The sequence below is a fragment of the Atractosteus spatula genome, chromosome 11, assembly GCF_055471065.1.
Source record: "Atractosteus spatula isolate fAtrSpa1 chromosome 11, fAtrSpa1.hap1, whole genome shotgun sequence".
NCBI classification, from domain to species: domain Eukaryota; kingdom Metazoa; phylum Chordata; class Actinopteri; order Semionotiformes; family Lepisosteidae; genus Atractosteus; species Atractosteus spatula.
The window spans coordinates 49,917,432-50,052,447 of record NC_142716.1 but is presented as its reverse complement, the minus strand read 5'-3'; the positions used below and the strand labels follow the sequence as shown (position 1 = coordinate 50,052,447).

The 135,016-nt window shown below is 54.8% G+C and overlaps 10 protein-coding genes across 18 annotated transcripts; 5 read left to right on the top strand and 5 right to left on the bottom strand.

Moving 5' to 3' along the window:
• Positions 1-10,887: 10,887 nt before the first annotated feature.
• mcrip1 (MAPK regulated corepressor interacting protein 1) lies at positions 10,888-16,440 on the bottom strand. 2 transcript variants are annotated; one of them, XM_088927470.1, is made up of 6 exons: positions 16,325-16,391; positions 15,458-15,566; positions 15,006-15,111; positions 14,684-14,802; positions 14,073-14,177; positions 10,888-13,571 (listed from the first exon to the last, which is right to left on the bottom strand). In XM_088927470.1, the coding sequence occupies exons 3-6, from the start codon at positions 15,011-15,013 to the stop codon at positions 13,507-13,509; spliced, it is 297 nt and encodes a 98-aa protein (XP_088783596.1). In that variant the 5' UTR covers positions 15,014-15,111; positions 15,458-15,566; positions 16,325-16,391; the 3' UTR covers positions 10,888-13,506. The 2 variants fall into 2 exon arrangements, with proteins under 2 accessions (XP_088783596.1, XP_088783595.1); XM_088927469.1 differs by lacking the exon at positions 15,458-15,566 and having other exon boundaries at positions 16,325-16,440.
• A 1,826-nt stretch (positions 16,441-18,266) lies between these two features.
• On the bottom strand, positions 18,267-21,407 carry ppp1r27b (protein phosphatase 1, regulatory subunit 27b). The gene is made up of 3 exons (XM_088926575.1): positions 20,853-21,407; positions 20,240-20,390; positions 18,267-19,747 (listed from the first exon to the last, which is right to left on the bottom strand). Exons 1-3 carry the CDS (start codon positions 21,034-21,036, stop codon positions 19,624-19,626), a joined length of 459 nt encoding a protein of 152 aa, XP_088782701.1. The 5' UTR covers positions 21,037-21,407; the 3' UTR covers positions 18,267-19,623.
• A 774-nt stretch (positions 21,408-22,181) lies between these two features.
• Positions 22,182-34,155, bottom strand: p4hb (prolyl 4-hydroxylase, beta polypeptide). Its single transcript, XM_088927103.1, has 11 exons — positions 33,783-34,155; positions 31,664-31,870; positions 30,273-30,406; positions 29,745-29,882; positions 27,171-27,275; positions 26,874-26,999; positions 26,546-26,746; positions 26,239-26,359; positions 25,263-25,444; positions 24,827-24,925; positions 22,182-23,539 (listed from the first exon to the last, which is right to left on the bottom strand). The coding sequence occupies exons 1-11, from the start codon at positions 33,928-33,930 to the stop codon at positions 23,459-23,461; spliced, it is 1,542 nt and encodes a 513-aa protein (XP_088783229.1). The 5' UTR covers positions 33,931-34,155; the 3' UTR covers positions 22,182-23,458.
• A 6,085-nt stretch (positions 34,156-40,240) lies between these two features.
• arhgdia (Rho GDP dissociation inhibitor alpha) lies at positions 40,241-52,867 on the bottom strand. Of its 2 annotated transcripts, none has more exons than XM_088926657.1 (6): positions 52,745-52,867; positions 45,671-45,863; positions 45,501-45,584; positions 45,022-45,098; positions 44,283-44,346; positions 40,241-43,590 (listed from the first exon to the last, which is right to left on the bottom strand). In XM_088926657.1, the coding sequence occupies exons 2-6, from the start codon at positions 45,858-45,860 to the stop codon at positions 43,391-43,393; spliced, it is 615 nt and encodes a 204-aa protein (XP_088782783.1). In that variant the 5' UTR covers positions 45,861-45,863; positions 52,745-52,867; the 3' UTR covers positions 40,241-43,390. The 2 variants fall into 2 exon arrangements, with proteins under 2 accessions (XP_088782783.1, XP_088782784.1); XM_088926658.1 differs by having other exon boundaries at positions 42,187-43,590; positions 45,671-45,909; positions 52,745-52,845.
• A 1,732-nt stretch (positions 52,868-54,599) lies between these two features.
• alyref (Aly/REF export factor) lies at positions 54,600-59,096 on the bottom strand. Its single transcript, XM_088926656.1, has 6 exons — positions 58,718-59,096; positions 56,832-56,972; positions 56,035-56,182; positions 55,862-55,928; positions 55,546-55,738; positions 54,600-55,425 (listed from the first exon to the last, which is right to left on the bottom strand). Exons 1-6 carry the CDS (start codon positions 58,967-58,969, stop codon positions 55,411-55,413), a joined length of 816 nt encoding a protein of 271 aa, XP_088782782.1. The 5' UTR covers positions 58,970-59,096; the 3' UTR covers positions 54,600-55,410.
• Positions 59,097-61,063: 1,967 nt separating this feature from the next.
• anapc11 (APC11 anaphase promoting complex subunit 11 homolog (yeast)) lies at positions 61,064-63,135 on the top strand. 3 transcript variants are annotated; one of them, XM_088927571.1, is made up of 3 exons: positions 61,064-61,134; positions 62,277-62,405; positions 62,593-63,135. In XM_088927571.1, exons 2-3 carry the CDS (start codon positions 62,285-62,287, stop codon positions 62,736-62,738), a joined length of 267 nt encoding a protein of 88 aa, XP_088783697.1. In that variant the 5' UTR covers positions 61,064-61,134; positions 62,277-62,284; the 3' UTR covers positions 62,739-63,135. The 3 variants fall into 3 exon arrangements, with proteins under 3 accessions (XP_088783697.1, XP_088783698.1, XP_088783699.1); XM_088927572.1 differs by having other exon boundaries at positions 61,083-61,134; positions 62,257-62,405; XM_088927573.1 differs by lacking the exon at positions 61,064-61,134 and adding an exon at positions 61,168-61,350.
• Positions 63,136-65,435: 2,300 nt separating this feature from the next.
• LOC148824309 (coiled-coil domain-containing protein 40-like) lies at positions 65,436-75,102 on the top strand. The gene is made up of 20 exons (XM_088928178.1): positions 65,436-65,578; positions 66,014-66,050; positions 66,485-66,622; positions 66,717-66,786; positions 67,253-67,425; positions 67,525-67,608; positions 67,929-68,148; positions 68,302-68,459; positions 68,629-68,751; positions 68,897-69,018; positions 69,112-69,355; positions 69,612-69,794; positions 70,705-70,950; positions 71,307-71,520; positions 71,992-72,161; positions 73,018-73,109; positions 73,363-73,483; positions 73,610-73,798; positions 73,997-74,155; positions 74,511-75,102. Exons 1-20 carry the CDS (start codon positions 65,436-65,438, stop codon positions 74,760-74,762), a joined length of 3,138 nt encoding a protein of 1,045 aa, XP_088784304.1. The 3' UTR covers positions 74,763-75,102.
• A 2,095-nt stretch (positions 75,103-77,197) lies between these two features.
• gaa (alpha glucosidase) lies at positions 77,198-90,064 on the top strand. Of its 2 annotated transcripts, XM_088927733.1 has the most exons (20): positions 77,198-77,384; positions 78,757-79,419; positions 80,718-80,863; positions 81,997-82,162; positions 82,363-82,459; positions 83,079-83,198; positions 83,419-83,537; positions 83,680-83,811; positions 84,957-85,067; positions 85,295-85,408; positions 85,704-85,788; positions 86,306-86,423; positions 86,815-86,948; positions 87,038-87,189; positions 87,444-87,592; positions 88,427-88,568; positions 88,689-88,787; positions 88,909-89,073; positions 89,470-89,622; positions 89,734-90,064. In XM_088927733.1, the coding sequence occupies exons 2-20, from the start codon at positions 78,826-78,828 to the stop codon at positions 89,797-89,799; spliced, it is 2,862 nt and encodes a 953-aa protein (XP_088783859.1). In that variant the 5' UTR covers positions 77,198-77,384; positions 78,757-78,825; the 3' UTR covers positions 89,800-90,064. The 2 variants fall into 2 exon arrangements, with proteins under 2 accessions (XP_088783859.1, XP_088783858.1); XM_088927732.1 differs by lacking the exon at positions 77,198-77,384 and having other exon boundaries at positions 78,710-79,419.
• Positions 90,065-91,453: 1,389 nt separating this feature from the next.
• LOC148824307 (caspase recruitment domain-containing protein 14-like) lies at positions 91,454-108,613 on the top strand. 4 transcript variants are annotated; one of them, XR_016093746.1, is made up of 21 exons: positions 91,454-91,526; positions 95,660-95,878; positions 96,525-96,662; positions 97,355-97,680; positions 98,174-98,332; positions 99,306-99,425; positions 99,662-99,787; positions 99,877-100,029; positions 100,118-100,243; positions 100,344-100,447; positions 101,249-101,322; positions 101,547-101,607; positions 101,917-102,112; positions 103,436-103,562; positions 104,098-104,335; positions 105,097-105,160; positions 106,116-106,236; positions 106,515-106,679; positions 106,827-106,907; positions 107,164-107,279; positions 107,527-108,328. XR_016093746.1 is itself a non-coding variant. In XM_088927465.1 (21 exons), the coding sequence occupies exons 2-21, from the start codon at positions 95,680-95,682 to the stop codon at positions 107,732-107,734; spliced, it is 2,940 nt and encodes a 979-aa protein (XP_088783591.1). In that variant the 5' UTR covers positions 91,454-91,526; positions 95,660-95,679; the 3' UTR covers positions 107,735-108,613. The 4 variants fall into 4 exon arrangements, 3 of the variants coding, with proteins under 3 accessions (XP_088783591.1, XP_088783594.1, XP_088783593.1); XM_088927465.1 differs by having other exon boundaries at positions 106,789-106,907; positions 107,527-108,613; XM_088927468.1 differs by lacking the exon at positions 91,454-91,526 and adding an exon at positions 94,921-94,940 and having other exon boundaries at positions 106,789-106,907; positions 107,527-108,613.
• Positions 108,614-110,718: 2,105 nt separating this feature from the next.
• Positions 110,719-134,548, top strand: tbc1d16 (TBC1 domain family, member 16). Its single transcript, XM_088927464.1, has 13 exons — positions 110,719-111,140; positions 118,040-118,246; positions 118,348-118,795; positions 123,623-123,817; positions 124,022-124,169; positions 124,794-124,958; positions 125,281-125,429; positions 127,119-127,253; positions 127,362-127,548; positions 127,792-127,971; positions 128,654-128,800; positions 129,269-129,515; positions 134,199-134,548. The coding sequence occupies exons 2-13, from the start codon at positions 118,072-118,074 to the stop codon at positions 134,216-134,218; spliced, it is 2,196 nt and encodes a 731-aa protein (XP_088783590.1). The 5' UTR covers positions 110,719-111,140; positions 118,040-118,071; the 3' UTR covers positions 134,219-134,548.
• Positions 134,549-135,016: the final 468 nt, after the last annotated feature.

Sequence of the window (135,016 nt, the reverse complement as noted above, 5' to 3'; positions counted from 1 at the left end):
GGTACAGTGCCATTTTGGAGCATTGACTGTCAGCAAAGCCCCATGCCCTGTCCACTGTGACGGACAGCACAGTCCCACCCACAGTGACTGACAGGACAGCACAGTCCCTCCCCTTGCCCACAGGACAGACAGCAAGGTCCCGCCCACAGGACGGACATCACAGCCCCGCCCCCTTGCCACCAGAACAGATGGTAAGGCCACGCCCATACTGTCAGGATAGAGCCTGTGTGACTAAGTGAAAAACAGAGTAATGTCTTGTATTGAACAGTACTGGCTCTGAACAATGCCAGCAGGAGCTTTTTTTTACCTTTCAGACAAATGAAATAGAAGTACATTAATCCATAAAGCAAGCACATAAAGACTAGATGAATAAGCAGATAATAAAATGCACTTTGCGTGCAAGGGTCATATTTCAAAGTGAAATGCCAATTACAGGACATTTTAAAAGATATTATCTCATCTGCCTGTGGTAAGTAAGCAGAATTAATCTAAATTATCATGGTCCATAAAAATCAGAGCACACTCATGGTGAAGCTCTCTGAGTACAGTGCACATTGAAATGAGAGTTTGGTGTTTTAATGAATTTAATTAAGTTTATTCAATTAACTGATGCCCTTCATGTTGTTACAGCACAATGAGGAATTATCAGAAATTACACTTCAGTGGTTTTTAATCAGAACTGTTGCCTGGCCCCACCCACACGATCTCCACTGCGTGACGCGAGAGGTCGAGACCCTTGCTGTCCCTTCATGGCCCGGGGCAGGACTTCAGGACTCTCTCTTCAAGCATATGCTTGTAAAGACTTGGAAAGCAAGTTCTGATCAACTTGATCAAGTTTTTGAAATGACTGTAGTAATAATTTACCAACCTTAAACACTGCAGGCTATTGGCATCTTCTTTTCACATGATCTCTGAACTGCTTAACTGACCAACAAGGCAAACTCACCGAGAGCGCTCTCAGGCTGATGAGCCTGACAGGACCTGCCTTGCTGTGGTTGCTCAGGACCAGGGATGTCCCCCCCCAGACCACAACCTGCTAGACGGGCAGGGGTGTACAAACGCTGCTCTCACTCTTGGACACCTGCCGTAAAGTAGTGTGACCTTTCAGAGCTGAGCAGCGTTGGGGATACATGGCTTCACGGTCAGGCCAGTCGCAGTGGGTGTCCATTCCTCCCATGATCCGGGTCCTAGCTCTTCGGCATTGCAGTCAGCCAGCACTGAGACGGTTTAGACAGCCTGCATGGCAAGTCCTTGTTCTAGCAGGCCACTGATTATATAATTGACCATCGGCAGCTATGCCAGTTAGACCAGTAAAGTCCTGCTTGCACGGAAGAGCCAAGCCCAGTCTTACACTCTGGCTCCCTGCCCCTGCTCGAGGAGAGCAAGGCGGAGTCTCGCTGACCGCAGGGTCCCTTAATTAATGAGCCGTGCCCACAGCCATTCAAGCCCATCGGTTAATCAGCGCCAGCCAGCGTGTGACGGCAGGAGTGCTCGTGCCCTGGGAGAACTATAACTTTTATGGGAAATGCTGTAAAATCGCAAAGCTGGGTCCTGCTCGATCCAGCCGTGCACACAGACTGCTGTGGGAACAGCAAGATCAACAGGAGGGAGACGATCCCAAAAGCCCACAGCCCTGCTAATTCTAGACACACTGAGCACAACTTGATGATAAAAACTGGACTTATGGGGTCTCCCAGCAGATCAACTCAGAGCACAGGTTAGGCCCCGTGGCACAGACGGCACTGGTTCAGGTCTTGTCGCCAGCCAGCTGTGACCAGAGTTCCCCAAACGGTGACACATTTCTGCAAAAGAGGTGGGTAAGGCAGAGCCGTGGCTGAGAACGGCTCTGCCGTGTGGGTGTGTGAGCAGCCTGTCCTTCTCCATGCGCAATAGGAGAGTCAAAGTCACAAGCCAAGTCTATCAAATCGGTCCATCCGTTCATCTCCTAACTGCTTTATCCAATACAGGGTCGTCCCAGGAAACAGTGGAAGCAACCATTGGACACCAGCCCATCGCCGGACACACAGCCACAAGCACGCACACACACACCCACACGCACTCCCACTAGGGCCCGTTTTCCCAGAAGCCAATTAACCTACCAGTATGTCTTTGGACCGTCAGAGGAAACTGGAGCAGCTGGAGGAAACTTACGTGCACAGGAGGAGAACATACAAACTCCACCCAGACAGCATCCCAGCAATTGAACCCAGGGCCCCGGCGCTGAGAGGCAGAAGGGATCACCACTTCATGGCCGTGCCTCCCTGAGCCAAGTCCAGTGAACGTGACCTGTGATGCTGACTTGGGTGGGTAATGAACATAATGAAAATGAGGCTTTTTGCTACCGAAAGATCAATCTTATTGAAGTGAAACTATAAACATCTATAAATTGGCTTCATCACTCTGTTCTCCTCCCCACTGAGAGCAGGTGTGTGGGGAGCAGACTGGTGCATCATCCAGGTGGGGCTGCACACTGGTGCTGGTGGAGGGGATCCCCATTACCTGTAAAGCGCTTTGAGTGGAGTGTCCAGAAGAGCGCTATGTAAGTGTGAGTAATTATTATTATTATAAAGCAGAGGTCAGGTGGTTCTCCTGAGTCACACAACCTCCAGTGTGCTGCTACGCTGATGTCACGTGACCTGTATTGTGCCAACTGGCGTTATGAGTGTTATGAGGCCTCCCTGCCCTGGTGTCACTGATAGAAGACTGCAGTCATTCGGACCAGAGGCCACCTGGCAGGGCCTTGCTCTCTCTGAGGAGCAGCCTTGTGCTTCTCTGAAACCTAGAGAGCGGAGGAACTCAAGTCTGGGAGCTATGAAGAGCCTCATTAGCTCCTTTCCTCTCTGCTCGGAGCGATTAGCTCATGGTGTAGCGGGCTTCTGTGCAAGCAGAGCCGATTTCTCAATGAGATGCCTCCAAACAGATGATACGCAGGATTGTTACAAAACCAGAGATCATTCTTCAATCTAGCATTCTCTCTCAGTAGCTCTAGTGGCCTAGAACAGTAGCAGATTGAAAAGACTGGGCTGTGGCCCTGCCTGAGCTCGTGTCACAATGCTGCCCTCCGGCGTCTGGAAAACGCTGCTCCCACCCTAAGACATTCATCAGTGAGGAGCTCCGTTTTCATCACGAAGGCTCTTGTCAATTACAAAATGAACACAGTGAAGAGGAATTGCACTTTTCTTCACAGGTTTACTCAAAAAGGCTATCTCAAGATCATGCAGAAGGTATATGATAATGTACTGCCACTGGCAACATTTGAAGTACTAAAGCTGAACAAAGTTCAGACACAGTTCTGCAGCAGACAGTAAGAACAGGTTTCATGCCACAACCCAGTATAATACAGAATGAGCCCAATTATCTGGTGTGTAAATCAGATCGTGGATTCATAGCTGCCTACTAGATCTGGTAATAAACATCACTCTGCACCTGTACAGACACACACACAGACAATAAACATCACTCTGCACCTGTACAGACACACACACACACACACACACACACACACACACACACACACACACACACACACACACACACACACACACAGACAATAAACATCACTCTGCACCTGTACAGACACACACACACACAGACAATAAACATCACTCTGCACCTGTACAGACACACACACACACAGACAATAAACATCACTCTGCACCTGTACAGACACACACACACACAGACAATAAACATCACTCTGCACCTGTACAGATACACACACATAGACAATAAACATCACTCTGCACCTGTACAAACACACACACAGACAATAAACATCACTCTGCACCTGTACAGACACACACACAGACAATAAACATCACTCTGCACCTGTACAGATACACACACATAGACAATAAACATCACTCTGCACCTGTACAAACACACACACAGACAATAAACATCACTCTGCACCTGTACAGACAGAGACACACACACACACGCACACATAAAATCTATCTAGACCCAGCCTAATACACAGGCACAGAAAGAGTGCCTTGTAATGTTAGGGCTCTTCGTTGAGCTTTGTTCACACCTTACTGCTCACGGATGAATGCTACTGCAATCAGGTGTAATGAAAACGGACAGTTCAGGAGACTCTCTTACCTCATGGTTAGCAAAGCAGTACAGCACGGCCACAACCAAACCCTGAGGATGAGACAGACATACAGAAGAGCCCAGTGTGAGTCACTTCCTTACTCATCTGGCTATGAGGTTAATTCATCTGACACATATACCACATTTCTCATTAAGGTCCCTGGAATTACTGTACAGGTACCATGCAGTGCATCAAGTCATCCACTGTGCAAGACCATGGACAGAATTCTTAAATAAAACCACTGGAGAAAATCAATTAGCTTTAATTAATAAGAACTTGGCTTGTATGAAAAAGGAGGAGACAGAAGATGGATTAAAAAGAGAGGGACAGCTGGGTTTGGAGGGACGATAGGAAAGAGCTGGCAGACAGGGAACCTGGAAGAAACTGTGCAGCAGTCCCAGCAGCAGCCTGATGTCACCGTGGCAGACAGCACTCCGTGAAACCCCAAGAGCGGGTCCAGAGTCAGCCTGGAGAAATACAGCACAAACCAAACAGAATGGGATGCAGGGGTCCCATTCTGGGGTAGCTAGAAAGATCAGTCAGATCGGGAGAAATACAAACAGACACTACCTGAGGCTTCTTTCTGAGTGGGACACGCCCATTCGCCCTGATTTGTCCAGAGTGGGACACGCCCCTCCATCCCGATTCACCTGCTTCCACCCAGGTGGGACACGCCCACCACCTTGATTCAGCTCAACTGTGACACGCCCCTTCACCCTGAGTTGTCGCAAGTGGAACGCACACCCCTACCCTGATACACTCCTCGTGACTCCACACCCACTCTCTCACTTGCATTTTCTGTCTGAGCAGCTGAGTGTGCAGCAGCAACAGCACACACAGGAAGATCTCAAAATTCATCTGGAAATCTGACAGAAAGCATGAGAGCCCCAAGATTCAGACACATCACTCCTCTGCACGTACAGGAAGAATCCTGAGAAGCAACAGAATCAGGGTAAGACACTGATCAATTTTCCACAAGCCTACTGCAAAGCTGTCAGGCAGTTTCACTATTAACTTCCCATCACCTGATTAGAAGTCATACAGACCACAGATCCCTAGAGTCTTGACGTTTTAGACCAGGTGTTCCAGACAACCAATTACTGAATAGACCTTTAATTGCTTAATTGACCCTGCTGCTGAAGAGTACTTCAATAATTAAAAATAAGCTGGAACAAGTAGTCTAGAAGTGGCATAGGAAAGCCAGTGATTCCTGTGTGTGTCTGTGGTTTTCAGCCTGTGGGATGCACACCTACACTGAGAACAGGCTCCACTTATCCACATCCATACTGCCCTCCTGCTGAGTAAAAGCACGTGTTGAATCACACTATACAACTGTTAATGAGAAGGAAGAATTTGACAGAAACCAAACCCACAGAAAGGGCAGATTCAAGAGCGTGTCCCCTGAGAGCAGCTGCTGTGTCCCAGACTATCAGGTCCCACGGCAGGGAAGGGCATCTCTCCGAATTCCAGCCTTTCCATTTCTGGAGCTGTTCACTCCAACACAGGCACCTTCAGCTTCCCTGCCTACATCGCAGCCAAAAGAAACCGCGTCTGTCCTGGGTTTGAGTCCAAAACTCTCACTTCAGAGCGCTTCCAGAGCCGTGGGAGTGATTTCGTCTATTGCTTCATTTCTCAAATGAATCTTTTTACAGCAGAAGTCTGAACCCGGACCTCCAGCGTCACTCAGCAGGGACCCAGCCAGTTGAGCCAAAGGGAAATCTCCCGTCAGCCCGACAGCTGCAGTCCCTGCTATTCACAGGGAAGGGCGGTGACGTCACCGCGCTGGTGAGCCGTCTGCGTTACAGTATTTTTCATTGTCTGTTACACAAGCTATCTCATCATTTTAATCTCATCTGTAAAACAAGAAAGCTATTTTTAATACTAGTTAAAAATATTAACACAAACTGTCATAATACACTCTTTTGCAGAAAATAACAATGACACACAATTAATGTTACCACTGTAATATTGATTTTAATTAGCTTTAGCAGAGCAGTTTGTAGGTGAACACGTTGCACTGACTCCCACACACTGCTGCTGACCTTCAAGAGAAAACTAACAAAGCCAAATGTTTGCCGGAAATTTCAGTCAAATCGGAAGAAATACATACAAACAGCAAAACTTAAATTGGAGCAAAAGGCCTTAAATATTTTAATAATAATAATAACTCCTAACACTTATGTAGCGCTTTTCTGGACTCTCCACTCAAAGTGCTTTACAGGTAATGGGGATCCCCTCCACCAGCACCAGTGTGCAGCCCCACCTGGATGATGCACCAGTCCGCTCCACACACACACCATCTCTGAGTGGGGAGGAGAGCAGAGTGATGAAGCCAGTTCTGAGATGGGGATGATTAGATGGTCATGATTTTTCTGTTAATGTATATTTCTCATTGTAGTATTTTTTCAATTAAAATCATTGCGAAATTATTTCAATTAAAAGTAATGATGTGACCACCTATAACCCAGTACACAGCCCGAACGGTGCATCACATCAGGCCTGAAGTAACAAACTGCTGTTAATTGAACCTGCTCTGCTGCTAACAGGCCCACGTGCTTCAGTCAGCAGTGTGTCTCATGGAGCCACAGCGCCCCCTAGTGACGCAGATCACTCAGTTATCAGTAAATGCCCTTTTATATTCTGTTTTCATGGTGCTGGACTTCTCAAACTGCTGTCAGCTCAGACTACAATAAGGCACATTGCAGGTGGTGCTGGAGACAGAGAGCAGAGTCAGGTTACTGCGATGGCTCCCAAGATAGGCCCTCTGATGATCCACCAGATCCTCATGCTATAATTCCGGCTCCAGCACCTGGGAAAGGAAAAAGATTTGAAAGCAAACACTACTCCAAGCATGGGCAGTCCCGGTCCCGCAGGGTCAGTGTGTCCGCAGGTGTCCAGTCCCGGTCCCGCAGGGTCAGTGTGTCCGCAGGTGTCCAGTCCCGGTCCCGCAGGGTCAGTGTGTCCGCAGGAGGTCCAGTCCCGGTCCCGCAGGGTCAGGGTGTCCGCAGGTGCCCAGTCCCGGTCCCGCAGGGCCAGTGTGTCCGCAGGGGGTCCAGTCCCTGTCCCGCAGGGCCAGTGCGTCCGCAGGGGGTCCAGTCCCGGTCCCGCAGGGCCAGTGCGTCCGCAGGGGGTCCAGTCCCGGTCCCGCAGGGTCAGTGCGTCCGCAGGGGGTCCAGTCCCGGTCCCGCAGGATCAGTGCGTCCGCAGGGGGTCCAGTCCCGGTCCCGCAGGATCAGTGCGTCCGCAGGGGGTCCAGTCCCGGTCCCGCAGGGTCAGTGCGTCCGCAGGGGGTCCAGTCTCGGTCCCGCAGGGTCAGTGTGTCCGCAGGGGGTCCAGTCCCAGTCATACAGGGTCAGTGCGTCCACAGGGGGTCCAGTCCCAGTCCCGCAGGGTCAGGGTGTCCGCAGGTGTCCAGTCCCGGTCCCGCAGGGCCAGTGTGTCCGCAGGGGGTCCAGTCCCTGTCCCGCAGGGCCAGTGTGTCCGCAGGGGGTCCAGTCCCGGTCCCGCAGGGTCAGTGTGTCCGCAGGGGGTCCAGTCCCAGTCATACAGGGTCAGTGCGTCCGCAGGGGGTCCAGTCCCAGTCCCGCAGGGTCAGGGTGTCCGCAGGTGTCCAGTCCCGGTCCCGCAGGGCCAGTGTGTCCGCAGGGGGTCCAGTCCCTGTCCCGCAGGGCCAGTGTGTCCGCAGGGGGTCCAGTCCCTGTCCCACAGGGTCAGTGTGTCCACAGGGGGTCCAGTCCTGGTCCTGCAGGGTCAGTGTGTCTGCAGGGGGTTCAGTCCTGGTCCTGCAGGGTCAGTGTGTCTGCTGATTATCTTGGTCACTCTTTGAAGCAGCAGCATCTTAACAGCTGGGTGGAGCTTTTAAACAGATCCCACAATAAGCCAGTAACGAGCTGGTTAAGGTTGCTGGGAGCCGAGCTGCAGTGCAGGCTTGCAGACACAGGGCCCTCCAGGACCAGGATAGCCCATCCTAGCCTGCACTGCATCAAGACTTTCAGAAAAGCGAAGCCTGAACTGCAGGAATGGTTACACTCCACCTGCAGGACACATCCCGAGAGACCCCTCCCTCTGGATAGATGGGCAGCTCAGTTATTCTGAGCAGTCCACAGCAGAAAGGGACTCTGCACAGGGGATCACTGCATTCCCTGCAGTGTGCTCACTCTGCAAATGTGTTTTACTGTAATCCTGCTCCGTAACGTAAGCTTTTGCTGCATTACACTATACTCCATATGCAGCATTAGTGTTAGACCACTCTTTTCAACATGCAGCTACAGTACATTAAATCATGTATTTTTTACACTGTCGTGTAATACAGTAGAACACAGCTGCATTATTAACAGAGATAAAGCATCAGCTAAGTGAATAAATCATAAATATCGCGTAGGGGTCTCATTGAAGCCAAGCTACTACCCCCACTTACCCCAGCCCAGCGCCTGCTCTCAGCCAATGAGGAGAGAGAAAGCAGCGCATGCAGGAACAGCCCCTTCCCCAACAGCCAATAGCAGCCGGCTCCTACACAGTACTGCATCTGCACTTGGGCGCCATGGCAACCAGCTGCAGCCTGCAACACATGCAGCACAATGCCTTTTCATCACTGCATCAGAGCCATTACCAGCAGCACAGATTTGTAGTCGAATATTGTTTAATGAAAATTCATCTACAGTAGCCTCTCCAAACAGCACCACGTCTTGGACTTGGAAACTAGTCATGGAATCTCGCTACAGGCACAGGGCAGCAGAGAGCAGAACAGCTGGCGTGGCTGGGCCCTCCTGCAGTGCTCACACACCCTTTCCTCTTTGCCCCCTCAGCCACTCGGTCAGCCATCCAAGAGGGGAGTTGTCCCCACTCCTGCTCTGTCCACACCCACTGTGCACAGTGTGATTCCAGGGTGGACTTTGAAGATCCTCCAGGCTGAGCTCAAGACTGCGCAGGATCTCCGGCAGTGGGTGAAGAGACAAAGAGACCAGCATGCGTGTGGAAACCAAAGCCATACCTGGTGTGAGACGAGGCAGGGGGGTCCTACCTGAGTGAGATAAAGATGCGACTCAGCAGCGCTCAGGAGGTCCAGAGACAGGGAGTGCTGATGGCATACGGCACCCTGAAACTCCCAAGGAACACCTGGTGGGACCCCTGCAACACAGCACACTCGTCACCACGGCGCACTGCCGAGAGTCTCAGTGCTTCTGTCTGACACTGCATTGTACTGTAAGATACTGTGCAGTTTTTGGCTGCGTTTTGTTGGGCTCTGTTGAGCTATGCTGTACTGCGTTTTGTCTTACTCTCGGCCTACTCCTGCTCCATCTCACCCTCCAGACAGAGCTGCTACACACGGCACACCTCAGGGTTAACACACTACTTAACAGTCATTACAAATAAAGTCATTTATTTTTAAAAAAGTGTTTCTTACTTGTAGCAGTACACAAAGGCCCAAGCACTTCTTCCACTTCTTCCCTTCCCTGCCGAGTCTTGCCGTTAACAGAGTAACAGAGCACAGCCAGAAACAGACGCACAGGAGCAGACTGCTGTCCACCAGGGAGGCAGGACGGCACCGTGGGGACTGATCGTCATCAGCACTCTGGTTCCCCCAATCACTCAATCACTCGCACGCACACACCAGCCCCCGAGAGTCAAAGACAGGGACAGCACAACACAAACCAGACCTGGGCTTTTGCACGGATAGATCCCACAAACTGAGATAACACACAGTGACACTTCCACTGAGAACAGCTGACAAATCCCTTCACCAGTGCAGCGCTAGACTCTGCACTGTGATCACTGTCAAGACAAGGTAAGCACCTTCAGGGTTAAGGGGGGATCTGGGTTTTGAGCCAATTAACTGTAATTTTGTCTGCCTGGAGCTCTCCTGCCAGCCTCCCTCCCCAATGCCCCAGTACCAGGTAACCTGGGAAAAGTTCCACCAGGTTCACATGCTACAGGCCCTGAGACTCAAGAAATGTAGAAGAGCAAGACTGGGAGAGAAAAACAGCAAGGGGAGAATCTGGCACCGAGCAGCTGGGCTGAAGAAGCCTGTGAACTCTGACACACAACAGCTTTGGAGAGGAGCTCCCGTCCATGTGCTGCTTGACCTGGAAAAGAGGTCAGTGCTCAGCCTGTAGTCACTGCCCTTTCACCAGTCTGCTCTCTCTGACATCACTGTGCCTGGGAAGGAATACTTCATCTTCACCGAGTTTTGGAATAATTAATGCTCAGAAAGAAAAATTCTGCCCCCTCTCCCACCACCACCCATTAACAGACAAAAACAGCAGTCAGGGAGTACCCAAAATATTATTTCTCCCTTTGAAGAATCCACTGCAGTTCCCCTATCTGTACTTCTGCAAGCCCACACCTCAGTATACAGGCGCAGCGGGGGGCTGCAGCCATCTTTGTAATTACAGCAGAGAAACTGCAGGTACGTTAATTCGATTTCACACAGCCTGATGCATGAATGTCTGCTTAGTGAAGGGCTGGAAAGCCAGCAGCACGCTGCTCCACTCCGTTTGAAGGAGAATCTCCAAGAACAGGTCTCCAGCTGAGGACAGGTTATTTAAGGCTCCTGGTGTGGAGGTCAGACACAGCAATGCTGGGGTTGAAGCCTGGGGTCACCGGAACCGATGCGTCTCCACTCCATCTTAATCCTTCACCACATCTGGATGACCTAGAGGTTGTCCCAACTTTCACACCTGTCTCCCCGAGACCTCAGAGAGCCCCTGGAACTGCTCAGCCACTTAAAGCTCGTGAGCTACTGCCAAGGAAGAAAAACCAGACTGGACAAGAGAAAACACAAGAACAAAGAACATGTCTAACGAAATCTTTATTTACACAGTACTTCCCCAGTTACAAGCGCAAGTCCGTGTTGATATCTGTGTGTGTGTAACTTCCTTTCTCCCCCGTTGTTAGACAAGCTGTGGGTAAGATGGTTTAAAACAAGGACACCCACCCTCTCGTGCCAAGTGGACACTGAACTCAACACATTAGCTTCTCCACAAACACACCACCTCTCCAGGTCCTGTCAAGTCATTCAAGTACAAACTGAACTCCAGCGCAGACTCTGCAAACCGCACCAAGGAGATTATTAAGACTTATGAGAATTGAATCCTTTCCTTACGAAGTACGCTGTTCGTAAAGTTCTTTTTTCTTGACTGTGGCTCAAAGCAATTTTCCAAAAGCTTAATTTTCCAGGAAAATGGGACAGAGCAACGAAAGCGTGTCTTAACATCGTCAGTGCATTTCCACTCCCAGCAGTCCTTCTTTTAATAAGATCCTACAGGTCTTCTGTATTTTTCCAGAGGCAGTCTATTCTGCAGCAATCTTGAGGAGAGAGGCGAACCCGGACCGTGAGCTCCATCAGCCTGCCCTTGGAAGACCTTGGAAGGGATTCACTGGTACATGAGGCAACGGGCAGCTTTCCTACACAGTTTCAGGATCTTGGATGCCTCAAGAACACTTACTTGGAAACAGGGGGCTAAATATTATTCTTAAAAAAAGGTACATGCTGGTCTGCCTGACTCAATCGCAAAATCAAGAATGCCTGAAAGTGCAAAAGACTCCAGCATGCATGTCGGATGGTGGAGCATTTTACAATGCAAGCCCTGAATCAGTAACTGATCCACTATCAATACCCTTCGGTAAGCAGCCCAAGATGAGCGTTGGCAGGGCCTCTGAACACCACCCTTCTTATTTAAGCCAATTTGTCTTTTACCTTTCAGCGAGGAAGGGGCGGGAGACTTCTGCAGCAAGGCAGGGCGGAAAGCCAATGAAACGCCAAGCTAAACTGCCTGCACAAACTTGCAGATATGTAGAAAGAGAACATCAAGATCGACAGAGATCTCACAGTGGTAAAACGGTCAGCGTGAGAACACACTAATGCTTAGCACATCTTAAGATGGGGATATACAATAACTCAATTTAAATGAAGCCAACAATCTTGCATTTCTACCACTTGCTAAAGTGTTTTCTGAGAAATCCACCCACATCCCTGGAGAGGGGGTCCTGCTGTCAGACTTGAGAGCACAAAGTGAAGAGCCAGTGTCTTGCCGTCACTATGCTTCACCGAAACTCCATACAACACAGAAGCAGATTTGTTCTATATTCTTACTCGGTTCACTAGGACGAGCTTTAATTTATTGACTTAAGAGAGAGCCTGTGCGGCCTTCTCCAGAGCTTCAGGCAATGGGCTATTCCATTACACAATGAAATTATATTTACTGTTCGAATCCGAAACAGCTCTGCATGTGATGTGAACCAATAAATAAAACCACAACCACACACATGGGGAACGTGGTTCCTGCCCCTTTGATGAGTGGGGTCTTTTCACTTTCTCCCCCCAGGAGTTATCAAAACAAATTCCACCAGCTCCTCTGCAGCGTTTCTTTGTCAGCTGTCTCAGAGCTGCACCGCTTGACTGTTAAATTATAAAATAAGTCCACAAATCGTAAGAAAACTTTGGACATTGGACATTTTTTCTCAAAAATGAAACCATTCTGTAAAATTAGCACAGGACAGCACAATTAAGGAAATAATTTATGATAAAAAGGTCAAGAGTTTTAATATCTTATTTAACCAACTCCTTTTAATCGTTCACCTAATTTTGACTACCAAGAACAAAACTGCCAACCCTAAGTGCTCTCCTCTCACGTAGGTCATGCATGTCCATTTAACACTGTATTCCTGGGTGCGAAACAGAGCCAGTCAGAGCTTCCTCACTGCCCCTTGGCCGACAGGTCCACGCTGCCGTTTCAGCACAGGTGGCACTGTGGTCTGGACCCTCGTCAGTCTGCTCAGTGATGCTCTTCGAGAACAGCTAATTGAGTAAAAAATTTTGTTTCTCAGAGATATCAAACCTGGAAAAGGGAAGCGCTCCATGTTCCTGCTCTCCCTCTGTCCACGTGCGAGCTGCCCAGCCTGCCCCTCTTCCTCCTCCAGCGCCGGGGGAAGAGGCCGTGTTTCTCACCCCCGCACCGAGACTCTCTCGCCACGAGAGCAGAGGGGCGACTGGTCCGCCGGACGCAGCCGGAGCGGCGCCGCAGGAAAAGGAAAGCGTGGCCCACACCAAGGGCCAGAGACGCGGCATTATCGCACAGGACGTGCCGTGACGGAACAGACAGCCCGAGTGCACACCGCAGTCTCCCGGCGCAGGGACCGCGGGTGGCGTCTGCCGGCGAGTGAAGAGCGAGGTCCGGTGGGGCGGGGGATTCGGTGCACACCACAGCGACCGCGCTGGCGTGCCGGCTTGCTCTCATTCACGGGGTGGAAGTGACTGGGAAGTTCGGGCGGTGGGTCAGACAGGAAGGGAGACCAGAAGCCTCGGGGGCTTGGCTGGGCCCGGCAGACCCGCTGACTGGCTTGGCAGAGAAGATCGGCAGAAGAGAACGCCCCAGAGGAGGAAGGGAAGCGGCCGGCCCAGCCGCCATCCACTAGGACTTCTTGGAGTCCTGTGTGTTCCGCCTCTTGATGTCGCTCAGGTCGACGGGTGTGAAAGCTGTAAAGAGGACCATGGCTACAATCAACGCGAGGCATGGCGGGGCCGAGATGAAAGCACTGCAGCCACGTCAACCCTGGAGCCATCCTTCACAGGAGACATCAAGTGTCAGAGACTCTGCGGCAGCTGGCGCCAATGTCACATTTCACATATTTCAAGAAATAGGAGAAAATAACTTAAGATGTTTGTAGATAAAGCCTGCTATAAAACATGTAGATAATGCTTGTCTGCTGAAGATTTAACAGTGCTTCACCTCCCTCTCTGCTTCTTTAGACCTAACATGACATGGGACTCTTGTAACAGAGACTGATCCACAGTCTCATATGTTAAGGACAAAAGCTGCAGCACAATGGGAGCAGCATCCCTCCTTGGGGAACTGTGGCGGTGCTCACTGTGAAGCAGCTGTAGATGCAGTGGAGGAGAGGAGCCACTGGGGCTGTGTGCAGCTGGGGTGCAGAGGCACAGCACACAGGACACGCTGAGGCGGTGCGGCCTACTCACAGTGCAGGTTGGGGTTGGGGTTCTTCTCGACATACTCCTGGGGTCCGCGGTCGTTACGCTCGCTGCCTTGGGGGGACTTGACATCTCTCAGCACACACTGCCAGGCTAAAGAGAGACAGAGCAACAGCGCTCAGCAAGGCTCGTGGCCTGCACAGTCGGTACACCGTCATCCTCTACAGCCAACACGCAGTCCCTCCTGTACTCAACTGTCTGCTCCTCTCTACACTGGTTACACCGTCTCTCTAAAACACCAGGCAAACAGCCCCTTTCCACTGGACAGCAGGAGGGAGTACTGGACACTCAAAAGGACTCTCTCATATCTGCAACTTAAAATCAATGCCTCGGCTGACTAAAAACATAGGTTGTGTTTCAGACTTGCAGAACCATTGTCTCTTTCCATTAACTGAAATGATGCTGGCCTCCTATTCCCATTTATAGAAAAGAACAGCTCACCCAAACTCAGCTGTGGCTGTCTGCACAGAACCCCAACACAACAACAGTTTACAGCCATTCGGCTAAAACAGATTAGTAACAAATCTACACCCCTACACCCCGGTCACAGTTAGTACTAATTCTGTTGGGGGAGAAAGACCAAAGATGCTGGAGCTCACTGTCGTGGATGAAGCGAACGTTCTCCTCGTGCGCCGGCGTGAACAGCTCGCCAGCGCTGGTGGGGGACCGAGGGCTGGAGGTCCGCTTGTAATTATGAACAATTCTAGGAGCCGATGAGCTGCAAACAGACACAGCACTGACTAAAGAATGCAAGGAAGAAAACTCAAAAACAATAACAAAATAATGAAGACAAACAGGAGGAAGATTACAATAAGTCAGATCTGAAAAAGACTGCAAATGCTCCACTCAATGGTGTACTCATCCTGCTGCTCAACTGAGGGAGCTGAACCTGGGCTATCAAGAGCCCTCCCTCAGCCTCACCTGGTCATTTCTCTCTCTCTGTCGCCCCCGTCTCCTCTTCCTCACGCCTCTGTGCTACCTGTGTCTCTCTCGGGTCCTGGGTGAAGCTGAGTGTCCTGAAAGCTCCCTGTGAAGAGAGCCAAGCACCGTGATCAGACCAATGACTGGGCCCATTCAAAGAGCAAAACTACACTCCTGTGGCACAGAGGCATGATCCACCCCACGTTCTACCAGCTGTGTGCAAAGCGTATTAGTGAAGCAGTGAAACAAAAACGTCTACTTGTCCAACCCAGATTTATGAAAAACTACTCAAAGTGATGAGGTGGTATCTTGCACCTGGCGTTGGCTAAACCAGTTACTAGGAAGCACACCTGATGGCAATAGTCACCTCCATCTCTACCACAAACCTCAGGTACATAAATGAGCTATTAATTCAGATGAGACAACTTAACCCCGTTCCCCAGGTCTCTTACTTGCTCCAGTGACAGGCATGGTCAGGATACTAGTACTTGGTTCTAGTACTTGTTAACTTTAATGAAGACTTGTAAATAACCTAGGATCAAGTAATAGGTTCATTCCATGCTGGAAAAAAAAGAAGAAAGAAAACACTAGGATAACCTAGGATGCCGAGATGATCTTTTTTTCTCTCCAAACTCGACACCGTTATTACTGGCGGACAGTATATCCGGCACCGACTAGAACAGTGGGTTTTATCCGTTTTCACTGCACATTTCAAAGGCAACGTTTTAAAATGGCGACATCTTATACTGTCTACACGTAGCAAATGAAACCTTTAACAAATGCAGGAAAACGAAACTAACAGGGTTTGAAAAACCTAACGTGGCGACATTACAGGAGTTTAACTATTTTAACAGCGGCAGGCTAAAAAGGAATGAATCGGCGCCCTTAGTCCGCAACCTGCTGTGTTTTTAATGGACATTCCTTAAAATTGAACCCCAGCCTCGAGGAGGCGGTCAAGTCCTGTTTTCTCAATCCCCGAACCACACGTACACACGCCTCTCAGAAAATGTCCGCCGACAGCCGTGAACGAAAGGCGCCTCAGAAGCCCGACCCGGGACGGAGGGAGATGTCTGTGCGCAGACCCACGGCCGGGCTGCGCCGGCGGAGACACCGGCTCCAGCGCTGCCGCCGCCCCGGGGGGCAGGAGCTGCCGGCCCGCCGGCTGCCACATCAGAAGCACCTGGTATTGTTCGGGTCAGGAGGAGCGGCTGCTCGGAGTCATTGTTTATTTACACTGCTCTGCAGCCCAGCTCACCCTGCCTTGTTATTGGGGACTAAACGGCAGGGGACCATCGCTGTAGCTTCAGTATCCTACTTACCTTCTTTTTAGCCCTTTTCTTCCCCCTTTTCTTTCGCTGCCCGTTGTTCCAGTGCAGATGCAGGCCTCCGCCGGCCGTGACGTCGCCAGTGCCTACCAACCTCTTCCGGTAGAGCCGGGTGGAGGCGGTGCTTGTTGGTGTCGGAAGTTGCTAATAAAGTTTTTCGAAAGGCAGGCTCTGAAATGAGCGATACCTGAAGGAGCCGGCAGGGGGCGCGAGTTACACACGGTAAATGGCTAAAGCGGGTCAATTGGCTCTTTAGCTTTACATTATGCTCCGCTAATTTAAATGTATTAATTTCATATTTTTATAAGCACATATACTAGACCTTATACTTTTATAAATTAATCTAGTATGAACCTACTACATGTTAACAAATGTGATGGGAAACTTCAGTGCAGTTTATTGTCATCTGCACAAGTGCAAAGAAACGCGTATTTGCATGTGTGCTCCAATACAGAGAATACAAAGACATTAAGGAAACACCAAAAACATAAACACAGAACAGCAGCAGCCACAACAACAGGTTAAATAACATACAACTTAAAACACATGAGTTGAGTGAGTCAGTGGTAGGAGTAGAGTTCATCTGACAGCTTGTGGGAAGAAACTCTCTCTGAATCTGGAAGTTTGTGCCTTTCTGCTCCTATGACGCTGACCTGAGGGCAGCGGGGAGAACAGTGAGAAACCAGGATGACGGGTGTCCTGAACGATCCCAGCCTTCCCGAGACAGCGAGTTGTAAAAATGTCCACAATAAAGGGGAGCTGTACTCCAGTGATGGACTGAGCTGACTTGACCACCCTCTGGGACACCTTCCGGTCAGACAACGAGCCGCTGCCAAACCACACTGTAACCCCACATGTGAACAAGTCTCAATAGCGCACCTGTGAAATGTGGTAAGGACAAGTGAAGATAGATCAATTTTTTTTCAATTGTCTGAGGAAGTAAAAGCGCTGTTGTGCCTTCTTTGTAGCTCCAGTTACATGCTGGGACCACGTTAGATCATTAGTGATGAAGGTACCCAGGAACACCAGCCATCCCATCGATGTGAACAGGTCCCCACCCTGCTTCTAAAATCGATGACCAGCTCTTTGGTTTTGCTGATGCTGAGGGAGAGATTATTGTCAAGGCAGCACTCCACCAGAGCTCCAAGGCTGGCTTCCTACAGTAAGTAATTGATTAAGAAGACCTCAAGAAAACCGTTTTGACTTTCTAGTATAGCAAAGTAATCAAGATCGAGTAAACGATTTTGATTGAGCCCTGAAGATCCGACGGGCCAGAGGCACTGTGGCGTGATGTCGGTGCTGCTACCTGAGTTCGACACCAGCCTACGGCTCCTTCCCACCTCCAGGAGCCATGCTGGCTGGGACAACGGACTGTCTGTGTGCCCCGTCCAGGGTGTCCTCTACTGGGCGTAGTGTCCAGTGGGGGCCCAGTGTGCTGTCCAGGGTGTAGTGTCCAGTGGGGGCCCAATGTGCTGTCCAGGGTGTAGTGTCCAGTGGGGGCTGTCAAGGGTGTGCTGTCCAGGGTGTAGTGTCAACAATTCTATTTGAACACATATATATTTAAATAGGGACAACATCCAGGTATTGAATGCTTAGTGAGTGCTTGGAAAGCTCTTTGAGAAGAGTTTGGCTTGACCTGCTTGGTTAATGGGCAGCCTCCTGGCCGCAGGACGAGGAGCTCGAACCCCAGTCGGAGTGAGTGCCCCAGGGGCAGCTGTGGGCAGAGATGGGGAAGAGGGAGGCTGGAGAGGAGTGAGAAGGGAGGTGTCCGAGTTCAGTATATGTACCTAGTCTGATGGTATTTATGTATCTAGTTTGATTTTGATAGTGATTAGGTAGCTGTGCTTTTATTCCTCCCGAACTTCAGTTAATAACTTATATAAAACATATTTATATATATATAAATCAAACAAACAAATCATAGGCTACATTTAAATTCTAGTAATAAAAAACAACTTTATTTTCTAAACGGAAGTTCTCAATAAAAATTAAGACTTTGACAGAGGACCTTTGTAATTTCAGGATATGTCACACAGTTCACTTGGACAGCAGGCTGGAATGGAGAAACAACACGATCGTCATGAGATATCACTGCTGAACAGCACAACGCTGCACAACGCTGCACAACAGCAGCACCCAAACACGCAGATCCAGGCCCGGAAGGAGTCTCTGTCTGGCGGAGTGGAGGCACACTGCTCCTCGGAGAGCAGCAGCTGGACACAGGGCTGCAGGCGGTGGGGTCCTGTGGGGGGTCCCTGTGGGGTGCAGGGCACTGTGCTCTGGATTTGTGGAGCAGCGTGCATCACTTAACACCGAGGCAGGATGACCCATCGTCCAGCGAAGGCTTCTTGTAAGAGGCCCATGTTGGCCCCACAGGCAAGCCACAGACTTCTTTTGAGGACTTTCCTTTATTCCGCTTTGAAAGTTTCTCCCCAAGGCTGCGTCGTGCTGCACAGGCTGCAGGTCCTCCTCTCGCAGCGCAGTGCTGTGCATCGAGCGCCGAGTGCTGTCACGCTGTCGTGCGCTAGTGCAGGCGTGCTGCTGTGCAATCACTCACTGGCCGTGGCGATGACAAAGCCAGCCAGCCTCTGCCAGTAATGCTTTGCAGAAGGAGAGGGTGGCACGTGTCTGTGTGTGGAGCAGTGCTAATAAAGTAATGGGAAAGGCCTTGAAGAGAGCAATACGTGAAGGAGCCAGTAGGGGGCGCCTGCTGCACACAGCAGATATTCCTTCGGTCCTATTCTCACATCACAAGCATCTCCATGGCTGAGCGATCAAGGAGCACAGCTGCATCAAAAGTCCGGATTCTGGGTAGAAAACGACACAGCTGAGGTTCTGATTCCGGATTCTGGGTGGAGAACGATACAGCTGAGGTTCTGAGTCCGGCAAAGTGTTTAGCACAGCCAGTAGAATTAAATTCTTCAATGAGCAAATAGAAACAGTTGGCTACAGCATGAGCATCACTGTAATATACTCATAATCCATTTCTTTCAAAATTCTAATATGAATTAAGGAAAAGACACAAAGCAGTTCTTTCCTTTTGCATTTGCAGTCAGCAACCAAGTCACACACACTGTGACAGACAAGAGAGTCAGCCTATCACAGCAAAGTACGTTTCCCGCCTCCCCCCCCTGCGAGGCAACCAATAGGAGAAGGCCACCTCCCCCCTGCAAATCCTCCAATAGGGAAGCGGGGTGAAGGCAGCGCAAGGACGTTCCGCAGCTCCATCAATTCCATCACCGTGGCGAAAGAAGGCCAAGGAGAAGCAGTGAGGTCCAATCACAGCTCAAGGTTCAGGCCACGCCTATCCCCTTGAAGACTGTAACCAGCTCCTTGCAGTCGGGGTCAATGAGATCAGCAGGCTTCTCACCATTCTCATTCACCGCCTCCACACTGGCGCCCAGAGACAGCAGGTACCTGGGGAAGACAACAGCGAGAGTCCCCGTCACAGTGCTGCTACTGCCAGAAAGCTCAGGCACGACAGTCACAGTACTCTGGCCTTTGGGCTTTGAATCAGACTCACGGCTGAGCTAAAATCTCTGGTAACAGAGAACACAGTCAACATGTTTGCAAACATGTCGTTCCCTGTTTTCCATCCTGGACTTGTGTTAAGTTACTAGTCAACAGTCCTGCTTCTGGGAAGAGTGTAATAGGATCTTTCAAAGCCAACAGCACAGATGGACAGTCAGACACAGCCCCTTGGCCCAGTGGACCCCTGCAGAAAACAGCAGAGCTGTGCTGTTCACTCCACAGCCCCAGAAGCGCGACTGATCTCCGGGGTGTGAGGAAGACCTCGGCCTCGATCTACAGCACAGGCCCAGGCCTGCAGACAGCAGCACTGCAAAGGCTGCTGGGACAGCTGACGCCGTATGGCCTCACAGTGTTGCCTGTCCTTCCCCGCTATCTCACCGGGCGATGTGGGGGTGCCCGTCGCTGCAGGCGATGTGCAGCGGGGTCCAGCCCTCCTCGTCCCGCTGGTGGATGTCGGCACCGTATTTCACCAGCAGCTTCACGCACTCCAGGTTCCCTGACAGGACAGCCTCGTGCAGCGCTGCCATTCCTGTGGGACACAGTGGAGACAGGCAGGTCCATTGACCTTAACACATTCATTCAGACAGAGAACACATTCAGTTTTCCTTTTAACCTAGACTCATCTGATGCAGGTCGGAAATCTAAAATGAATGGTTTTGTGCTTTAAAAAACAGTGTTTATAATATCTAATGAGGAAAAGCCCTCCTATTTATATAAGAATTATCATTGTCATTTTTATTTTTTTCTCCAAGTTTGCAAAAGATTCCAGATCAATGTCTTCCTTTGTTTTTTTTTTAGACTGTTTTTAATTTTTGAATCAAGCAGACCAGGAACAGCAGGTCTGAGCATCACTGTGCACGTGTGTCATGTTATGATGGGGGTTTAGTGATCGTCTCCAGGCTCCAGGGTCCACACTGACCCCAGGAGTGTTTAATATTTAAGCTGCATGGGGCAGCTGGACTGGTGCAGCCAACCTCAGCGCCCCACTCACCAGAGAGGTAGATGGTGTCCAGCTGGACTTTCCGGGCACGAATGAACCGGCCGATCTGCTCCAGGTCTCCCTGCCGGATGTGGTCCTGGAACACGATGTCGTTGGGGAATCGCACAGTGCGCATGGGCTTCGCAGGGACAGCGCGGCTGTGCTGCGAGCTGGGGCACTGGTAGTAGTACTTCATCCTGGACACAGCCGGACAAGCAGGAATAGCGCTCAGTCCTGTAGGATCGGGGTCTTCTTTCCTGGGAAAAGCGCTGTGGATCCTACCCGCACAGGAGATCCTCAGTATTCAGTGTCCTGTAAGCAGGACCTCCAGGTGCTAATATAATCAAATCTCTTTGGAGAGGTTTGTCCTAGCCCTTGACCTAAAAAATAATCCCCCTTTCTTGTATCTCAATATAAAAAAAAAAACTTTCAAACTCACTCCTCCAGTTAAATGCAAAATTCTGTTCTTACAGCTGGAAGCCAGACGTGTGATTTTTCCCCTGGGTGGACGATGACGTCTCTGGCTCCTTCAGTCAGTTTCTCCCTCGTCTGCTGCCCACAGCAGGAGCAGCAGGGTCCCTATATACCCTCGCTGAGGCTATTTTAGGGGCTGTCGCCTCATAGATCAAATGACCCAGCATGCAGGATCACTGGACGTTGCCCCCTCCCTCCCGCAGCTTCTCCGCTTACAGCTGCAATCTCCCAGAGCTGGCCTGGCCACAGCTCGTGCCCTTCCAGCACTCCGACCGCAGATCCATTACAGGTCACGCAGCGCCGGGCACAGAGCAGCTCCTTGTCAACAGCACGAGGAAACGGTGCCGGGACATCCAGGCATTTCCACCCACACCATCCTCGGGGAAGTAAACAGCGAGCAGTGGGGAAAACAACTTCCCTCCGAGGCCCTTCAGCCCACCTGCTCGTTACCAGAGTAATGATGTAGGACCCCTCGCGCCTCAGAGCTCAGGAGGCCCGCTCCAGGAGCGCACCACGATCCATGGCCCCGAGACGCTCAGAGAGCCATATCTGTGCGGCTGCTGCACGCGCCGGGCCTCGTCGATGACAGGGGAGGGTTAGGCGACTTCCTGGGGAGCTGCTGCACCCGGCAAGACGGCGCCGCAGCATGGCCCAAGACGTCCCCTCAACCCCAGCCCCGAGCTCCAAGCACCCAGACCTTTTCCCTGGCGGGGCTGGAGCAGGTTCAAGACCTGTGAATACCACCCTGGAGGAGAGGAGCAGAGGCAGCAAGAGTGGCAGCTGCTTGAGAGAGAGCAGAAGAGCTGGTGCGACTCCAGTCTTGAGTCACTGCGACCCCACAAGGCAAAAAGCAAACTCAGCCCAGTCTTGGTTTTAAATCTTTATTTGGCCACCAGTTGCTTTCACTGTCTTCAGCGTGATGGAATGCCTCTTTATAAACACCACCAATTCAAACCCCGACACCCCCCCCAAGTCAACCCCCACCCCTCCCACCCTCAAATCACATTCGAACCCCCAACCCCTCTTCTGACAAGAGCGACCGCGAGGATGACAGCTCTCCCCTGGTTCCGGCGTCGGGCTGCTCGGGCCGGGCCACCTGTCCCTGACGGGGGAGGGCTGTCATCCTCGCGGTCGCTCTCCGCGGGACTCCAGCCCTCGCGGTTCTTTCACTGAGAAACCCAGAACAAAGCAGAGGCTGGCAGCGGAGCCAAGCAGAACCGCAGACCAGGGGTCCGGCGGCCTGCTGGGCCGGCACGCAGGCAGAACCGCGGCCCAGTCGGGCCTGGCCACACACAGAAGAACAAGAAGGAACCCCAAAACAAAAATGATCAGAACTTAAAAATCAGTAGCTGGGCTGCAGAACACGCGCTGGGGGGGGGGGAAGGGGATGTGTCGATCCAGAAGTCAGGAGTGTCGACCCCTCAGATCTGCACCGATCTGAGAGAGCACTGCATACAGGACTGGAGAAACAAAGGAAAAGTCAAGCACCCACAAAACAAGGCTACTTCACTAACAGAACCCTCACCTACGGAAACCAGTGTGGCGTTAATGATTACAAGAGGAAACAGCCCCCTGGTGTGAAGAGAACCTCCCTGTCATCTCTCAGCAGGAAGAGAGGGAGGGGAGAACGTCTTCACGACTGTGAACAAAAAAGCCAACTTTTTACACTCCGAGCAGCTCCACCTCCATACAAGACTGCATAGGCAACACCAGAGCGGCTTAAAACAAAAGATCTAGACTTCCTGAAGGCGTCTGAGGAAGAACAAAAAAAAAAAAGATACACATGAAGTGTAGTTAAAAATTAAAGTTAGTTTTAGTCACCTATTGGGAAAACGTATGAAACCAGAAAAGAAAACCGTGCCAACGGCCTTAAAATATATATATACACAGTATCATTCAACACCTCAGCAGAGATGTGTGGGGACAGAGGGGTGTAAAAAAACCACACAGTCCTTCTCCAATCACTGAGGAAGAGTCGCCAGCCCCCTAGCGCCCTGGTGCCGAGTCAGTGCTGAGCCCCCAGCCGGAGAGCGGGGCGTCCGTCTGGGCCGGGGTGTCCTGCAGGCGCTGGCGGTCAGAGCGGATCGATATGAAGGTTAGTGTGCGCAGGACATGGAGGGGAGGGGGCAGCTTCGCAGGGACCTCTACAACTCGTCGTGGCCCCCCTCTTCCCCATCAGAGTCATCGTCTCCCTCCTCCTCGGGGAGATCCGCATCCTCCAGGTCCTGGCAGAGAGAGAGCACGCGCAGGTCAGCCGGAGGAGAGGACCCGGAGCTCCACACCCCTGCACGCGCAGGCCCATCCTGCAGGCTCTGACAGTTTATCTATCCCAGTACAGTCCGTGCTCGTGTCCGTGTACAGGGCAGATTGAAACCCTGGCTTTCTGCAGGAGACGGGAAGCCCTCCTGCGCGCACTGCGAGTGTCTGCAGTGCGCTGAGCCTCCGGGAGCTGGCGGCAAACAGCAGGGACAGCTGCAGCTGTGATCACCCGCTGCCCGGGCTCTAGAATTAGACTTCTAAGAAACAGGCTGAGCCAGTCTGCTCTGGACTTGCCAGGGCTTGGACACCACTCCCCTTCCCCGCGCGAGCATAGTGCTCAGCTCGGGCTCCTCCAGCACAACAGGGTCAGGCCAGATTTTACACCCAGGTAAGAACGGCGCCATGAAGCCTGCCCGAGGCAGACCAGCTCCCAGGACACGGAGGGAATCCCACCGGAGTGTTTCAACTACTTCAACACCAACACGCAGCCTCATTGACAACCGTTCCTGATCTCAGCCCTGCTGTTGCATTAACAGCACGAGCGCCCCAGCTCTCAGAGCTGTTCCCACTCCGGTCTGCTCAATCCCCCTGCAGGACTCGGGTGTGACCAGCCTGCAGGAGAGCACAGCCGTGCAAACGGAGACGTCTCGGACAGTCTCAATCTGCACGACGAGCATTTCAAAGTCACAGTTAAATGCAGACTGGTAACAGGCCTTCAGAAGCCTCCGACTTGCAATGAGAGCATGAAAGCGGAGTGCGGAGGTGGAGGGGAGGCAGAGACGCGCAGGCCACTGCCCTCACGGTGACCTTCTCTAGGGTCAGCCAGGGGGGGGTTATGTTTGTTTGGCTGGTCACCAAAGGCAACGCTGCTCCTGTGGCATTCACAGTGGGGAGGGGTCTGCAGCAGGCCTGGCCCCGCCCCCACACCCACACCCACGTCCCTGGGTTTGCACAGCCCCCCGGCCTGGAGCGAGCTGCAGCCCTTCAGGAGGTCTCCCACAGCGAGAATTAAGGGGTGCTAGTGTAAGAAACCTGGAGCCCGACCTCACTCCTGCAGTCAGCAACACAGACGAGAATCAACGAGCTTTTCCCTTAGACCAGCAGACAACCCACTTCACATGCTGGGCTCGTTTTCAAGGGAAGGCAGCCCAACAAGCCCTGGTTCTAAAAAAAACAGGGTGCGACGGCGGCAGGCCGGACTGCCCCCTCCTGCACGCAGCCATGCTCCTCCCCCCCGCGCAGGCGACACTCACCTCGTCGTCGTCCCCAACCGGCGCGCCGCCCTCCTTGCCCCCGCTCTCCAGGAACCGGGCGAAGCCCTCCAGCGTCCTCTCGCCATTGTAGTCGATCACCTGCAGGGCAGCAGGGCAGTCAGAGCCACGGCAATGGCGACCGCACACAAGACCACGCAGAACAACCCAAAACAAGCCTGGAACATCATTCTATGGACTCCTTACTGCTGCACGAAGTTCTACAAAGACACGCTTGCCGCCAAAATTAGCAAGCTCCAGTCTGGGTAATAACAGGGCAGCTCTTAATCAGCCGACTCGCATAACTCCTGCGATGACCTGCGCCAGCTTTAGAACAGGCTTCCACAGGACGCAAATATAGCCACACTCTACCCATCACCCCATTTTACAGCTGTTAAAAAAAGCCCTGTGAAGACCAGCACCACTCCAAGTCGCTCACCTTGCGCTCGTCGCCGGCGGGGAAGAACTTGAGGGTGGGGAAGCTGTGGACCTTCACAGCCTCGATCTCGTTAGCGGTGGAGTCCATCTTGGCCACCACGATGCTGTCGCTGTCCTTGTACTTCTCGCCCAGCTTGTCCCAGATGGGCGCCAACTGCTTGCAGTGCCCACACCAGGGGGCATCTGTCAGACAGGGGGGCAGGGCAGAAGAGACGCGACAGCGTCACAATCAGAACTTCACACAGCTGCCGGACTGCTCTGCTCTCTGTAAAACATTTCTTCAGCATTGGAAGTCAGGCAGCTGTGCTGCAGTTACCCAGCAGGGGTTTGTATACGAGGCCAGAAGCTGAATGACAACTGGAGCTGCAGAGTCCAGGGCAGCAGGACAGTAGGAAAGTCCAAGCTGGGCCTGAGCCTTGTACCACTGACATCCAGAAGCGATACTCGGGCCACCAGAGCGAGCGAGCACCTGCAAGGTCTACAACCCAAAGCAAAGGATCCAAAAAGGCTGAAACCAACCACTGTACTGCCTTTCCAACTCCTGAATTTCAACAGCAGCCCTTCACACCCGGGAACGAGACAAACAGCTCGGCTCTGTTCTCCAGCAACCTGCTTCAAGGCCACATGGAGAGCCCAGCAGCAGGTGCCCTTGCGTCAGATGGCGAAGGGTAGCCGATATTCCCAGAATAAGGCTGGCTGCTTGCCACTCGCTGCAGCGGAGAACACTGACAGGTGTGGCCAAAGCCAAGCGCCCCCACATCAACACCGGGGGGCAGGGCCCCAGGCCTGGACAAGCGCAGAAAGACCCAAGTAATGCAGGGTGCCACTGGCAGCTTGAGAAGCTCCCGTGTGGGGTACTAGGGTCCTTAAAGCTCTTGCAGTAACTTCAGACAACACACTGAAAAGTGAAAACTGCTGCATATGTACAAAGGAACCTGGAACCACAGGACCGTAGGAAAGCAAACGGTAATACTCACAGAATTCGATGAACACATTCTTGCTGGGATCAAAAGCAACTTCCTCGAAGTTCTTCCCAACCAGGACCTTGACAGGGTTCTTGTCCCAGTCGTCAGGGATGTCCTGGCTCATTAGATGAGGCTGCAATGGGTGACAACAGTAAACTATTAGTCTCCACCACATTGAAGATGTCTGGCCGCTCCAGTCCAGTGGCCTGCACAATAGTAAATTCAGTGTGGAAACTGGCTGCACTGGACAAGAGCTTTGAATTCTGCAGGACCACAGGGTCCGAGAGCTCCGCTCTGCCGGATATCACGCCACCGCTACCTTCAGCTTGCCCTCCAAGAACCGCGTGCAGAAGGCGCTGATGTTGTCGGCTGTGATTTCGGAGCTCTCAGGCTTGTACTTGGTCATCTCGTCCTCCAGCGTGATGAGCCGGATAGCCGGGCACTCCTCCTTCTTCAGCCCAAAGAACTCCAGGATGCGCTGGTTGTCATCCAGATCACTGTCAATGAAGATAAAGAGGATCTGGAGAGGAAGAGAAAGTAGAGGCGGTCTTGTTTGAGAAACACTGTGCTAAGGGCAGCTCCTGCAGAACTCTGAAGATAAGGCTCCGATTTCCTTTCAGCCTGTAGACCAGCTCCGAGTACCTCACCTTGCCCTTGAAGTCCCCAGCAGCCTTTTTAAAGTTTTCCATCTTGTCCTGGAAGTCTGAAGCGGTTTTAGGGACAAACAACAGGATGTGGGACTTGATCTCCCCTCCGAAGATCTTGGGGGCAGTCTGCAGGAATAAGAGGGAGAGGTTAAGACCAAGCATGAACTCCCAGAGCCTAAAAGCTGATTTTATTCCATTAGGGAATGCTGAAGGAAGGCCGCGTTTCTCCTGGCACGGTCAGCGGCCAGAGGCAGGCAGCACGACATGCTCCAAGCTCCAGGTGTGCAGCAGGCTCACCTGCTCCGTGAACTCGATGACCATGGGCAGCTGGTTGGCCTTGATGAAGCTCAGGAGGCTCTCCTTGGTGACGTCACCCTCGAAGGCGTTGCGGCCCTCGTCGAACTACAGGAACACAAGGGCAGGTGAATACAGCGGCTCTTCTTCACAGCCTGACAGAACTCACGATAAAGCAAACTCTCAATCTGAGAGCCGGATCTCGATGTGGGATGCAAGAAGAATTGGTCATTTTAACTTGCAGCCTGGAAATGCTTCAAAACCCAACTAACCCACGATCAGAGGAGAGGAAGTCACTGCTGAGTATCTATTACAGCTGAAAAGTTTCTCCCAGAATGGCATCACTGTGAACACTAACACACACCTCTGTCACAGCCGTGATCTCTCCCCAGGAGCTCCACACTTTATAAATACACCCCACCACGGGGCGAGGGCTCCAAGGAATGAGAACAGAGGTGCCGATCACCGCTCCAGCACTGCCGACACAGAAGGCAAGAGGGAGGAAGGGCTGGCCAGGGGGCAGGAATGTGTCAAGAGGGCAGAGGAGCAGGGCAGCCAGAAGGTGACAAGTCTACAAACACTGCGGGCGCAGCAGGGCAGGGCCAGCGGCACAGGAGACCGGGGCCTCGGGTGCCAACCCTCCACCCTGACCCAGAAATATAAAGATGGGGGCAGGTGATCATCGATCGCCCTGCGCCAGGAGGGCGGACGCAGCTGAGAGGAATCCCGGAGGCAGGGCGGCAGGAAGTCAAAGGTTCACAGCGCCCTCTGTGTGAGCACTCGGCCGACTCGAACCCAGCCTTGCAGAGGTCTGCCCCGAGCCCAGAGGGGTTTTCAACTAACCGCGATTAAACCTGGGAGATTCCTCAGACTGAAGTTAAAATGGCTGCATGCAACAGTCAGGCTGCAAACAGGTTACAAACAGCGACTGGGGAACTCCAAAAGGGCAGAGCGGAGAATCAAGCCTGCGGTCTCCAGTCCACACCTGGCCTGCGAGAGGCCAGCCAGACTTCAGCCAGGCTAGCCAGCGGATTCGCAGAGGCCGTGCCCCAGACCTGCGGCTCAGGAGGGCAACGCTCTCACCACCCTGAGATGCTCAGTGTCCAGCGCTCCTGAGGGATGAGGAAACAGAAACCGACCACCCTAAACCGGCCAGGGCATCGCAGACTCCAGCCCCGGATTTACGAGGTTCCCGTCTTGTGAGTTTTATTTGATCACTGCCAGAGCCTTATTATGTAACAGCATTCTTAATGTAGCTTCCGAATGTCCCCCCCCCCCGACCTATTCCGGGCAATCCTGGAATCTTGGATCGCTGTGATCTTCAGTCACAAGGCTGCCAACTGGAAGCTTCTAGAAGAAAGGAGTTACGTAAATCAAACTGAGGAGATGCCAGAAACCAGACAGCTCTGGCTGGTGTTGCAACTCCAGAGCAATCTCGGACAGCCTCCAAGAGTCCTGCAGCTGCTCCGAGCCTCTGACCAGAGAGGAGCCCGGAGAAGAACGCCTGAGCCCACAGTCACACACCTTGCAACACGCTGCCGTCGGAAACTGCCAACACAGCAGACGCAGCTCTGAACACCGATATCACAGCACGCCAAGGACAAGCACCCTGCCTCTTCGCTCACAGCCAGACCCCACTCCAGAACAAGGTCTAGCTGACGTAGGAGCAGAGTGGCAGCACTTCGTTCAGACAGGATGACAGCCTGCATAAAGCCCTCCATAGCCTTCACCAATCTGACAAGGAGGGCCATGTGGTTTGCGTGGCTCACTGGGCCCTCACCTTGGAAGCTCGCCCTCGAAGGAAACCGAGCAGCCCAGTGTGCTCAGGTTACTGCCAAGTCAGTCCTCAAGGTCCAGACCTCGCAGCTCAGCTCAGGCAGGAATCACAGCACAGAGCACCAGTGCCAGCAGGGTGCCCTCGCCAGGCTGGCCCGCTGACCAGAAGGGCACAGGAACTAGCGCAGCGTGCCCTGGAGGACTGGAGCCCTAGCCAGCAGGGCACTGTCCCACCACTCCCACGTGGCGCTCAGTGCATGACCCCCACCGCGCAGAGAGTGGGACTGATGCGGTGCTTCCCGAGCTCAGCAGGCAGCTCCCGGGGAGAGCGGGAGATAGGGCAGGAAAACCAGAACTGGATGTGCCCTTCTCATGAGTGAACACAAGAAGGCTGGAAACTTTGGTCTGAACCCAAGGAAGCTGTGCTGTGTACGAGGGTTTAGTGCAAAGACTGAACAACTCAGGTATTCACCTGACCAACGCGGCTGAATATTCAAAACAGGATTTCTGCACACTGCCACCTCACCTGGGGAAAGCAACATCCCCAGCAGGGAGGCCAGTCCTAGGGTCAACAGTGTTAACTGGAACGCACAGCCACGTGTTTCAACAAGTCAGAACGAGCTGCAGACATCGCCCCCTGCTGGAGACTGCTGCCCACAAACAGACCCTACCTATCGGAGGGGAAAGACGGGCAGGACACCCACTCATAACCCCAAAATAAACTAGGATTTAACCCCGAGTTCAATAGATCCTGCAAGCCAGTGAGAGCAAGAGCTGATGGGCCCTGACCCCACTTCTCACCTTCTTAAACAGGACCACGCTGTCCTTGGACACCTCGAACTTGGCATAGAGGGCATCCGAGGAGGTGATGCCGAAAGGAATGTCATCCACAGCCTCTGCAGCCTTCAGGAATGTCTTGGCATCATCCGACTCGGAATCCTGGAACAGAGAAAGGCCAAATTATTCCCAACTGGCTCATTAAAAATAAACAAATTTAAGCAGCTCTGACAGCAGAGGTGTTTCTGATTATTCAAATACTTCAACTGGAGTGTTTAAGGTGAACCTGCACTTTTTAATGTGAAAGCAAACTTGCTTCTACCACTAAAGTGACTGACAGGGAGGATTTAATTTCCTGCTCTGCTGCTGGCTACTGACATGTCACACAGACCCAACAGCAGAGTGTCCTCCCAGAGAGTGGAGGAGGTGGCAGGAAGTCACAGATCCACAGCACTGCCCAGTGCAGCCCCTGCAGAGCCCGTCACGTCACACCTGAGCCTCCTGCTCACAAGTGAAGGGTGACTCCCCCCGAGCCCCACCGGTTCCCCTCACCTTGAAGAAGCCGATGACCACGACCTCGTTGTCCGCGATGAGCGTCTCGGCCTCTGTGACCTCGGTCAGGGTGGTGGCCGCAGGTCCAGTGCGTTTCTTCAGCCAGGCCACGATGTCATCAGCCTGCCTGCCAGCTGCACGGGGGGGGCGGGGGGAGGGGTTAAAGTACAGCATTGACGTGGACGGGCGAGTCAGACCTCACGGGGAGATATCCCCGGCCAGCACTGTTGGCCGCGGAACAGCGGGGGCTCTGGAGACTTCGATCCCATCTGCACAAGGGCCTTGCTTGCTCCTGCCATCATCTCCTTACAGCTGTTAACACCGTCTTTTGCACTGGATCCAAGTTCCGCCCTCAGGGCGCAGAACTCCACGGCTCCGGCGCCACAGCTCACGTCAACACCAGGCTGGGACAGGAGCAGTCACGCCTGCTGGGAAACCAGCGGCCTGCGGGCAGGAACTGCCCGGTCTTGCCTGCGGTCAGGCGAAACCCTCAGCCCAACTCAGGCTGGCTGGGTGCTGGAGGCACCTTCTTCCCCACCCCCCCTAGGAGCAGCAGGAGCACGTGGCACCGCGTGCGTCTACTCTGAGCAGCCCAGACACAAACACCCGGGCCCCTGAAGGCCTGCCAGGCGTCCACAGCCCGGACTTGTGCAACGCGCACTGGGGGAGACGTGCTGTGGTGAGCTCCTTGTTTTGCGTGTTCCTGGCCTGCGTTGCCCACAGCCTCCCCCTCCTGGGACAGAGAGGATGGCCAGGGGCACAGCAGGCTCATCTTCCGCGTCAGGGCAAGCAGCTCCACCACAAGATCAAAACACCTTATTCCTTTAACCTCAATGTTATTTGCAAGCACCACAGCGACGGCCTACAAAAACAGCTTCAGAGCTCCAACCAGCCTCCCTGCTGCCATTTGCATCATGAAGCAGCTGCCCTTAAGCACCCCAGCTCTCTCTCCTCGCTCTTACAACCTGAGAGCCCAGCATGAGCTCAGCTATACCCGGCTGCCCCACCCTGGCAAGCCGCAAGGGCTCTTGACCCCACTGGGCTCGGAGCTGCCAGCCCTGCACAGGAACCAGGAGAACAGTCGCTCAGGGGTATGAGCACAAGGCCTCTCGCTGGGGCTTCTGGCCCAGGAACCGCAGCGGAACAGGAGAACTGCTCAACACGAGGTGAGAGGAAGTTAATACAGACTCCACTGCACTCTCACCAGAGCAGCCAAACAGGTGCTGCAGCAAACCCCACGCTCTGTACAGCGCTTCTAGTGTCAAATACACAGACTGATTGGCATCGCCACCCCGGCAGTCGGAGCGGGAAGGGCTGAGCCAAAATCTGCACGAGGTCTGTCCTCCTCCGCCAGCTCTACGCGCACGAGGCAATCCGCCCACCAGCCTTACCCGAGTACTCCTTAGGAGAGCTCTTGTCTCCCCCCTTGAAGAACTTGATCGTAGGGTAGCCCCGCACTCCAAATTCCTGCGCCAGCTCGGTCTCCTCTGTGGCATCCACTTTGGCCAGCCGGATGTCCGAGTCAGCGGCCTTGAGCATGCCCGCTGCCTTGGCGTACTCTGGTGCCAGCGCCTTGCAGTGCCCACACCAGGGGGCATCTGGAAGAGAGAGACAGGTCAGGCAACATCGGGGGGGGGGGGGGGGAAGGGCATCACAGCCAGATGTTTGAGAAGGGTTTCAGACCTCAGTCCCCAGCATGTGACAGCCCAACGATTTCAGCCTTCACCAATTCAAACACCCAGCAGGATTTACTGAGCAAATCCCTTCCCCTGTAGCGACTCAGCACTGCGATAACCTTCATAGAAGCAGCCCCTCAGTCACAATTACTGGAAGATGCACATTGTGACCCCTATAGGTAACCTGCCCCCTTATCCTGAACCCCAGTGATGCTGGGGTCACCCAGGCTCATCAGACTGGGCTCCCGCAGCGTGAGACCATCGTGGAGACGAGAGTCTGGGACACTTTTACCATGCTGCACCCACAAACAGGCTTCTTGCAGAAAACCCCAAAGCAGGCCCGAGGCAGATGAGCCCCATTAGAGCAGCTCTGCTGTTCACAAGCCCTTCCACCACGAGCTGCCCGAGACTTCTCCCACCCCTCAGCGTGCTGATGCGCGCTCCGGCACGGCCCCTACGGATGGCGAGGAAGAGGCCGCTGTGCTTCAGAAGAGCCCAGAGTGCCTCTCTTCCTCGCTCTCACACAGCACCGCCCAGCTGCTGCTGCCGGTGGTGGTGGTTCAAGCGCAGAGTGTCATACAGCCGGCACGACCTGTAGCCTTTGTACTGGCCGGGCTACAACAGGTGACTTTATAAAACCACGGCCTACTGCCCCACCTGACAGCCCCAGACTCTCACACTCCTGCCATGTTTGAGCTGTACAATTCCTCTAGATAATAAAGCAAAACAGACATTGAGCTGGTGAAAACAAATGATGCTTCAGCCACATTTAAGACTGAAGGACTAGCTTCATGAAACATTTATCTCATGAGGGCACAAGTTAAATGTTCTCATGGACGAGCATATCATCCCTCAAAAGGCCCCGTGTAGAGCCAGCTTGCAAAGTGAAGATGGGTTTTATGCAGAAACCCAGAAAGGTGGGCTTTTCCTGGACTTCTGCCGAGATTTGGGTTAAAGCTGCTGGTCCTGGTCTCTCAAGTACACGTCAACCTACCAGGTCCACCCGCCCCCGAGAGCCCTCCTCCCGCCGCTGATTGGACGAGCCAGACCGGGCCGCTCGGGGACTGGACAGCCCGGCCGTTACTCAACTCCCCCCCCCCAAGTTCATCTCCATCAGCGAGCACCGTGGCTCGCACCCCCTGACCCCCGCAAAATGGAGCGGTACGGCGGGAGGAAGGGAGACCCGAGAAATTTAGTTTCCTTTCAGCCGCGCAGTCGAAACCGAAAAACTTTCCGTTTCGTCGAGCTCCCGGGTAGGAAACCGCAGAGCCGTCCGTGCGCACAGCGCAGTCCTCTCCAGCGCACATCAAGACGTTACATGCAAAGCGTCGGTCTCGGCTCATTAGCCGACAGTTCAAGTCAACGCGCTCCCTAACCGCGTCCTGCTGGACCGCTGCTCACGCCTCGACCGGCCACGGCCGCGGGCCATTCGCGCACGGCCCACTCACGCCTCGCCACGGCTGGGAGCCCACTGTAGCGCCGGTAGCTCTCGGGGAGTCACTGGCTGGATAAGCGCCCGAGGTGACGGCTCCAACATAACAGCCAGACTTTCACAAGCTGAGAAAAGGAAGTTGATCCACGTCAGCGAACTCTGCTTTTGTTTTTGCGTGGATTACAGCTACAGCGAGTACAAGCGACCCCGCACGGCCGCTAAGTACCGGGACCCGCCACCGGCGCCCACACCGAGCTCTCCTCCGGACACCGTGGGGTGGCCACTCGGGTCGCCCCCGTCCGTGCCGCTGCAGTAGCTTCATGTACGGGCGGGGGGGACTCCCCCCCCCCCCGAGCTGAGCTCTCCCCTCTCTCGCTCCCCAGGCAGTCCGGGGGTACTCACAGAACTCCACCAGCATGTTGGGGTGCGCCTTCAGAGCCTCCTCGAAGTTGTCCTTCTTCAGCACCAGCACGTCGTCCTCCTGGGCGATGTGGGCTGTGCCGGCCGCGGCCAGCGCGCACAGCAGCAGCAGCAGCAGCAGGCCGGGCATCCTGGCGTCCGTGTCGCTGGGCCGGCTGGGGATCACGCAGAGCGGCGGGTCCTGGGCCTGTGTGGGGGCTGGCTTGCGTGCGTGCGGGTGTGCAGCAGGGAAACCGTGCCGAGACGCGCCTGTGTTTGTGTCTGCCGCGACTAACGTGGCACCGAGCGCAGGAACCAGAGAGGCTGGGCGCAGCGCGCAGGCGCTTTTATCAGGCTGGATGCTGTTCGTGTTGAAATGTGACTGGACCGCAGGCGGCGCCACCTGGAAGTGAAACCCCGGCCGGGGCGGACCGAGCCGCTGCGGGTCGGGGTGGGCGGGGCCGCTGCGGGCTCGCATGAGTGTGTTTATGCTGTTCGGCACGTACAAGAAGCCAACATTACTATTTCTCGGAGATGGTGGTGGGGGGGATAAAATATCTTAAAAATGAAGTCGAATGTCTCGGCGATAAAAGTAGGGAACCAAAATGGCTGACGTATTGTAGGAGTACTTCATCCGGGTGTTTACGAAAGCAGACACTGACACCAGGCCCCAGGCTGAGGAAAGACAAAGTTAAACAGTAACTTTAACAATATTGGGCACAGACGAGGCATGGGTGCTACGCGTAGTAGGAGCACTGAAGGCATCCCGAGGGCCTGATGGATTTCTGTAAAGTACTTAATACGGGATGCAAAACGCGTTAGAAATCCAAAGAATACTAAAAATGATTAATAAGCGGAACGAGTCAAGGTTTATTCCAGGTGAAAAGAGAATCTGAGGAAGGCTCCACAGCTGACTGCATGCTGACGCAGGGCCCTACTTGAACTTCATTATTCGTAACAGCCTACCAATTACACCAAGACCATGTTCACAGGGCTGTGTGCCTGTGTGTGTCAGTGCAGTGTGCTGTTAATAGGGTTGTGTGTGTGTCAATGCAATGTGTAGTGTCAATAGGGTTGCGTGTCTGTGTGTGTCAGTGCAGTGTGCTGTGTTAGCAGGGTTGTGTGTCAGTGCAGTGTGCTCTGTTAACAGGGTTGTGTGTCTGTGTGTCAGTGCAGTGTGTAGTGTCAATAGGGTTGTGTGTCAGTGCAGTGTGTAGTGTTGACAGGGTTTTGTCAATGTAATGTGTAGTGTCAATAGGGTTGCGTGTCTGTGTGTGTCAGTGCAGTGTGCTGTGTTAACAGGGTTGTGTGTCAGTGCAGTGTGCTCTGTTAACAGGGTTGTGTGTTTGTGTGTCAGTGCAGTGTGTAGTGTTGACAGGGTTTTGTCAATGTAATGTGTAGTGTCAATAGGGTTACGTGTCTGTGTGTGTCAGTGCAGTGTGCTGTGTTAGCAGGGTTGTGTGTCAGTGCAGTGTGCTCTGTTAACAGGGTTGTGTGTCTGTGTGTCAGTGCAGTGTGTAGTGTCAATAGGGTTGTGTGTCAGTGCAGTGTAGTGTTGACAGGGTTTTGTCAATGTAATGTGTAGTGTCAATAGGGTTGCGTGTCTGTGTGTGTCAGTGCAGTGTGCTGTGTTAGCAGGGTTGTGTGTCAGTACAGTGTGCTCTGTTAACAGGGTTGTGTGTCTGTGTGTCAGTGCAGTGTGTAGTGTCAATAGGGTTGTGTGTCAGTGCAGTGTAGTGTTGACAGGGTTTTGTCAATGTAATGTGTAGTGTCAATAGGGTTGCGTGTCTGTGTGGGTCAGTGCAGTGTGCCGTGTTAACGATTGTGTGTCTTTGTGTGTCAGTGCAATGTGTAGTGCCAATAGGGTTGTGTTAGTGCAGTGTTAATAAGGTTGTGTGTCAGTGCAGTGTGTAGTGTTGACAGGGTTTTGTCAATGTAATGTGTAGTGTCAATAGGGTTGCGTGTCTGTGTGTCAGTGCAGTGTGTAGTGTTAATAGGGCTGTGTGTGTCAGTAGAGTGTGCTGTTAACGGTTTTGTGTCAGTGCAGTGTGAAGTGTTAATAGGGTTGTGTGTCTGTGTGTGTCAGTGCAGTGTGCTGTGTTAACAATTGTGTGTCTTTCTGTGTCAGTGCAGTGTGTAGTGTCAATAGGGTTGTGTGTCAGTGCAGTGTGTAGTGTCAATAGGGTTGTGTGTCTGTGTGTCAGTGCAGTGTTTTGTTAACAGGGTTGTGTGTCAGTGCAGTGTGTAGAGTTAATAGGGTGGTGTGTCAGTGCTATGTGTAGTGTAAAGGGTTGTGTGTCAGTGCAGTGTTACGCGCTGTGCAGCAGTGTGTGTCAGCTGGGGCCTGCGTGTTCAGGATGTGTACAGAGCGACTGTTCAGTCAGTTGTGTAAACAGAACTTCCTGGGTGACACGTCAGCGTGGCCGAGGTCTCCTCTGGGGAAGCGTTCACAGGTGGGCCGCGCACCTGCGGGTCCGCTCCGCTCGGGACGGCCTCAGCGGGCTCCCGGCCGCTCCTCGGCTGCACGGCGCAGAAGTCGAGAACGTGGACGGCAGTGGGCGAAGTCCACAGCGCCGTGCCCTCCCGCCCGCTGGCACGAGCCGGCAGTGGGCGTGTCTCCGCTCTGCCTGTCGCACAGGTACACCGACTCAGGCTGGGCTGAAGTCTCCACTCCCTCCGGGGAGCAGAGCTGTCACCGCACACACACAACACACAACATTCGATCGAACAGCTCTGGTGGTCACAAGGTTTCTGAGCGTTTCCCCAGCTTCGAACCACAGTGAGGACTCTCCCTGACTGTGCGGGCCTTGACGTTTCCCTGCCTCAAGTCATGAGAAAGCAGGAGTGAGGATAACCCTTCGAACGAAGGTGCCTTTGTCCCTTTTGTAAAGAAATGGAGCCGTCTGTGCTGGATGGGTTCTCAGCTCCTGTGTGGTGGGCAGTGGCGCCGCTCTGTGACCCGACTCGTGTGCCAGGACTGGACTGGCCACTGTGCCACTCTGACTGCCCCACGCAGAGACCTGCCTCCTGAACTAACGTGAAGGAAATGTAAAACGACAGACAAAAACAACACAGCTCAGAGCTCCTGTGTGTTCAGGTGTGTTTGGACAGCCTGGCTCTTTGTGTAGCTGCTGTGTGTTTGCCAGTGAGAAGGTGGTGTTACTGTTTCAGCCTCTTCTTCAGAGTGACTGAAAACACGCCGAGAAAAGTTCTGCAACAGCCCCTCCCCCGCGACGCACACACACAACCCACACACAAAAGCAGGATGTGTCACATTTCGCGTGTGCCTGTGTGCCTGTGCAGGGGGTGTGTGAGTGGTGTCCCAGCCCAGGTTTAAAGGAAGTGTTGTTGAACTTCCTGATAGGGCAGAGTCCGATTGGCCGGCTGGCAATGACTTGTCAGCACAGGACAGGCCTCCTGCCTGGCTGGGTTATCTGTGTCAGCGGCAGATAAGACTGGCACCTCTGTCCATCCCTCTCTGCCTCCCACCTCTGTCCCCAGGAAGTTCTGTCCCCCACCCTGTCCTCGCTGGAGGTTGTTGCTGCAACCCAGTGAGCGAAGTGGTTTGTCCCACTTTTCGTGTTTCAAGACCCAGGCGGGTTGGCAGGCGTGTCTCTGGAGAGAGGATCCATTGGCCCGGCTGCTCCCTGTCCTTCCTCTCCGGGAACTCGGCGCCACGCCCCTCACGCCAGAGGAGCGGACAGCCGCGCGCGTTCCTCGATCGGCTCCTAATCGACTGCCCACGACGATGTCACAGCGCTGGGAGACGGAAGTGGGCAGGAAGGGGGTTGCTATAGGAACGCGGCCTCCTCCTCCCATCCCCAGCGCAGGCTGTCCTGGGAGCGCAGTGAGCACTGAAGTAGCCTGCGCTGACCGCCGGTTACTGGTGATTTGTGTTCGTTATTTAGCATTACAGTGGAATTTAAAATAGGCTCCGATAACACCCTTGCACACAAGACACCTTGCACACAAGATTAACTTCACACAGAAACGGCTTCAATGCAAATCATCTCCACTTTGCATGATGAGTATCACTCACAGGAATTGATAGCACAGGGAAACGATCTCCTTGGATTTGCCTAAAGGTTTATCATCAGTTAGTGGAAGGGAGAGGCCAAGAGCCGCTTAAAAAAAACCCAACTTACTCCTCCGAAAGTGTGAACAAGCCCGCAAGGGGCTTCCTTCTGGTTTGCTGTTGGATGAGATCAGGCAGGAGGTACAGCTGCTGCAGAGCCGAGCCTTCAGTCCCCAGGGCTGAGACATCCCAGGAGCCTGGAGAGGAGCTGCACCCACTCTCACATTCCACCCTGGAGGGGCACGTCGGGAAACCCCCATGTGTGCATTAATGTCCCCTTTCGCCTCAGAAGTGTCTGAGGTCAGAACCTGCTGCTGAGGGGTTCAGAGCTGAACCAGGACCTGGAGCCGCAGGGCAGGGCAGGACGGCGGACTCTCTCTCCCTCTCGACTGCTTTCTCCACAATCTCCCCCCTCAGAGACAGTGGAACAGGAAGCCGGAATCGGGGCTGCTCTACTGCAGTGTGGTCCTGGACGGACTCAGCTCAGCCCCATACCCACTCCTGCCCCCCTGGGCCCGCCCGCGTGCTGGAAGGCGAGAGAGGTGTTCGTCTGTAGCTGATTGATCTCGGGGTTTGTGAGAGAGCCGGAGCTTCAGCTTCAACAGGTCTGGCAGCCCGGCCCACACCCCCACCGGCCTTCGCCTGCAGACGTGGAAACTCCCTGCAGGAAGAGTGTTTCCTGTGCTCTCTGCTCCGAGGGTAGTGCTGCTGAAGTCCTGGAGCGCGGGACTCCTCACTGGGCCGACGGCTGGGGTTGTACTGCGAGCCTGTACAGGCAGCGATGTCTGAGCTCACTCGGGTGAGGACAGGGGGAACAAAGGCAAGGCAGCACAGAGCTTCCATGAGAGTCAGGAGTCGAGGCTGAGCTCATTTTCTAACCTGTTTGGAATCACTGTTCTCCAATGCATAACAGAATGCACAATGCATCAGCATTGTTTCACACACAGAGGGGTTGATGGCAAGTGCTGTAAAGAGCAACAGGCCTCTTAAAATACTTCAGAGGCTTTTTTTTTTTCATGACGCGACAGCTGTGATGTGTCTCTTCAACAATCCAAGCGAACGCGGCGCGCAGTCCGAGCGTGATTCCCCGCACGTCGGCTTTCTCGGGCCTTGTGTCAGACTCGGACACCTGCTGCCATCTTGTGGCTACTTAGGGAAACGCAGCGTCTTCAAATCCCTGGTTGATAATCCCTTAGACATTTTGATATGACAGTCAAAATACACGTTTTCTGTTCAAAGGGCATTAAACGTTATTTCTAACAAAATTAAACATGGGTTTGCATGTAATTTTCAAGTCCTTTATCAACCAGACAAAACAAGTTAAACATTAATGCAGTTTAAAACTAGTCAGTAAGACTGCCAGCAACAACCAGTCTTACCAGCTGGTTCTGCAGCCTAAAAAAGACAACAGAACAGCAACATCCCGATATCAAATAGCTATATCACTCTATAGCTCACAACTGCGTGAGCCTGGTCAGTACCTGGATGGGAGACCCCTGGGAAAACTAAGGCTGCTGCTGGAAGAGGTGATAGTAGGGCCAGCAGTCTGTGTATAGTGACAGGGAAACTACTCTGTAAAAAGGCACCGTCCTTTGGATGAGACGTAAAACCGAGGTCCTGTTTCTCTGTTGTCATTAACAATCCCAGAGCATTTCTCTAAAACAGTAGGGTGTCCTGGCCATATTTCCCCCTGGCCTTTACCAGTCATGGCCTCCTAATAATCCCTGTCTCTGAACTGGCTTCATCGCTCTGCTCTCCTCCCCACCGAGAGCTGGTGTGTGGGGAGCGGACTGGCGCATTATCCAGGTGGGGCTGCATACTGGTGGTGTTTGAGGGGATCCCCATTACCTGTACAGCGCTTTGAGTGGAGTGTCCTGATAAAAAGTGCTATATAAGTGTAAGGAATATTATTATGATGATTATCATTGTGGGAAAAGGATATCAATTTGGGGAAAAACTAATTTCCCCAGATTGGACAATAAAGCTTGAATTGAACATTTTCGCTTATCAAAGCATGCCCCCGACTTACCAGCCACACCCCGACACACGGCTCTCCAGACCACCTAGCCCCCACGATGCACGATTCCCCATGCCACGCCCCTCCTTCGCCAGTCACACTCCCCGAAGCACAGCTATCCCACCACGTCCCCGCGACACCAGCCTCACTACGCCACAGGATCGCACTCCTCTGTAAAGGAAGCTCTGATCCTGAACTCCCGCAGTCCCGACATATTCACTCCATACACACTCTTACCAACTGAAACGGAACACGTTATCCTCACAGAAACACTCACCCTTCACCACTCACAGACCGCACAGGACCCCCCCCCCCTCTCACCACGTGCGGGACTTTCCCAGCCCTGAAGGAGCAGCACAGAGCCGGCGGTAGTGTCTCCAGTCTGAGCGCTTTATTGTTGACAGGTGGTCAAGTTCAGTCAACATTCAGAACTTTTGTCATAATCTCCTGGCATCACAGAGAAACAGCACACAAAAACAAAAATAACAAACCATTAAAAAAAACTAAAATTATAATTCATTGTGTGGAAAAAAAAATGAGTATATAAGAGGCAAAGAAACTTACACAGCAAAGAGCCCGCACTTGATTGGTCCCCGTCCTCTCCTGTCCCCTGGCCCCAGCCAATCACTGGCCCTCTTCCCAAGGCTGGGGACAGGGGCCTCTTCTGCCAGAGCTCGGCTCAGACGGTCTCGCAGGAATACTGTGAAGACGCAGCCCCTCAGGAAATTTAACACTGTTTCTCCCGACACAGCGGGCAGCCCGGGAGCTCCTGCCCTGGCACACGCACACACCCTTCGCCACTCCACTCCAGCAGGGGGGCACGAGCGCCTTCCCTCTCTCCCCCTGCCTGCCCACGGCCCCACCCGCGCACGCGGTCAGGACAGACACCACAGTCTTCCTGCAGACACGGGCAGCAGCCGTCTCGCTGTGCAGGGGCCCAGGCCCTGAGGAGCCTCAAAACCCTGGGCCCCGGGGGGCCACGCCTGTTTCCAGTACTGAACCGGGCTGATGTCTGACCCCTGCAGCTGGGAATAAGGCACAGGGACAGAGAAGACCCTGCAAGAGAATCAGGACCTGCTCCCTCCCTGCAGGGGGTGCTTTGGCACGGTGCGGTCTCCTGCCTAGCTCCTGCCGAGCTGCTGTTCCTCCAGGCAGACGTCTGTCACTCATCCGCACCAGGAGGGGCAGTAAATGCATCCAGCTCCACCACCGGCAGCTGGTTTGAGAAACAAGCTCCCCACGACCAGAGTGGACAGGGGTCTTCATATATTTAAGAAAAAACAGGGAATGTAACTGGAAAACAGAAGTCTAACGCCAGTGGGTGTTTCCAATCCAGCCCAGCGCAGTCTACCGGCACAGCGGGCTCGGCCACACCTGAGGTTAATTCGGGATGGAAACTTCAACAAGCAGACTGCGCTGTGGACTGCCTCCCCTGCACTGCCAGGCAGCAGCACCACAGTGGGAGCAGAAGGCACTGACAACACCACAAGCTGCAGGAACACCCACGGCCACCAGGTGGAGCCAGACGGCACACTACAGAGCCTGCAGGACACCTGCAGCCCGCACCCGGAGACGAACCGCACCCGGAGACGAAGAGAGGTGCACAGCGTGGGCAAGGCAAACCCCAGCGCAGGCAGGAGCCGCGTTCTCTCACCCGGGCTCTTCTGACTACACCCTGTTTTCCACTGCTCTTTTTAAGGCAATCGGGGCCACACAAAATCAGGACGAGGAGATGGAATCCAGCAGCCAGCCGAGGAACTCCAGCGTGGACACGTACAGCTCCTCCGGGAATGCCCGTGCTGAGGGCCGAGCCCGGAGCTCCCGCACGAGGGAGAGAGCGCCGCTGTGAGACCCGCCTCGCACGAGGAAGGAAAGTGTGCGAGACTGCCACCCCCCCACTCGCCCCCGGACACCCCGACACCGTCCGAGCAGCTGTGTAAGGATCTTTAGCCCCCAGGTTTCTACAGCTTAAACATTTTCAGTTGTTTACTGTTACTTCTAGCCACGTTCCTACGGTTCAGTATAAGGCCATCAGGTCTTCGAACACAAACCCCCCCACAGCGAGGAGCACAGGAGGCAGGAGAGGGGAGGGGTTAGTTTCTGTTGCTCAGGGCAGATCCCCCCCACTGAACACTTTCACAGGGCAGATCCCCCCCACTGAACACTTCACAGGGTAGATCCCCACCACTGAACACAAGGAAGATCTCCCCCACTGAACACTTCACAGGGCAGATCTCCCCCACTGAACACAAGGCAGATCCCCCCCACTGAACACTTCACAGGGTAGATCTACACTGAACACTTCACAGGGCAGATCCCCACCACTGAACACAAGGAAGATCTCCCCCACTGAACACTTCACAAGGCAGATCTCCCCCCACTGAACACAAGGCAGATCTCTCTCACTGAACACTTCACAGGGCAGATCCCCCCCCCACTGAACACAAGGCAGATCTCCCTCACTGAACACTTCACAGGGCAGATCTCTCTCACTGAACACTTCACAAGGCAGATCTCCCCCACTGAACACTTCACAGGGCAGATCTCCCCCACTGAACACTTCATAAGGCAGACCCCCCCCCACTGAACACTTCACAGGGCAGATCTCTCTCACTGAACACTTCATAAGGCAGACCCCCCCCACTGAACACTTCACAGGGCAGACCCCCCCCACTGAACACTTCATAAGGCAGACCCCCCCCCCCCCCCCACTGAACACTTCACAGGGCAGATCTCCACCACTGAACACAAAAGGCAGATCCCCCACTGAACACTTCACAGGGCAGATCCCCCCCCCACTGAACACTTCACAGGGTAGATCTACACTGAACACTTTACAGGGCAGATCTTCTCCCACTGAACACAAGGAAGATCTCCCCCACTGAACACTTCACAGGGCAGATCTCCCCCACTGAACACTTCACAGGGCAGATCTCCCCCACTGAACACAAGGCGGATCTCGGTCAAAACAGTAGCAATAAGGAGGCGAAGGAAGAGATGGAGGGAGCAGGGAAGAGGGCAGAGAATGGAGGGATGAGTTTATACAGAAAAGGAGAGAGAGGGATCAGAAACAATACCAATAACAGCCATGCCAAAATATTTTTTCTTTTTTTCCCATTTTTTTTATATATAAACAAACCAAAAAACAAATTTGGATTGTACACTTTTTTTGTTTCATATATATCTCTCTCAAGAAAACTCTGCCGAGTTGGTGCTCGGCTACGGCTTCTGGGGGAGACAGGGAGAGGGGGCTGCACCGCCCGTCCGCACGGCACAGCAGGGCGAGGGGGGATACAGCAGCTTCTCGGGATGAGGGACGGAGGGAGGGAGGGGTGGCCGGACGGATCGAGCCCTGGTCTCCGTGCTGCTATAAATCAGCAGAGGGGAGAGGTCAGAGGTCAGAGGCCGGGGGAAGGGAGCCTCGTGCTGCTGGAGGTGTGCGGCGCGGAGGACTGGGGGAGCAGACAGGGGACGAGGAAGAGGGGAGGAGGGGAGGGGTGGGGGGAGTGTTTGCGTGCCTCAGTCCTTCCAATCCTTCTTGATGTTGAGGTTCCACTCCCAGGACAGGTGGTCGTGCTTGTCATCGTCAGTGAAGCGCGATTTGATGTTGTAGGTGCCGCGCGCCAGCATGCCCTTGGGCGCCTCCTCCAGCGGCGTCAGGAACTCGTACTCGTCCGGCCGCGGCCCATAGCTGCCCACCATGTAGTCCGACTTGTCGACTGCGGGCGCAGAGGGAGACACTGCCTCAGTCAATTTCTACACGCACTCTCTCCCCCCCCCACAGCCCCGCTCCCCAACTCTCTCTCTCTCCCCCCACCCCCCACAGCCCCACTCCCCAACTCTCTCTCTCTCTCTCTCTCTCTCTCTCTCTCTCTCTCTCTCTCTGCCTGAGTGAATCCTCTCACATCTGTAAAGAGTCTTTTTTTACAGTTCTGCTTCATGTCTTTTCCCAGCTCCTAGGGAAGATTCTTTTAAGAGGAAAGGCCTGAAATCCAGCGTCACTCTCAAACAATTCACATGCAAAAACTGCCAAGCAGCTTCACACTGAATCCCCGATCCAGATCCAAGGCCAGGCCCCCTGGGAAGAGTGGGTCCGTCCCCGACCCCCCCAGACCCCACGAGCCGCTGGCCCCACCTCTCGTTCCTCCCAGCTCCTGGGAAGGGGGCGTGTCCGATTACAGACTGGGAAAAAAGTGCTACAAACACAATGCAATGGCAAGCCTGTTTCCCGGGAATCGAAGAATGGCATTCCTGCCTCTTCCAGGATCCGCTTCAACAACAGGAAGAGCAGAGGCCACGGGGGCTCCCCCCCACGCCGGCCCGACTCGGGCCAAGAAGACGGAAAAGCCGGAAGAAAAGCCCAGAACAGACTCACGGAGGAGCTAAAGGAGGACCGGGAGAAGGAACTCACTCTTTACTCCTTTCCTGTAGGTCTGCTGGACGTACTTGAGCCCTGAGACAATCTCCTTGTTCACCTGCGGAGAAAGGGGAGACAGGCCGTCACTGATCACAGCCACACTCGCAGGGAGCCATCCGACTCCTGATCCACCCAGGTTTTATCAGCTGCGGGGCTCAGTCCTGGAAGGACACAAGACCAGCCACAAACAGGAGGAGCCACTGGGCCTCTATAGCCCATGTGAGAGGAAGCAGATGATCTTGCCCAGCTGGTTCTTGGAAGAAGCCAGAGTGTCAGCTCTGCTCTTAAGAGCAGCTCCTTCTAAACAAACACTGAAAACATAAGACTGCCTCTCCCCTCGCGATCTTCCAGCTTTACTCAAACCGCAATACCAAGGAGGAAATACTCAGCAATCGGTATTATCTTAACAACTAGAACCTTGAGCTGAAAAAGCCTGAATGGGCTGAACTGCAGGAAGAACAGCTGGCCTGGTCTTCACCACTGACCACAAGCTTCCACACAGCACACTGCACCGCCAGGCTCCCACTCCTGCGATGTCGTGGCCGAGAGGGGTGTGTCCACCTGTCTGCGGGCTCGCTGTCACAGTGCAACCTCCCTGCCCATCTCCCCAAAACCCTCCCAAAAACGCCCTCACGTGCGCAAACAGTGCAGAACCTCCAGCCCTGTGGGTCGAACAAGAAACAGACAGTGGGACAGCACCGCTCGCTGGGCCAGGCCGGGCTTAGAGCCTTACCTTGAAGCTGATCTTTATCCTATACTCCACTCCCTCCTTCAGCACAAAAGACTGCTTCTTAAAGGCCTCTAGATCTCCTGGCAGGAAGAGGGAAGGACAGCAAGTGAGCGGATAACCTCACTTGTGTAACACAAGAACAACGCAATTCATTTCCTGCCCTGCTGTTTTTACTTCTCAATGGTTCCAGAGCAACAGAACACCTGGGTCTGAGCCACGCAGAGGGCGCTCTATCCACTCTCCTGGGGCATTACTTAGAACAGAAGAGTACGAGGCACCCGACCCCAGCATCCAGAGTCCTCAACAGCCCCGACACAGTCTTCAGGATCACGGGAAAACTAGTCCAAGTGCATTTCTTGACATAAAGGGTGTGGGGGTCTGGATGAAGCTGGGTGAGTCCCGGACCCCCAAGCTGTTAGCTCAGAGAGACTGGAGAGACCAGCCCCCTGGAGCACGGCGATTCTGCATGACGTCTTGCTCACCTGTCAGGTCAAGGGTCAGGGGCTGCGGGGCCGAGTCGCACACCAGGGTCAGCCGCGTCACCTGCACGTTGGGGGCGTTGGGGTCTGCAACGACAGCCACAGGTTACACACCTGCACGGTGGGGAGCCCGCAGGCAGGGGCGCGCGTGGCGCGGACAGGGCGAGACTGACCCAGAGGGACGGGCGCGGACCCCAGCAGCGCCTCCTTGTACTTGCGCAGGCTCTCGTCGTCCTTGTCCAGCTCCTGGATCTCCTGCAGGCTCTTCTGCGCCGGCGGGCGGTAGTTCACCCCCCCTTCGCCCTCCTCGTTCTCCGCTGCGATCGCCGCCAGCTGCTCGGGGGTCGGCTCCTGCTCCGCCATCGTCTGCGGGCGAGAGAGCGCAGTGTCTGCAGGCCCTCCTACGCCAGACCTGCAGCCCAGCGTGGTGAGGTCACCAGGGTGGGGCACAGGCAGAGGAACGATGCCCTCTGACCCCAGGACACAACACACACAAGCAGAGACGGTAAAGTGACTAGTTTACAACTGAGTTGGTATCGGGGATTTAAGCAGCTAATGTAGAAATGTATTTTCAAACACTGCCCTGTCACAAATTTGTGCTATGCAAGACCGGAGAGGTCAAGACTGAAGCAATCTTAACGCTGCAGGCCAAGAACTGTGCCATTTCGACAATCTGTCGTCGCTATTCCTCCCTCTCCCTAATTCTGTCAGGCAGCTTTGGGGTTCCCGTGTTGTTGCTTCTAAATCAGAGTGCAAATAAATAAGCTTCGCCCAGAGCAGGCCTGATCTGGCCCAATTCCATCTGGATACAGGATTAATTCTCCACCCCCGAGGCCCCCAGAGAGAACACAGCCTCCAGAACAACAGCACAGCCCCAGCCCCCAGCTCCCCTCCCTGCCGCTCCGGACAGAACAGAGTGCACTCTGCTGGCAGGCACCTCCACGCTGTCCTCAAAGCCATCTTTTATCCGAAAAAAGAGAACTCCGGTACAGCACAAGCTCACACACACAAGCCAGAGACAGAGTGTTGACACTGAGATGGGTTGAAAGGTCACAGAAAGATGCGTGTGGACACCATGCTGGGGTGAAAGGTCACAGAGAGACAGGCGTGTGGACACCATGCTGGGGTGAAAGGTCACACAGAGAGACAGGCGTGTGGACACCAAGCTGGGGTGAAAATTCAGAGAGGAAGAAGGACACAGAAGTGTGAGAAGGAGGAAACGCAGGAGGAATCTTCTGCAGCCAGCCCACAGGGAGCTGGGACTCACACTGACATTTGTTCCTGCTCTGTGGGGACCTCCCACCGAATTACTTGTTCTCTCCCTTACTCTTCATTTGTTACACTGGTTACCATTTATTACTTGCGTCATTCGGAAATAACACTCCAAACAGAGTGAGAATAAAACCAAACCGTGCAGGAAGATCCAATTTATATTTGACAGAAACTGACATGTATTTTTGTCTATCAGGAGCTGCAGTCTGTGTTGACAAACCTGCCCCCCTGCACACACACACTGGCTTGTTGTACGTGAAACAGCCCCAGTCACATCACAGCACCGCATGACACCGCCCATCAGACGTGGGAGGGCAGGGGAGAAGGGACTCTCCAGCTGGAAGGGGGTGGGTAATTGCGTGCAGCTGTATCTTTAGATTTTAGATTTAGATCGCTTTATTAGCCAATACAATTTCTTGCATTAGGAATTTGTCTTTTCGCATACCCCAGCTCGCTCTCCATGAGACACAGACACACAGACAGGATCAGGCAGGGGGCCAGTGCTTCACTGGAACATGGCAGCTCTGCACCCCTTCAGTGTCCCACAGCACCACACTGCACAAAGACCCCGACACCTCGAAATGAGCAAAAGCCATCACGTATCCCGAGCCTCCTCCATTTTGTGCCGAGTGTTGTGATCAAGACGAGCACATGCTCCTCATTTCAGCTCAGCAGTGCTCCAACACTACGTCACCCCACACCAGAGCCAGAGCACACCCCTGGACTGCCGCCAGCCTGCGCCACTCCATCACACGAATTCCCCTAAAAGCCTCAGACTCTGAGGACAGGAACAAGGGATCAGCGTCAAGACGCCGCACGCCCCATCCCAACAGGGGGCGCTGTCTGGGCAACACCTTCCAAAGACAGGGGAGCTCTGTCTGCAAAGAACACGTTTCATTTTCATCTTATTCCCACTCCTACAGAGACAAACAAGTCGACTGTTTTATTACGGCAGCATGAAGGTTTTTATATGCGAGCTGCTAGTATTCTTACTGCTGATCTGGGTCACCAAAGCACTTCGACAGCACGGCATAATGCAGCCTGTCCCAAAGCCAAGGAAAGAAGAGAAATAAACGCAGAGAGATGGAGAGCCGGGAGGAGGGGCAGAACTGGGCCATCGGATGAGCCGCACTGTCCAGCAGTCACACCGACAGCTGTGCACCAGCTGTGCTGGAGATGCTCTGGAAACCACAAGCTGGCGCCCTGGGCTGCCACCTCTACCACCGATTGCTGTTCGGGTCGAACATGGGAACCAGGCCAGCTCCTTATTCCTAAAGCCCAGGAAGGCCTCCGTCACACGCTACAACCTTCCTATTTTCCTTTCAACTCAGCACTTAATCACCTCATGGAGACTACCTGCTTAACTGGGCACGTTTCACCTCTTAAGAGCAAAGAAACAAAAGACAGGAAGGGAAAAGTGTAAATAACGAGAGACAGAGCAAGAGAGCAGCTTGCCCCAGGGACACACTGTGAACATTTCTCGGCTCTGTTAGAACCGGCTTCATTAACTGAAGACACAGTGACAGACCCGCAAGGCGGCAGGAGGCCGTATCGGGGTACAGCGAGAGATTCCGCCTCTGGCACAAGACCCACGGCGCCTCCTCTCCTCGTGACCCCACAGAACCGCCCCGACGAGCTCATTGACAGAGGCCCAGCCCGGCCCAGAGGCCTCTGAAGGGACTGAAGGCACACGCCTGTGCGCTTCAGCCCAGCTGGCATGTCTTCGCAGACAAGCATGTTAATTAAGGCAGGGATTCAGCAGAGCCCAGAGCTGCCATCACAGACGAGGAGGGGCACCAAGGAAGAGAGCTGCAGAGCTCCAGGCGCGCTTCTGCACGACGCCTCGTGCCCGCCACACTGATGCACCGCCAAGCTGAAGAGGCAGCTGGGTCTGACAGCATCGAGTGGCTCCACTCACAGCACAGCTCCCCTCCTCAGTCTGTCCCACTCCTGTCTGTGACACCTTCCCTCCCACAGTGCCCAATCCACACAAACAGCCCTGCACTGGCACTAGCACAAATCTGTGAGAGGGCTTTCAAAAAGCAACATCGTCTGTGGTATGAAGGGGAGTAATTAAGCAGTCAAAGGTAAGAGGCTGGAAGAGAAGAGTGCGTGTGTGGAGGTTATTATGAGCTGTAACAGGCCGGCAGGGCTCCGTGTCAGAACACCGCAGGGCCCTGGACTTTCATCCAGCCCGTTAATGATCAATTTACTAATTGTGAAGGCTGGCGAAAGCCCACTGGTTTTTACAAGGGTTTCTTTCAGCGCCCATGTACACCAGCAGTGCTGGGGCACGTTACAGGGTCTGACGAAACAGTCTAGATATAAAGACTGTAACAGAGACTGAAAAGGGGTTCGCATCTCTCAGACTGGCAGGGGCTGAGCTCCAGAGGTGGGGAGCAGGACGGCTGACAGCGTGCACCCCAAGACCTGTACCTGTAAGAAGTTAATAATGAAAACAACCTAAAAAAAGCCCCACTTGGTGCACAAGGAGATGCTACATAACTACACTTGCAGACAACTCGGTTCCTGTTAGTTTGTCCCAAGCAGATGAGCGGAGCCACAGACCAGCTGGAGATGAATTTGCCACGTGGTGTGAACAAAACTATTTGAAGGTGAAAGTTTCTGAGACCAAAGACATGCAACTGATTTCAGGAAGAACCCTCAGAGCCTGCATCAGGAGACAATCTTCAGAGATGGCAGATACTCATAGCTATTAAAGGACTATAAGTTAGTTTTGTGGCAAACACTGATTCTATTTCTCAAAAAGTGCAACAGCATCTAATTATCTTAAGGAATCTTGAACAATTTAAGTTTGATTACAAAGCAGACAAAGCAGGACAGGAGGATGTGAGCAGAGGAGCTCAGAAGGGAGGCAAGTTTGTGGGGAGACCCTGGGGAGCCCCAGTGTCGCCTGTCACCCTCTCCCCCCTTACATGCCCACTGGGTTTTCACACCTGCAGGGCAACAGCGGGCTTGTCTCAGCCCTCGGTGGTGCGCTGTGGGCAGCAGTAGCCGGCCCCCCTCCCCTGGGGATCCGCGCTGGAGCCCCGCTGCCGGGAGAGAGCTCTGGCTCTCGTCAGGAACAAACATCCCCAGCGCCGACGCCCATCGCAGGACACAGGCTCCACAGTCGGGGCCGCAGGAACGCAGCGCATGAGCGAAGGGCCGCTCGATTACGCCGATCCCTTCCTGGGTCGCCCTCGGCAGCGCGGTTTTGTTCTGCACCCGTTTGCGTTTGCCGACGGTCTGCGCAGCACGGGAAACCGCACCTCTGAAGAACGCTCCGCGGGCAGCCCTACTGCGACAGCATCACGAAGACCGCGCTGCGCCACCGGTACGAGAGAGAGAGAGAGACCCGGTACAAGGGTAGCCAGCTGAAGCTGTAAGAGCTCTAGAGGAACCGCAGTGTGACTGGAGCAACACTCGAACAGCCAGAAACAGCACCGGCAGGGATTCTGAAAGATGGGAGAAAACAAGAGGGCGGCCCAGCGCCATCCGGCCTCCCACGCGGCTCAGCGCTCTGCCCCGTGTCAGAGGAGAGACGAGCAGGGACACTGTCACGCGCCCCCGCACCGAGCACGCAGCCCTGGAATTAAGCAGCAGGGGTTCAGCTGCAGCAGCGCAGCCGTGTCACAGCCCACCAGCCTGACCGGGGCTCCTGCAGGGGAGCAGAGAGCACACTGGGGCAACCGGGGATCAGGCTTTGGGAGCAGGTGCCGAAATCCACTCCTGTCCACCTGCTGCTCCTGCCACACCGGCAGCCTGCTCGCAGGTGAAGCTGGGACAGCTGCCCAGGACCCCCTCACCTGCCCCACACGAGCACAGCAGGAGCCCACCCTGACACTCAGACACAGTGGAGAGAAAGACCCAGGCTCCAGAGACCGGCGATGAACACAATAAAGTTGAAGGTGCAAGTACACAGCAAGCAGAAAGTCAAAGTAAAAAAAACTATTTTCAAGAATGGTTCAACTCTTCTTCCCTTTAGTTATGTAAACATGGAACTTAACTGGCAAACCCCCAGTCTAAATCCATCCCTCATCACAAGCTGTTCCCGACGCCACGGCGATGAACCCCACGGCAGCTGCCCACCCCCGTCAGGCTCACCCCACAGCCCTTCGGGGAGCAGGCAGGCAGGTCGTGCTACTGGGGCGCTCTGGGGTCTGCGGTCAGTACTGCTCAGGCATGGGTACGTCCCTCACACTGACCACTACATGGGGTCAAGAAGGCGGCCAGAGGGGACCCCAAGTGACCCCGAGCACCGGTCCTGCTCATCCCCTCAGGAATGAGAGGCGCAGGAGGGCTCGTTTCTTACTACAGAGAAGGGGCTTGTCCTGGGCAAAGCTGGGGTTCCCCCTGCAAGGGCACCCTGTTTCCTCCAGTCCAAGACTCCACGTGCCCAGTCTGGAAAAGCCTGGCTCAAACCAGCTGCATCCCCATCCGGGGAACTGCTCCACACCCGACGCCCGGAAAAGCGCTCTGCGCTGCCGCCGGAGACCGCGCGCATTTCAACTCCAGCTCTGCTCTGGAGGGCCTCCGGTACGACCTGGGCAGTCAATTAAACAATTAACCTAATTATTTAACGAGCTGCATATAGGATTTTTTCCTGAGGTCTACTACAGTAGAGTACTGAAAGGAATGCTCTTTAGTGAAGTTCAGCTACTCCCTAAACCACCCCTGAGCCTGATTAGAAGTATTAATTGTGCTGTTAATTAAATAATTAGACCAGCAAAGGTACTGAACCCTGGGCACCTTCTTAACGGAAGTAAAATCAGTAAAAATCTAAAGGCTCACAGGTATCCCAGCGGGCAGGATTAATCACTGAGAGAAGCGATGCAGGAAGTGAAAATCACAGCTCAGACGAGAGCGACCCAGGCCAGGCGACTCGAGCAGGGCTGTATTTAAAGAGGGACAAGCGAGCGGGTGTGCCGTTAGAGACAGTGCGGTCCGAGGACTGATGACAGCGGGGTTAAAGCCAGGAGCCCCGCGGCCTGGTGACGCCGCCCCGGCGCAGACAGAAGATCCTAGAAGCGGCGCCTCCGGACAGACAGGAAGCGCTCAATCGGCAGGTCTTTCCGTTCAGGTTTTTTTTCTCCACGAAACCGTCCTGCTTTCTGATCGCTGACCCTGCGCTCAGACCCCAGCGCGACCGGGCGAGCGCAGCAGCCAACAAAGACGAGAGGCGGCCGCTCCCCGTCCCGGGCCCTGCGCTCGCACCCCGGCGCCCTGGCACACTTCCGCACCCCTTCCTCCTCCTCCTCCTCCTCCTCCTCGAGGCAGGAGCCCGCCGCTCCCCGGCCGGGACAGACCCGGGGGGCGCAGCCAGACAATGCGGCCGCTCCCAGCTCCCCGCTCCCGCCCCTTCACACCCCGGGCTCCGGCAGGAGGCGAGAGCCACGGCAGGAAAGACGCTCGTTAAAATGTCCTATTCCCCCCCCCGCCCGCCGCCTCCTGTCTCACGCCTCTCGGGAAACGGCCGCGCGGGCACCCCCCGAGCAGACAGCCGGGGTGCACCGCCCGCCCGCTCCCAGGGCACCAGCGCCTCTCTTCGGGCCCCCGGGGGCCACACGCCGCCTCGGCAGCCAGCGCCGGCGAGGGAGCAGACCGCCTCGCCAGCCGGGAGAGCGCCCTTGCCTACTAATGAGCTGCCGGGGTGTCTCCAGCCGAGGCACCGGCGCGCCCACACGGGAGAGGGGACCCCAACGAGGCGCTGTTTTGGGGAGTAGGGTGGGGGGACCAGTCTTTCTCCCTCACAGCCGCTCACCGCTCGCCCTGCCCGTACCGTAGGACCCACAGAAACCGGAAAAACACGCCGCCGCCGAGCGCAGACGGCGCCGCCAGACGAGGCGCAGGGGCTCCGGTCAGCATGGAGCAGCAGCCGGAGGCAGCAGCACAGAAACCGGCCGCGCCGCCCGCGGAGAGCACGGCACCGAGCGCCCGCTGCTCGTGCACGGCGGGGCCGGGCCGGGGCTTACCTTTATAGCACGGCGTTTACCGGACGGTCTGTGCGCCTCTCCGCTCCGCTCGGCCGGGCAAGAATGGCGATCTGGGAGCGGAGCCGCCCGCACGACACACTTCCGGGACAGGCGCCGCGCACGACGCGTGACGGACGGGCTACCGGGGGCGGAGTTACGGGGCGGGGACGCGCGGCGATCACACGGGAACGCGGATTGGGAACTACAAAGAATCCTATAAAGTCTGCAGATGTTGCCTATTTAAAATGTTTCCGTGATGTTGCAATGATTTAACTGACTTCCTGCCATCGCGATGTTTAGCTTGTATTGAAAATGTTTTTTGTAAAGAAAATAGGTTTTATTTGAAGAAGGCAACTGACACTCCAGCCTGCAGAAGGCTCCACGGCCAAAACGTTTTCTTTCTTCTCTTTTCACCAGAAATAAACCAATTACTTGTTGCTTTGAAGCCTACGCATGCTGACGCAGCTGCCCACCTGAACTACGGACAGTCCTGCACTTTCAACATGTCCTGCTGGGAGTTGTGAAATAAGACGGTTTGCAGTCACCCTGTGTGAAGCCAACAGCACTGACTCCCACAGTGTAAAAGAATGCAGACACACCTATCTCTTCACTGGAGATAGGTTAGCTCAACAGTTTCCACCCTGAGTTTCCTGATCCCGGATTCTGTGCAACAACCTCGTATTTCTGATGGGAGCCGTTTCCCCTCCCTGGAACTGCTGGCAGTTATCAATCCCCCCAAACAAGTGCTGCCTATTTGCACTCTGGTCTTTACCTGTTGCACAAGGCAAGCAGGCACAGAACTTCCTGTGATTAAACTTAATGCTTTTCTCACTCACAGAGCAAAATATTTTCCCTCTCTTGCCAAATTAGCATCAGGGATCAAATGGAGACGTGATTCTGTCAGGTCTCGGTTGGTCAAACTGTCTGTCCTTTCAAAGTGCAACATATCGATCTTCCTCGCATCTCTTATTCTTCTGATGTTCCTTGTTAACTTGGGTTTGTCATTCATGCAGCAAGATTCGTGCTGCCTGAAACACCCTGGGATGAATGCAGCTGAACTTAAATGCAAAAAAAAACAAAACAGTACAACTGAAGTGTTAAACATTAAATGCCAAGACAAGTTTCAGATGTCATCACGTATTAAATCCAAACACCACAGCCTCCCTCCCTGGCAGACCAAGGGGGACAGCAGATCCACCTGTGGCGTTCAGCACCCCTTGCACCAGGACAGCCTGCTGTACAGGCTGCAGGACTAGAGCAAGAGGGTCCCCATCCAGCTTGCAGGTGAAGTACAAAACATTCCTCCTCTGCCACACAGCACTGTTAACTGTGCAAATCAGGCACTGCTTTCAGCAGCAGGCCTTCCTCTAACAACACACGCAGGAAGCACATCCAGACCTGGCGTGAACCTTTAAATGTGCACGAGAGCACGTTCTCCACAGCACTCACCAAACTGAACCATTTTCCCCCCCAACTGAAAACCATTAATCAGGTTTACGATATCCAAGAAATAGAGCTGGACATAGAACTAAAGAAAACTATTGTAGCCAAGGTCACCAAACTGAAAAAATCTAGAGTGCAGAGGCTGTAGCAGGCACCTCCCCAGCGTTGCCTACAAAATCCTAACTGACTGCCATTAAAAGCACAGATGCAGAGTAATTAGCGTGCTTTTAAATACCAGGAGAATAAGGCCCGACTGCTCAGCCTGAGAACATTCCACTCTGTTTGGACATACAAGGTTACATTCTCACACAATGTGAATACTAAGTCACAGCAGTTACTGAACTACACTAGCTTGAAGGATTAAGATGACATGTTGCACAAGCACATTTACATATCCACTCACACCACTTGGTTAAAAAAAAACTTTTAATATTCCAGAGCCATTGATTCACAAAGCCTACAGGATGCACAAGCCTTAATAACCTAAAAATGGTTACAGATAACCTTTAACAGCCCTGAGCCAGCCCAAGCGCAATAATGGGAGTGCAATGTGTTCAGTGACAAGCAAATGTGTTCTACAACTTTCAAACATGAACATTGAGACATGAACACTAGGATGTATAGGACAGGTGGTAAAAAACAAACAGCATGACTCAATATGCTTTAGACTTAAACCAGCCCGTCTTTACAAATCCAGTCTTTACAGTGCTCAGGGCATGATGCTTCCTCCTCCATGGGGGCAGTGCGTGCATCGTGGGGGACCAGTGTAACAGCACCATGTCCTCAGGAGAGTGGGTCTAACACCAGTGCAATGCAGTCACCCCCAGCTGAACACTTCGGAGGAGGGGGGGTTCTCCATCCCCTCTCCCAGCACAAATAAGCAGGCAGACTCGGGGAGTTTGGTTAATATTCTCTGCAGGTTTATTACAATGATCTGCAGGGCAGGAGAAGGGGAAGTGGGCTTCACAGCAACTTCAACACCCCCCACCAATCCCCCTTAACCCCACAGGTGCAGGCAACCATTGTTTTTTCCAAAAAAATAGTTCAGTACAAAACATGTTTCCATTGCATTTAAAAGGGAAAAACAAAAAGGACTTTACACGACTTTAAAACCTACTCCAAAAAAAAAACCCTAGAAGAAACCACCCCAGTATATCAGACTAACCCCCCACCCTCCCCCCACATGAGAAAAGCAGTCGAGTTAGAAGCACATCGATGAGGTTTTAGCTGGTGTCCATCTGAAAAACAAGAGAGCCCAGTTAGTTTCTCTCATCGAACACGTCCGGGATGCAACAGCTGAGGTACTGGTGTTGAAACACGGGGCACCCCTTACACACTCCCGCCATCGCCCCACTCACCCTGGCATTGTAGGCGTCCAGCTGTGCGTCCAGCTCCTCGGCGGACAGCTGCTGTTTGCTGTTGCTCCTGCCCCCCCTCCCCCGGCCCCTGCTGCCCCCGCCTCGCCCCCCCCGCCGGGGCAGTCCCCCGAAGCCCCCGCCACTGCTGCCCCCGATGCGGCTCCGGTTCAGAGTCCCCCCGCCTCTGTTCAGCCTGGAGAGGAGAGAGACACCCCATCACTGACGGTGCACACGCGCACGGCATCCTGAACCCCCACTACAGTCCACTGGAACCCAGCGATCACTACGGATCTGCTGCGCTGGTTTCCACACTTACCCCTGCATGGGGGGCCTCCTCTGTGTGTCGATCTGAGACGTGACGAGCTGGATGTTCATGGGGCGACCTGCAAGGGAGGGGGTCACCATGAGTTCAACGCAACGAGAAAAAAAAAAACGAAATGAGGATTTTCACCTGCTTGTCAAGACGGTTACAACAGGGGACAGACTCACCATCCAGGGGAACGCCGTTATACTGCTTCATGGCCTTGAGCGCGTCGGCCTTCCTCTCGAAGTGCACGTCCGCTGTGCCCAGGCTGCGGCCCGACCGGTCATAATGCACTGCTGCCTTCTTCAGCGTGCCGAACTCTGCGAACAGCTCCTGGAACGGAGACCACCATCAGGTCCGCACGCTCGTCAGCGAGCTCAACCCACCCACCACGCGAGAGGCGTGCAGGCTCAACTCCACCCTACCCCATGGGCACAACAGCTGTAGGCTAATGATAGACACAGGAAAAGGCACCGATCTAGCTTCTCAAAAGCAAACCAAAAGGCTAGGAGCAGGTGTCTTAATCTGTATGCTAGCACTCTCACTGCAACAGGAACACCTGCCTCTGGAAATCACACTGAAGCCTGCGGGTGAGAGCCTGAACCCCCCCCCCTCCCCCGTCATGGAAATGTGCTTCACCTTAGAAAAGGGTAACCTCAGCGACTGCAGGTTTTGAACCCAGCACAGTTCAATCACTGGCACAATAGGACCAATGTAACTACTCCTGGACCCCTTGAGCTTGGGGTGCTCTGAACAAACTGAAGAAACCATGCAGACCACCAGCCCTCCAGGACCAGGACTGCACACCCCTGCCTCAGAGCTGTTGAGTGAAAGGGCTACAGTAGGTTACAGTGCTGCTTTTCTTGTGAATGAGAGGCGAGAACCAGTTTAGGAACTGCAGTTATCCCAGAGCCACATGCAGGCACTGAGTGAGCTACACACAATCTAAACCAGGACACCCTCACGCAGAATCAGCACTCACCTGGATATCTGCATCCGAGACCCCGAAGTCCAGGTTGGAGACGAGGAGCTTGCCTCCGGTCTCCACGCCGGCGCCGCCGCCACCTGCGCCGAAGCCGCTGTCGAACAGGTCGTGCTGCCACTTGTCCGGGAGCTGCTTGGGCTGCAAGAGAGCAAACAGAACGCACCTGCTGACTTCCCAGTCGGCTGCCCTGCCCCCGCACGCTGCGCCAGGCCGCCAGGACCCCGCTCTCCGAGAGGAAGGCCAGCAGACACCCCACAGCTAACGCCAGCTCCAGAGAGGAACACCAGCCAGAGGAACCCAGCCGCGCCACCGCGGCCCACACCAGGAGGGAGCCCGGTCAGGCAGCGATCCGGGCTGCTTCCGGCCCACATATCCTCACCGCCTGCCACACCAGGAAAACACTCAAGACCAGACAGGAGCACCAGCTGGCCGCAGACAACCTGCCTCCGGGAGCTGATCCAAATAGAAGTCTCACTGTGAGAACCACCAAAGGTCAAACACTAGGTGCACCCCCCCCCAAAAAGAGAAACCACATAACCCCCCCCAACTCTCCCAACAGATACTTGTGGGTAAAATGAACATTCTGCTCAAGAAATGCATTCAATGCTGTTTAAAACCTAACGAGGCAGCTACACTAGACTCAGGAGCAATGGCTGAAACTGTGCTACCCTGGAGAAACGGGAAGGTTACAGTAAAGGTGCGCACTGATCACAGCTTTAAAAGGGAACAAGGCCGGAAAAGGCAGCAGCACACCGGAGGTGCTCGCCGTCGGCTCAGCGCCGGGTCCTACCCCTTCACTGCCCCCTTGTCAATCCGACCTCCCGCCTCTGAAACCGAGTGTCCCGGTAACCCGCCCGCCGGGGGCAGGTCCCAGCCCGCCGCCGCCCCGGCCGAGGATCCCTCAGACTCCAGCCGCAGGTGTTGGAAAGGGGGCCAATCCGTGCAGCGGCGCCTGTCCACCCCCCTCGCCGAGCCTGTCCTCCGCCTGCGGTCCTGCGGCCCGGAGAGTCCGCCGCCCCGCTCGGCCCGCCGCAGGATCAAGTCCGTGGATCCCCCGCGATCGTGTTTCTGCAGAAAGGCGGCTCTCTAGTGGAATAGAGTCCCCTTGTGGAAGAGTCGCCGCAGGGCAGCTGCAACTGCGGTCCGAGGCCTCGGAGCCCTGCCTGCAGAGAGCGTCCATTTTGTGGCTGCGCCATTTTGTCTTGATCAGCTAAGCGGGGACCCCTTGCGGGTGCACGGCCACCGCAGTGTAGTCGGCAGCTAACTCCGGCCGATCAGTGTCCTTCCACAGCCTCCCCCGCCGCTGCCAGCGCTGCTCGGCGGGGGGCTGGAGCCCGGGGCTCCGGGGGGCCGCCTCCTGGCCGGACAGCCCGGCCCGGGCGCAGACAAAGCCGGCTCATTCATTCCGCTGCGCTCCGCTCCCTCCGCCGCCGCCGGCCTCCCGTCCTCGCCGGCGGCTGCACCGCGTCTTCGTGGCCGTTAAAAATGGCGTTTTGCTCTTTCTAGACACTCGATCAAATTTAGACTTGAGCTCTCCGCTCCCGGGCGGCACAGCAGCCCGAAAAAAAAAAACAAACATGTCTCCTGATAACGCCCGCTTTTCAACTAGGTTAAACACGAAAGGTTAAAGAGGTTGGGGGAGAAAGGAAAACATTAGGCATTTTAATCATTTTCTTCCTTAAAAAGGAAAGTGAATCGGCTAAATTGGACATCTAGCAATAAATATAGCCATTTTTGTTTCTCCAGAGACACTCCAGTGAGTAACAGCTCTATTAGCACGTTAGGATATTAAACGCACAAGCTCCGCAGACCCGGGCATTTTCGGGCGCCACGCTTTTCCATTTTTCCTCTTTCTCTCTCCCCATCTCTTTCTTTTCTCCTACCCTGCTGTACGGCGTGGGTCTGCTTCTGCCTCTGCTCAGGCTCTGTCGGCTCCGCACGGGGCCTGCTCCGCCGCGACCCCCAAAGCCGCCGCCGCCGCCTCCGCCACCGAGCCGGCCGGCCCCGGCGCCTCGGCCCCCGCCGGGCGCACCTCGGCCCCGGCCTCCCCTGCCGCCGCGGGCCCCGCCACCGCCCCGCTGCTGCCGGTTCTGTTTGATGATGTCGTCCAAGGACATATCCATCTTATCGACCATTTCGAGTCGCCGAACTAAGCCTATCAATAGAGACAAACGAACTCGCACGCACTATCCCTACTCTACAACTCGCCCCTGCTGATACCCGAGCACGAAGTGGTGAGGAGAAAACACAATGGCCGCCTTTTAAGACGCTGCGGCTGGCGTCGGACACAGACGTCATGCAGGGCGGGGTTGACGCATGCGTACTCAGTGGAATGGCTTAGCCTTCTGGGAGCTGTAGTTTTCTGGTCGGCAGTCGGAGTCTGTACTGTATGTGCTGTATTCCCTCTTAGAGACCGGCAGCGCTCCAGTCCATAACGGACATATTAAAAAAAAAACAAGACAATATTAGCAGTGTTCACAAGAGGTTGCATTGCAATACAACACATCCTTTGGATGAGACGTAAAACCAAGGTCCTGACTCTCTGTAGTCATTAAAAATCCAAGGGCGTTTCTCGAAAAGAGTAGGGGTGTAACCCCGGCGTCCTGGCCAAATTTCCCATTGGCCCTTACCAATCATGGCCTCCTAATAATCCCCATCTCTGAACTGGCTTCATTACTCTGTTCTCCTCCCCACTAATAGCTGATGTGTGGTGAGCGTTCTGGCGCACTATGGCTGCCGTCGCCTCATCCAGGTGGGGCTGCACACTGGTGGTAGTGGAGGGGATCCCCAAAAGTGCTTTGAGTGGAGTGTCCAGAAAAGCGCTATATTGCTATATGTAAGCAATTATGAATTATTAATATTATTATTACAAGTGCGAGAGAGGGCTGAGAGTGTGGGAGGCTGACAGAGGCAGGACTGTTGCAGTGAAGGATATTTCATACATGTCACTGTTTCCCATGATAAGGATTTGTTTTGTAATCTGTGCTCTGTGGTGTGATCCCAAGAGCTGTATCTTCTCTCTGTGGCTTGGTCGCCTGTTGACCTGTGTTGTGATGTGTTGTGATGTGTGGAGATGTGTTGTGATGTGTGGAGATGTGTTGTCCTGTGTTGAGATGTGTTGTGATGTGTTGTGATGTGTCTGATGTGTTGTCCTGTGTTGTGATATGTTGTCGTGTGTTGTATGTGTTGTCCTATGTTGTGACGTGTTGCTCTGTGTTGTGTGTGTTGTGATGTGTTGTCCTGTGTTGTGATGTGTGGTGATGCGGTGTCCTGTGTTGTGTGTGTTGTGATGTATTGTGTGTGTTGTGATGTGTTGTGTGTGTTGTGTGTGTTGTGATGTGTTGTCCTGTGTTGTGATGTGTGGTGATGTGGTGTACTGTGTTGTGATGTGTTGTGTGTATGTCCCTACAAAAGGGCACAAAGGCCAGTTAGACCATAAGAACAGTAACAAGCTGTGGAGGAGCTGTAGAGGAGCCCATCTAGTGCGTCTCATTAATAGTTAATTGATCCAGTTTGTTTTTTTAAAGAAACCAGGGCATCAGCTTGTTCCATGCTCCCACCATCCCTTCGGGAAAGAAGAGGAGGTGGGAGAAGTCTTCGCATGACAGACATGCACTACAGAGGCTTGTGGCAACGGCACAGAGGATCACAGGATGTGATTGACCATCAGTGAGATCCACACCGTCTGCTGTCACAGTGAAGCCCGATCCCTCACCCAGGATCCCACCCATCCCGGCCCCTGTGCTCTGGCCAGCGGTACCGCTCTGTTGAGGCAAGGACCACTAGACTCAGGAACAGCTTCTATCCCCCTGCAGTGCTCATCCTCAGCGGCTCACTGCAGGGCCTCAGGCTCAATGCACTTATCTGCACTTTCTGCATTGTCTACCATGATTTTTTCCACTACTACATATTTATTGTTCAACATAACATATTTATTGTTCCTGTTGTTATTATTTATTATGTTTGTGATGTACTGCCTACATTGTGGTGTATCGGTTGTACTGTGTATGTCCTGAATAATCACCACGAATATAAACTCCTCCACTACTACTACTCTACTAGCAGTGGCTGCTGGTCTCTGTTTTACTTCAAATTGGACTTCAAATTAGCTTCCACTCCTGCCACTGTCTCGTGTTTCACTGTAAACGTCACCCCAGGCCGCCAGGCGGCGGTATTCCGACGACAAGCTTTTTAAATGTGGTCAAAGTCGCGTTAGCCGATCGCAGAGTTGAGGATCAACGGAAAGAGTTGCGGTCTGTTCAGGCCTGATCAATTGAGAGGGCTTACGGGAACAGTGCAGGTACTGTTAGGTGTTCAATTTTTAACTATTCTCTCATTTGATATAGCTGCTTAGCGGACGGTTTTGCCTGAGACGATGTGCGTAGCATAGTCGAGTCTGAACAGTTAAGATACACTGTGTAGCAGACGGAGGGTCTAAATAATAATGTGACGACCCGAACAGTTCATCCGCTCGCAGGGACAGCAGTGGACGGCGCTTCTGCACTAGGAGAGCGGGGTGAGGGGCTCCGTCGCCCCGGGGGTCGGAAAGGAGCTCAGGGCCGGAGCCAAGTCCCGCAACGGAGCTCGACCTCACTTTGACAAAAGCCAAACGGCCATTTGTTGAGACACGTGACAATAACATCAGTCAGACGTTTACAGTAACGTCTGTTAATTAGTCGTTAATGTTAGCGTTTCGTTATTGTGCCCGCAGGGCAGAGTTAACGCCGCGGTTTCTGATGAAGGGATCAGCTTTCTGTTGCTCGCTGGCAGCAAGAGTGTGGCGCAGTTCACAGTATGTCCCGTTCACAAGCCGATGCTGAATTTAATATACTTTATACAGGCGTAGGCTGCGGAGGAAATGCTTTAAAGTCTATCATTGTAAACTCAGCTTTAAAATCCCTTCTTGTGTCAGGTTACAGGCTATCCTCGCTACAGTACGTGCTGTCTAATTAGATTAACTTGGTAAGCTTTATTTTGTGCTGTTTAGCCTTTGTCACAGCGTCGTTCCCATCCTTCTGGTGAGGTGCTAGTCGTTACCATGTGCTGAGATTTGAGCTTACAAGCGAGACCTGTGGATTTAGCTTTACAGTCGGCTGCCCCACCTGCACTGAAGCAGCAGGGAAACCGGAGACTTTCACTGCACAGCCTGCAGATCCACTACAGGTGTTAGGAGCTGCAGGCTCTCGTCTCTGGATAGGTAAATCTTCCAGGGATAGACTGGCACACAATTAATGTGATCTTGCCTTTCTGGTTCATGGGCAGTGCAGTTTGTAGCAGTGCAGCTCTTTAAAGCTCTGCTGCTCATTGCTGGGCTGTGTGAGGGAGCAGAGCAGTGCAGCCCCCTGTGGAACCATCTGCTTCTGCAGCCGACCTCCGGGGGCATTAGAACAGCTGTTGAGCCGTAGTGCCCACCCAGCTGTAGTGGTGCCTTGTGTCCTGCAGAGAGCGCCATGGAGCGGGGGCTGAAGGTGAAGATAAAGCAGTGGAATGGCGTCGCCTCCTGGCTGTGGGTCGCCAACGACGAGAACTGTGGCATCTGCAGGATGTCCTTCAACGGCTGCTGCCCTGACTGTGAGTCCGGCCGGCGGGGAGGGGGGGGTGTGCGAATTCAAGGCTCTGCACGGGGAGGGGGATGGCCAGGACTGTGGAGCAGTGGATTGTGGGCCCACGTCCCGCGTTCACGTCAAGCGCAGGGAAGTGTGCTTGAGCCTGAGCAGCAGGGGGCACTCTGCTCACGTCCGTCTCCGTCTGTTCGCAGGCAAGGTGCCCGGAGACGACTGCCCTCTGGTGTGGGGCCAGTGCTCCCACTGCTTCCACATGCACTGCATCCTCAAGTGGCTGAACTCCCAGCAGGTGCAGCAGCAGTGCCCCATGTGCCGCCAGGAGTGGAAGTTCAAGGAGTGAGGAGGGGCTGCCGGGCGGTCTCGGCCGCGACAGGACGTCTGCCCAGCGTGCTCTTCGCTTGCTCGAGTGACTGTTAACTGTGTAGTTTACCCGCCTGCCAAGAAGGCCCAGACCTGGAAGAAAGCCTCTCCGTGTTGCTGACCTCTGTGCAGGAGGGTGGGGCAGCTCAGCCAGAGGCGTCCTGCAGCAGAGGGCAGAGAGGGAGACTCTGCTGTGACTGGTCCCAGGCAATGTCCTGGTTTCACCGAGGATAAAAAAAACACTTGTATATTTTGTGATATGTTTTTTTTTAATGTTTAGCATTGTGTATTTTCTTATTCATCGCCTGCTCTCCTGGAACATCTGTTGAGCCCTGGGCTGCAGGCTCTGCATCATTACAATAAACAGTGTGGTGAGATCGGTGTGTGTGCTCGGTGTGGTCCCTCCTCGCTCTGCAGATGCTGCTCAGCTCCTGACCCCGTGACCCCGCAGGAGGAGGGGTGTCTGTGTGCAGGCGTGTGATCAGGTTGATCACTGACAGGAGTGGACTAAGGGTCACAGTATCTTCTTTGGCTGCTGCTGTTCATCAGGAAAAGCAGGCAGTGGAACACAAGGAGTCCCCTTCCCCTCAGCAACAGGGAGAGGCGAGACAAGGAGCTGGAGGGAAAAGCCATGCACCCTGGGGTGAGAGTATGTCAGCTTGGGGGGCTACATCACACACGGGCCTTGCGGAAAGGACAGAGACCCTGGAACATCCTGTACGGGCCAGCTCCTGCGCACGACTGGACCTTCTGTTTCAGAGCCAGAGCAGGCTGGACAGTTACACACCAGGAGAGACAAGGGAACTCCAAACAAAGAACCCCTTCAAAAACTCAGCTGCAGACGCAGACTGCCTTCACAGCTCAACAGGCCAGAATGATGATACTAATAATAAGTCCTTACACTTATATAGCGCTTTTCTGGACACTCCACTCAAAGCGCTTTACAGGTGATGGGGACTCCCCTCCACCACCACCAGTGTGCAGCCCCAACCTGGATGATGCGATGGCAGCCATAGTGCGCCAGAACGCTCCCCACACACCAGCTTTCAGTGGGGAGGAGAGCAGAGAAATGAAGCCAATTAAAAAAAAAACAACACTTATATTTTGCGATATGTTTCGATGATATCATGATATGATACGATCACTTGGCATGCACATGAGACCTGTTGTACGGACTCAGACTTCGTGCAGCACCAAGTTCAAATAACAGAGGAAGACAGGATACGGATGAGATGCGGCCCTGCTAAGCCTGTTTAGTAGTTAATTGATCCTGGGCTCTCATCCAGTCATTTCATGAAAGAAATGAGTAACAGCCTCAACAGCAAGGCCGGGTAGCTTGACCCACTCTCACCTTTTCAAATGCTCTTCCACATGTTTTCCACTTGCCTCCTCTGGTCCGTGTTGCATCGTTGAAGTCTTGTGTATAGGAAAGGTTCCTTTGGAGGAGCAGAAATAACTCAAGGGGAAAAGGTATTCAAGAGAAAGGGTTTAATTTGAAGTCTAAAAAAAGCCTTTTCATCTCTCGGAAGAAAAGGAATTGATTCTCTGCGAAACAGTTTTCAATGAGTTTTATATAAGTAGATGACATCATACCACCCAAGGTGACCTCAAGTCAACCTTTGATGGGTCTTCGTTTCCTTGTGGTCATAAGGGACCGGCTCTTTTCCTTTCAAACTCGGCTTACAGACAACTAATAAGACAAACTGACACCTGATTTTAATTTCACATATGTGCAGAGAAAACAAGACAAACGTCTGAAAAAACAACCTATTTTTACTTCTGCTACTGCATTTATGATTTTATAAAAGCAACCTGATATGACTTCGCTGATGTATGAATACATTTCCAGTCCCTCACTGCTATTAACCCACTGCAGGAGGCTGCGGGGCGACTTCTTCAGCGCTTTTGGGGGCTTCAGTGCTTCCATCCTCTCAGTGGAGGATATTACCTTAAGCCCCAGAATCTGTCTGAATGCTCTCCTTTCTGGAGGGAATCCAGACTGATTCCACAGCAGCAAGATCTTCTTATAACTTCATGCCCAGACCTGTCCAGCTTCATCTATCCGTCCCTCTACTCCAAATGTACCATCTTGTGCTGTAGTGTCCAAACTGTGTCTGCCGTACTGTGCCTGTCCTGAGAGCTCGGTGTGAATAACAGTTCCAATATACATGTGCATATGGCAATAAAGTCGTTTACTCTTTTGCTAACTGCTTCCTCCTGGTCTGGGTCACGGGGGAGCTGGAGTCTATCCCTGCACGCAGGGGGGCAAGGCAGGATACAGCCTGGGCAGGACGCCAGTCCATCGCTGAGCACACAGACAAACACACACGCTCACACTCACACCAGGACCGGTTTTCTCACAGGCTAATTAATCTTCAGTAGGCTTTTGAGTAAACCGACATGAACATGCAAACTCCACGCAGACAGCACACCAGGCCCCAGCGCTGTGAGGCAGCAGTGCTCACCACCGCGCCACCGAAACTGTACACAGTATTCTCAATGGATATTGTAACTAATTTAACTTTTTGTTAAAATGTATTTTTTTAAAAAACGTCAAGTGCTTGGGGGCGAAAGCCTTTATGCAACTGCGAGGAACTTTTATGACTCAGAGTTTCTGATGGACTATAATGATTAAAATCGGATGTGTAGTACAAACTACAGACCGTGAGAAACTATTATGGCGAAAAAAGTAAAAATACTCTCTTCACGCGCCCAGTCTCCGGAGCCGCATGCGTCACAGCTGCGCGGCGGCCGGAAGTTTGTGCTGTCTCCTAGCAACGCGAGGATCTCGGATAAACACAGGTGGTACCGCAGCGGATGGTCTCTTTCTTTTTATTTAAAACTGAATTTCTACAAAAACGTTTCGTGACAGACAAACGAAATCGTGTATTTTCGTCTGTATTGAAGACGTAATATTGAAAATGTTTAATTTCTTCGGCGATCAGAGTTTATTGCTTGAGTTGTAGAGCTAACTGACTGTGGATCTAATTGATTTAACAAACTGCACTAAATTAATATTAGCTCAAATAGGCCACCGAAATTATTCAGTCATTAAGGACTTTTCGAAAACCTTTTAGAAAACAGGTAATTGATTGTAATTAATTGAATGATTAATTTACAATATTAATTGCATTTAATTGAAAAATTCTGTGTGAATGGAGTGGTTTCATGAGTAAATTTAAAACCATGTTTGGATTGCACTTTTTTCAATGATTGTTTTTTTGTTGTTTTGTCTATGTGGGGGGTGTCTTTCAGCACTGAATCAGAAGAGCTGCTTTATGCGCAGGAGCAGGTGAGACCTCAAGCTCTCAGAAGACTTTATCCAGTAAATCAGAGTCAGGAAACCTGTGTTTGCCATGTTTGTAGGCTAACAGTTAGATGAGCTTCATCGCCTCTCTTAAATCCAAGACCTGAATTTATAACCAGCGCATTCCCACTGAGATCCAGATAAAGGTGTCTTTGGCAGGGAAGACATTGTGGACGGAGCAGAAAGCAGACCGAACCCAACTCAGGGGCAGATTTACTGGCCTGTCTTTGGATTGGTCTTTGTCTGCAGGGTTAAGATCTCTGCTATGGTGCACAAACAGATTGTCATGCTCACAGTATGGGTGACAGAACTGCTCGCAACACCGCCCCCTCTGAGCCCGTACTAGAGCGTGCTGGTTTGTTGTGCACTGTGTGTTCTGGCCCTGGCTGGGCGATCAGCTCCTCTCTCTCGCCCTGCAGCCACAGATGGACAGCAAGGATGAGGGAGAGAGGGGGAGCAAGGGCCTCTCGACACTGGCTGAAGAAGAGCCTGCGCCCCTCGGCCCCCCAGAGCAGACGGCAGATGACTCTGGGGTGACAGTGCTTGCTCCGGATGAGGTGGGCCAGTGGTGTGTTGTAACCAGGGGGGACCAGTGAGTTAGTTTGTGTGTGCAGGCTTGTCGGTGAGATGGTGGCTCTGTTTCCTGAGCAGGGGGAAGTGGAGGAGCAGGTGGAGTCCCAGCCAGGGCCAACGGGGCAGGAGGAGATGGAAGCCGGACATGGTGAGACAGTTTCCCAGCCGCTGTTAGGGGGACACAGACACACGGCTCAGCCAGAAGAGTGCGCAGCACTTGACTGTCCTAATTCATATTCAGCATCTAGACTGGGGTTTTGGATGGCAAAGGTTGTAAGAAATGTGAAAGAGCTTCGTTTACAGATGTTCAAAGCAGACAGCACAGCTATTACAGCTGTTCTGAAGAAATCACATGGCTAAAACCATAAGCAGGATTGAAAAACAGAGGAGGCTTTGGACTTAATTGCTTGTTTTGTGGGCAGCAGCACACACAACTTTGCAGAGCTCGCCCTGTCACTAGGGTTGAGGCTGGGGGATGTTTTCCAGCCATGAGGACAGAGTGCCACCTGATGCTCTGTCAGCAGCAGCCGGGTGTAGAGGGGAGTGGGCCCAGCTGTCTGCAGAGCCTGTGGAATTCCTGCTGTGTTACTGGTGGATGGTGTCATCCCTGCCAGGGGAGGGTATGTTGAAGACATCGCCAGTGGCACCAGACTCCGTCCTGCGTCTGTCTGTCCCGCTGTCAGACAGTGATGGTGAGGAGCCTGTGATTGGGGGTAGTGAGGAGGAAGAGGAGGAGGAGGAAGACGAGGAGGAAGAGGAAGAGCTGGTGGTGCTGGACCCAGAGCATGTCAGTCTCTTTTCTAATATTTTTTTTTCTACTGATTAATTGATTTTGTATTGATCAATTGATTTATTGATTCCACCCCCGGTTGGCCTGTGTCTGCAGCCCCTGATGAAGAGGTTTCAGTCGGCCCTGAAGTCCCACCTCTCCCGGCAGTTGGAGAAAATCAACCTGGACGTCCGGGAGAAGGTGAGCGACCTTCGGCCTGACAACAGAAGAACAGGGCTGACAGTGGCAGCTGCAGCTTAGGATTTCTTTTAGCCTCCTGTGGTAGAACCCGTGGCTTAATCAAACAATGGAATCCGATGTGCAGCAAAGCTTTTCCAGTAAGAATACATGGAATGTCCCCCATGGGATATTTATTTTTATTTAAGATGGATTTCTTGCCCATATAGTTTCTGTTTTGCATATGCTGTGTAGACACCAGAAAATCACATAGACCAGGCTAAGATGCAGAGGTGGGAGTGCGCTTTTGGATCTCGTGACCTCTCTGTGTGCCCCGTGCCCAGCTGGCGATGGAGCGAGCCGAGGTCACGCAGAGGGAGAATCTGGGCGTGGAGCTCTACGGCGTGCAGCAGGAGCTGGCCCGGCTGCAGATGGCCCTGGAGAAGAGGCATGAGACCAACGCCCAGGCCGTGATGGAAAGACACTGTACAGAGGAGGAGCTGGAAAGAGTGCGCAGCCTGTACAGAAACATTCAGAGCACTGCTGACCAACACAGGACCAAGGGTGAGAGAGAGTGTGCTTAGTCTGTGCAGGATGGGAATGACATGGCATAAAAGCCGAAAGGGAGAGCATGTGACTGGCAGAGAGCAAGACCTCGTGGCGTTACTACACACTGCTGTGATACGCCCCCTGTCCTTTCTCCTCAATGTTCCCCAGTTGCTCAGCTGCAGACAGAGGTGGAGAATCTGGCCTTGCGGCTGTTCTACATGCAGGGTGTGAATGCAGACTTGCGCTCCGACATCACCGTCATGAAGCACGCCACGCACAAGGCCCGGGTCGAGAAGGTGCAAGCAGAGGGGCAGAAGAAGAAGCAGGTAGGCCTGTTACTTCCCACGTTCCCCACAGGCAAACGGACTTCACAAGATCGGATCCTGTGGGTACTAACAGAGATCTGAGTCAGTAGAAAGAAGTCTTACCCTGTAGGGAAATAAAAGGAGAGTAATCTTAATTTCAGCTAATGCTCTATTCCTCTCTCCTCATAAGGACCTGCTCGTGGATCGTCTGACCCAGCGTGTGCAGCAGCTGACAGAGCAGATTGCCCTGTATGAGGTTCAGATTGCCGCCCAAGCCCAGGAGACCAGGGCAGCCCAGGAGACAGTCTCTGAGGTCGGTACCCCAGCACACCTTCCTCGGTCTCTTACTCTCCTTGTCTTCACTTTTCTCCTCTCACCGACTCCTGACTCACTAATCTCATTCTCTCGCCGTCTCAAACCACAGTCTCATCGGTCTGTCTCCCTCCCTGCTCCCTCAGGCTCAGATGGAGATGGACTCTCTGGCAATGGAGAGGAAGCAGCTGCTGCAGCAGTGGAACAGCAGTCTGATTGGGATGAGGCGCCGTGATGAGGCCCACACTGCGATGCTAGAGGCTTTGCGGTAAATGGCACTGTCCTCTGCTCAGCAGCACTGCCCCACGGTGTGGTGTGCTGTAAGGCTTAACTACGCTCCTGTGTGCTGTTCCCTGTGCAGGCTCTCCCGTCACCAGGTACAGTCCCTGGATACGGAGATTGAAGGCTATAAGAAGTCGATCACACATGAGGAGGAGCAGAATGAGGCGCTGACAGAGCTGCTGAACCGGGCCCAACAAGCTGGCGCAACCATGCGCAAGCTGGTCTCACACAACCTGGCGCAGCAGGAGGCGCTGAAGGCCCAGTACAGCACCTACACCCGCACCCTGCAGGAGACGGAGCAGGCGCTGAACAGGGTCACCGCGGTGAGGCTGCAGTGCTCACAGACACATACCCCTGTCGGCTAGGCAGTGATTGTAGTCTTTAGTAGATGGAGGAGGAGAAATCGTGTGAGGTATAGGAGAGCAGGAAAGAGGTTTTATGATGTGCCACAGCGGTAGAGAGCTACCCTCCACTGCACTGGTGAAACAGGAAAGTGGAGCCTGTCGGCCCTGGCTGTCTGCTGCAAGTGGAGGTGGGAGCGGCAGCGGGGGCTGATGCCGCGCTGTTGCTTCTCCCCAGGACTGCACGACGCGTCAGGGCGAGCTGAGCGCGCTCAGGAAGCAGATCGAAAAAGAATCGACGGTTCGGCTGGGGCTGGAAGAAAAGATCATGGCCAAGATGCAGGAGCAGCTGACACACAACAAAGCGGCCAAATACTCACGGCGACTGGCGGAGAAGCTGGCCGCACACAAGAGAGAGACGGTGAGAAACAGCTTCTCTGTCCCGTGTCCACAATCGCTGGTACTGCAGCTCCAAGCTTGTACATCTCTAGCACTTACTGTAAAACTGCATGCTCCCTATATTCTGAATGAGCAATATAATTGTTTATTTTGCTGTACATTCAAGAATTCTGTTGGCTTTATATCCCTTTAATCCCTTTTCTTAATTTTTTCTTGAAAGATCAGTGCCCATCAGCTGATATCCGTAGCATGCATACTGGACTCTTGTGTAGCTCTTTGCTGTGGGCCCAGTGCAGACCCCTGGGGCACTCCACTAACTCCTCCAGCTCAGAGGTTTCTCCCTTTATCAGTACTTTGCTTGCTGCACATTCATCACTAATCACTCCACATGCTTACACTCTCTTGAATTCCTGCAGCTTTCGGTTTAGTATCGTTATGCAGAGCTTTATCGGGAGCTTTCTGAATATAAATCTAAATGAATCGACATCATTTCAAATTAATCTCTATAAATCTAAATAAATTACATACACTGTTTGGTTTCTGCCCTTTGTGCTTTTTCTGCTGTTTCTGGTTTAAATAATCTAACAGGTGAAGTAAACAAGACTTGCCTTACCTATCCACCACAAGTGAAAACTACTGCACGTGATAGTGGCAATTCCTTACCCAGAGGCTGGGGGAGTGTGGAACAAGCTACCCAGTCGTGATGTTGAAGCCGATAGCGCAGGTTCTATCAAGGAAAGCTGGGAAAGATCCTTGGATCAATAATCTTCTACCTGCCAAATGAACTCATTTGTAACCTTTGTCATGTACTGATGTTTTCCCCGCTCTCGGACTTTGGTTTGGTCACAGTCTGCTGTCCAGGAATGCTACACGGTCCGCAGTCTCCTCGCTCTAATGTCCACCGTGTGCATGATCCTGTGTGTGTGCTGCAGGAGGCACAGCTCTCGCGGCTGGAGAACGAAATCGCTCAGGTGTCGCTGGAGGGCAGCGAGGTCTCGGAGCGCCTGCGCGCGCTGGAGCAGACGCTGGCGGCGCTGGAGCAGGAGGCCGCCGGCCAGCACGAGCTGCTGTCCCGCAGCGAGGCCGAGATTGCGCGCCGCGTCACCCTCATCGAGCGCAAGCAGAGCACCATCAACCTCTACAACAAGAGGATCGAGCAGATCACTGCAAGCACTGGGGTCAGCACTGCACACACCCCGTCTCACTCTCATTCCTCACTTGTTTTTTTCTTGTTGTTTTCTTTTAAATTTGCTTTATTCTTTCAAGAGCTTCTAGGATAATTATCAAGCTTACAATTTTGAATCTGACAAAACTGTTTTTACAAATATCCTGACTTTATTTATGTCCCTATGCACATCCTAGGCATGCCTGCGTTAGTGCTCTGTTAAAGAGCCTGTTGTTTGGTGCTTGTCAGATTAAAGAGATCCAAACCCAGAAAGATGTACTAGGGGCTTGACAAGCCAGAGCTGCCCCTGTCCTGTGTGTGAGCCAGACTCTGCCCTCTCAGTAAGTGGCATCTTGTGTGTACGAGCAGCATGAGGACCTGGGCCCGCTGGAGATCGAGGCGAGCACGCTCAGTAAGCAGCTGGAGGAGGTGGGGAGCCAGACGGCGGAGCTGCAGCAGTACTGGCTGCGCCAGGAGGGGGAGCTGGTGAGGCTCAGCCGGGAGCGACAGGCCCAGGCCACAGCGCTGGAGACCCTCCGCAGGCAGCTGACCATCCTGCAGCAGAGGAAAGTGCGCAAAGAGAGTACGTCCCCTCCCTGGCTCACACACACGTGGACAGGCTGACCGCAGCCCTGCACCTGCGCTGAATATAGAGAGATTCTAGTGGTCATTGCGAATACACTTGGGGAACATTGTGTCCTACTCTCATCAAGCCAATAAGTGGTCAGTTTAAGCCAGTTGTAACTCAGGTGGACTGAAGATCAGAAGACCTTTGTGGCTGTACAGGACCAAAGGTTGCAGATCCTGTCTGTCCTTGCAAAGGTTTGCTGTACACTGTAATAAAAAGTCATACAGCTCAGTGAACTCACGATAAAAGCATGGTAGAGCATCAAGAGGTATGAGAAGCTAAAATCTTGGGGGGGACGAGTCAGGCTTCACAGTCGGCCAGTAAATGCATGTTACAATCATGGGAAACTCTTAAGAATCCATGCAGCTTTACCCTTGTGAACAGCGATGTCCCGTTGTTCCCGTGTCTGAAACGCGGCTCGTGCAGGTGAGATCCAGCAGGAGCGTCAGGAGCAGGGCGAGCTGGAGCGGCACATGAAGAGCCTGGCAGCCGACATGCTGAAACTCAACACGCTGCTCAGCCAGAACAGCAGCATGAAGGAGGTGCTGCAGCAGGGGAACAGCCTCATGGAGACAGAGTTCCTGCACAAGCTTAAGGTCAGGTCAGACTGAGTGGTGCCATTTATACCCCACCCCTATCCCAAGTACTGTCCACACAGCTCAGTACCGCTCCTCTATCACAGATACTGTCCACACAGCTCAGTACCGCTGCCTCTATCACAGGTACTGTCCACACTGTCCACAGGCAATAAGACTGCTAAATAGCCAAGCTGCAGTTCCTTCAGCAAATCACCCGTATTGGCTACATGGACATACAGTGTTCATTGTATTCGGCATAGTGCACTACTTGGACATAATGTATTGCATACACCCTGGACACATCGCAGCTCTATTTGTGTTGAGCTCTGTCTGAGTTTATTTGATTCAATTTCTATTGCACTATTATGTATTATTATGTAACCTTATTTTGTAACTTCAATTTTGGGATTTTTACCCCCCTCCCCCCAGTGAACTCGCAGAAAAGACATTTCATTGCTAGCAGCTACTGCTGCATGCTGTATTGTTGTGCATTTGATAAATAAAGTTTGTTTGATTGATTGATAACACAGCTCAGTACTGCTGCAGCTATCACAGATTCCGTTCCCACAGCTCAGTACTGCTGCAGCTATCACAGATACTGTCCACACAGCTCAGTACCACTGCCTCTATCACAGATACTGTCCACACAGCTCAGTACCGCTGCCTCTATCACAGATACTGTCCACACAGCTCAATACCACTGCCTCTCTCACAGATACTTCCCATACAGCTCAATACTGCTGCCTCTATCACAGATACTGTCCACACAGCTCATTACCGCTGCCTCTGTAGCAGAGAGAAGTATTATGTGGGGAAGGAGTCTGTGAGTGACGGTAAGGTGATGTGAGTGATGGAGTCTATGTTTGTCCTGCAGGAGGCTGAGCGGCAGTCAGTCCAGATGCAGATGAAGCTGGAAAGAATACAGGAGGAGAAAGAGAGGCTGCTCAACAGTCTGGTGGAGGCAGAGTGAGTCAAAGCCCAAACAGCCGTACCAAGCCGATTTAAAACTGACTTAGGTCTACTTTTGACGTGGCAGGCACTAGTGTTTGAAAAAAAGTGGATTCGTCTGAGAATGTGAGAACGGTCTACAGTAGCTTAACAGTCACAAGGTGACACTAGTCAGACTAGTATCTGAGCTCCGTGTCAGTGTTGTCGTCATGATTTCATGATGCAAGGTGACGGGGAGTGCGATGACTGCGGTAACCAGTCTGTCTCCCAGGCGACAGATCATGCTGTGGGAGAAGAAGACACAGCTGGCCCGGGAAACACGGGAGGCAGTGGACTCAGAGGTGGGGCAGGGCGAGATCCGGACCATGAAGGCTGAAATACACCGCATGGAGGTCAGTCCCCTTCCTCGCAGTTCCAAACCCGCCCCGTTGTGTGAATTCACATAGTGCCCTCTGCCCCTCCACCTGCCCCGCGTGTGCGAGCTCCCCCTGACAGCCTGACCGGCGCTGTCGTGCCAGGTGCGCTACGGGCAGCTGATGAAGCAGCAGGAGAGGCTGCTCCGGGAGATGGAGGCCGCAGTGTCTCGCCGGGAGACCACCGTGACGCGGGGCGAGGCTCAGGCGCGGGCCGACAGGAAGCAGCTGACCCGCAGCGACCTGCAGGGCGTGCTGCAGCGCCTGAGCAGGAAGATCCAGGACACACAGAAGGTGAGCCAGACCTGGGCTGCACGGTGGCACTGACAGGCTTACCAGCACTCTGACACACTCGCTGGAACCACTGCCCATGGAGTATCGTCAATTCCTCTGTATTCCGCATATGTACAGGCACCATATTCACATGAGAGGATGTGTCGTCTGTTGGAAGGTGTGGTTCTCTGAGCTGTGATGGCCTGTGTGTGCTTGTAGGAAGCAGAGAAGTGTGACAGCGTGATCAGCGAGCTGCAGGACACACAGAAGACCCTGGGTGCCAGCCTGGAGGATAAACAGCAGCACCTGGCTGAGCTGCAGGCTGCCGGCGACATCCTCTCCGCCGACCTGCAGGGCCGGCTGGACACGAAGGACAGGGTCAGTACACTGCCCACCTGTCTCCAGCAGCGGCCTGCAGTTCATTTCCAGCAGTTTAGTCTTGGCTTATTAAATCATTGCAGGTAATATTGCTCCAATGACTATGCGGTAATAAAATTAATTTATTCGTTAATGGCAAGAAGTAGGTTTGCAGTTTTTTTTATTTGACCCTTAGTGATGTGGAAAATGTGGAGATCCCCCCCCCACCTCACTGCAATAAAGGCCACCCTGCGGACCAGCAAGGAGCTCTAAGTTAAGCCTTGAATTAAAACATGCAGTCTGTGTCAGTTTGGGGACGTAGTTGCCCAGATCCGCAGACTCACCCTCCGCCGGTGTGCTGTCTCTGACCCTCCAGAACCTGGCCCAGATCGTGAGCCTGCAGGGCCGAGCCAAGCAGCTGCAGGCGGTGCGGGAGGGCCGGTACAGCGCCGTGGCGCGGAGCGGGTCGGCGCTGGACACCGAGACGCAGAGGCAGGAGGACCGGCTGCACGCCATCAGCACCATCCTGCACCGCGTCTGCCAGGAGTACCCCCAGCACCAGGGGGCGCTGCGCCGGGTCTCGCTGGCCCTGGCCGCCAGGCTGCAGCCCCTCCAGGACAGTGCCTGAGGCCTCTCTGGCCCCTCAGTACCGGCAGACTCCAGGGCGTCTAACCGGACTATTGATCGGACGTGGCGGAACTCTTTAAAGAAAAATCCCCAGCCATTTTCGAACAATTGCAAAAGACATAATTAAGTAAATCGGTTTGGAGCTCAATTCCTTAACTGGCTGGGCGCTGAAGGACCCGGACACACCTGAGCATTAGCAGAAGTGGATCAGAAGTGCCTAATGTACAGCAGAGGCCCTTGTCTCTGCTCTCATACATTAATGTCATCACTCCAGAAACAAGTAAATTGTAATAAACTGTGAATTTATGATTATATTGCACACTACATGAATAAAAGGCCTCAACAAATATCCAAGACACTTGTTGTGTTTTCCTGCCTTAGTTTTCCTGCCGCAGAGAATACAGGCGCTTGCGAGACTTCCTGAGGAGCTCCGTGAAGTTGCCCCCCCTACAGACAGCACAAACGATGAAACCTCCCTCATTCGTTAGTGCTGCGTTGGTGCCGGTTTGTGCCGTTGAAAGTGGCGTTTGTGCTGCTTTCGTTCCCGAGCTATAGCGCCTTGTTTTTCCGGTGATCACGTGATCATGCACGGTGACTTTGACCTCCGGTGACCCCGTCTGCCGAGTTCAGGCGCTCTGTTACCGGTGCGAGAGTAACAGTTCTGCAATTGTGTTCCTCTGTTTGCCCGGGTGAAGGTACGGCGGTGGATTCTGCATTTAATATCATTATCTTCTTTGCGTTTGTGTGAACAGGAAAATTAAATTTGTCTCCAATATCATACCCGAATCAGAAGAAATGCGGGTGTGGCCTTAAAAAGCGAACAATTGTATGTTCTTACAAAGAGCCTTTAACGAACACGTCTTAATACCTCGTAGCGGTGTCCTTTTTTAAAAATCTGAAGAAGTGAAAGGTTTCGCATTGTCTTCTTCTTAAATAAACATAGGCATTAAGGGACATGTGAAGATTCCACCTGTCTGTCGAGCCACGTATTTTAAAAGACTTGAATTTGCAACTTTCTGAACCATTGTTGCTTTTTTTATTCAAAGCACATTCGCCAACGTGAAAAGGAACCAGGACTTCAGGACGTTTTTTTTAAAGGGGCACTGTGTACAAAGTTTACACAGTTCATAACACATCCGAGAAACAAGTCTACCATCTCACACATGCAGACCGCGGCAATATTCGTAACCAAACAATGTGTAAAACGTTTAACAATGTCAGAATAACAATGAACAATACAGAGCTTTAATCCAGTACCTTTCCCTGGTCTCTCAAGTGTGGTAACAGTGTAACACACCAGATGATACAATTTTTGTACCAACTCTGTACTTCCTTAATATACTCTGTTGTGTGAGGGTATAACTTAATAAAGCTCACAAAACTCATTTTATCCTGTTCTATACTCTGTGAAGGCAGACCTTAATCTACTGTCAAATGGTTAACTCTACTACATTTACTACAATAGTGGAATCACCAGTTTCGTGCCTGCTGCTTCTGGGAAATGGTACAAACAATGTAAACCGTGCAAACATTCCCAACGATGCTCAGAACTTCAAAGAGGCAGGTACTTCAATGCACATTATAAACCCCTCTCCCCCTCTACGGGTAACGGAACAATAGAAAGGCAACAGCTCCTTAATAAGCTATTGCATGCAGTAGGTCTGATATCTACTTTCATACACGATTAAGAATTAACAATAAAAAATATACACAAATATGTAGTGCAGTACATGGAATTGAAACCCTCAAGGTTGAAAAAAAAATACTGAGTAGTTTAAATCCACAGAAAGAAATAAGGATGAATGCAAAACACTGCATATTGCTTAGAACTGAAATCTCCAACAACAAGTCGCGGCGAGCTCTACACTACTCTTTTGTTAGCTTTTGTTAGCATCTGATGGCCGAATCGCTAGCTAGACCCACGGCCCGGCCCGGGTATTATGGAGAGTGTTTAATGCAAAGTATAGAGAAGTCCGATTAACACACAAAGATGTAACAAAAACTATAATTTCACCAAACCGGGCTTTAACTGTACTTCTTCCCAATTTTCACTTGATTAATAATAATATCCTTTCAGTTACCTATCGCTTCTCTGGAAACCCCAGTGAAAGCGCTCTACAGGTAATGGGGACTTCCCTCCACCGCGTAAATGAAAGTAACTTTTTTTACATTGTTACGGATTGCAGTTTAAGTGCACATCAAAACGTTTCTATGAGGCCTTTGCCAAGAAAAACACGGTCTCTCTCCTATAGCTGAAAAGCTATTTTGGTCCCACCGGGCTCCCGTAGTCCGTAAAACAATGTACCTAAATGTAACGGTGTGTTAATTAAAAGTGTTCAAATTGCAGAACCAGCTCCGCTCGTGTCCAGTGCCCGTGTGAGGAGCTGACCTGTGGGCGTGGCGCGACTGCAGCTCTGTGCTCTGCATGAAGGGGGCGCAGGCGAGCCCGCCAGCCCCTGCAGCAGCCTGTCCGCTCGGTGGCCTCGGCGTCCGGCCGCGGTGTTTGCGCCTTGGGGGTTATTGTGCACGATCGAGCGGCTCGGAGACCTGCCTGTGCGGATCCGCTGGACACCTGGAGCTGTGAACTGTCGATCATAGGTGCTGATTGCGTGTCACGCAACAGGTACCGAAGAGTTTACAGCGCTTTAAACTTAGAGAAAGACTTCATAGTTAAATCGCAAAGTTACCCTGTTTGCTCTGTTCCAAACAATTGCAGCTTTACTTACTATTTTATGCGTATTTCTTTTTAAATCCTTCACCGGGTTATTTTTGCAGAAGTGCACGGGAAACAGGAAGTGTAACTCAGAAACAGAAGTAGAAAGTTTGTCTTAGAACGGAAGAGACACTGTAGTGTCACTAGTGTAGACATTGTAGCGAGCGTGTAGTTCAGTCGCATCATTTCTTAGGCGTAATACATTAAAAACGGCTTGTTGTTGTTTTATAGCAACATAACGAGGTTTGTTAACTATCGGCTCCGGCTCGCTTCTTCTCGAGTTAAAACTAGGACCTTTCCGAGACCTGCAGAGCCCACGGGGCGCCCACTCAGGCCGGTGTGGTATCGGACTCGGGGTTCAGCATCCTGGAGACAGAGGAATCACTGGGCCACAGCGCTGCACGGCTCTGTGGTCCCGCATGTTTTACTGTGCAGTTGGCAACCGAGATTCTAATGTGATAATGTTGCTTTATCAGCCCTATACAATTTCTTGCATTAGGAATTCGTCTTTTCGCAGACCCCAGCTTGCTCTCCATGAGATACAGACACACAGACAGGGAGAGAAGATTGAGGTCAGAGCACAGGGTCAGCCATTGTACAGTGCCCCTGGAGCAGTTGGGGTTAAGGGCCTTGCTCAGGGGCCCAATGGAGTAGGATTCCTCTGCCGGCTGCGGGATTTGAACCGGCAACCTTCCAGCCACAGGCACAGATCCTTAGCCACAGGACTTCCTGCCTGAATCGTTGGCCCAGTCCAGTAACTGAGGCCAGAGAGGCCCTGGAACGGCTTCACTGGACGGGTCAATTCAGTTCAGTTTATTGTCACATGCACAAGTGCAATTAAATGCTTATTTGCATGTATGCTCCAATACACAGACATTAAAACAATCACCAAAAGCATATAAACACAGAACAGCAGCAGCAGCAGCAACAACAACAACAGGTTAAATAACATACAACTTAAAACACATGAGTGTGAGTCAGTGGTAGGGGTAGAGTTCAGTCATCTGACAGCTTGTGGGAAGAAGCTGTCTCTGAGTCTACAGGTTCATGCCTTCATGCTCCTATAACGCTGACCAGAGGGCAGCGGGGAGAACAGTGAGAAACCAGGATGACTGGTGTCCTTAGTGATGCTCCCAGCCTTCCTGAGACGGGGAGTTGTAAGAACTGAATGGGTCACTCGGTGAGGAGCTGCCTGGCTCTGCAGACTCTCTGACTGACCCACTTGGTCGTTGCTGAGCTGCTCAGTTGGATGTCTCACCTGTTGCTCTGTTTCCCTGCTCAGCTGGACTCTTTCGGGGACACCGGCTCCGTGCTGCAGCTCCAGCCCGTCCAGGGGTCTCTCCTGGGGGCCATGCCTGTGTGTGAGCGGCGGGGTCAGGGACCCCCGGAGGAAGGGGGTCCCCGTGCGCTTGGCTGTTCTGCCGTGTCCCCCCTGAGGTTCGGGGCCGTGGGCCTGGCGGTGCTGGCATGTGCTGCGCTCCTGTACCAGGGCTCCTTACAGGGACACGCGCTGACCACGCCGACCACGCGTGGGCTGGACACGCTGCTGCCCGCGCAGGGCCCGGGCTCGAGGGGCGCCACCAGGACCAGCTTGCCCCGGGACAGGGGCGTGGACACGAGTCTGCGCGGTGTGGGCAGCCCCGGCCTGCAGTGCGGGGCGCCCCCAGACGGCCGGTTCGACTGCGCCCCAGATCGGGCGCTCAGCCGGCGGGAGTGCGAGGCGCGGGGTTGCTGCTACGCCCCACTGGCGCAGAGCCGCTCGGCAGGGCCGCCCTGGTGCTTCTTCCCTCCCTCCTACCCCGGATACAAGATGGGGCCCCTGACCCCTACAGAGAGGGGCCAGACTGCCACGCTGAGCCGCGGTGCCCCCTCATTCCTGCCCCGAGACATCAGCACCCTGAAGCTGGAGGTCATGATGGAGTCCCCCGGCTGCCTGCACCTGACGGTGAGTGGCCTCTGGGGGCAGCCTGCGTCTCTTGCTCAACGCCTGCGCTGTGTGGTTGTGGTTCATCTGAAACTTCACTGTTGTGCAGACTGACTGCCTTTCCAGCCCAGTCAGCTCCCAGCTGGGGGGGGCTGTAGTGAGCCGGAGGGGCGTGTCTGGGGGCTGTAGTGAGCCGAAGGGGCGTGTCTGGGGGCTGTAGTGAGCCGAAGGGGCGTGTCTGGGGGTTGTAGTGAGCCGGAGAGGCGTGTCTGGGGGTGGGGGGCGTGTCTGGGGGTTGTAGTGAGCCGGAGGGGCGTGTCTGGGGGCTGTAGTGAGCCGGAGGGGTGTGTCTGAGGGTGGGGGGCGTGTCTGGGGGCTGTAGTGAGCCGGAGGGGCGTGTCTGGGGGGCTGTAGTGAGCCGGAGGGGCGTGTCTGGGGGGCTGTAGTGAGCCGGAGGGGCGTGTCTGGGGGTGGGGGGCGTGTCTGGGGGCTGTAGTGAGCCGGAGGGGTGTGTCTGGGGGTGGGGGGCGTGTCTGGGGGCTGTAGTGAGCCGAAGGGGCGTGTCTGGGGGGCTGTAGTGAGCCGGAGGGGCGTGTCTGGGGGGCTGTAGTGAGCCGGAGGGGTGTGTCTGGGGGTGGGGGGCGTGTCTGGGGGGCTGTAGTGAGCCGAAGGGGCGTGTCTGGGGGCTGTAGTGAGCCGGAGGGGTGTGTCTGGGGGTGGGGGGCGTGTCTGGGGGCTGTAGTGAGCCGAAGGGGCGTGTCTGGGGGCTGTAGTGAGCCGAAGGGGCGTGTCTGGGGGTTGTAGTGAGCCGGAGGGGCGTGTCTGGGGGTGGGGGGCGTGTCTGGGGGTTGTAGTGAGCCGGAGGGGCGTGTCTGGGGGTGGGGGGCGTGTCTGGGGGTTGTAGTGAGCCGAAGGGGCGTGTCGGGGGGCTGTAGTGAGCCGAAGGGGCGTGTCTGGGGGTGGGGGGCGTGTCTGGGGGGCTGTAGTGAGCCGAAGGGGCGTGTCGGGGGGCTGTAGTGAGCCGGAGGGGTGTGTCTGGGGGTGGGGGGCGTGTCTGGGGGGGCTGTAGTGAGCCGAAGGGGCGTGTCGGGGGGCTGTAGTGAGCCGGAGGGGTGTGTCTGGGGGTGGGGGGCATGTCTGGTGGTTGTAATGAGCCGGAGGGGTGTGCTGGGGGGCTGTCGTGAGCGTGAGGGGTGTGTCTAGGGACAGGCTGTAGTGAGCGGGAGGGAAAGTAGACTCTCGGGGTCTTGGGGCCACGCGTCCCCTGTTGTGCCGACTCTGTGTCTGCGTGAGCCTTGACACCCCGTGTGCGTTTCCAGCTGAAAGACCCCACAGCTCCGCGCTACGAGGTGCCGCTGCCCGTGCCTCGGAGGGGCCCGCGGCCGCCCTCTCCCCTCTACTCTGTGGACTTCGTCCCCGAGCCCTTCGGCCTGGTGGTGCGGCGGAGGTCCAGTGGCCGCGTGCTGTGAGTCTGTCGGGGGTCCGGGCACATGGAGGAGGGTCAGTGGGTCTTTGATCTGATGGAAGCCATTGGCAGTGTGGCTGCAACTTGTTCCAAACCTCTACGACTCTTTATGTAAAGAAGTGCCTCCTGTTATCAGGTTTAAATGGGCTTCCCTGACACGTCGGTTGTCCTGTGGTTCGTGCTTCACTGTGAATTCTGAAGAACCCTCCTGGGTTCAGTTTGTAAGTTTCATTCAGGATTCTACATACGTGCAGCAGATCCGCCGGTAGTCGTCTCTGTTCAAGACTGGAAGGGTTCAGTTCCTTCAGCCTGTCAGTGTAGCACATTCCCTTGAACCTGGGCAAGTATCTGTAGTCTTCCCTGAACTGAGAGCAATGATATTATTTATGATCATGCTTATTATTAATGCATTGTACAGTTTTTAATTTTGATAAAAATTCTGCACTTTAAACTCTGACATTTTGTTTGCTTCTTTTATTACTTCTTCACATTCCAATCTAGTTTTTATCATTTATGTTTTCCTACCTGCATGTAACTGGTGGATTTATCTGCATTAGAAGTTTTCGGCCAGGTGTTTGCCCCCATTTTTAATTTCTAGATCTTCTTGAGTTTCCTGTGTAGCTTCTGCACTGTTTGCATGACCTCCTATTGATACATGTAAGAGAAGGGAGACTTACAGGTTTCTGATTACTAACTTGATTCAGCTTTCTAGTCTTTTAATGAATGGGCACCTCATGAATACATTACCAGCCCGTGGGTGTGATCACTGTCTTTTTTTGTTTCTAATGGAAACTATATGAATCACATCTCATGTGTCCTTAAGTACAATGGGTAGAATATCATCAAGCCCGGGAGATGTTTCTCTTCAGTGATTCTTGTGTTTAATACAGATTTTTCCATCCTCATCCTAAGGCATGTTTATTTCCTGCTTGTAAACAGCTCCATGGAAAACTCATGTAACACATATCCCTTTCATCTTCTAAACACTGTGCTCTTCTTTTTCAGGTTTTAATACTGGCAGACAGTTGTAAGATTCATTTCAAGTTCCTTTGCCATGTTGTTCTCAGTGATGTCGTCAAGCCCGGGCAGACCTTGTGCTCCCTAGTCCAGCTGACACTGTCCATCTCTCTCAGGCTGAACACCACAGTGGCCCCCCTGCTGTTTGCTGACCAGTTCTTGCAGCTGTCCACCTCTCTGCCTTCCCGCCTGCTGTCTGGGCTGGGGGAGCATCTGACCCCCCTGACCCTTGACCTCAACTGGACATCCGTGACCCTGTGGAACAGAGACATGGCGCCACATGTGGGTCTGACACGCCGCCGTGGACCCCCTGTCCCTTGAGCGCCCTGGCTGTGTCCCCTCCCATCTCTCCCGTCTCTCCTCCTCCTCCTCTCCTGCCACAGGATCAGTCTTGTTCAGGCCGCATCACCTGCTTTGCCACGATTTCAGATCGAACAGGAGATGGGCACAGCGGACTGAAGCGCCTCTCTCTCCTCCCGCAGAGCGATGCCAACCTGTACGGCTCGCACCCCTTCTACCTGCTGCAGGAGGGCGACGGTCTCGCGCACGGGGTCTTCCTGCTCAACAGCAACGCCGTGGGTGAGCACTGGGGGTGGGGAACTGGGTCTGTCCACATCCTCCAGGGTGGGGGTCATGCCCTCTGAGCCTGACGTCTCTCTTTTGTGTCTCTTTGTGTACCAGCCCCTGCACTGACCTGTCTCTCTCTCTCTCTCTCTCTCTCTCTCTCTCTCTCTCTCTCTCTCTCTCTCTCTCTCTCTCTCTCTCTCTCTCTGTGTGTGTAGAGCTGTCCAGCGGCCCTGCGCTGACCTGTCTCTCTCTCTGTGTGTGTGTAGAGCTGTCCAGCGGCCCTGCGCTGACCTGTCTCTCTCTCTGTGTGTGTGTGTAGAGCTGTCCAGCGGCCCTGCGCTGACCTGTCTCTCTCTCTGTGTGTGTGTGTGTAGAGCTGTCCAGCGGCCCTGCGCTGACCTGTCTCTCTCTCTGTGTGTGTGTAGAGCTGTCCAGCGGCCCTGCGCTGACCTGTCTCTCTCTCTGTGTGTGTGTGTGTGTAGAGCTGTCCAGCGGCCCTGCGCTGACCTGTCTCTCTCTCTGTGTGTGTGTAGAGCTGTCCAGCGGCCCTACGCTGACCTGTCTCTCTCTCTGTGTGTGTGTAGAGCTGTCCAGCGGCCCTGCGCTGACCTGTCTCTCTCTCTCTGTGCAGAGGTGCTGCTGCAGCCGGCCCCAGCACTGACCTGGAGGGCCCTGGGAGGGGTGATTGACCTGTACGTGTTTCTGGGCCCCGACCCGCAGAGTGTGGTGCGGCAGTACCAGGAGGTCATCGGTAGGAGACGGCTGCCCCCCTCCCTCTGAGACCTGTCCCGCCTCGCTCCCTCCTCTCTCTCACTGTCGCTCTGCCCGGCTCTGCGATCTCCCTCCCTCAGTCGCTCCTGCTTCCCTCCCGCCGGTGTGTCTGCAGACGCGCTGCCTGTTGGCAGAGGTCATACCCAGAACAAAAGCATTTTACTGAAGCAATCTCTCCTCCCTCCTTTCCCCCCTCCCAGGGTACCCCGCAATGCCCCCCTACTGGTCCCTGGGGTTCCACCTGTGCCGATGGGGGTACCAGACCACCAACGTCACGCGCAGGGTGGTGCAGCGCATGCACAGCGCCGGCTTCCCACTGGTACTGCCCCTTCCTGCCCCTTCTCTAGTAACACAGTATTCATTACAGAAGCGCATGTTGGAATATTGCAGCTCTTGTCCTCGTTACTCCCTCTCCTCTTCTCTGCTCCTGCTGTGGCTCACCCTGGCTCCATCTGTGCCAGGACGTGCAGTGGAATGACCTGGACTACGCTGACCAGAGGAGAGTCTTCACCTTTGACCCCCAGCGGTTTGGAGACCTGCCTGCAATGGTCAGGGAGTTCCACCAGGGGGGGCTGAAGTACGTGCTGATCCTGGTGAGTGAGAGAGAGAACAGCAATATCTCACACACTGGGACACACACACAAACACAACATAAACTGGAATGCTACAGAACCCTAAACAGACAATACACACTAGCCGAATATTTGACCAAGATAAGAAACAGCAAAAAGAAACAGACCCTGACGAAGTGCAGGCACAGTGACCACAGCTTGGAAGAAACTGGGCGACACAGGCAGACCTGGCAGCCCAGAGAGGACAGGCTCAGTGACACAGCCTGGACACAGGCAGACCTGGCTGTCCAGAGAGGACAGGCTGTGCTCCCACTGCCAGCAGAGGTGCACTTCCTACTGCAGTGTGACAGATACTCTGGGATTAGAGAAACATTCTTCCTTAAATTCAGAGATCTAGTCCCAGAGTTCCCACACCTGCCAGAATCACAACGGGTCCCAGTCCTACTGGGAGAGGGAGGAGGGAACTCAGTTGAACTGGCAGCCCAGTATGTGATCTCCTGTCACAGCCTGAGAAACAGTGAGTCTGTCTCCCAATAATGCTCAATATGTTTACGGTATATGTCAATATTTTATGATATGTCTCTGTTGTAAATGTCTGTAGATTTTATTTCACTTTTATTTTATGTTTTGTTCCATGTTAATTTTATTATTTTTATTTGCTTTGGCAACACTGATTGTACCCATCGGTCATGCTAATAAAGCACCTGGAATTGAACTGAATTGAATTGGATTGAGTGAGAGCAGCAGGGGCTGCGATAAGCTTGCAGCGGTGAGTGAGTGGAGGCCCGGGAGGAGTCGAGGGCGTCACCTGTCTGATTCCCAGTGGAAACCTGCCGGTCATTATGAGGCTTAAAATGAGCAGATGCTAGATGTGTCAAACTACTGGGAAAATGTGCTACTTTCTACCAATGAAGAAAGTAGTAGGTTGATTTCAATTATATAGAGCTCAGCAGAAATGGCAGTCAGAGTCTTTGGCCATTGGGATCCAGATGCCTGTGGTGTAGGTCTCAGGGATGTTGTCGCAGGTATGGGGCTCAAGGTGAGATCTGACTCTGCAGGTTACCCATGGCCTGAATTGCCCCTTTCCGCCACCACAGGGCAGCAGTGTGCTGGTCAGAGCTGCACCTTGTACATGCGAATGGCTCTTCTTACTCCCTCTCCCTCAGGATCCCGGGATCAGCAGTGCGGGCCCTCCCGGCTCCTACCGGCCCTTTGATGATGGGCTACAGAGGGGCGTGTTCGTCAGGAACGCCACGGGACAGCCACTCATTGGGAAGGCAAGTAAATCGTCTCTTTCCCTCTCCAGCTCCTCTCCTCTCCCACCCAATCTCTCATCTCTCTAATCCCTGCAGTCTTTCCTCCCTCAACCCCTTGGGGGGGTCGTGCGTGACGACGCGGTGACCCCCGTCCTGGTGTGGGGGCCGTGCGTGACGACGCGGTGACCCCCGTCCTGGTGTGGGGGCCGTGCGTGACGACGCGGTGACCCCTGTCTCTGTCCGTGCAGGTGTGGCCTGGCCCCACTGCCTTTCCCGACTTCACGAACCCCGAGACGCAGCGCTGGTGGCTCGACAACATCCAGGATTTCCACGCCAAAGTACCCTTTGATGGACTGTGGATTGTAAGAGCGCCCCCTTCCTGTGATCCCCTGCGTGTACACCAGCGGTTACCCTCTTCAGATCAGGATCACAGTCGGCGCTGATTCTAGAGTTGTCCAACCTGCTTCTCCAGGCAGCAGGCGCTGAGAGCGCTGCACTGGTTCCTGTGTGTTGTATCTCAGGCCTCCAGCGTTTGTAGATTCAGTAAATGTATAAAGAGCTGCGTTGATGTGTACGATAAGAAGACACTGTGGGTCTCTGGGGCAGAGCTGTCCATGCTCTGCCAATCCTGTGAACACTCCCGTCTCCTCCTGGCAGGACATGAACGAGCCGTCCAGCTTCGTCCAGGGGTCCCTGCAAGGGTGTCCGGACAATGACCTCGAGAACCCCCCCTACACCCCAGGTCAGTGTTGCAAGGGGCAGCTTCAAAGGTCCAAACCCAGCAGGACATGGCGCTAAAGTTCAGCTGGACATAGTCCCTTGATGCTGAGATTTTGTTTCAAATTCGCACTTGTACTAGTGCAGCGACTCCTTCTTCAGAAGGAGACACGAGGCAGTTCATACATGTAGGGTGTGCTTTAGTGTTGAGTTCTGCAAAACGCATGGCATCTGCACTCAACAACCTGGAAGACTTTTCATTATAAACTTATTTTAAAAGTACTCCGAACTGCACTGTGACTTTTTGCTTCCCTGCAGCACCAACCTTCGCTGGGGTTGGTCTGGGGTGCAGAGGCAGGGCTTTGAAAGATGCAGCAGAGCCTGGTGCCCGGGGGTAGAGGATAGTGCTGTGCAGTAGGCATCTGATTGCCAGCTCTGTCCTCTGCGTTTCCCCAGGCCTTGCAGTGTTCATGTGTTTCACATAGAGCCTTGCTGACCTGGGAGCCCCGTCTCTCTGTGTTTCTCTCTCTCACTGCCTGCAGGAGTGATTGGAGGAAGCCTGAGTGCGGGAACCCTGTGCATGTCCAGCCAGCAGCACCTGTCCTCACACTACAACCTGCACAACTTGTACGGTCTCACTGAGGCCAACGCCACACACAGGTGAGCCACGCCCTCTTCTCGAGCCACGCCCTCTTCCCGAGTCACTCCTTGCATAGCCACACCCCTCCTGGCCACACCCCATACATGGGCCACACCCCCTTCGTGGGCCAGCCAGCATGTCGGGATGCCAGGATTAATGTGTTTGTAATAGATCCTGATCTGGATCTAGGAGACCTTCATAACACAGAGCCGTTAATCCTGGGAATGGGTTGGCTTGGACTGGCAGTGGAGGCTGATAAAAACCAGAAACTTTCCATGACCACAACATGGAGAAACAGACGAGCTCTGGTGGACCGAGTGGCCTCTGTAACTGCTTGGATTCTCAGTGTTCCAGTGTTCCTGACACCTGACTCTTCCTCTTCACCCCTGACCCCTGACCCCCGTCCCACAGTGCTCTGGAGAGAGTGCGGGGCACACGACCCTTCGTGCTGTCGCGCTCCTCGTTCCCGGGCCTGGGGCGGTTCGCGGGACACTGGACGGGAGACGTGCGGAGCGACTGGGAGCAGCTGCGACTCTCGGTGCCTGGTGAGCAGGGAGTCGGGGGCGCAGTCCGGGAGAGGCCCCGAGGGACCCCGCCAACCCTGACCGCTCTGGCGCCTCCTTGCTCTCCACAGCCATTCTGCTGTTCGGCCTGTATGGGGTACCCCTGGTCGGTGCGGACGTGTGTGGATTCGGGGGCGACGCCACGGAGGAGCTGTGCGTGCGCTGGACCCAGCTGGGCGCCTTCTACCCCTTCATGAGGAACCACAACGACAGGCCCAACGCGGTGAGGGGCCCAGGCGCCCGCGCGCTGAGAGAGTGCACTGTGCCCGCGTGCCAGCTGGCGTCTGATCGATGCATCTTATTCTTAGTGTAAAAGTAACTCTTTATTGTCATTCAGTGAACTAGAGAGTAGAGCTTTTGTGCGTGCGTGCGTGTGTGCGCGCGCTGAGCCAGCAGTGAGGGAGGGTGATGGTGTGTGTGTGTGCGTGCGCTGAGCCAGCAGTGAGGGTAATGTTGTGTGTGTGTGTGTGTCTGCAGCCCCAGGAGCCCTATGTGTTTGGCAAGAAGGCCCAGATGGCCATGCGCAGTGCCCTGATGCTGCGCTACTCTCTGCTGCCCCTGCTGTACACGCTGTTCCACCGCGCCCACGTCGCCGCGGAGACGGTGGCCAGACCCCTGTTCCTGGAGTAAGATCCGAGCTCCCTCCGAGCCCCTCGCTGTCCTGCTCCATCCTGCCCCCACCTCATGAGAACATCAGAAAGGTTCCAAACAAGGAGCAGAAAGAAGATCCTCTACTTTAATTCCAATTACTCTTTTCGTGGTCTATAACAGGGAAGGGCAATCCTGGTCCTGCAGGCTCAGTGCGTCTTCACGGTGTCCAGTCCTCATCCTTTAGGGTTGGTCAGTGTGTCAGCAGGTGTCCAGTCCTGGTCCTAGAGACCTGCAAACAGATTGGTCCTCCAGAACGAGGACCGGACCCCCTGCAGACACACTGACCCTGCAGGACCAGGACTGGACCCCCTGCAGACACACTGACCCTGCGGGACCAGGACTGGACCCCCTGCGGACACACTGACCCTGCAGGACCAGGACTGGGCCCCCTGTAGACACACTGACCCTGTGGGACCAGGACTGGACCCCCTGCGGACACACTGACCCTGTATGACCAGGACTGGACCCCCTGCAGACACACTGACCCTGCAGGACCAGGACTGGACCCCCTGCGGACACACTGACCCTGTGGGACAGGGACTGGACCCCCTGCAGACACACTGACCCTGCAGGACCAGGACTGGACCCCCTGTGGACACACTGACCCTGCAGGACCAGGACTGGACCCCCTGCGGACACACTGACCCTGCAGGACCAGGACCAGGACTGGACCCCCTGTGGACACACTGACCCTGCAGGACCAGGACTGGACCCCCTGGGCTAAAAGTACTGGGACTTTTGTTTTGCCACTCTCTGTATGCACCAGAATTCCCAGGAATGTGCCATAACGACTGTCCCGTCTTGGGCAGGTTTCCGTCTGATCCGAACTGCCAGGCTGTGGACCGCCAGTTCCTGTGGGGGGCGTCTCTGCTGGTGAGCCCGGTCCTGGAGGAGGGAGCTGAGGAGCTGTCAGCCTATCTCCCGCCAGGGACCTGGTACAGCCTTCATGATGTGAGCATCGTACCTCTCCTCCATCTCGGATCACTCCCTTGTCCTCATTTCTTCTTCCCCCCGTCTGCTTTCTCCAGTTGTTAACTCCGTTTCTCACTCTGCTCTCCTGCTTACCTGCAGGGCCAGCCTTTCTCCAGCAGGGGGCAGTATCTCCTCCTCCCAGCTGCTCTGGATACTATAAATGTGCACCTGAGAGAGGGGCACATCATTGTTCAGCAGGTAGGTGGTGTGTGTGTGTGTGTGTGTGTGTGTGTGTGTGTGTGTGAGGCTTTTCCACATGGAGCTGGTGGTGAGGTGTCTCTTGCCCTTGCTGATCGGATCATCTGTACGTGCACTTCAGGAGCCGGCGCTAACAACCACTCAGTCCCGCAGTAGGCCCTTCCACCTGACGGTGGCGCTGTCCGGCGGTGGTTGGGCGAGGGGGGAGCTGTTTTGGGATGATGGGGACAGCCTGGATACCTTCGAGACAGGAGACTACTCCCATATCCTGTTCCTGGCAGGAGAGGTAAGTGAGGGAGGCTGTCCCAGAGCTGATTCTGCAATGGCGCCTTTGTTATTGTTAAGAGTTTTATTTACTGTAGTTACTGCTGTGGACATCTTTGTTATTGTCACTGTGATTTTTAAAATAAAATTTAAGTGTATGTAGATCCTTTAGATGTTTCTAGGTAGCTTCTAGTTGTGTAGTGGGGCCACTACAGAAATGCTCAGTGGTCAGCGCAGCCTCTTGGGGGAGATGGGAGCGGTCAGCGCAGCCTCTTGGGGGAGATGGGAGCGGTCAGCGCAGCCTCTTGGGGGAGATGGCAGCAGTCGGCACAGTGTCAGACAGGAACAGACCAGCACTGGCTGCAGGAGGGTAGAGAGCCGCTCCAGCATTTGTCTTCACGCTGTCGGTGTCCTGCAGGGTCAGCTGGTCAGCGAGCCCCTGCGGGTGAACGGGGCTCTGGATGGGCTGGTGCTGAGTGCAGTGCGGGTGTTTGGGGTGCCGGCACCCCCTCGGGAGGTCTGGGCAGACGGAGAGAGGGTGTCTGACTTCTCCTACCGCTCCGACACCAGGGTGAGTCTTGGCCGTGCCGCTGTGTCTGTGGGAGCCTTTGTCCAGCAGGGGGCAGTATCTCCTCCTCCGTGCGGGGCGGCAGTAACACCCCCCTGTCCGGTCCGCCTGCAGGTGCTCACGGTGCCCGGCTTGGCGCTGCCCATGTCCCAGGTCTTCACCGTCCAGTGGACACTGTGACCGGAGCCCGGAGGATTGTGGGAAGTAGGGCGGGGCTCAGTGGGTCTGCGAGGAGGAAGCGGAGTCTGGTGGCTGCTTACAGACCCTCCCTCCAGCCTGCGCCGCCCGCGCCGCAGACACCAGGCCTGGGCTGGAAAGACTCGGACGGCCGATGTCTGGAGTTCCGATTTCCTTTCATTGCACTGTTGATGTTTTTTTGTATTTTAGAATTGGAAATTTGAATTGTCTGTTTTGATCACTGAATTAAAAAGGGCTGCTTTACAGTGCTGTGCAGCCTTGTTCCTCCTGCAGAAGAGAATCCCCAGTATTCAGTCGTTCAGTCCGCTGGCCTACAGGTCTTTGCACACTGGGGCACTGATCTCCATTGGGCGGTTAAGCTGGAACGTAACCCCAACCCACTGCAACAGAGGAAGAAAGTGGACAGAACCCTTCGGACCCCATGACTCCCATTTCAGAATTTTCACTGATTATCGTAAACATTTAGTGAAAAATGGTTCTCTTGAATTGGGCTTTATTTTGCAACATGAGAAGGAAAGTCTTGGGTCGCTCTCTGCAGGTCTCGGTCCGCACATGTCCCTGCCCTTCGTTTCCATCTGTGACCCCAAGGATTCTGGGTCGAAGATGAGTGCTGCAGACTTCTGGGAGTTTCTCAGCAGACTGAAGGCCAGGAGTGCCCCAGTCTGAATTCCCGTCCCTCCATTGCTGCTTTCCGACTGCCAGAGTCCCCTGCGAGGACAGCGCTGGTGCTGGACGGGGACGAAAGGCTGGAAGCGTCTGACCATCGAGCTCTGGGCTGACAATAAGCCGCATTGTGTGCCTGACCCCACCACCCCTTGTAGCTCTGACTCCTCCCCCCTTGCAGCTCTGACCCCTCCCCTTGTAGCTCTGACTCCTCCCCCGGTGTAGCTCGTCCAACCTGTTGTCCCTATTGCGTCACCTGAACCCTACCTGCCTGCTGTATCACACACACCCGTGGAAATTAGTCTCGTCTCTGTGAGTGGAAGGCGGTACCTCAGGTAAACACGCCACAGTCCGCCCGCGGAGGAGATGAGTCACTGTCATAATATACTAATATTGTGAACACGTGCTCAAGATTTTAACTTATTTTCTGATTCTAAGTCGATTTTATAGAAATCAATAGATATCAGATACTGAATTGGTTTCCTTATGGAAGATCCTTTTGTATTTCACAGCTGAATCAGTTCTCCAGTTCAGGCAAAAGGGTCCGTCTGTAACTAGGACGACGGCTCATGTAAACAGCACGGACACGTGTGAATGTCCCGCTCACGGGTTTCTGTTTCTGCAGGAAACGGTGTTTCGGAAAGTAGCTTCCACCCAAGAAACAAATGTGAATCCCTGAAGAACTTATATTGAATTAATCTTTAGTTTATAAAGCGCCTTTCACAGAAGCTAGCCTTCACAAGATGGTGTGTCATTGTTCCTTTTCTCTCTGGAAAGTGTTGCCAAAGTATTTCCGTGCATCATTAGAACAGCAGGCGCGGCCCAGGCACGGCTGTGATTCAAGAATTTCAAATATCATCCAAACCTGTTCGTGCTGTTGGAAGCCTCTGTAAAGACTGGGGTGTGGGGGCGGGGCCACACGGGGAGGCCCCGCCCCTCCGCTCAAACAGCTACAGCGGCCGCCCGCCCGTCTGCCTCACCTGCGCTGCGCACCTGTCCGCTTGTCCGGCCGCTTCACTCATCCACTCACCTGTCCGAGCGCTAAGGTAAGCCAGGTCACCCTTCATCTGAAAACCTCTGCTAAGTGGAGACGCCTAAAAAAATACCTAAAATGTTACTGTCACGATCGTTGCTTTCATCTGAGATAAATCACAGAGTACTGTTGTTGAATTGTGTATCTCTTGGTCAAAGGTCAGATTATCGCTTGAAACGCTGAAACGGTTGATTCAGGAAAGGGAATTCTCCTGAGAGGGCGAAATGTCAGTGTGTCCGGCTCCTGGCAGCGTGCTGTTGGCGGAAAGGAGGACAGTTTGACAGTAGCGGAGACCTTTCTGTTGCGCTGATCTGCTATAATAAAATCAGGGTAGAGTTGCGGCACCGGAAGGGAACGCGTGCGCGCACAGGCGCTGCTCGGACTCGGAAGCCCCCGGAGTCCCCGGGCCTCGGTCTGCGCTGCTTCGTACGGCTGGGGCCCGTACCCTTCCTGGTGTCCGGGAAATGGTTCTGAGTGGGAGCTTCGACGGCTCCGCGCGCCGCGCCGTCAACACTGGGATCACAGCCGTGGGAGGGAGCGCGCGGGCAGTTATTTCATTACCACGGGGCTCTGCGAAATAAACTCGGCTTCCCTGGTGCCAGCTGCGCCGTGTGCGGTGTTCCCTGCTGGAGACTACCAGCGATGCCAGATTAGCCTTAGCAGAGCTGAGCCCTGAGTGTGACAGTGCGAGACAGTGGGAGGCTGAGGGGGGCACTGGCGAGGGGTCTGGAACGTACCAGTGCAGTGCTCACAGTGCTCGCAGTGCTCACTGTCCCTGTTGCTGATCGAGTGAAACTGCCCAAGCGATCAAGGGACAGTTCCAGACCGGGGAGTACATCCAGCCAGTGTCACCTGGTGTGCACATTACCAGCTACAGTATGTGGACTCAAGAAAGAAGAAAGACACAGCCTCCCATGAAAATGTACAGCCTCCTGTAGGAGACCAAGCTGTCTAAAGAAATATTCAGACACGTTCGACTTTGTAAAACACATTTAACTCTTTATGTACAAGAAGATCCCATTAGTGACTCACTCCTGCTAGGAGAGTAGCCAGGCATCGGAGCGACCTTCCTCCAGGGAGCCCTGGGCTGGCTGTGACCGCCCGGATTCGCACCCTCCACCTCTCGTCTGCCGGCAGGAGCCTGGGCCGCCCTTGGCTGAAACCCCGACCTCCTGAGTCTCTGCTGGCTGTGTGGGCGCTGGGCTGGAGAATCTGTGCATTTCGGATCGGGGCGGGTCAGTGCTCGTGTCTGTGAGCGCTGACGGAGGGAGGAGGGGGAGATCTCGGAGGGGAGCAGAGCCTCGAACCCATCACCTTTCACCCCACAACATCAGCGAAATCAGCAGCCCTCTGTGATCCAGTCCCGTCAGAGAAGCTGCTGCCAGGATCAAAATCCGGGAGCGTGACGACTTCTTCACGCGTGTGGTGCTCTCAGCCGAGACAGGACCTCTGCCTGCCTGTCTCTCCGATGGAGGAAAGCAGGAATCTCATAGTCTTCCTCGCTGTGGTGCCCTGCCGCGCCCTGCAGGCCTGGAGCCTGTCTCCGATTCACAGCTCCCAGGACCACAGGCAGGTCAGATCGACAGGGGTGTGGACAGATGGAGGAGCTGAGGTATCTCGGAGGACTTGTCACATGGGTAGAAAGGGTCTCAGAGTGTAGTGGCTCCGTAGGGAGAGCTGGCTGTTTTTTCTCATGGGAACTGTACAGCCCATCCCCTGCCCTGCCCCCTGGCTCGGATCAGAACCACACGGCTCAAGAGCCTGGTACTGGGAAATGGAGAGTCATCACTGAGGGGGCGTATCCCACAGCCACACCCCCTGGATCCCCCGGTCCCACAGTCCCTGCAGGAAACCTTTCATGTTCCAGGATGTGGATGGGCAGCCGATTAGTTTAGGGCTGGTGAAGGGTGAAATGACTCCCCAGGCACACACCCCAGGCCCGCACACCCAGTTCACACACTTACACAAGGGCTGATCAAGACTGGTCAGGACTGGTCACACACTCACACAAGGGCTGGTCAAGACTGGTCAGGACTGGTCACACGCTCACACAAGGGCTGGTCAAGACTGGTCAGGACTGGTCACACACTCACACAAGGGCTGGTGTTCGCAGCCTGTTTCCAAAGAATCTGGGAAACTATTGAAGAAATTATTTTTTCAACCAGGAAAAAATGGACTAAAAGAAAACAACATTTTTTCAGAAAATAAATGCGGTTTACCAAAGGTAGATTCCTGTCCAGACAGCCAGTCCACTAACCTTCCAGCCCAGTCTCGTCTTTTTCTGGAGTGAGTGCTACTTTTCCTGCTGACGACTTCAAGCTCAAGAGAAAGAGAGCAAGAGCACACAGAGACAGAATGCCCTGGTCCGGGGGCTTTAGGGAGACCCTCCTGTCTCCCTAAATATAAGCAGTCAAATATACACCTGCCAATGTAGGCACCCAGCACTCTTAAGTGTGCAAGTGAAGTTCGTTTTTAAGTGTTAGTTTGGGCTGGAGGTTAGGCTATTATCAGGGTTAAAATCCTTGAAATGTAACAAATGTAGATAAATAATTGTTATGGTTCTAAAATGAGAGCACCATGCAGTTCCAGTGTTTCTCCCTTCATGTCCACGTTCCCCTGCGTTACTCCCCCCCTGTTGCTTGCTTGTGGGCGGGAGTCAGGTTACGCCATCACACCCGTGTGTTCCAGTAAAACTGAATTTAAGACTTTGTTTCCGTGTTGAGATTCCTGTCATACCACAGGAGAGAGCACTTCATGGAGAGGCTGTCATGAAGAAGGAGATCAAATGCTGCAGATTAGCTATTGAGACCAGCAGGTACAGAGCAGAGTGCTGAACCGTGACTGTGGACCCAGCAGCACAGCCGAGAGACTGAGACTCATGCCTTCTTGCAGTGAGAGAGGCCGTCCCAGAGACAGGCAGAGCAGAGCACACCCTGCTGCTGGGCTGTGTAGGACAGAAGAGAGGGGAACAGGGACAGGTGGAGACAGGTGGACACCAGGGGGAACAGAGACAGGTGGAGACCGGGGGAAACAGGGACAGGTGGAGACAGGTGGAGACCAGGGGGAACAGGGACAGGTGGAGACAGGTGGAGACCGGGGGAACAGGGACAGGTGGAGACCAGGGGGAGCAGGGACAGGTGGAGACAGGTGGAGACAGGTGGAGGCAGGTGGAGGCAGGTGGAGACCAGGGGGAACAGGGACAGGTGGAGACAGGTGGAGACAGGGGGAACAGGGACAGGTGGAGACAGGTGGAGACCGGGGGGAGCATGACTGTGCTCTGCAGTAGGTGGAACTGGAACACAGAGGAGGCAGTGCAGAGACAGGCCAAGGAGGACAGGAAGGAGGACAGGAAGGCGTGGCAGGGGAGATACAGTCAGGTGCAAGGAAGAGGGTGAAAACCTGGGGCTGAGGAAGAGCAGGGGAGAAGGTGGGTTCCTCCTGCCTACTGCTGGGCGGAGGAGGACGACTCCTTAGCAACACTGTAAACAGAAAAAACAGGAAGACAGGAGCTCTGTCCTCTTACATAGTGAGTCTGAGCCTCTCAAAAAACAGTATGTTTTTGTTCTAAATGTTTGTAAATGTCTTCCTAATTTGCATTGGTTTGGCAACTTTATAACATTATAAATACCTAATAATAGGTCAGGCCAATAAGAATTGTTGAATGTGATTCTGAGTGCCTCGCTCAGGGATGTCTCTGTCTTTCAGAGCTCATCTCTGCTGTGAGGTCTAGAGCAGCCTGTTTATGAAGTTTATCTGCACACGCGTACGAACATTGGCAGAGCCCCAGCAGAGGGGAAACCGAGACACTGAGCGTTTGTTTACATGGAGTTTATTGAAATACTGTCAACCGTAAATCAGTGAATCGCGCAAGAGGGAGTGAGGCGTTATGCCGGTGTTTGTAGAGAAGTGAGCCGCTGACAGGGAGGCTGCAGTCGGTTAAACATCCATCTGGCTCTGCGACCTGCCAGGCAGGCTGCCATGCAGTGGGCAGTTCCAGGGAGCTGTGTAACTGGAGCCACTGGGAAGCAGGTGGCCAAACAAGCACCTGTCGCAGGTGCATGAGCAGATAAGCACAGGCAGGGCGCGAGGGCGTCTGCTGGGCCCCCCGACATGCCAGCTGCCTCAGGCTCTCGGTGTTTGTCCCAGGCCGCCGGAGGCCAGGGGGCATGTCGGAGCAGCCGGAGCTGAAGGAGCAGGACGAGGAGGCGCTGTGGGAGCTGATCGATGACAACCGGCACTGCGTCTCGCTGGGCGTGCAGCCCTGCCTGCTCATCCCCTACCTGCGGCAGGCGCGCGTGCTGGACGAGCTGGACGAGGACGAGATCCTGCACTGCCTGCAGTTCACTAACCGCTGCATGAAGACCAGTAAGGAGGGCAGAGGGGACAGAGGGAGAGAGATAGAGGGGTTCAGGGGAGAGAGAGCGTGGAGACAGAGAGGGGGGAGAGAGTGGAGACAGAGGGGGGAGAGATAGAGGGGTTTAGGGGAGAGAGAGAGTGGAGACAGAGAGGGGGGGAGAGAGTGGAGACAGAGGGGGGAGAGATAGAGGGGTTTAGGGGAGAGAGAGAGTGGAGACAGAGAGGGGGGGAGAGAGTGGAGACAGAGGGGGGAGAGATAGAGGGGTTTAGGGGAGAGAGAGAGTGGAGACAGAGAGGGGGGAGAGAGTGGAGACAGAGGGGGGGGAGAGAGATAGAGGGGTTTAGGGGAGGGAGAGAGTGGAGACAGAGAGGGGGGAGAGAGATAGAGGGGTTTAGGGGAGAGAGAGAGTGGAGACAGAGAGGGGGGAGAGAGATAGAGGGGTTTAGGGGAGGGAGAGAGTGGAGACAGAGAGGGGGGAGAGAGATAGAGGGGTTTAGGGGAGGGAGAGAGTGGAGACAGAGGGGAGAGGTGGACAGCAGTGGTCAAGTGAAGGACATAGGGGCACAGACAGTGAGGAGAGACAGAAAGAGCTGTATGGGAAAGTTAGAGGAGGGGTGGAGACAGTGTGGCACATTGCTTTGTCACCTGTTCCAGGTCGCATGCTGGATATCCTGCGGACTCGGGGCCGGAATGGGGCCATTGCCTTCCTGGAGAGCCTGATGATCCACTATCCCAAACTGTACACCAAGATCTCCGGCCGCAAGCCCAGCACCGCGCAGTCAGGATTCAGCGGTAAGAGCAGCGCTCTGGACTGGTGTGTGTGAGCAGCAGAACCGGCCCGGCCCGACTCCCCGCGCTGCACTCTGGACTGGTGTGTGTGAGCAGCAGAACCGGCCCGGCCCGACTCTCTGCGCTGGGCTCTGGACTGGTGTGTGTGAGCAGCAGAATCGGGCCGGCCCGACTCCCTGCGCTGGGCTCTGGACTGGTGTGTGTGAGCAGCAGAACCGGGCTGGCCCGACTCCCCGCGCTGCGCTCTGGACTGGTGTGTGTGAGCAGCAGAACCGGCCCGGCCCGACTCTCTGCGCTGGGCTCTGGACTGTTGTGTGTGAGCAGCAGAACCGGGCTGGCCCGACTCCCCGCGCTGCGCTCTGGACTGGTGTGTGTGAGCAGCAGAACCGGCCCGGCCCGGCCCGACTCCCTGCGCTGGGCTCTGGACTGGTGTGTGTGAGCAGCAGAACCGGCCCGGCCCGACTCCCTACGCTCTGGACTGGTGTGTGTGAGCAGCAGAACCGGCCCGGCCCGACTCTCTGCGCTGGGCTCTGGACTGGTGTGTGTGAGCAGCAGAACCGGCCCGGCCCGACTCCCTACGCTCTGGACTGGTGTGTGTGAGCAGCAGAACCGGGCTGGCCCGACTCCCCACACTCTGGACTGGTGTGTGTGAGCAGCAGAACCGGCCCGGCCCGACTCCCTGCGCTGTCCTGCAGGTCTGATGGAGAACTCGGAGCTGACGGAGTACCTGGTGCGGGCCGTCACGGGGATGCAGGAGCAGCTGTGCTCCGTGCGGGCAGAGGCGGGGTCTCTGGCAGAGCGCTGCGCGGCGCTGGAGGCGGAGCTGGGGCAGGCGCGGCAGCAGGGGGAGGGGCTGCACGGGCTGCAGGCGGAGCACGCCCGCCTGCGCCGCGACTACGCCACGCTGCACCGTGACCTCCTGCGGCTGAAGGACGAGAAGTGCGACCTGTGCACCCGCTTCACCGCCGCTGTGGAGGAGAACTCCGTGGTCGCCGCGCGCTGCCGCGACCTGCAGCTGGAGGTAGGATCTGTCCCAGTGCAGCTCCGTCCTGTCCTGTCCTCCGTTACCTGTGCAGCTTGATCCGTCATAAAACTGGGGGAAAATTTGTAAAGTGTCCACACACTGACCCTGGCCTGACCCTGCCTTTACCCTGCCCTGACCTTGACCTGACCCTACCCTGACCCTGGACTGACCCTGCCCTGGCCTGCCCTGACCCTAGCCGGACCCTGCCCTGACCCTGCCCTGATCCTGGACTGGCCCTGCCCCTGCCCTGCCCTGACCCTTCCCTGATCTTGACCTGACCCTACCCTGACCCTGGACTGACCCTGCCCTGATCCTGCCCTGACCCTAGGGCAGAATTAGACCCTGTGAGTCGGCCATTTAGACACAAGGTGAAAAGCCTGGGTGTCGGGGTGGTGTGGGGGTGGGAGAGGCAGTGGTGCCTCTGTCGCAGCCTGCAGGTGCTGCGCTTCACTCAGTGAGCCCAGCTGCTGTCTGTGCTGCGGTGCTGCAGGTGTACCAGCTGAAGTTCGAGCTGCAGAAGGCCATGAAAGAGACTGACTTCGAGAGGAAGAAGTCGCTGAGGTCCTGCAGTTCCGGAGAGATCTTGCATCTGCGGGAGGAGGTGGCCATGCTGCGCCAGAGGCTGGCGAAGGCCGAGAAATTCAGCCCGGTGAGACTCCTGCAAGTAGCACAGAATTCACAGGCCACAGAGGACACAGGCACCGCACAGAGCTCACAGAGCTCATAGAGCTCACAGAGGACACAGGCACCACACAGAGCTCACAGAGCTCATAGAGCTCACAGGCCACAGAGGACACAGGGCACCACACAGATCTCACAGAGCTCATAGAGCTCACAGGCCACAGAGGACACAGGGCACTGCACAGAGCTCACAGAGCTCATAGAGCTCACAGGCCACAGAGGACACAGGGCACCACACAGAGCTCACAGATCTCATAGAGCTCACAGAGGACACAGGCACCACACAGAGCTCACAGAGCTCATAGAGCTCACAGGCCACAGAGGACACAGGGCACCACACAGAGCTCACAGAGCTCATAGAGCTCACAGAGGACACAGGCACCACACAGAGCTCACAGAGCTCATAGAGCTCACAGAGGACACAGGCACCGCACAGAGCTCACAGAGCTCATAGAGCTCACAGGCCACAGAGGACACAGGGCACTGCACAGAGCTCACAGAGCTCATAGAGCTCACAGGCCACAGAGGACACAGGGCACCACACAGAGCTCACAGAGCTCATAGAGCTCACAGAGGACACAGGCACCACACAGAGCTCACAGAGCTCATAGAGCTCACAGGCCACAGAGGACACAGGGCACTGCACAGAGCTCACAGAGCTCATAGAGCTCACAGGCCACAGAGGACACAGGGCACCGCACAGAGCTCACAGCTTACAGGCCTACAGTAGGACATAGCACAGAACTCAGAGGACACAGCACAGAGCTCACAGAGAACACAGAGCTCTGCAGACCATCAGGGAATACTCAACACTGGTTCTGCAGCACACATAACACCACATCCTATCTTCTCAGCTGTGGCAAAGTTTTCATTTAGTCGATATCCTTCTCTCCCGGCTCTGCCCTCACCCCTGCCTCTGCCTCCCGGGTCTGTGTCCCCAGGCTCGGGAGGACATCCTGGAGACAGACCTGGAGGAGGCGCTGGACGGGCGCTGTGAGCTCATGGAGCAAATCCACTGTTTGAGGGAGGAACACGACAGGCTGGTCAGCGAGCATGAAGAGGTACAGCACCCCCCCCCACCGCCTCACTGCCTCACTGTCTCACTATCTCACTGCAGCCCTGCTTCAATGCCTCAAAGTCTCACTGCCTCACTGCAGCCCTGCCTCACTGCCTCACAGTCTCACTGCCTCAATACAGCCCTGCCTCACTCACTGCAACCCTGCCTCACTTCCTCCCTTGAGCCCTGCCTCACTGCCTCCCTGCAGCCCTGCCTCAGGTTTGCTCTGTCCCCCTGCAGCTGCTGGAGCAGAAGGAGAGCCTGGCTCTCCAGGCCCAGAAGCTGACTCTGGACTGTGAGATGTACCAGCAGAAGAGCGCAGTGATGCAAGCCCAGCTGCGAGACCTGCAAACGGAGAGAGATCAGGTGAGTGCAGCTATATTGTGTCCCTCTGTCTGATTGCTGGCGCCTCAGTGCACTCACCTGTCCCTGTGGCCCCCGTGTCCCTGCCACAGGCTTACCTGGCCCGGGACGAGGCACAGGCCCAGATCGCCAAGAGCCTGTCGGAGAAGGATGCCCTCCGGCTTCAGGTGGTGGAACTGCAGGATCAGCTGTTCACCCTGCAGACGCAGCAAGCCCAGCGGGGCGAGGAGAGAGAGGAGGAGAGGGTAAGAAAGAAGAGCAGAGGGCAGAGGGGGCATCAAGGCGGACAGGAGGGTCCTCATGTTGCCTGTCTGTGTCGTTATGCTTCTGCAGCGCAGGACCTCCAGCAGCAGCTCTCCTTGGCAGGACACCCTGGCCCTGGACACCCCACCTGCCCGGGCCAAGCTGTGCAGGATGAACGCTATCGGCAGTGAGGCTGTGCAGTGCCACAGCCTGGAGGTGTGTGTACCAGCAGGTCTCTCTCTTTGCCTGCGAGGCTGTGCTTCTCAGTAAGGCTTCTGTGTCACAGAGGTATTACAAAGATTTTTTCTGCTGGCAGGACTGTGACGAGGCTCTGTGCAGTTTCGGGTCCCAGAAGGCTGAGCCCCCCAGCTCTGAGTCTCTGCGCCGCAGAGAGGAGGAGCTCCAGCACAACAGAGAGAGGTGGGGGCGGGGCTGCACACTGAGTGACAGGGCAAAGGGAAAGCCTGTATGGTGATGTAGGGAGGGGCCATGATACATGGGAGGGGCTATGAGTCAGGGGAGGGGCTATGAGTTGTGGGAGGGGCAATGAGTCAGGGGAGGGGCTATGATACACGGGAGGGGCCATGAGTCAGGGGAGTGGCCATGAGTTGGGGGAGGGGCCATGGGTCAGGGGAGGGGCCATAAGTCGGGGGAGGGGCCATGGGTCAGGGGATGGGCCATGGGTCAGGGGAGGGGCCATAGGTCGGGGGAGGGGCCATGGGTTGGGGGAGGGGCCATGAGTCGGGGGAGGGGCCACGGGTAAGGGAAGGGGCTAGTTATTGATCTGCTAGTGCAGGGAAACTGAGAACATCAAACCATGAATGGGGAACTTCTGATGATTTTCATTCCACATCTGATCTTAAGTACTGAACCAAGTTGAATATTTAAGAAAAGAAGTGAAATTATTTGTTTTCTTTTATTCAACTTATGAATTGAAAAAGCCCAGCAAGACTGGAGTTGCCCATGGCTGGTCTGCATTAAGACAAGGGAGGGAAAGAAACTGACAGCTGGATTTTTAAAGAGATGCAAGATAAAACACTTTGACTTTCTGGAGAGTTATGCCTTTGCAAAGTTAGAAAACCCAGCCCAAAGAGAGAAACCGAAAGATGAGAGGTGGAGAAAAGGGGACTCCAATTAGAAGGCCAAAACTTTTTTAAACTGCACAGGGCCCTAAAGTTCACTCACAATCTGTTTGTCTGCCTGTCGGTCTGCCCCCCACAGCTCTCAGCTGGGCTCCTGGGACTGTCTCCCCTCTGCCCTGGACATGGAAAACGACTATGTCTTTGTGTCCGAAGGTACCTCAGCCTGCACCCATGACCTTTGACTTTTCCTGTCCTTTCACTAACTAAGCAAGGGCCCAGGAACTCAAGTTGTTAGTCTCCTTAAAGGAAATTATTAATAAGCTCCTGTTGATTAATTGTCATACGCATCTATAAACTGTGCTCAAGTGAAGCAGCCCCCCGGAGTCCAGGGGTACGGGGACATGGTGAAAGCTGTGGTGGCTGTGTGTGTTTTTCAGAGCCTGAGCCCACAGCAGCGGAGCCGCCCCTGCCCTCCCCAGACAGCAGGCCGAGCGATGGGTAAGGCTTTGAGACAAGCTCACGACACAGGAGGCACGAGCTCAGGGCATCCATAGACGTGCAAATGAACAACACGCACTGCCCTCCTGCACGTGCTTTCTGAGAACACACCACTAATATCCCCACGCCACGAGCAGCAGGCTCCCCTCTTACGGTCACTCTGCTCCTGTGTTGTATTGCCCTGGTAGAAGCGACAGGTTCAGTGCCGAACGATCAACACAAACCCAAGAGTGACCCCTTTTTGCCCCGGATGTACAAGCTGTACAAGCTGAAAAACCAGCCTGCTCACTGCTCCCCGTCTCCTTGCAGAATCTTCATGAAGCGCATGCGCCCCCAGGCCCTGCGCCATCACAGCCACGTGACAACCATCTCCTTCCAGGGGGAGGCGCTGCTGAGCCAGCTGCAAGTGGTGGGGGGGAACGAGACCGGCGTGTTCGTGCACTGTGTGACGGAGGGGTCGGCGGCACACAGTGTGGGCATTCGTCCTGGCGCCCAGATAATGGCAGTGAGTGGCGCCCAGTCCGGCCACAGTCAGTGCTGTTTGTTGTACTGGAGAGTCCTGAGACGCCCCAGTCTAGCAGGTTATAGGCTACCTCTCAATCACCCCCTTCTACCAACCTGAAACAATCGCACTGTGAGTCAAGAGGTGACAAAAGGGATTTAGAGATCATGTGAAACAACAATCAGCGCCCTTCAGCCATCAAGGACCAGAGTCCCTGAACTGGAAAGAATACCTGCTTAACTGACCAGTGACTTCCTAGTGTTCCTACTCACCGACGAACCAGTGATTTAGGGGGACCTGTACAAACATCTGGACTGGGGACAGGCCTGTTGTCTGCAACACCTCCCTCCTTACAATATAAACATGGAAAAAATGACAAAACAGAGGAGGCAATTCAGCCCATCTATTTGATTTGTTATTTATTAGCTAAGTCCTCCTATTCCTCCTTGGTTTATGGAATAGTCACCCATCCCTGTCATAGCTTTTCCAGGGATGAGATTCGCAGTCTGGCTGGGTGACCTCCTTTTAAGCAGTTATTCCCAATGAGAACCTCACAGATTATACACACTGTGAAATGAAATTGAAATCACAACTGCAGGTCAGCAGATCGACCCAAGTACTCACAAGGTGAGTGTTAGTTTCGCACACTGCTACACTGCACAGGCAGCGATACAAGATTGACAGCAAAAAGTACCTGCAGAGGACAACCCAATGACACTGAGACACAACATACTGACCCACTCACGCTGAGACACAGGTGCTCACAGCGCTGACCGGCTCCCGCTGAGACACAGGTGCTCACAGCGCTGACCGGCTCACGCTGAGACACAGGTGCTCACAGCGCTGACCGGCTCACGCTGAGACACAGGTGCTCACAGCGCTGACCCACTCATGCTGAGACACAGGTGCTCACAGCGCTGACCCGCTCACGCTGAGACACAGGTGCTCACAGCGCTGACCCGCTCACGCTGAGACACAGGTGCTCACAGCGCTGACCGGCTCACGCTGAGACACAGGTGCTCACAGCGCTGACCGGCTCACGCTGAGACACAGGTGCTCACAGCGCTGACCGGCTCACGCTGAGACACAGGTGCTCACAGCGCTGACCCGCTCATGCTGAGACACAGGTGCTCACAGCGCTGACCCGCTCACGCTGAGACACAGGTGCTCACAGCGCTGACCGGCTCACGCTGAGACACAGGTGCTCACAGCGCTGACCGGCTCACGCTGAGACACAGGTGCTCACAGCGCTGACCGGCTCACGCTGAGACACAGGTGCTCACAGTGCTGACCCACTCATGCTGAGACGCAGGTGCTGTCTCCCAGGTGGAGTGTGAGCAGCAGCAGCAGGTGTTCCAGGCCGTGCTGGAGGACTCCACCATGGAGGAGGCGCTGTGGGCCCTCAGGCAGGTCCGCGGCTTCTGCTGCCTGTCACTGCGGCCCAACCAGGAGGGTAAGGCTGGGGTGCGAGAGGGGGCGCGGCGTTTCGGCTGCAGTGAGGATTGTGTTACAGCGGCCTGTGGCACTTGTCAATAGACACACTTCAGGGGAATTAGCTCTCTAGATTAGAGGAGAAGGGTTTGCAATCCAAACTCTTGCATGCTGGAGTGTAACTGGGGTGAGCTGCTGAATGAAGACTCTTACTCTGCGCTTCTCTGTGCCATCGAGAGCTTGAATGTGCTCAGGCCTCTGCAGGCTGCTTGGCACAGTGTCCTGCTGGACACGATTTGAATTCAGTTGCTGGCGCTGTGCTGTTGCAGCTGTGAGCTCTGGCATCACTGCACGCCCCTCAGAAAGAGGACAGCAGTGAAGCCCAGCCTCCTCCGCTCTGATATTGAGCCTGAGCCCAAGCCAAAAACCAGGAATGCTCTGGCCCGTGATAAGTACCCGAAATGCGGAGTGTCTTCACTCTGTGCACCCCGCCAGCATCCCCAGAACCAGCGTGCTGGCACCTCTTCTCTGACTCCCTCCCTCTCCCTCTCCGCCAGGGTACCACAAGCTGCTCAGCCAGCTCCAGAGTGGCCAGGTGACCTCGGGAGACTCCTTCTACGTGCGGGTGAACGTCTCCCTGTCGGGGGGCTGTGCGGGGGGGCTGGCAGTGCAGTGCAATGACATCGTGCATGTGACCAACACCCGCTACCGCTCCGACGGCACCTGGCACGTGAGCCGCACCCACCCCTGCCAGCTCCGAGACCTGGAATCGGGGGCGCTGCCCAACTACTACAGGTACTACAGGCGCCTCCGGTCCAGTCCTGATGACATCACAGACTCCCGATGTGACAACAGACATCGGAGACTCCTGATGTGCTTGTATACGCGTGGAGTTTGCATGTTCTTCAGTTCGATTCAAGATGCTTTATTGGCAGGACCAATGAATAAATCAGTGTTGACAAAGCAAAACAAACACAATTAACATAAAATCTACAGACTTTTACAATATAGACACATTATAATACACTTACATACAAACATTTGGAACATTATTGAGAGACAGGCTCACTGTTCCTCAGGCTGGGACAGTTCTTATTTACAATATCGATTTAGAATATTGCGTACAGTTTTGGGGCAGCACAGTGGTGCAGTGGTGAGCACTGCTGCCTCGCCTGGATTCAGTTCCAGGACTGTGGAGCTGTCTGTGTGGAGTTTGTATGTTCTTCTGGTCTGTTCACATGGGTTTCCAGTCACAGTCCAAAGACATACCGGATGTTGGTGGGTTAACAGGCTTCTGGGAAAATTGGCCCTGGTGTGAGTATGTGTCTGTGTGTGTGCTCTGCTGACTGGTGTCCCATCCAGGGGGTATCCTGCCTCGTGCCCAGTGCTTGCTGGGATAGGCTATGGCTCCCCTGAGACTCTGGATTGGAAGAGACAGCTTGAAAGGGTGGAAGTACCAAAAGAGACAATCAGGAGGATCACTTGCGACTCTGCAGTAAAGAGGACGAGACACTAAGACATGCTGCCTAGTCAGCTGCTGTGGATTTCCTTTGCAGAGCCCAGCGCCTGCTGATCAGAGCCATTGAGGACCTGGCCTTCCAACACCTGCCGTCTCGGCGGGTGCGTAGAGCTGCAGGGACAGGCTGGTGGACACACAGCCGCTGACTGACCTGAGACTGGTGGACACACACACACTGACTGACCTGAGACAGCTGGACACACAGCCGCTGACTGACCTGAGACAGCTGGACACACACACTGACTGACCTGAGACAGCTGGACACACAGCCGCTGACTGACCTGAGACTGGTGGACACACACACTGACTGACCTGAGACAGCTGGACACACAGCCGCTGACTGACCTGAGACAGCTGGACACACACACACTGACTGACCTGAGACAGCTGGACACACACACACTGACTGACATGAGACTGGTGGACACACACGTTGACTGACCTGAGACAGCTGGACACACAGCCACTGACTGACATGAGACTGGTGGACACACACACTGACTGACCTGAGACAGCTGGACACACAGCCACTGACTGACCTGAGACAGCTGGACACACACACTGACTGACATGAGACTGGTGGACACACACACACTGACTGACCTGAGACAGCTGGACACACAGCTGCTGACTGACCTGAGACAGCTGGACACACACACACTGACTGACCTGAGACTGGTGGACACACAGCCGCTTACTGACCTGAGACTGGTGGACACACACACTGACTGACCTGAGACTGGTGGACACACAGCCGCTGACTGACCTGAGACAGCTGGACACACACACACTGACTGACCTGAGACTGGTGGACACACAGCCGCTGACTGACCTGAGACTGGTGGACACACACACTGACTGACCTGAGACTGGTGGACACACAGCCGCTGACTGACCTGAGACAGCTGGACACACAGCCGCTGACTGACTGACCTGAGACAGCTGGACACACAGCCACTGACCTCAGACAGGTGGACATTAGATACATTAATACACTTGAGCATTGGTACATTGGTTGAAGAGCCGAGCCCTCACCCCCCCTCTCCTCCTCTCCAGACTGACCGGGCTCAGTGCTCGGGGAAACAGAAGGCTGTGAGGATCGTCAGCACGGGCCAGCGGCGCCGGAGCCCACTGTGGGTGCCCAGCAGCCTGGCCGCAGAGCCCCGCCAGAGCCCAGGCAAGGCAGCCTCACCTTCGGCTTCGCGCCAGGCGGGCGAGCCTGTTCCAAGCCCTGGCTGCTGCAGCCTCCACTACATCAGACCTCTGGCACAAGAGGAGACTCTGCCCCTGATGAGCTGAAAGACATTCAGTCCCGGTAGCTCATTAGCTGCAGGGCAGCTGGTGGCTGTGCCTCTTCTGAAACAGGCCTGCATGCTGCTGTGATGCTGGAGGTGCAGTGGGGCTGAAAGGCAGGGCAGATCACTGACAGCTGCTGTTTTGTGCCTTTGTCTGCAGGGGGCAGTGCTGTGAGCTTCGGCTGTGTGAACCTCATGCCCTACACCCTGGTGACCCCCCACCGGCCACCCACTCCGCGCCCCGTCATCATCCTCCCCAGAATCCTCGGCCAAATCCTGAACGACCGGCTGGCCGAAGTGCAGGGCTTCCAGAAGTGCGAGCTGGGTAGGGTGCCCCCTGGTGGATCAGGAGCAGAAAGGGGGGTGGGGTCAGTGGGAGGTCCTGAGGACTTGCCCACAGAGTTTCTCAGTCTGGCCTGCGTCTCTCCGCCCAGAGCCGCTGCCTGGCGGGGACTACGCCTCGCGCCTGCAGAGGGGGGACGTCCTGGAAGAGAGCGAGAACAGCCCCCGACGCTGCTGCACCATCCAGGCTGTGGATAAAGCCATGGCACAGGTACCCACCACGGCCCACTGGTACCGGTACTGACTTCTGCCCACTAGTACCCCTAGGACAGTACCAACACTGACCCACAGGTGCAGGTACCGGCCTTGATCCACTCGGTACTGATTTCGACCCATTTGTACAGTACCAACCCTGACCCACTGGTACTGGTACTGTCAAAGATCCACAGGTACCGACACGTGCCCACTGGTACTGGTTCTGACCCAGAGAAGTCTGTCTGGACAGCAATGTGCTCTGACTCCTTTAGGGTGCTCACTGCCTGTTGCCCCTGGGGCTGGACTGCGTCAGGCGCCTCCACCGTGCGGAGATCTTCCCCATCATCATCTTCATCGTCTCTTCTGAGCGCAGCGCCCGCAGACTCAGGTACAACAGCACATCTGGCCTGCAGCTGTAACCGACCAGCCCGGGTCCTGGATAGACACAGTCCAGCTGGCCAGCTCTCTTTGTGTGTCTCTCTGTGTGTCTGACTGTGTCTGACTGTGTCTCTCTGTGTGTCTGACTGTCTGACTGTGTGTCTCTCTGGGTGTCTGACTGTCTGACTGTGTGTCTGTCTGGGTGTCTCTGGGTGTCTGACTGTGTCTGACTGTGTGTCTCTCTGGGTGTCTGACAGGCACAAACTGCAGCGCCAGGGCTCCTCGGAGGAGCAGCTGTTGGACTGCTCGCGCTGTGAGGAGCCGCTCCTGGACAAGCTGCCCTGCCTGTACCGCACCATCCTGCCCGACAGCTGGAGCGACAGCGCCGCCCTGCTGGCCCGCCTGCGCAGCACCATCCTGGAGGAGCAGGCTAAGATTGTCTGGGTGGAGCAAGACCTGTGCTGACGAGGGGGGGCTCTGTGCCAGTACACCAGCACAAAGACGCTCCTCCCCCTGCGTTTAGAGGTCACCCTAAATCTGGGGTACCCATCCCTCACTCTGGGACCCCGCTAGTAATTCTCGGTCAGGTTGAGCTCTTAATTGAAGTAGTCGCTGGATTCATTAACATCTACATTCCATAAGCTCGTAGCCCATCAGTGTGGGGCTCCACAAGGCCACTGTCCCATTCTGGGGATCTTTTTAAATCCTCAGCATCTCAGGACAGCAGCAGGCCGTGACTCTCTGATTGTGGCCAGCGGTACCGCTCTGTTGAGGCAAGGACCGCTAGACTCAGGAACAGCTTCTATCCCCCTGCAGTGCTCATCCTCAGCGGCTCACTGCAGGGCCTTCATACACACCTGCACTCTGCACTTTTTACATAGTCTACCAGTTTTTTTCTCAGTCTCACTGCTACATATTTGTTTATTTTCCCACAACATATTTATTGTTCCTGTCGTCTACACTGTGTGGTGTGGTCTGTTGTACTGTGTGTCCCGAGAGATCAGCGCCATTAAGAACTCCAATGTATTTGTACGTATGGCAATAAACTCCTGTACTCGACTCACTCCAGCCCTGATTGGACCACTTCAACCTGCTGGAGTACGAGACCCCCAAACACTGGCCTGGGGAGCCCCGTTTTAGCCACCAGCAACACATCTTAAAGTTTCCGGCATCTGGAAAAGAGGCGGAAACACGCATCAATCAGAGAAGTACAGTTCGGTTAAAGAGGAGCCCAGAGCTCAGCGAGAGTGGGAAAGGAAACCCAGCCCAGCGCGCTTCGGGTTTGGACCAGAACCGAAGCCCTCTGTTGTTACACCCCTGTAAATAAATCCCTATGACGGTACAGTATGTTACTGGTTAACTGTTATTAAGCCATTTTGTAATGAAATGTCATTTCAGTATTTAGAGCTGCGTTCCGCAATTATATTAGCAAGAGCGGAAGCCCTGCGTGGCCAGTCTGCCCCCTGGTGGCCGCGGTAGGGACTGCGCCGTGGCGTGGGCGCCACCGGTAGGGCGCGCAGCTGTCTCTCGCGTTCACATTTCTTACAGAAATTGAAGGACCCGCTGGCTCTTGTACCGGCTGCAGTATGTGGAAACCCGTCGCACCTGCAGACGTGTGCGTGGTTATATATCTGTCAACGTGGGGAGTAAGTTTCTCAAACTGTCCCGTTGAACTCGGTTGTTCCGGAAAGACGGAGGGGGGTCCGTCCTCATAAAAGGACATCACGAGGTTTTATCAACTACATGGCGCCTTCTCTTAAATCTGAAAGTGCTGGAAGTTATTCCCCGTCAGCGTCTGCCCTGTTCTCTTCGGCGAGAGAATTCAGATAAGGCGGGAGACAATCTGAGTCTTCAATGCTCTTTTCCGACCGCACTTACAGTGTGGATATATATGACATGTACGTGATAAACACGCAAAGGTCTGTCGTGAGTTTGAAATCGGTACAGCGGCTTCAGGTACCGGACCCGGGTCCGGCCGTGTCGCGCTGTTTGCCAGGGGCCCTGAAAGGCTTTCAGGATTTGCTCAGGATAAACTGGACTCCGTGGTCATATTTAAACTACCTAACGATACGAGTGCTGTAAGATAGAAGCACAGTGCCAACGCCTCGTCTAATAAAACTGTACCCCCAGGCTGCACCGCGTGCGTGAGCCCGTCTTTACCACGAGCGAGTCCGGATCCTCCGAATCGGCACCCGACCCACCAGAGGACCGGCCTGGGCTGGACCCCCGGGTCGTGCTGTTTTTAAAATGCTTCATTTATAACCATTAACAAAAAAACATTCAACACTGAACACAATAATGTATACATACATTGTAAGAATAGTCGGTGGTACTCGACTACTTTACAGAAACAGTTCAACTTAAAATTTCCACGGCTCGTTTAGCTTTCTTACTTTTGATATTTTGAATAGTTTTAACGTAAAATTCCATTTTCTGTTTTTAAATAGGTAAATATTTGGAGAAGACTTTTTTTCCCATTTCATGGACATGGTGTCTCCCAATAATTAGTAATAGATTTATTATAAATATAAACTTTTCATATCCGGGCGTGTAAAATAAAAGTGTCAAACGCCTTAAAAGAAATCTTAATATCTGAAGATCTTAATAAGAAATGTTCCAAGTCGCTCCAAAACATTTGGGTTTGAATACATTGATAAACCAAATGACTACTTTCTTTATTCATGTTACAGAATACACATTGATCATCCCAGTCGAGTTTATATCTGGATAATGTTTGTTGACCAGGATACATTTATGAATAGTTTTATGAATGACACTTCTTTAGTTTTATTGGTAAGACAATGCATATTTGCCGTTTTCCTACTAGATGACAATGTCTTATTCCCAGCAATGTTATTCATTGCCCAGTTTTGTGCATCGGTGACGTCAGTTGCTAAATCACTCCAAGAGCTCGGGAACGGACACGTGGGGAAAGGCGCTATACGAGCAGCGGCGGGGGTGACGTCATGCGGGTCGGCGTGCTCCGCCGTGCTGCGTGAGGCGGCGCGTGACAAGCGGCTCAGCTGTTCTCGCTGTCACGCGGCCTGTCGCTTCTCACGTGACAGCTTCTCCGGCACAAGCTGGGCGTGACGTCAGAGCGCTTGCAGGAGGGAGGGAGACCGCTTTTCCTCCTCAACAAGAGGGTTTATCCCGACTGTGTGACCCCCCCCTGTAGATCACGCTGCACAGCACTTCACGCGGTCCACACGGAATTCCTGCATGTGGAGAAAAGTCAGATGGGATAAGATCTCGGAATTAAAGTTTTTACCCCATACGCCTAGGGAGAGAGAAAGATTTTATTTCCCGATGAACTGAGAAGCTCCACGTTAATTCCGTTGTTCCGTGTCTAAGTGCAGACACAGGGATAGACACAGGGATTTAGGCAGGGCGTCGCCAGGTCGCGGGATGTCCCCCAGCAGCTAGCAGTCGGGACCGCTGAGCCGCGACCCCGCGATCAAGTCTCTCATTCGGGAGTGTGGGGGCGGGGGGCTGTGTCCTGGTGCTGCTGTAACAGCAGCCCTGACAGCGGCCGGAGGAATCAGCCGTAGCCGTCCGGACCGGGCCGGACCGGGCCGGGCCAGTCCGCCAGAGGAGCGGGGGCCGCCGCCGCACCGCCGGCTCTCCCTCCTCCCGCTTCCACGCCCGCAGGATAAGGAAGCGGATGCGCATCCCGGAAGCGGCGGATTCGGGGGGCTGGGTCACTGGCGAGCAGCGTGCGGGAGAGCCTCGCGGGGAGAGCGGCGCGGCACGCAGACAGGCACGCGAGACCGCCGGCGCAGGAGGGAGGGGGGCTCACGCGCCGCTGGGACAGAGCAGACCGGAATCCGCGCGGCCCGGGACACGCGTGGAAGAGCCCTGCTGGCACTGAGGGGTGAGCTACCGACACTCCGCGCCGTGCCCGTCCGTGCGGGGCGGACAGGTGTAGTATGCACAGAGCCCCGGCGCTTCGCTCGGGCTCATCTTTAATTCACTCGCTGGGTGTAACGTTACATAAACAACCCCCACGAACTCCGCTCGTGACGGTGCCTGCTGCTGCGTGGGTTGCGAACTAGCCCAGGGGAATTGCGGCGTGAGCCGTGACAGTTAGATCTGGGGTGAACGGTGGGTCCGAGGAGCAGGGTCGTGGGTGCAGAGCGTGGCTCAGACCTAGAAACGACTTAAGTTCGTTTGTACGAGGAGTGGAAGGCAGATGTTGTTAAAAAGCACGACCGGGGTTGCTCTCTGCGCATGTTCCTGCACCCCGTGTCGAGAGGCGCTCGCACCCCCGGCCCGCAGGCAGGCCAGTCCGGGTCCGCAGGCCGGGCAGCGGGGGAGGGCGAGCGAGGCAGGCCGGGGGAGGGGGTTCGCCTGCAGACGGGGAGGAAAGGGGTCGAGTCCGCGGCCGAGGTAACAGCTGCGGCGGAGACGGTCCAGATGAGAGCTGCTGCTGAGGCGCGGTGTCCTGGCTGCGGGCTGCTGAGATCAAAAGCCAAACCGGTTTGTCAAACGGAAAAAATCTGCAAGTCAAACGATGCGCTGACTTGGTTATCAACTGTCTGACTGGGCTGCAGGGAGAGAGAGCAAAGTGGCTTCCAGGTGTGCGCTGCCTCTCTCTGTACACAGCCCTGTGCCCTGAGCGCTGCCTCTCTCTGTACACAGCCCTGTGCCCTGAGCGCTGCCTCTCTCTGTACACAGCCCTGTGCCCTGTGCGCTGCCTCTCTCTGTACACAGCCCTGTGCCCTGTGCGCTGCCTCTCTCTGTACACAGCCCTGTGCCCTGAGCGCTGCCTCTCTCTGTACACAGCCCTGTGCCCTGAGCGCTGCCTCTCTCTGTACACAGCCCTGTGCCCTGAGCGCTGCCTCTCTCTGTACACAGCCCTGTGCCCTGTGCGCTGCCTCTCTCTGTACACAGCCCTGTGCCTTGTGCGCTGCCTCTCTCTGTACACAGCCCTGTGCCCTGTGCGCTGCCTCTCTCTGTACACAGCCCTGTGCCCTGAGCGCTGCCTCTCTCTGTACACAGCCCTGTGCCCTGTGCGCTGCCTCTCTCTGTACACAGCCCTGTGCCCTGAGCGCTGCCTCTCTCTGTACACAGCCCTGTGCCCTGTGCGCTGCCTCTCTCTGTACACAGCCCTGTGCGCTGCCTCTCTCTGTACACAGCCCTGTGCCCTGTGCGCTGTCTCTCTCTGTACACAGCCCTGTGCCCTGAGCGCTGCCTCTCTCTGTACACAGCCCTGTGCCCTGAGCGCTGCCTCTCTCTGTACACAGCCCTGTGCCCTGAGCGCTGCCTCTCTCTGTACACAGCCCTGTGCCCTGTGCGCTGTCTCTCTCTGTACACAGCCCTGTGCCCTGAGCGCTGCCTCTCTCTGTACACAGCCCTGTGCCCTGAGCGCTGCCTCTCTCTGTACACAGCCCTGTGCCCTGTGCGCTGTCTCTCTCTGTACACAGCCCTGTGCCCTGAGCGCTGCCTCTCTCTGTACACAGCCCTGTGCCCTGAGCGCTGCCTCTCTCTGTACACAGCCCTGTGCCCTGAGCGCTGCCTCTCTCTGTACACAGCCCTGTGCCCTGTGCGCTGCCTCTCTCTGTACACAGCCCTGTGCCCTGAGCGCTGTCTCTCTCTGTACACAGCCCTGTGCCCTGTGCGCTGTCTCTCTCTGTACACAGCCCTGTGCCCTGAGCGCTGCCTCTCTCTGTACACAGCCCTGTGCCCTGAGCGCTGTCTCTCTCTGTACACAGCCCTGTGCCCTGAGCGCTGCCTCTCTCTGTACACAGCCCTGTGCCCTGTGCGCTGCCTCTCTCTGTACACAGCCCTGTGCCCTGAGCGCTGCCTCTCTCTGTACACAGCCCTGTGCACTGTGCGCTGCCTCTCTCTGTACACAGCCCTGTGCCCTGTGTGCTGCCTCTCTCTGTACACAGCCCTGTGCCCTGAGCGCTGTCTCTCTCTGTACACAGCCCTGTGCCCTGTGCGCTGCCTCTCTCTGTACACTGCCCTGTGCGCTGCCTCTCTCTGCACACAGCCCTGTGCCCTGTGCGCTGTCTCTCTCTGTACACAGCCCTGTGCCCTGTGCGCTGCCTCTCTCTGTACACAGCCCTGTGCCCTGTGCGCTGCCTCTCTCTGTACACAGCCCTGTGCCCTGTGCGCTGTCTCTCTCTGTACACAGCCCTGTGCCCTGAGCGCTGCCTCTCTCTGTACACAGCCCTGTGCCCTGAGCGCTGCCTCTCTCTGTACACAGCCCTGTGCCCTGTGCGCTGCCTCTCTCTGTACACAGCCCTGTGCCCTGTGCGCTGCCTCTCTCTGTACACAGCCCTGTGCCCTGAGCGCTGCCTCTCTCTGTACACAGCCCTGTGCCCTGAGCGCTGCCTCTCTCTGTACACAGCCCTGTGCCCTGTGCGCTGCCTCTCTCTGTACACAGCCCTGTGCGCTGCCTCTCTCTGTACACAGCCCTGTGCCCTGAGCGCTGCCTCTCTCTGTACACAGCCCTGTGCCCTGTGCGCTGTCTCTCTCTGTACACAGCCCTGTGCCCTGAGCGCTGCCTCTCTCTGTACACAGCCCTGTGCCCTGAGCGCTGCCTCTCTCTGTACACAGCCCTGTGCCCTGTGCGCTGTCTCTCTCTGTACACAGCCCTGTGCCCTGTGCGCTGCCTCTCTCTGTACACAGCCCTGTGCGCTGCCTCTCTCTGTACACAGCCCTGTGCCCTGAGCGCTGCCTCTCTCTGTACACAGCCCTGTGCCCTGAGCGCTGCCTCTCTCTGTACACAGCCCTGTGCCCTGAGCGCTGCCTCTCTCTGTACACAGCCCTGTGCCCTGTGCGCTGCCTCTCTCTGTACACAGCCCTGTGCCCTGTGCGCTGCCTCTCTCTGTACACAGCCCTGTGCCCTGAGCGCTGCCTCTCTCTGTACACAGCCCTGTGCCCTGAGCGCTGTCTCTCTCTGTACACAGCCCTGTGCCCTGTGCGCTGCCTCTCTCTGTACACAGCCCTGTGCGCTGCCTCTCTCTGCACACAGCCCTGTGCCCTGTGCGCTGTCTCTCTCTGTACACAGCCCTGTGCCCTGTGCGCTGTCTCTCTCTGTACACAGCCCTGTGCCCTGAGCGCTGCCTCTCTCTGTACACAGCCCTGTGCCCTGTGCGCTGCCTCTCTCTGTACACAGCCCTGTGCCCTGTGCGCTGCCTCTCTCTGTACACAGCCCTGTGCCCTGTGCGCTGTCTCTCTCTGTACACAGCCCTGTGCCCTGTGCGCTCTCTCTCTCTGTACACAGCCCTGTGCCCTGAGCACTGCCTCTCTCTGTACACAGCCCTGTGCCCTGAGCGCTGCCTCTCTCTGTACACAGCCCTGTGCGCTGCCTCTCTCTGTACACAGCCCTGTGCCCTGAGTGCTGCCTCTCTCTGTACACTGCCCTGTGCGCTGCCTCTCTCTGTACACAGCCCTGTGCCCTGTGCGCTGTCTCTCTCTGTACACAGCCCTGTGCGCTGTCTCTCTCTGTACACAGCCCTGTGCCCTTTGCCCTGAGTCCTGTCTCTCTGTACACAGCCCTGTGCCCTGTGCCCTGTGCCCTGTGCGCTGCCTCTCTCTGTACACAGCCCTGTGCCCTGTGCCCTGTGCGCTGTCTCTCTCTGTACACAGCCCTGTGCCCTTTGCCCTGAGTGCTGCCTCTCTGTATACAGCCCTGTGCCCTGTTCCCTGAGTGCTTTCTCTCTCTGTACACAGCCCTGTGCCCTTTGCCCTGAGCGCTTTCTTTTTCTGGACTCAGCCCTGTGCCCTGTGCGCTGTATTTCTTTGTACACAGCTCTGTGCCCTGTGCCCTGTGCGCTGTATTTCTCTGTACACAGCCCTGTGCCCTGTGCGCTGCCTCTCTCTGTACACAGCCCTGTGCGGTGTCTCTCTGTACACAGCCCTGTGCCCTGTGCGCTGCTTCTCTCTGTACACAGCCCTGTGCCCTGTGCGCTGCCTCTCTCTGTACACAGCCCTGTGCCCTTTGCCCTGAGTGCTGTCTCTCTGTACACAGCCCTGTGCCCTGTGCCCTGTGCGCTGCCTCTCTCTGTACACAGCCCTGTGCGCTGCCTCTCTCTGTACACAGCCCTGTGCCCTGTGCGCTGCCTCTCTCTGTACACAGCCCTGTGCGCTGCCTCTCTCTGTACACAGCCCTGTGCCCTGTGCGCTGTCTCTCTCTGTACACAGCCCTGTGCCCTGTGCGCTGTCTCTCAATGTACACAGCCCTGTGCCCTTTGCCCTGAGTGCTGCCTCTCTGTACACAGCCCTGTGCCCTGTGCCCTGAGCGCTTTCTCTCTCTGTACACAGCCCTGTGCCCTTTGCCCTGAGCGCTTTCTTTTTCTGAACTCAGCCCTGTGCCCTGTGCGCTGTATTTCTTTGTACACAGCTCTGTGCCCTGTGCCCTGTGCGCTGTCTTTCTCTGTACACAGCCCTGTGCCCTGTGCCCTGAGCGCTGTCTCTCTGAACACAGCCCTGTGCCCTGAGGGCTGTCTCTCTCTTTACACAGCCCTGAGCGCTGTCTCTCTCTGTACACAGCCCTGTGCGCTGTGCGCTGTCTCTCTTTGTACACAACCCTTTGCACTGTGCGCTGTCTCTCTCTGTACACAGCCGTGTGCGCTGCGTGCTGTCTCTCTCTGTACACAGCCCTGAGCCCTGAGCGCTGAGCGCTGTCTCTCTCTGTACACTGCCCTGTGCCCTGAGCGCTGTCTTTCTCTGTACACCACTCTGTGCCCTGAGCGCTGTCTCTCTCTGTACACAGCCCTTTGCCCTGAGCGCTGTCTGTCTCTGTACACAGCCCTTTGCCCTGTGCTCTGTCTCTCTCTGTACACAGCCCTGTGCGCTGCGTGCTGTCTCTCTCTGTACACAGCCCTGAGCACTGAGCGCTGTCTCTCTCTGTACACTGCCCTGTGCCCTGAGCGCTGTCTCTCTCTGTACACTGCCCTGTGCCCTGAGCGCTGTCTCTCTCTGTACACAGCCCTGTGCCCTGTGCGTTCTCTCTGTACACAGCCCTGTGCCTTGTGCCCTGAGCGCTTTCTCCCTCTGTAGTCAGCCCTGTGCCCTGAGCGCTTTCTCCCTCTGTAGTCAGCCCTGTGCCCTGTGCGCTGTATTTCTCTGTACACAGCCCTGTGCCCTGTGCACTGTCTCTCTCTGTACACCGCCCTGTGCCCTGAGCGCTGTCTCTCTCTGTACACAGCCCTGTGCCCTGTGCGTTCTCTCTGTACACAGCCCTGTGCCCTGAGCGCTGTCTCTCTCTTTAGACAGCCCTGTGCGCTGTCTCTCTCTTTACACAGCCCTGTGTGCTGTCTCTCTGTGTACACAACCCTTTGCCCTGAGCGCTGTCTCTCTCTGTACACAGCCCTGTGTGCTGTGTGCGGTCTCTCTTTGTACACAACCCTTTGCCCTGAGCACTGTCTCTCTCTGTACACAGCCCTGTGTGCTGTGTGCGGTCTCTCTGTGTACACAACCCTTTGCCCTGTGCGCTGTCTCTCTCTGTACACAGCCCTGAGCGCTGAGCGCTGTCTCTCTGTGTACACAACCCTGTGCCCTGTGCGCTGTCTCTCTCTGTACACAGCCCTGAGCGCTGAGCGCTGTCTCTCTGTGTACACAACCCTGTGCCCTGTGCCCTGTGCGCTGTCTCTCTCTGTACACAGCCCTGTGCCCTGTGCGCTGTGCCCTGGACCTTGGTGATACCTCACCTCACTGGGGCTGCAGGCTGGAGCCTTGTGGTATTTGGCTTAAACAGTTAAAAAGCTGTTTCTGCCTCAGTGCCAGCAGCAGGTACCTCATGGGCGCCGGGGTCCTGTTGGGATCCTCCAGGAGTCACTGGGAGGACTGGGCTGCCCCCCTTCTCCAGACAGGAGAGCAGACTCCCGCTGCACAGCACTGCGCTCCGCTGCCAGGTGTTCCCTCCAGCCGGGCTGGCACAAGCCGCTGCAGTAGGAGAGACGCCCCTCTGCCACAGAGGGAGGGGCGGCGGGCGACTGGAAAGGGGGTGTGTGCTTCCGGGAGTTAGGGTGACGTTACTCCTCCGGGCCCCCAGGAAGGGGTGGGCCCCTGCTCTGTACCAGGCCCGGCCCGGGCCAGCCCGCGCCATGGGGGGTCAGGGGGTCAGAGGTTCCTTACAGACGACTGGCTGAGCCCAGCTGAGTGTTTGTACACGGAGTGCAGGGGGGAGAATGGGGGAGCTGTGCAGGCGATAGCCAGGCCTCGAGCAGAGGCCTGTGTCTGGAGGCTCAAGGCAGCTGGGTTTGAGTCGAGTCAGAGTGGACTCCCCTCAGGAAGCCCGGAGGATGCCGAGGCCTGAGCGCCCAGCGCCTCGGTGGGCAAGTGGGAGAGGGGCGCGGCTCCTGCAGCGCTCAGACGGGGGCTGGAGCCGAGGCAGAGAGGGTCTGGGGGGACGGGGCGGCAGGGGGAACAGGCAGGTCACACGGCCGTCTCCAATCACAGCCACAGCCCAGTCAAACAGGGAGGCTCCGTGCTGCGGCCCCACCCTGCCTGCAGGGGGCAGTGCAGCGACACGCTGCCCTGAGGGACACAGGTATTTTACCGCTGTGAGTCAGAGGGCGCGGGCTGGTTTCGTGACCATGTTTCTGTGGCTCTCCCTCCCGGTGCCGAAGCGCGTGGGCAGGCTGGCCTGCTCGCCCCTGCGCTGGGGCAGCTGTGTGAAGAGCTGCGTGGGGTGCGGTTGCGCTCTGATTCGGGGGACCCTTGGCCTCCATCTCCCATCACCAGGGTGTGGCAGTGTGGGGCCCTGTGCCAGCCCCTCTCTGAGCCAGCCTGATGTCCGCCTGTTTCTCTCCCGGGCAGAGGATGGAAGGAGAGTCCTGGCCCTCCAGGACATGTCTCTGGGTCGGCTCCTGCGACGCGCCTCCTCGAAGGCCTCTGACCTCCTGACCTTTAACCCTGGCTCAGGCGGGTCACGGGCTGTGCTGGATGGCGAGATCATCTTCTCCAAGAACAATGTGTGCGTGCACCCCACCGAGCCCCTGCCCGGCCTGGCTGAGCACCACCCAGGTACAGCACCCCGACGCCCGCCGGCGGCCTCCGCGCCCCCACCCCGAGAGCCGTGCACGGGCAGCTGACAGCCCGGGCATCTCTGTGCCTGCTGCCCGCAGGGTACCTGTGTGTGCACCTGGAGAAGGACGAGACGCTGGGCACCACCCTGACTCTCACCTGGGTGCCCAACTCCCGCATCCAGCGCCAGGACGAGGAGGCCCTGCGCTACGTGACCCCCGAGAGCTCGCCCGTGAGGAGGGCGCCCCGCTGCCGGGCGCGGCAGCCGCACAGCCACCCCCCGCGGCCCCCGCCCACGGCTGGCGAGGAGGGGGAGGGGCAGGAGGCCGCGGAGGGGCAGGGGGCGGGCGCGGGGGTGTGCGTGGAGCCGGAGGAGGGCGGCGGCGGCGGTGAGGACGAGGGCTCCTGTGACCTGTCGGCGGACGAGGCGAGCCGGGACAGCACCCTGGGCTCCGACTCCGACACCTTCTCCTCGCCCTTCTGCCTGTCCCCCGTCAGCGAGGCGCTGGGCGAGAGCAGCAGCTCCGTCTTCCTGGACAACGAGAGCAGGTGAGCAGGCCTGGGCAGGCCGGCCTCGCGTGGCTTCGTGCTCTGATCCGCAGCGCGCAGCTCCAGCGCTGCTTCTTGAACGCGCTTCTGGTGACGGGCGAGTGCGTTAATACTCACAGGCGTTCAGGGCTGGACGTCTCCCCAGTCCCCACACATGGGCACTGGTTTGTCCACGACACCTCTCGGGATGCCCAGCAGGCGGTAGAGCTGCTGTCCAGTCCCACCAGCAGATCCGGGTATTTTCAACATTTGTTTGCAGTCACTGCACAGGTCTGGAGTTACCTGCAGGCCAATCTGATCATAAACAAAGCAAGAGTTTAACAGCCAAGGCAGAATGAAGTCAGGGCTGGGCCATTCTTAATCGAGCACATTATCTTCCAAATTCAGCAAAATGAGCAGTTTCTCGTTTCCAATGGCCAGGGGCTTAGAGGAGGCAGTGCAGAGAGCTCCAGAGGCGGGCGAGTGTCTTGTGAGAACCGTCACTTGTCTGCGATCTGAGTGGGATGAAAATCCCTTGATCAGCAACTGGCACAGTGACAGCCAACGGTGTCGCTTCTGACCGTCATGTAAAAAACTGGCAGAAACAATAATTGAGCAAGTTGCATCTTATTTAAACCGCATTGCTTTTTGAAAACGGATTGTGCATCATCCAGGGGGTCTTATTAATTTCCAGGATTCACGTGTTTAAATGTCACAAAGCCAGATGTACAAAAGATCGCTTTGTGATCTGTCAGAGCTGCAGGATGCATATGAACATCTGTAGTGAGCTTTTCCAAGTATTTTCAAATGAGTCACAAATCAGTTATTTTGACAAATTTTGGTTTCAACATGAAGACATTCTTACTCCAGGATTCAGACACCTCCAGATATCAATGACACCCAAACCCACACACAACTTTTCCAGTTCAATTGATTCTCCACTAGAGTTTACGCCATGGGCCACCTATCTAAAATATCATCACGCACAGCATTAAATCCTCCTCCTAGAATTATTTCAGAAAATCTAAGGCTTGTTTTACATTAACTTCTGATTCCTGAAAAAATGTCTGGTTTGCAATCTGCTGCAATCTACTACTTGTAGCATTTACATGAACAATTATATATTGTTTATCAATATCAACTGTTTATCCATCTACCAGAGTGCATTTCTCTTTGTTCGGAGGTGTATCGTTACTGTGAAGAATGTTGTCTGAATGGCCATGGGAAAGCCAGATATCAGCTCCTCATTGATTCCTCCAGAAATTACCATCTGAATGACTTGCATGTGTTTCTTGTATAAAGACACTTATTGCTGGAGCTCGAACGAAATCGAGGAGTTTTCCATCAGAGGCCGGAGTGCAGATGCGTGGAGGGTGTGCCTGCAGCCCCACTCTCGTCCTCCCTAACCTGCAATCATCTTCTCTGATTCACAGCTTTTTTCTACCTTTGTTTTTCTATTTTCTTAGAGAATTCCTGAGCAGTGCTTTGGCAAAAATAATAAGAGAGATCACTTTATTAGCCATATACAAGTTGTCTTTTCGCAGACCCCAGCTTGCTCTCCATGAGACACACAGACAGGGAGAGAAGCTTGGGGTCAGAGCGCAGGTCAGCCATTTATACAGCGCCCCTGGAGCAGCTGGGGTTAAGGGCCTTGCTCAGGGGCCCAACAGAGTAGGATTCCTCTGCCGGCCGTGGGATTCGAACCGGCAACCTTCCAGCCACAGGCGCAGATCCTGAGCCCCAGAGCCACCGCGCCGCATAATAGTTTTACTCTCCTAACCATTTCTCTGTGATGCACATGAGTGAGCAAAACTACCTGCTCATTCTAATCAGCACGTTTGCCTGAAACCTGGGTCTGTCCTGTCATTCTGTGTGGCTCCCAGGCAGCACTGTAATAAATATACACTGGGTATGAAAGCTACTGTACAAGAGACAAGTAAATCTCCCCAGAGTCTCCCCAGACCATTGTTAACTGGCATAATTGCTGCTTAAAGAAATTCATATCAGCTAATTGATCTGAGGATCTCATTCTGCTGCTTTTTCAAAGAAGCCAAGTTGGCAGATTCCCCTACCTGGCTGGGCAGCTTGTTCCTCACTCCCAACACCGTCTGTGTGAAGAAGAGCCTCCTGTTCTCGGTTTGAAATGCTCTTCCTCATCGTTGACACTGGGGTCTGGTTTGCGTTTGTCAATTAAATGTGGAGCTGTTGGTCTGTACTGGGATCGGACCTGTGACTGCCATATCCAGCATCTGAGGTAACTGGTTACACAGCTGTGACCCCTAACTCCACACCCCGTGAATCCAGCTGTTTGGCTGTGACCCCTAACTCCACACCCCATGAATCCAGCTGTTGGGCTGTGACCCCTAACTCCACACCCCATGAATCCAGCTGTTGGGCTGTGACCCCTAACTCCACACCCCGTGAATCCAGCTGTTGGGCTGTGACCCCTAACTCCACACCCCGTGAATACAGCTGTTTGGCTGTGACCCCTAACTCCACACCCCGTGAATCCAGCTGTTGGGCTGTGACCCCTAACTCCACACCCCGTGAATCCAGCTGTTGGGCTGTGACCCCTAACTCCACACCCCGTGAATACAGCTGTTGGGCTGTGACCCCTAACTCCACACCCCGTGAATACAGCTGTTCGGCTGTGACCCCTAACTCCACACCTCCAGGAACATGTGCCCTGAGAGCTGTATATACAGACCGTGAAAGCACAGGTGGATTAATGCGATGTGCCGTTAGCTCTTGAGTCTTTTGGGGTGCTCTGCACACTTTTCACTGGTCCCCCCAGCTGTTTCCTTTCCCCTTCTTTCCCGGCTGATGTAGAGGCGGCAGATCAGGGGCTCTGGCCAGCTCTCAGGACAAGACCTGTCTCGCCCCGGAGCCCAAGGGCGCAATCAGTGGCTTCTATGAATTGATCCGCAGGACCAGGAAAGCCATTGCTGTAGTAAACAGATTGAGGGATCCCTGGGGGGCCTGCTAAGTTTGTTTTTTGGGGGGGGGGCTGTGAATGTGGAACTGGTGCGTGTGGGTGAGTCGGTGCTTAAGATCCGCTAGGAGCTTTAACTGCTGTTTCAGCGAAGTGTTTTATTTTAGTGAGGCCACTAGAGGGCGCTCAGAGCAGCGGCCGTCTGTGCTGACTGTCCGTGCGGTGCAGTTACTGGGAGTGACCAGGAGGCGGAGCTAGAGGGACAGAAAGCGACGGAGGTGCAGTTAAGTGGTGAGGAGGGAGACTGATTCAGACTGCAGGCAGACAGAGCGGCTCGGAATCTCAAACCGGGATCAAACACGCCGGATGAACATTAATATTTTTCTTCTTAACCATTATATTGTATATTGCGTGTTTTAATTTGAGCTTTATAGTGCTGCTCCTTAATCCTTAGCAAAAAATTAAATAGCAGCTGAAGTCTTGTTTTTGTCTTTTTTAGTTCTTTACAGTTAAGTGTGTAAAGTGTCCCTTCAGTGTACAGGAGAGGGCCGGGGGGGGCACCCAGCTCTTCGACTCTCGGGCGGGGGGGGCAGGTCGGTCTGTCCTGCTGGACGGGGGGGGGGGGTGCAGGTCAGTCTGTCCTGCTGGACGGGGGGGGGCAGGTCGGTCTGTCCTGCTGGAGGGGAGGGGGGGACAGGTCAGTCTGTCCTGCTGGACGGGGGGGGGGGAGAGGTCGGTCTGTCCTGCTGGACGGGGGGGGCAGGTCAATGCGTTCTGCTGGAGGGCAGTGGCAGCAGCAGCCTGTGTCCTTCAGGGCTGAGCAGAGACAGGATACACTCAGGGCAAAACAGTCGGGATTAGAGGGCAGAGAAAATTAAACCACAGACAATTTGATTTCTGTCTGTCGGGCTTCCTTTAGAGAGGAGAGAGGGAGGTGTATTTAGCAAGACAGGAGCCTGGTCTGTGAAGAAGACACAGTAACACCTCTTATGATCTCTGGTGCAGAAACAGCTGAGTGTTTGCAGCTCCAGGAGCAGAGAACACTGACAGCACTGGTGTGAAAACAGCAACATTGCAATTGAATCAGGGTCCTGCCTGCGGCCTCATCGGCGCCGTTCCCCTCGTCTTGCACTGCTGGAGAGCCGGAGGACGAGCAGAGACTGACTGCAGCCCCGTTACCTTCACTGACAAGAGGCCTTGAATTAACACCTCTGGCCCTGGCTATGGGAAGGGAGACGCTCACTGTACTGGATTTGAAATTTAAGTTCTGTTAAACTGCCTTCAGCTCGGTTAGAGGAGGGACATTCATGTCCACAGCTGTTGTGCAGCAGGGAATGGTATCGCTCATTGTAGCTGCTGTAGAGTAAAAGTCCACTGGAGACCTTGTGTTGAGCAGAGGAGTTTATTGTATATTCGGCCGAAGAGAAGCTCCTTCCCTGCAATTATAGGAGGATGGTTCTCACAAGGAAAGTTACAGCTGGAATTTTATACATTTATTTGATGTGGAATACAAAATGCCTCAAAAAAGTCTCAAAAAGAAAAAAATTAAATCCTTATTACTTTCTATTGGTTAAGCAAACTTCTACTTTAATCAGAAGACGTCTGCATAATTGAACTATATCAGTGTTTTCTATAAGCAGGTAGTTGCAATTGGCCTTCTACACCAAAACAATTTCGTTGGGATTCTTAAAACAAGCATTCTTTGTGTCTGCAGGCCCCTGGTCTTATCAGCAGCTGATGCTTTAATGTTGCAGCTGGTGTTTTGCTGAACATGCTGCACAGAGAAAGCATTTTTAACCCTTCACTACTGTAGGACAGCTTCGCCTGTGGACCTGGGATGTGTGCCCAGCCCTGACCCCGGCGGCTGCCCGTCACGTGATGAATGACGGGGCCGTGTGCTTGTTCGTGTTGCCCAGGGACATGTGCGATGACTCCATGACCCACTCCGCCAGCTCCGCCTCCAGCCTGGACAGCCACGCCCCCTCGCTGGAGAACAGCCAATCGCAGAGCGTGCGCTGGGAGGAGCAGCAGAAGGTGCTGGCTCTGGAGCAGCTCTGCGGCGTTTTCCGGGTCGACCTGGGTCACATGAGGTCACTGCGGCTCTTCTTCAGGTCAGGCCCGATGAACACCTCTGGGTGCTGCTCGATGATGTCGCACAGCAGCTTTCCTGTTTTTCCAGGGCTTCACTATGTTTTTCAGAGTGATCTGCCACACTTTCCAGTGTGTTGTTTCACTGTGCTGGTCCCCTGCTGCAGCACAGTTACCCCCCGGGGGGCGCTGTGCCCTTGCTGAAGCCACGTTGCGCTGTGTTGCAGTGACGAGGCGTGCACCAGCGGGCAGCTGGTCATCGCCAGCCGGGAGAGCCAGTACAAGATCCTGCACTTCCACCACGGCGGCCTGGACAAGCTGGCCGAGGTCTTCCAGCAGTGGAAGTGCTGCCGGGAGACGCAGATGAAGGACCAGGTGAGCCTGCGGGCGGGGCTGGCGAGGCAGGGGCAGCACCTGGCCTCTCCACTCAGGTGAGCGCACAGCTGTGCCCACACTGGCGCTGAGCTGGCAGGGGGAACAGGGGCGCGTTCCGGGCGTGGTCGCAGTTTGGCGCGTCGGTGTTGTCGGCGATGAGCCGGTGTGAGGACAGCTGTCTGTCCACCTGCGTGCGTGAACGGCCCCTCTGTCCGCGTCTCAGTCTGCAGCCGCGCGTTGGGCAGAGCGCCGTGCCATTATTAAATGTTGTCACGCCGAGCAGCGACGGCCCGTGTGCCAGCTGTCAGTCAGGCGTCCGTCTCGCCTCCCCGGCGCTCCTGCCTGAGAGCTCCGGGTCTTAAGTTCCTCTCACGGCCGCTTCCCTAGGGAAACTGGGCCCTGCTGTTCGTCGGCAGAGCTGCGGGAGGAGGGGTGTTAAAGTGGCGCTCTGTCCCCTGCACTGGGAGTCTCAGGTGCGATAGGTCTCCACTCCTGGAGGGCCACTGTCCCGGGCCGGGCCTTCGCTCCAGCCCAGCCGTCCAGGTGCTGCTGCTTTACAGTGTGGCCCCCCAGGCTGGGGCCGGAGCTGGGGCCCCTTGCGCTCAGAGTCGGTGTGGTTCCCAGGGGGCGGATGAGAAGACCTGCATGCAGTTCTCGATCCGCCGGCCCACGCTGCCCTCGACGGAGACGCACCCCGAGGAGAGGCTGTACCGCCGGCTCGACGTCGCCACCTGGCTGAGGCACCTGAACGAGAGCGGGCAGGTGGAGGAGGAGTACAAGCTGCGCAAGGTGAGGCCCCTGTGCCGGCAGGCAGTCCCAACGGTACCGTCGTTCAGCCCTGATTTAGTTTTACCGCGCGTTACTACGTTGCCCTGGCAAAGGTCCTACCGGCCGGTCCTGGGATGAGAGTTCCAGGGATGTGCACAGGCGTCGAGAATCTGCAGCGATCAGTCCGACTGCAGCCGGGCTACATCCCGACCCCAGGCCGGTCGACCCGGCTGTGACGAGTCAGTTCGACTGCTGCTGAAGTCGGGGCTGCTCTGTCGTCACTGTGGCGCTGGGTGACTTGATAAACTGCTATGACAGACGGGCTGTTCTACCCCCCCCCCAGGCGATTTTCTTCGGCGGTGTTGACCCTGCGATCCGCGGGGAGGTCTGGCCCTTCCTGCTGCGCTACTACAGCTGCGACTCCACGTCGCAGGAGAGGGAGGCGTGGCGGGTGCAGAAGCGCGCGGAGTACCAGGAGATACAGCAGAGGAGGTGAGCAGGGGGAGGGGCTGCATTCACTGGGCAGGGCTAGGTGCGGAGGGGGCGTGGTTCCTTGTGGAGAGAAGGGGTGAGCACAGGGTGGAGACAGCAGGGGGTGGGGCTCTTAGCAAGGGGAGGGGCTACAGGCACTGGGTGGAGCCAGCCTCCCAGCTGAGCCCTGATTTAGTTCAGGTGGGTAGCTGTGTCAGCATGTATAGAGCCAAAAACAGCCCTCGGATCATCAACTCGACCAGGAACTCCCGGTCTCACAACCTCATTCCTTTGGTGCTTCCCGACCACCCTAACGCACTCTCTATCCCCGGGACCATTATTAACAACTACTCCATTTTACAGGGCGATCCCTCCATCGGTACCCTTTTTTCTAGCCGCCCAATCATCTCATACCGCCGACCACCCAAATCTACGTAAACTTCTAGTTCACAGCTCCCCTGACCGCCCTCACCAATCATTCTCACCAGACACCTTCCCCTGCAACAGAGCTCGCTGCATCACCTGTATCACCAAGTAGTTTGAATCTCGGTTTAACTTTGTATCCAAAGGAACCAACCTCCAACAGCCCACTATCCCCACTCCCCTTACTGGGACACTGGGTTGGAAATTCCTGTCCAGAAGGAATAGCACCACCTACTGGTCCATGAACACCTCTAACAGTAGCAGCCGGTTTCCCTTGGAGGTCTCATACCCCAGTACTGACCAGGGCCAGCCTAGCAGAGCCTCTGGGGTCTGATGAGCACAGGCCATGAGACAGTACTGCTGCTGTCTTCTCCCATTATTTCCTGTCTGTCAGGGCGAGGGGCTCCAACTCCATTCCTGGAATTATAGAACCTGGTTTTCGTTCCAACCACATTCGCTGATACATAGGTGGTCTAATTATTTAATTAAATGTGTAATTGTAGCACTTCTAACTGGGCTCAGAGGTGGTTTTTAAGTAGCTGTGCTTTTAATGAAGTGAAATTAACTGTTCAAAACATATATATGGTTCGTTTAGAAAATAATTAGGTTAATTGTTTAGTTAACAAAATGCAGAAGACCTTAGGCCCAAGTCTGAGAGCCCTGTGTGAGGGAAGGCAGTGTTTTAGGTGAACAGCGTTGCTGGGGTTCTTTGTGTGCACTGTGAGTGAAGGCTAGTGGCCAGAGCCTTTGGTCTAATCCGATCTACTCTGGGAATCGAGCAGCTGAGGCCTGTCCACACCTGGTCCTCTGACCCAGAGTCCATTCAGTCCCTCTGATGCCCCTCTGAGGGCCTGGCTAGGGTGCCGGGGGGCAGGAATGTTGGGGTCGTGCTCTCAGGGAAAAGCTCAGGCTGTGCAGGGATTCTGCTTGCAAACAGACACCACAGAGTTGCTCAGAGTTGCATCAGGCCTTCTGTTTTCCTCCCGGCACTGGGGGACGGTAGCAGCAAAAACAAACAACTTAATTAAATCAGCTCCTCGTTAGCCTCGTTAGCGCAGTCTCCTGGCCCCGTGATGCTGCGATTCAGCAGCAGCCCCTCTGAGCTGCAGTCAGCCTCTGCTGGGCTTCGGTCTGGGGACAGTCTCCTGCTGGGCTTCAGCCCCACCTGTCTGTGCGTCTCGAGCTCCACGCAGGAGCGGGTCTCAGCCCGCTGGCTGTGCTTCTGCGCAGGGAGGCAGAGCCTCTCCAGTCTCACTCCTTCTGCCTCCCCTCTCGGTCCCCTGCCAGGCTGTCCATGAGCCCGGAGGAGCACAGCGAGTTCTGGAGGAAGGTCCAGTTCACGGTGGACAAGGACGTAGTGCGGACTGACCGCAGCAACAGCTTCTTCAGGGGAGACAACAACCCCAACGTGGAAATCATGAGGTGAGGGGCATCCTGACGGGCGGGGTCCCGCAGGGTGGGGTCTGTCTGGATCCCTCAGGTGGGTCAGTCTGTGTCCAGGTGGGGTCAGTCTGGCTCTGTTCTCCGCAGGCGCATCCTGCTGAACTATGCTGTGTTCAACCCGGAGATGGGCTACTGCCAGGGCATGTCGGACCTGGTGGCGCCCCTGCTGTCAGAGGTGCAGGACGAGAGCGACACCTTCTGGTGCTTTGTGGGCCTGATGCAGAACACCATTTTCATCAGCTCGCCCCGCGACGAGGACATGGAGAGGCAGCTGGTGAGGCTCAGGCTCCAGCCAGAACACGCACACCCCACTCGTGTGTGTGTGTGTGTGTGTGTGTGTGTGTGTGTGTGTGTGTGTGACAGTGCAGTGTGTCACAGTGACGCTGTGTGTGTGTGTGACAGTGCAGTGTGTCACAGTGATGCTGTGTGTGTGTGTGAGACAGTGCAGTGTGTCACAGTGACGCTGTGTGTGTGTGTGAGACAGTGCAGTGTGTCACGGTGACACTGTTTGTCCCAGATGTACCTGCGGGAGCTCCTGAGGCTCATGCACCCTGGGTTCCACCAGCACCTGACCCAGCTGGGAGAGGACGGCCTGCAGATGCTGTTCTGCCATCGCTGGGTCCTGCTCTGCTTCAAGAGGGAGTTTCCTGACGCAGAGGCCTTGCGCATGTGGGAGGCCTGCTGGGCACACTACCAGGTAATCACACCTACAGCAGGTGCACCATCAGGTAACCACACCTACAGCTGGTGCACCATCAGGTAACCACACCTACAGCAGGTGCACCATCAGATAATCACTCCTCCAGCAGGTGCACTACCAGGTAATTATACCTACAGCAGGTGCACTACCAGGTAATTATACCTACAGCAGGTGCACTACCAGGTAATCACTCCTACAGCAGGTGCACTACCAGGTAATCACTCCTACAGCAGGTGCACCATCAGGTAATCACACCTACAGCAAGTGCATCATCAGGTAATCACTCCTACAGCAGGTGCACTACCAGGTAATCACACCTACAGCAGGTGCACTACCAAGCAGTCACTCCTATAGCAGGTGCACTATCAGTTAATCACTCCTATAGCAGGTGCACTATCAGTTACTCACACCCACAGCAGGTGCACTATCAGTTACTCACACCCACAGCAGGTACACTATCAGCTAATCACCCCTATAGCAGGTGCACTACCAGGTAATCACTACCAAGATGCAGAAGAGACCCTACAGTGCCTGTTTCTGACACTGCTCCACGACGAAGGCAGCACGCTCTGTTCTGATAACCTCACACCCCCTCTCGCCTCGAAACACTGGCTTGGCATCTTCTCCCCAGCCCCCCGCTTTGACCAACTGACCAGGCGCCTTCCTGTCTCCCCCCCAGACGGACTACTTCCACCTGTTCATCTGCGTGGCCATCATCGTGCTGTACGGCGACGACGTGACCGAGCAGCAGCTGGCCACCGACCAGATGCTCCTGCACTTCAGCAACCTGGCCATGCACATGAACGGCGAGCTTGTGCTCAGGAAGGTAGGAGCTGGACAGGGCAGCAATGACCAGTAACCGTGGATAAAGGAATGTGTCTATACATGATTGTGATGATGATCACAGGGCAGTCAGTCCAGTTGGTCAGTGAGTGATTGAATCCATTGAGAGGCAATAGTCCCTCACAGTGATGGTCTGGCCCAGACTGAGCTCGCTGCAGGCACATAACAGCAGAACGTACATCCCTTTGACTCGGCTTTACTGCATCTGGACCTCCTCCTGCTGCCCCCTGGTTCCTTTCTGTTTGGGTTAAATAAAAGCTTTCCTGGCTTCTAACAGGTCCAAGGGGTGTGGAGATCTAGAAGGAAAAAAGCAGGGAAATCTTAAAACCAGAAGAGTAGAATGTGAACAGTTGAAGTCATTTTGCTGTTCCCTTATCTTTCTTCCTGATAGCTGACTGTGACCCCTCTGAGCCTCTCTCTCTCTCTCTTTCTCTCTCTCTCTCTCTCTCAGGCCCGGAGCCTCCTCTACCAGTTCCGCCTCCTTCCCAGAATCCCCTGCAGCCTGCACGACCTGTGCAAGCTCTGCGGTCCAGGGATGTGGGACAGTCGCTACATCCCGGCGGTGGAGTGCTCGGGAGAGCACGCCGATTCCCAGAGCTGCCCGTACGGGGGCACCCTGGGCGAGCCCTCCCCCCGCCCCCCCTCCTCCTCCAGCGAGGGCAAGAAGGGCTCCAAGACGAGGGACATCTTCAACTTTCGTAAGCAATCCTGAGTGGCGAACAGCAGGGGGCGCTGTGCAGGACCCCACCACCACCACACACAGCACTCTGCTTGGGCTGTTTGTTTGCTGGGCTGCTGCATTGGCAACATCGGGTTTCGCTCTGCTTGGAAATTTGGGGTCTTTGGGATCTGCTTCTCGCAGGGCAGTGTCTGGGAATCCGGATGGCCTGTATCGCACATCTCTGAGCCCAGCGACGCGACTCTCTGTGCGGCTGCAGCTGCCGTGGCCCGTTTCTCTTGTAAGGGCGCGCGGGTGTCGCACAGGGTCGTGTACTTTTCAGGACCTTGACGTTACAGCCCTCGGCACCCCAGTATCTGCTGGGTTCTAATCCAGCACAGCTTCAAGTGCTTAATTAAACCCTTAACGGGACTGTGGACCTCCAACGTTAGACCTATTTCTTCTTTCTTTTAGTCTTATTGATAACACTATAAAATCGGTGTTTGACAGTCGGCCATACAGCGTGACGACGAGAGAGGTCAGATGTGTGTCTGTATTTAGGGGTCCTATGTGGCGCGAGACTGGGACTGTCTGAAGGTGCTCGTGCCCTGGACTCAACCAGGCCGCCAGCTGCTGAAGGCCACGCCCACTGCCGGAGGGGGGGCACTGGGGGCACCAGTCAGTGTGCAGAGCAGCAGGTGGGGAGGCTTTGCTGGGAATCCTGCTGCGGTTGGGGAGGGGACGTCGACGTGCACCCTGTGTCCCGGGTCACCGACCTTCACCCGGACGGACAAGCTGGACTTGTAACAGCAGACTGGCTCTTTCCTGAGTGGGAAGAGGTGTCGCGCTCAGATCAGCCCTGCCTGATCGCTGGCGTCTGGGTGAGGGGGAAGGAGCACACTTGGCCTTTTTGTCTCTGTTTACTCCAAAACTCGACAAGGCCAGACCTGGATGCTGCAGAGGAATAAGAGCGTCATAGCAGGACGGGCGCCGAGGGGAGGCTGCAGGGCTGGGACAGGCCCGGCAGGGCCCCAAGCCCAAGAGCGGCTCTGCCTGGCTCACGAAGCTGCCGTTCAGGCTGCTGTTTGTCGGGGTCAGTCAGGGTGACGCATTGCAGCTGTGCGACACATGAAGACACACGGGGAAGAGCTGACTGACTGCGGGGCAGGGCTGCGCTGGCCATCGCCGTGCAGAGACGATCCCCCCAATTTCCCCTCATCCTGCCTCCCTGTCTCCAGCCCGGCTCGGGACGCCTGCGCTCTGCCCCTCGCTGGTGTCGCGGGGGCTGGGTCTGTGGGCCTGCAGGGCTGCCGGGCTCGGGCTCGGGCTCTTGCGCTGCGAGGATGAGACGTGTCCAGGGCAGCACACGAGCTGCTCCGGCGGCAGGCCGTTGAGTTCATTCGAAATTTATTTGGAAAATAAAATTGAGCATTGTAGGAAAGCAGTGCCGTTACGACGCAAGGTCTGTGAACTCGGACAGCAGTCTTTTCCATATAGGGTCCCAAGGGTGCTGCCCAGAGCCTCCACTGGGTGAATCTCACACCCTGTTCATGCTGAAGCGCAGCCCAGGCTGGTAGCACTGAGATCAGTGACCTCGTCTACTGAGGCGCTCACCACAGCGCCCACAAACGGGCACGAGCTCATGGTCACCACTGGGAGCAGGCCACATGGCGCCTCTAGTTCATCCGGCTACTACTATCTAACATTTCTGAGAGTCTCCTCCGGCAGTTTCTTGAATGAAGCCAGGGTATCGGCATCGACAACATGGAAGAGTTTTTTGTTTCCGGACTCCCACAACTCTTTGTGTAAAGAAGGGCCTCCTGTGTGTAGCCATCGCCCCTCTAAGACACACTGGTGCTTCAGGGACACCCTAAAGGGTTAAATCCGCTCAGCACGCGGTGTCAGACCTGAGAAACTGGCAGACCCCTCAGAGACACGTCGCCCCAGAGCGAGCTGCTTGATCGCGAGTACCCCCGAGTTCTCCTTTCAGAATCATGGAGCTTCTCTGGAGAAGCCACAAAACACAGCTGGTGTGAGAGAGGACGACCTGTGTCCCTGGGAAGAGCACTCCTCCTGTGTGGACCAGATTAAGATTAAAACAGGAATTTAATCCTTGGTGGATTTGGGGATGGTCTTATTCTGCGGGGTGTGAGAGGTTGTAACATCAAATTCCAACCTGGGAAGTAAAGGGAAAATGACTTCACTTTTCTTAATGCAACTCGGCTGTTAAGAAACATTGCACTGTTTCACTTTATTGCGTTTTTGCAAACGAGGGCATCGGTGGTCCAGCAACGCATCTTCGGGGTTGGAGAGTTTGCAGCTCCCCCTGCAGGTGACCGTGTGTGGCGTCGTCCGCGGAACTGCTCCCTGGGCTCCGGGACCCGTGGTGGAGCGGTGAGGAGAGACCGAGACGGAGGGATCGTCCGCGAGCTGGGGGTGGTGGGCTCCCGCAGGTGTCACTGAAATCAGTCCCAGAAATCCCTGCCGCCACTCGGGCAGCTCTTGGGGGAACCGGATGGTCGTCGAAGCAGGTCTGGGCCGGAGCTCGGAGGGGCGTTAGAAGTTGGTGGCAGAAGGGTTGTGAGAGGAAAGGCCATAAGGAGGCGTGTCCGGATTGGCGGCGGGCGGCCTGGTGATGTCCTGGAGGGGCAGCAGGGGCAGAGAGGGGTCACAGGGGGACTGGGGTGTAGATGGAGTCATCAGCTGGCAGCAGGCAGGCCTGTGTGTGGTGTGCGCGGGCAGGCCCAGGCTGCAGTTGCTTTGCGGTGTGTGATAGCATCGGTGGTCTAACTGTAAGGACGGTATCAGGGGGGCGACAGGCACAACCTGCCCTGGCCCTGGGCAGATAAGCGTGCGTGCGCACGCACAATCAGTTCCCCAGCAGCGGTGCACGAGAATGAGGCGTGTTTGTAGATGTGTGTTCATGTGATGGTGCACATGTGTGCATCTGTGTGGTGTGTCTGTGTGTGTGTGAGAATAGCTGTGCCTGTGTGTGACTGTAGGGTGTTTTGTGTGTGTTTGTGTGCTGTGTGTGTGAGAAATTCTGTGCCTGTGTGTGACTGTAGGGTGTTTTGTGTGTGTTTGTGTGCTGTGTGTGTGAGAATAGCTGTGCCTGTGTGTGACTGTAGGGTGTTTTGTGTGTGTTTGTGTGCTGTGTGTGTGAGAATAGCTGTGCCTGTGTGTGACTGTAGGGTGTTTTGTGTGTGTTTGTGTGCTGTGTGTGTGAGAATAGCTGTGCCTGTGGGTGACTGTAGGGTGTTTTGTGTGTGTTTGTGTGCTGTGTGTGTGAGAATAGCTGAGCCTGTGGGTGACTGTAGGGTGTTTTGTGTGTATTTGTGTGAAATGCTGTGTCTGTGTGAGTGAGTGTTGGGGAGATCAGCAGCTGGGCTCCTCCAGCCTGCCCAGCTCTGTCCTCCATGCTTCTGCAGCTGCCGGAGTAGAACAGGGCAGGGCAGGGCTTGGGCCACGTTGCAGTTGTTGTTTAACGATCAATTAGCAGACAGCGGCGGCACGCGGGGGCGATAATGAGTGTGGAGAGGGCAGGGTGGTGGGCAGTGCCCCATTGCCAGGCTGCTGCGGAGCTGATGATCCAGTCTTGGCTCAGGACAGGGGCACTGACGCTCTCCGGCAGCGCAGGGCTGGCTAGCTGGCCTCACATCTCACAGATCATACTGCAGAATTAAAATCACAGCTGTTACTGTCACATTTCTGCTTTTTCAAGACTGTCTTTCCATGGTTGCACAAAAATCTTGCTGCGTTCCTGCAAAAAAAAAAATGTTTTCATATTCTGAGCACTGTAAATCGACAAGGAATCCTATGGAGGGGTTTCCCAAGACAAATGAAGGATTCTTCCAGGAACTATGAAGGTATTGTTTGTGCGCCAGGCCTGGCAGCGGAGGCTGAGACGGTCATAGAGGGGCGTCACTCCCCCGGAGGGTGTCTGGGTTTCTCAGGGCTGTGGGAGCTGGGAGTGGCTCTGAGGCTGAAGGAGGACGTTATCAGTAAGAAATGCCCCCAGTACAGGGGCATCTTGAATCTTTGTTGGAGCTTTTTCCAATTCCCTATTTTTAAAAAAGTAGATTCGTTGACTTGAGGGGCATCCTCAGTGCTTGCTTTGGCACTCGGCAGGCTGGACTGAGCCCCGTGTCACCCAGGCACTGCTCTCCCAGCTCCCAGCTGTGTGTGGGGGCTCTGTCTGTGTGCCAGCTGGCTGGCTCAGGTGAGGGCAATCGGTACCACAGCCAGGTGTGACTGCCTTACTTACCTACAGGCCTTTGCTTTGGCACACCTAGGCCTGGGTGTCGTCCAAGGGCAGGTTGAGTTCTGTGATCTGAGCCCGAGTGCTGTCATGAACCACTGAGGGGTCGTCTGTGAGGGACACTGCTCTCCTGCAATCAGAGCAGAGCCTCAAGCATGGGGCGGTGCTTCCTGTGATGTGTTAATAGACGATTGGCTTGAAGGTTGGCGGGGTCAGGGGAGCCTGCCTACACTTCCTCATTCTCCCCGTGTGCGGTCGTGGGTTTCTTAGCTGTGGGTTGAGCTGTGAAGAGCACACAACTGGCGATTCCTAAACGGTGTGTACAGCAAGAATAACTGGCGGCTCTGATTTAAAAACAAACATAAAGGTCTGTCTGCCTGGCTGTGAGAGGCTCTTCTGCTTCTCTCTTATAACAAAGGGAACTTGGCACCTGTTTTTTTATTTTGTTTGTTTGTGTAATTTCAGGTTTAGAGCTGCGGTTCTAATATAAGTGAAGGAAACTCTTTTAGGATTTTGTGGGAGCCGATTGCACTAAAGAGTCCTGGAAAGCACAGAGTAGAACTGAAGACAGGCCCGTGCCCCGCCCATGCCCAGCCACTCCCCAGCACCGAGATGATCATGAAGGAATCTGACTGTATTACTGCTTGAAGGCCTATAAAACACTGTTATGTAAAAATACAAATATAAAAGTGTTAAAATTACAAAAACACAAATGATTGTTCATTGCTTTTCTACACTTAATTCACTATCCTGTCCTGTAATAATGACCAAGTATTATGATTTTTTTTTCAATAAAATGTGAAAAATACCACACCTATTCCAAGAGCTTGCTCTGCGTATTTCCTCTTGGACGGCCCTGTTCCTCGTGCGGCGCGGTTGAAGGGGAATCTCGGCTCCGGGTTCCCCTGTGGAGTTCTATGGTGGCACCGGAGCCAGGCGCAGTACAGAAGATGGACTTTTAGCTCTTTCTCATGTATCACTTCTTCCAGGACATTCATCCTCACTTGCTGCTGCTGATATACTGGGAGGTAATGCTATGGATTCCATCCATCAACTTTCGAACCACTTTATCCAGTACAGGGTCACGGGGAGGCTGGAGCCTGTCGCTGCAAGCAACAGGCACAAGGCAGGGTACACCCTGGACAGGACGCCAGTCCATCACAGGACACACACAGACACAGACATGGACACGCACACCAGGGCCAACTTCCCCAGTGCTTCTGAATTGAGATGAAAACAAAAAGTCTAATAAATGTTCAGGTGGGGAGCTGCATCAGCATGCG

Excerpts from the sequence above, each read along its gene's own strand:
- mcrip1 (XM_088927469.1), bottom strand. Across the intron at positions 14,178-14,683 it reads CGTTCGCTTCATCCACGACA|CCTGGCAGTGTGTGCTGAGA; the intron begins GTGAGCTCCAGC and ends GTCTCTCTTTAG. Across the intron at positions 13,572-14,072 it reads CCCCAACCCCAACCTGCACT|CTTTCACACCCGTCGACCTG; the intron begins GTGAGTAGGCCG and ends TCCTCTTTACAG.
- ppp1r27b (XM_088926575.1), bottom strand. The coding sequence starts at position 21,036 with ATGAAGTACTACTACCAGTGCCCCAGCTCGCAGCACAGCCGCGCTGTC. Across the intron at positions 20,391-20,852 it reads GGACACCATCTACCTCTCTG|GAATGGCAGCGCTGCACGAG; the intron begins GTGAGTGGGGCG and ends TGTGTCCCACAG. Across the intron at positions 19,748-20,239 it reads GGGCACCCCCACATCGCCCG|GTACCTGCTGTCTCTGGGCG; the intron begins GTGAGATAGCGG and ends TGTCTTCCCCAG.
- p4hb (XM_088927103.1), bottom strand. The coding sequence starts at position 33,930 with ATGCCCGGCCTGCTGCTGCTGCTGCTGCTGTGCGCGCTGGCCGCGGCC. Across the intron at positions 26,360-26,545 it reads TCTTGGAGGGCAAGCTGAAG|CCTCATCTAATGAGCCAGGA; the intron begins GTAGCGGTGGCG and ends CACCCATTGCAG. Across the intron at positions 25,445-26,238 it reads GAATGTGTTCATCGAATTCT|ATGCCCCCTGGTGTGGGCAC; the intron begins GTGAGTATTACC and ends CCTGTCTGACAG.
- arhgdia (XM_088926657.1), bottom strand. The coding sequence starts at position 45,860 with ATGGCGGAGCAGGAGCCGACCCCCGAGCAGCTGGCGGCGATCGCAGCG. Across the intron at positions 45,585-45,670 it reads GTCCGCGCCCGTCCCTCTGG|ACCCCAACGCCCCCAACGTG; the intron begins GTCAGTCTCGCC and ends CTGTCGTTGCAG. Across the intron at positions 44,347-45,021 it reads GGATAAAGATCAGCTTCAAG|GTGAACAAGGAGATTGTCTC; the intron begins GTAAGGCTCTAA and ends CTTTCTCCGCAG.
- alyref (XM_088926656.1), bottom strand. The coding sequence starts at position 58,969 with ATGGTCGATAAGATGGATATGTCCTTGGACGACATCATCAAACAGAAC. Across the intron at positions 56,973-58,717 it reads GACCCACGCCGTACAGCAGG|CCCAAGCAGCTCCCGGACAA; the intron begins GTAGGAGAAAAG and ends GCTCTCTTGCAG. Across the intron at positions 56,183-56,831 it reads TCTCGGATGCAGATATCCAG|GAGCTGTTCGCAGAGTTCGG; the intron begins GTGAGTGCTGAT and ends TCTCCGTTCCAG.
- anapc11 (XM_088927571.1), top strand. The coding sequence starts at position 62,285 with ATGGAGCGGGGGCTGAAGGTGAAGATAAAGCAGTGGAATGGCGTCGCC. Across the intron at positions 62,406-62,592 it reads CAACGGCTGCTGCCCTGACT|GCAAGGTGCCCGGAGACGAC; the intron begins GTGAGTCCGGCC and ends GTCTGTTCGCAG.
- LOC148824309 (XM_088928178.1), top strand. The coding sequence starts at position 65,436 with ATGGCGAAAAAAGTAAAAATACTCTCTTCACGCGCCCAGTCTCCGGAG. Across the intron at positions 68,149-68,301 it reads TGACCAACACAGGACCAAGG|TTGCTCAGCTGCAGACAGAG; the intron begins GTGAGAGAGAGT and ends AATGTTCCCCAG. Across the intron at positions 69,019-69,111 it reads GCGATGCTAGAGGCTTTGCG|GCTCTCCCGTCACCAGGTAC; the intron begins GTAAATGGCACT and ends TTCCCTGTGCAG.
- gaa (XM_088927732.1), top strand. The coding sequence starts at position 78,724 with ATGTCTCACCTGTTGCTCTGTTTCCCTGCTCAGCTGGACTCTTTCGGG. Across the intron at positions 83,812-84,956 it reads TGAAGTACGTGCTGATCCTG|GATCCCGGGATCAGCAGTGC; the intron begins GTGAGTGAGAGA and ends CCTCTCCCTCAG. Across the intron at positions 89,074-89,469 it reads TCCTGTTCCTGGCAGGAGAG|GGTCAGCTGGTCAGCGAGCC; the intron begins GTAAGTGAGGGA and ends GGTGTCCTGCAG.
- LOC148824307 (XM_088927465.1), top strand. The coding sequence starts at position 95,680 with ATGTCGGAGCAGCCGGAGCTGAAGGAGCAGGACGAGGAGGCGCTGTGG. Across the intron at positions 98,333-99,305 it reads AGGCCGAGAAATTCAGCCCG|GCTCGGGAGGACATCCTGGA; the intron begins GTGAGACTCCTG and ends CTGTGTCCCCAG. Across the intron at positions 103,563-104,097 it reads ACTGCGGCCCAACCAGGAGG|GGTACCACAAGCTGCTCAGC; the intron begins GTAAGGCTGGGG and ends CCTCTCCGCCAG.
- tbc1d16 (XM_088927464.1), top strand. The coding sequence starts at position 118,072 with ATGTCTCTGGGTCGGCTCCTGCGACGCGCCTCCTCGAAGGCCTCTGAC. Across the intron at positions 124,959-125,280 it reads AGGAGTACAAGCTGCGCAAG|GCGATTTTCTTCGGCGGTGT; the intron begins GTGAGGCCCCTG and ends CCCCCCCCCCAG. Across the intron at positions 125,430-127,118 it reads CAGGAGATACAGCAGAGGAG|GCTGTCCATGAGCCCGGAGG; the intron begins GTGAGCAGGGGG and ends GTCCCCTGCCAG.